This window comes from Adiantum capillus-veneris, chromosome 13 (assembly GCF_014529385.1).
Source record: "Adiantum capillus-veneris isolate H3 chromosome 13, ASM1452938v2, whole genome shotgun sequence".
Taxonomy (NCBI): domain Eukaryota; kingdom Viridiplantae; phylum Streptophyta; class Polypodiopsida; order Polypodiales; family Pteridaceae; genus Adiantum; species Adiantum capillus-veneris.
The window spans coordinates 49,678,371-49,822,549 of NC_140943.1; the positions used below are offsets into that span (position 1 = coordinate 49,678,371).

General features: G+C 43.6%; 1 protein-coding gene across 1 annotated transcript; it reads left to right on the forward strand.

The window, feature by feature from the left end:
• The first annotated feature begins 22,410 nt into the window (after positions 1-22,410).
• LOC147443961 (mitogen-activated protein kinase 15-like) lies at positions 22,411-105,093 on the forward strand. The gene is made up of 11 exons (XM_086526746.1): positions 22,411-23,254; positions 23,337-23,745; positions 73,816-73,943; positions 74,059-74,118; positions 75,091-75,240; positions 75,335-75,490; positions 75,601-75,738; positions 75,853-75,926; positions 76,189-76,275; positions 103,620-103,801; positions 103,966-105,093. The coding sequence occupies exons 1-11, from the start codon at positions 23,225-23,227 to the stop codon at positions 104,253-104,255; spliced, it is 1,704 nt and encodes a 567-aa protein (XP_086382872.1). The 5' UTR covers positions 22,411-23,224; the 3' UTR covers positions 104,256-105,093.
• Positions 105,094-144,179: the final 39,086 nt, after the last annotated feature.

Genomic DNA, 144,179 nt, shown 5'->3' on the forward strand with positions numbered 1-144,179 from the left:
GTTTGCGGAGAGAGAGAGAGAGAGAGAGAGAGAGAGAGAGAGAGAGAGAGAGAGAGAGAGAGAGAGAGAGAGAGAGAGAGCAGACTCAGTAGAGGTGGCCGGGCAGTGCTCTCTGAGTGCGGAGAGAGAGAGAGAGAGAGGTAGCAGACTCAGAGGTGGCGGGCTCTGTGTAGCCTGCATCTGCGCTCGGAAAGAGAGAGACGTCTCTCTCTACGTCCTTTCTCATTAACTCGGACCCTGCCTCCGACACATTTATGCCGAAACCATAACACACACACACACACACACACACACACACACACACGAGGTCGTGAGTAGCAGGCGGCGAATAGACAGTGCCTCTTTGTGCGTGAGCTACATGCCTATTTGCATGCATTGTAGACAATGGTCGGGCAAAATCATTTTTTTCCAAACTTACGAAATTCCTTTCCTTGAATTTGCCAAGAGGAAATTTTAGAAACTTAGGTTTATTTTTTGGGTTTTTACACTATTTTACTCTATTTTGGGGTGGAATTTCTCCTTTTCCCCTTGCCTTGAACCGGCGTGAGAGAGAGAGAGAGAGAGAGAGAGAGAGAGAGAGAGAGAGAGAGAGAGAGAGAGAGAGAGAGAGAGAGAGATATATAGATTTTATTATTGTCCTCGGAGGTCAAATATGACCTATGGGACCAAAGTTACATGTGATGTAGTATGTGTATGGCTGATGAGTGACTCTCGATGCTCCAAAATTGTAGTGATGAGAGTCGCAATGGAGAGCCCACACTTTGGCTGGGAGAGGAAAGTGTGTAGGTCTAAGTTATGGCTGAAAATGTGAGAGAAGCAAGTTCGGATGTGATCAAAAGCTGAGCACTCTAGTAGTGTGTGGTACTCAGACTCTCGAACTTGCAGTGAGCATAATGTGCACAATCGATTTGACTCTTCTCCATTGCCCCAACGCCCTATCTCGCATCGAAGGAAATGGGAGCTAAGCCGAATTGCTGCGATAGTGCGTATCGCGGACAAGGGAATAGGCTCAAGCATGTAAGTGTGAGTACGGTTTCCTCTCTCAGCGAAGAACATGGTTTTGTAGTTGGGGGCAATATAGGTGGTGTAATGTATGAAGCGTGACCCACCGGATTTCTCCCAAGCCGTAATACATTGGCGTTGTAGAAAAGCTTCATTCACTTGAGAGTCAATTGAAGCATCATGTAGCAAGTGTAATGCATCCCATCTCCCAAACCACTTCTTTATGTCTTGCATCCATCCCGTGCTCAAGATCTTGCTTTTATGCGTCTTTTGAACTTTTTTGCTTGCTTCCCATGCAATTGTAGGAAGTCGATGTGAGGGGTTTTGACGCATCTTTATCATGTACTCCACAACCCTTTCCATGCCCATAACCTCAATTGGAAGAGATCCCGACTCAAGAAGTAGGAGCATATATGGTGTTTGTGTCTTAACTTGGAGAAAGTTTGTAAGAAAACGCTTTTGGACATTCTCAAACTCTTTCCAAGTAGACTTTGAGATGCTCCCGCCCCACACTTCAACTCCATAAAGAAGAACCGGTGTCACCAATGCATCAAAAAGATACTTCTTGAGAACCCAACACTTGATGTTTCCCGCATTACACATGTTCTCAAATGCATAATATGCTCTCTTTCCCGCTTCCAAACGACGCATAGCACATTCATGCCACTTGTGATTGGATGGAACCTCAAGGCCAAGGTACTTAAAGCTCTCAACAACTTCAAGTGTCTCGTTGTTGTACACAATGCATGGCTTCTCCTTATGGTTGGTTTTCACAAGCATAACCTTTGTTTTGGATTCATTTACAATCAGCCCACTAAGCAAGCAAAAGTTATCAAGGACAACCATAAGCTTTTGTGCATCTTCTAAAGTGTGTGCTAGAAGCACTACATCATCCGCATACAACAAAAGCATGATTACTGCATTGCAAATAGTGACCTCTTCTATGCCTTCTTCTTGCATAAAGTCAAGTACCATTTGTTCCAATTGATCGATGCATAGACCAAAGAGAGTTGGTGACAATGGACATCCTTGTTTAACCCCAATAGTGCTTACAAAAATTTCTAAAATTTCTCTTTCCATGCGCAATTGACAAATCACCTTCTCATAGATTCGAGAAACCGCAAGCATAAACTCACTTGGCACTTGGAGTTCTTCCATCCTTCTCCACAAATTGTTACGTGGAATCATATCAAAGGCTTTCTTAAAGTCCACAAAACAACAATACAATCGCTTGCCTTTCAACCGACTTTCCTCCATGAGAACACGAAGAGTGACAAGATGATCAATGGTGCTACGGCATCGACGAAAACCCGCTTGTCCCTTTGCACGCTTGTCATTCTCTTCAGCCCAATCACTCAATTTCATCTCCATTATGCACCCAAACAACTTTGCCATAAGAGACCCAATCATTATAGTCCGGTAGTTGCTTACATTCTTTACATCCCCTCCTTTATGCAAAGGCTTAACCCAATTAGTACTCCAATCATAAGGCATACCATGTTGAAGTGCAAGGTTGAACATATCACACATCCACTCATGGGTAAAATCTCCCGTCCATTTGATCATCTCCGGCTTGATACCTTGAAGATCTCGCGCTTTGCGAGTGGCCAACTTTTCAAGCCCACCGCATACATCCTCAATAGTAAAAAAAGACGGCATACATGGGAGTAAACCATAAAATGGCATTTTTTCAGTATTTGCTTGCTCATATAATTGCCTACAATGTGTGTACATATCCACTAGACTCAAGTTACCAAAATTCTCAACCCGCTTGCCTCTCAAGTTTCTCCAAAATCTTCCACATGCATGTGTCTTCCCATCTTCTTCTCTTCTTTTGCATCAATGCCTTGTATATATGCAAATGACTTTGATAGTTGTCTTTGTCCATAGTTGCATCAAGATTTATCAAGGACTTTCGAGCATCTTGACATTCTTTATCAAACCACCTTTTGCGTTATCTATCTTTGTTGATACCATGGAGATGCTTTATGGCAAAGCATTCTTCCGCACAAGAACAAATAGCTTTCTTGAAAGCTTCCCATTTAGTTTCCAATGGTGCATCACATTGAAGCTTTGTCATCCATAATTTTTGCTCAACCATTTCAATGTACATTGGTGCCCATTTGAAATCCATACATAGTGATAACTTCTCTTTCCTTTGGCTGAGATTATCATGCTTAGTTGCTTCTCCACATGAAAGGTCAATACATAAGGTGCGATGGTCGGATTCCGGGGTCCATTGACCAAACATAAAACTCTTTATGCGATACATGATGGCTTCAGAGAGTAGCATATAGTCAATCACACTATCCCCATTATGTCTCCTATATGTAAATCCATTGGTTCCACTCCACAAAGATACACCATTGGCAATGAGCATACCCGTGCTATTACACATGTGTAAAAGTAACTTTCCATAGTGATCCGGCTCTTTCTCATCCATTGAAGTACGATCATACAAGTGAACTTCCTCCAACTCCCTTGAAATGTATGGCATATCAAATTGTTGAGTATTATGTTGCAATGTTTTTGTGCGAGCATTCATATCCCCAAATACAATAACATCACCTTCACCTTTGAAATGAGCAATGTCGTCTTCCAAATCAGAAAATGGTTGATCTCTATCCATGCAAGCATAAAAGGGAGAATCATGATGAGGAATGTAGCAACCGGCTACAAAAATGGGTGCTCTTTTTGGTGTCATAATTTTCAGCCATACATAACGTTTGTACTTGTCATCTTTCACAATTGATACAAAATCTTCCAATACTTTCTTAACCATACATGCTAACCCTCCTTGTCCTCTTCGTTGCTTGAGATTATTTGACCACATCAATGAATGTACATTGTAATCCTCCAAGCCGTTAATCCTTTGTGTATCATGCTCCCAAGTTTCAACAAGAAGTACAACATCGGCTTTGCTTGTTAGTTCATCAATGCCAACCCGTGCATTCCATGGGTATCCATTACAATTCCAGAAGCATATTTTCAATTGTAACTCGGTCTCATAGGTCACGCATCCCTATTTGCTTGAGAGACTTGCCTCCTCCTTGGGCACATTTTCTTCATGAGAGATCTCCTTGTTTTTATTATTATTTTCCTCATATGCCTTGCGACGCATATTTTGTTGCTTAATAGTGCGATCTTCACATACAAAACATTTTGTATCCCTCAAATAGATCCAACTATTATCAAGGATAATCTTTCGCTTAGTCTCATCCGGCATGGTGCATATAATTGGCCGTTCTCCCGAGCGAGGAGCTCCTTGATTCCCCACTCTATGTGCTCCATAGACCATAACTCCAGACATGCCAAAGTGGGTTTTGAAGAAATCTTCAATAACAATGGCAAGAGAAGGAGGTGTCTCTAACTTCTATTCGGGAATTCCACGAATAACAATGTTCTTGGACCGTCGCTCCCGTTCCTTCAAAGTGGGTTTTGAAGAAATCTTCAATAACAATGGCAAGAGAAGGAGGTGTCTCTAAGTTCTATTCGGGAATTCCACGAATAACAATGTTCTTGGACCGTCGCTCCCGTTCCTTCAACTCCTCCACATAGACATTCTCAACATTCTTTGTTTGAACCATAGCTTGCATGAGCGAGGAATTAGAAAGCACATTGCTACCACATACATCAGCCCAAGACTTGTTTGTGCATACATTTTTCATGTCGCATACATCCCGGCTCATAGTGTCAAATTTCTCCTCTTTCAATACATGGTCATGCTCTACTTTGCTCATCCGCTCCTTCATAGCATTCAAGTCCAGAAGAGAGCGTTTACATTCCTTGACTTCCTCTTCGAGTTGCATCAAACGTGTTGTTTGCATCTCAAGTGTCCTCTTGAGATTCTCATTCTCAACCACAAGTACCCTTATTGTGCCATTCTCCATTGCAAGTGCTCGTAAGTCTTCGCCTTCTTTGTTTACGGTTTCTTGCAATGATACCAAGTACGCCATTATCATGGTTTCCGATGTCATTGGTTGGGTGGTTGTGTTGCTATCTCCACACTTAGGAGATTTTGGATCATTTTCCACAATGGTTGTGGACCTTGTTGAAGAAGAAGAACCCTTGCGAGTGCCGGAAGACATTGTATGTAAAATAGGAGATGAGAATCAATTTTCTTGAACCTGTTCACTTCGGAAATGCTGCTACAAAAACGCCTTCCATAACTCTGAAAATTTCTGTCTTTACATCAATGCGTAGAGGACTTTGTGCTCTTCGATTGAGGCTATAGATCACCCAAATCGGAGTTCGGATGAAGAAGTTATGATCAAAAGAGTGGACTGTTGTCTACTAGGTCAAAAAACGGCTGTGTTTTTAGAGAGAGAGAGAGAGAGAGAGAGAGAGAGAGGAGAGAGAGAGAGAGAGAGAGAGAGAGAGAGAGAGAGAGAGAGAGAGAGAGAGAGAGAGACGCAGATAGAAAACTGCACGATATTAAGTTGAGACACATTTTTCCCGAAACTGCTCACAACGCAGATTTTGAAGTTGATTGACATTGGGGAGATAGAGATAGAGAGAGGAGGAGGGAGAGCAAGAAAGAGAGCTAGAGAGAGAGAGAGAGAGATGAATGAAATGATATATTAACGTCTTCACAAGAGAGAGAGAGAGAGCTGCAGATAGAAAACGGCATGATATTAAGTTGAGACACATTTTTCCCGAATTGCTCTCAGCACAGATTTCGAAGTTGATTGACATGGTCGGGTGTGTGTGTGTGTGTGTGTGTGTGTGTGTGAGAGAGAGAGAGAGAGAGAGAGAGAGAGAGAGAGAGAGAGAGAGAGAGAGACGGGGGGGGGGGGGGACACTGGGGAGATAAGAAAAAAAGAAGAAGAGAGAGTATTTTCTTGACCTTCTTTTGTGAAATTTGTCAAGAGTGAAGAGCTTGAGGGTAAGAGGGGCCATGCCGCCGCCGAAGGCGACGCCGTTTTACTAGTTAGCAATGAAACTCATTCAAAAAGAACAATTAATCATACCTCCTCTCATGGATTATCTACATCTTTCCCTCATCCCCAATTCCTGCACGACGACCTAGGCTGAAGGAGAGAACGCTGGCACCAAAGCCCTGCACGATAGCTAGCTGGTCCTCCTGCACCAGAACTTGCAAACAAAAGCAGTAGAAAACATTGAGACGTGCCATCAACCATTGTATAGCTTGTTGATCCCCCTGCACCAAAACCTACAATCAAAAGTAGCAGAGAACGGGCTCATTGAAACCTGCCCTTGCACAAAAGAATACCCCCTTAAATCACACAAAATAAAAATTTCAACGAGCGTGCCCACCTGGTACTATCTGCAAGTTTACCCATTACTGGACCGTCGTGCTGCTCTCTCATGTCCTACACCCCCAAGAGTGATACCAACGACAAGAGCACACGGTCTTTGGAAAAGGGGGAGAAAATAGGTGTTGGGAGGGGGGGGGGGGGGGGGGGGGGCGCTCAAGATCTCCATGTGCAACTCATTTCCAGTCTACAGGGCCGTCGCAAAGACCTTGCATCACAATGAACAAGTAATGATAAGGGTCTATTAACCCTAGCAATGAAGATCCCACTACCAATAGAAACGAGACATGCATGCATTCATGAGCTGGCCACCACTCGATTAGAAAAAAATGACATTGCTTCAATTTTTTTAATTTTACAAAAAACCACCAACTCATTTTTCATTAGCAAAAAGGGGAGGCATCACTAAGGCCTCACCCTTTGGGTAGGCCAAAACACACCAAGGACTCGAGGTCCTAGCATTGGGCCAAGTGGAAGTTTGTCATGAGACCAGTGGAGCAAGGGGGCAACAAGATTTTGAACCCTATAATTCATGCAGAGGTGCATTGTGCCAAATTTTTTACGTCAATCACTAAGTAGGAACATGCATGGGCTATTATGACAAAGGGCATGATTGACAAGGTAAATATCTCCTCGTAAGGTGGTCAGTGAAACGACCTTGAGGTGCATGACAAATTGCTTGCCCCCCGGTGGACCAATCTAAGACTTGGAGGAAGTGAGCTAGTACAAAAGTGTACTAGAGGGATGGAGAATTTGGAGTGAGGAGAGTCAACGAGATATTTTCAAAACTCCATTACTCATTGGTCTTCTTGGATTCTAAAGCAGGGAGTATCCCGCCAAACCCATTTTGGAGAGAAATTGCCAAAAAAATCAACAACAAAGGACTAGTCGATTGGCCCGATTTTTGGGACATCAACAGCTGGTGTTGGAAGGGCCTAGAGCATCTGGTGGTCGAGTTCCACCTCAATGGGACGGAAATATTGCTGATGAATAGAGCAGTAGAGGACCTTGACAACTATTGTATGCCAATGTGCAAGTATAAGTTTGAGTGGAAATCGTAGTGATGGCCCAAGGACATACACTTCTTTAAATTGCAAACCAAGGCTATTTATCACACTCTGATGATAACGGCTGATTGGTCCCCCCCCTTGAACAAACAATGGGGAAAGCAATGGCCAGAGGCAAGATGGATCGCAACTAATAACATATGGGGCCACTATCGATGAAGATATTTTTGTGGGGGGGGTTTTTTTATAGGAGTAATGTTTCTCGCCCGAGGTATTGGGTTAGATAGATGCTCTTGATGCAAAATGCTAGTGAGGACCTCTCTCACTTTCAAAGAGTGCTTGCCTATATGTGGCATGGCAGGGAAGATTTGCAAATGGGTACAAAGGACCTGGAAAATAAAATTCTGCAAGGACCTGTTCTTAGGAGGAAAGGTGAGGAAAAGTCAAGTGTTGCTTGTATGCACACAAGTTGTTAACTTTTGTTACTTCAAGCAAGCTTGAAAGGCTAGGAACTGTCAGGTGTTCAAGAATGTTCTCCAAACAACTAGTTTCACGGAGATTGCACAAGAAAGCATGGAAGTAATTCCTTTAATTGGTAAAAGGAAGGACTCGAACAAGTGACGTAGGGCCTCTAGCTCCAAGCTGATCAACGGGGGCTAACCAACTCATGGATAGCATGTATCTCTCACACCCTCACATGCATTGGTTTTTGTGGGGTGTGTGTGTGTGTTTTTTTTTGGGGGGGGGGGGGGGGGGGGGTTAGCCATCACCACACCCAAAGTATGTGTGGAAGATTAGGGTAAAGGAGTCAGTTTAGTGACACCCAAATTGAGCAAGACATTGCATGCAATTTGCTGAATTGTTTCGAGCTTGGAGGGCTCAATCGAAAGCCCTACGCAAGAGGTATTTACAACAAAAGTTTCATGCAAGCTGCTGTCGAATGACAAAGATCGAGCAGGTTTTTTGCATTCTAGCGAGTGGGACAACCTCCAAGGGGGAATTTAGAGACGAATGCACCAACAAGGCTTGAACTCATAATTTGACAGCCAAGATCTCATTTCAACTGAGATAACCACACAATTACCCGCCTAATGTTGTCACTAACCTAGAGCATTTAAGTCATAGTCTTTAGGGTGACTCCTCTACCCTAGTGCCTTCAAGTTATTGTCTCCCCTTCTTCATGAGGTCGTAGTGCCAAGTGGTAGTCTTGAGGGGAGCTCTCCATGATCCATACAATTGGATCAAGGCATATGAGGGTAGTATTATTGTATGATGATAAAAGAGCACTTAACCACTAATCATATTTTCATATTAAAATAGTCATTAGTGGGGGATTAGAATAGTTTTGTTCTTCACAAACGTGTACCTCTTGTCTTGTACAAAGTAATTACTAAAGTCCTCCCCCAAGGAAAAGTGTTGATTATCTTGTTTGTCTGTTTGTTAGCTTGTACTAATTTAGCTTCATTTAATCCACCAATAGTGTTAATGTGGAAAGGTAAAGGAATCTCTTTGGGTTGTGCAAAGTAATTACTAATGTCCTCCCCCAAAGGAAAAGTGTTGATTATCGATAATTGCTTGCTTGGACTAATTTAGCTTCGTTTACGGTTTAATCCACCAATAGTTTTAATGTGGAAAGGTAAAGGAATCTCTTTGGGTTGTAAAAAGGAAATATGAAGATTGAGCACACACCATAAAGTGGCGGCCACCGATGACACCCCGCATAACTTAGTTTGTGGTGTAAGTTTCTGGGTTGAAAATGAATTTTTTAATTATAATTTACTTTCAAGGAAAAAAAAAGTCGATCAATGCAATTGTAAATTCTTATCTAAAGCTTTTTTTTTGAGTTAAACCTGATAATTAATTGGTTGACTCAGTTTTCTCATTTAAATAAAATTCTTCTTCCAAGGATTGGTGGCCAAGTTTGTCACATTATCCTTAGGATTCCACTTGTCAAGATAAAAAAGCTACCACAATCCTATATTCGAAAAAGCATGAGGTAGAAGTTCAAGCCAGGATCAACATTATAATGGACCCATGCTATTACCGCATAGATGCTATTGTTTTGTACTTTCTAATGTGTGTCGATTATACATCTAATTAGACTAATTAGATAAATGTTGCCAATACTTTATTCTATACCCACTTATAAAGCCAAAGGACAATAGTTTATTATGTTGCAATAATGCGTCACAAGTTCAATTCTTGCATGCAAATAAAGAAGATTGATGTACACGTGTACATTTTTGCTTAAGATGATGAACAGATAAACACATAAAGACATGGCCTTCTATTGCTTTTACCCTTTTGAGAAAGAACTAAGAGTGGGATGAGTACTCCTTGGTAGTTATTTTCATTAAATTGCAAAGAACTCTATGGATCTCCATTTCTCTTAGTTAACATGTTGAGACAATCCCAAGAGAACAAATTGATTCATTCATCGACATTTGAGAGAGAGAGAGAGAGAGAGAGAGAGAGAGAGAGAGAGAGATAACACTATCTTATCATGTAAAGCAGTTGCATAAGCCTGATGAGTAGCATGATTGGAAGAATGAAAACTATATTTGGAGCAATTGAAATACGGGCCACATAAGTATGTCATACCCATTTCGGAAAAGGACTTAATAACGCGAATCTTTCAAAATCCTGTTCTGGAGAGGCAAGGTAGCCAGGAAATGGGTGATGAGCTTGGCAATGTGCTCGCTGACTCCTGTTTTGGAGAGGCAAGGCAGCTTGGAAATGGGTGACGAGCTCGGTGATGCGTTCGTTGGATGAGCAAGGCAGCCACAGTTGCGCACGACGCCAGGGGGCTGCTCCATGAGTTTTTTTTAAGGTTTATTTAGCAATAGCTGTATCACGCAAGCCATTCGCCCGCATGGCTTAGAGCATTGACTATCGTTATTGGCTGCATGCGTTCGAGCCCTGCAATCATTCTCCTTTTACAAATGGACTTCAGACGACTGAAGAGGTTCATGTGGAGATGGGAATATTTGTGACTATTGAATGAATAAGTTGAAGAACCGACCATGATTGGGAAGAAAGAATAAGAAATTTATGATATGCTTAAAAGCCATGCAACTTATTGAACTATTGGGAAGTTAATCTCATAGATATACCAAGAAGCATCTTTTCAAAGTGTACCAAGAAACACAAATTGTTGACTATGCTTTTTTGGTCAGCACATGAATATCTTTGACCTTTTGCATTGCTTGGGCAATAGCTTGGGTGAGAGTTGACTTTGCCACTTTGCCGGTGAATATTGCATATTGTTACCTCAAACACACAAAATGATTAATGCTACCCAATTGACACAATATTCAATTGTGACAACTTATCCCCGCAACATCCATTTTGTGTTGCACATTTAGAACTTCTCAAAACTAGCATAAGATTCGTGCCAAAAATTCATGCAAGGACAATAATGTACGTAATGTTGCCAATTGCTTGTTTCCACTTTTCAAAGTCTTTATTATTGCCAACAACAAGAATCCATTCCTTGGTTCAAACTTTGCAGTCCCAAGGTTTCTTTTGGACATACAAAGGTTTCTTGATTTCCAAGTCTATTTGAGATAACATAATTGAACAATTAGGTTGCACACAAAAATGGCTTGGTTATTGTGGACCTTTCCTCCTAGGATGAGATCATTCTTGAAAAAGCAGATCTTTCAAGTCTTTTGCACCCATTTGCAAAATTTTCTTGCAAGACCTCACTTAGTGGTAGTCTTTAAAAAGATGGAGGAGGTCTTTGGTTGCCGCTTTACATTGTAAGCAAAGGTCTGTGTCATAAAATTTAATATCTAACCAACCCAAATGATTTTCTCGTATTAAACTGATCACTTAATGTGGGAGAATAAACGGGAACAAAGATTAAGATATAGACATGTGCATATAGATCTATCTCAACACTGGGCCAATGGTAAAGGGGCCCAAATGAGAGATGGTCTATCAAAGAGCAAGGCTAACCAATGGAGCATAAGACCTTAGGGTTAGTTTCATTGAAGACCTCCAATAATGAGTCTAAAAGTCGTTTGACCTTAGGTAACCTAGGGCTGTGCTTGAGGTGGGAACCCGGCCCAAGCTTAAGGTGCTTGAGGTGCTTGTCATGCTTGATGACTAAGGTGCTTGAGATTCTTGATGATTGAGATGCTTGTGATTGAGATGCTTGAGGTGCTTGGCATGCTTGAGATGCCAAGGCTGTACTTGAGGTGAGAACCCAGCCCAAGCTTGAAGTGCTTAAGGGCCAAGCTTGTGGTGGGTACTGGGCCTAAGCTTGAGGGTTTTGAGGTGTTAAAAGTCAAAGATCTAATCCCTACAAGGAGGGGGAGATCCCTACACGAGGGGGGATGAGAGAGAACACCCACACACTCACACAAGGCCTACTTGTTACAAAGAAATCAAAGGGGACACTTGCCAAGTTCCTCCTCATGTTGTCCTCATGGTGTGCTTGAAGACTATTGGTTGGCCATCCAAGGGATCCAATGATGATTTAGGAGATTTAACTAATTGATTTTGCATTTAACAAGTCCTCTCTCTCAAAGGGGAAAGGGGGACACTTGTCCCAAGGCTACCCTTGTTGCTTGGTATGACTCCTGCTTATGATTGGTTAGGCCTGGAGGGGTCCAATGAGCTTCAAGCATGAGCTACAAGGGGGGGTCGACCAAAGCAAGCTAGGGGGTTGCTTAGGGGGTATACTCTCCCACACACACTCAATCACACTCTCATTATGCAATGTGCTAAGTGCAAGAGCTCCCTCTCCTTCTCCAAGCAAGTAGAGGTTGAGAGCTTACACCAACACTCTTGGCTATGGAGTGCAAATCCAACCAAGAGCCATGCTTCAATGCTTACACTCTCCATCTCCTCTTTCTTTATTACTATGCTATTATGTATGCTAGCAAGAAGAGTTATGATAAGTGAGGAGTTAATTATTTCTCCCATGAAATGTTTCTTCTTCCTCTTCCCTACCCTCATTCCCTGCTAGTTCTCTCCACCTTCGAAGGTGTTTGAGGTCTTGGGATAGTTAAAGCTTTCTTTAAAGTTTATGTTATGCTTGTGATGCATGAAGCTTTCCATCTTCATTGCATCACCTAGGTCACAAGGAACACAAAGATTGTATTGTAACAAGTCTCTCTTAATGGGAGAAATCATAATACAAATACCTATTGGAGGGGGGACCGGCTCAACATAAATCCGGTCCTCAACTGTTGTCATGTTCTCTAAATTCTCTCTCTTGCAAAAGTATTGTTCATGCCAAGTTATTTAATTGCTATGTCTATGTTGTTATCTTAAATTATGTTCACCTGCTATGCTCACAAAGTAATTTTTCAAAAGTACTCTCATTAATTTCCGCTACTCTTAAGTTATTAGGCCAATTCTATTACACTGGTATCAAAGCATTTGGTTTCTCTTTTCTTGCTTAAGAAGAGAGGTCCCTATAAATGGTTGATGTTGTTAACTATATTAGGGTAAGTGGAACTGGGATCTATTATCGATTTTGTTGAGCCCACTATGTGGGATATGGTGCACACCTCGGGAACTTTGGACATAATAATGGAGTCTTTTTAGACTTGCCTACGGCTTCACCATTATTGAGCCATAAGAAGTCTGAAAGGAGCTAGCCCTTGGCAACTCTGCTATGTTAGACCTACTCCACTACTCTATATAATTAACCACTTCGAGCCGTGGGTGTAGATACTTAAGAGCCAATTCTCAAAGGCTAGGAGGAGTGGCAACTAAGGTTTTGAATTGCCAAAGCATACACTAAGTACATACATAAATTTTGTTAACATGGTTGACAATAATCAAGAGAGTAGAATGAACATTGATAGCTTTGATTTTGCACATGAAGGTGCTAATGATGATGCCCCCATGTTTGTGAATTATCTTGTCACTAGGTCACAACAAGTTATGGGCAACCCTGCTTTGCAAGCCAAAGCTACTCAAAAACTTCGTGCTTATGGAATTTCCCTTCCTCTCCAAGAGGAGAGAGAGCTTAGGAGGCCTCTTGAAGAGACCCCCAAAAGAAGACTCTCTCCCATTCGAGAGAAGGAATCCAAAGAGCAAGAAAGCAATGAAACATCAAGTTCCTCTGAAGATGTGGCACTACAAAGACGGCGGTTTAGACGATCGCCCACTCCTCCCAAGAGGAAAAGATCAACACACAGTCCTTCTCCTCATCATTCCAAAAGAAAAGGGCTAGGAAGAGGTCACCCTCTTGTCCTTCTTCTTCACCTTCCCTCCTCTTCCGACAAAAGCTATGGTTATTCTCCTAGAGAATACAAGAGGGGAGGACATCGCAAATCATACCCTGCATGGCAAAGGTCTCAAAAGCTAAAGAAGTTCAAGGAGGGAGGAAAGAGTATCTCTTTTCTCACATATGATGGCACCTTTGGTGCTACCGACAAAGTGTTGGCCTTCATCCAGCAATTTGATGCAGCCTTTGGAGACGAGAGCTTTACGGAGTCCTTCAAGCTACGCCATGTAGCTATGCACTTTCAAAAATCAGACCGTTGATGGTGGGCTAGCCTTCGTGGCAACGGTAATGCCCCAAAGACATGGAAAAATCTACGAGTTTCCATCATGAAGCAATTCCTTGCAAGCGAGGCAAAGGATAAAGTGCTTACCGAATGGCGCAACTTGAAGCTTATCTCTCATGAGTCTATCCACAAGTATGTAGACAAGTTTTGGGATTTACATCTCAAGGCTACTGTCTTTCAAAAGATAGACTTTGCCGAGCAAAGGCAGCGATTATGTGCAGGATTACCTGAAGAGATGGCCGAATACATCAACTCTCAACGGCCTAGTACTATTAGTGAAGTAATCCATCACACCACGGTTGCTTCATGCATCAATTTACATCAAGGGGCTAGATGTAATGTGAAGCCCATGGAAAACAAAAACAAAAATGATGCAAAGGGAAAAACCAATGTTCAAAATTCTTCCCAAGGCACTTCCAACAACAACAACAACAATCAGTCCAAGGAGAAGGGATTTTACAAAGGCAAAAAAAACTCTCTCCTGAAGAGCTTGAAGCTTTTCGCAAGGACCATAAGTGTTTTAAGTGTGGGGAGCAAGGACATGGCTATCGTTCTTTCCCCAAAAAGAATGCTCGCAATAAGACTCCTAGGGCTTCCACCATCGAAGCTCCAAAAGAGGATGCTCATTTCAAAGGATCATCACTTTCCTATGCTTGGGGAAAGGTAAGAGAGCATGATGCCTTCGTCTTGTTTGACCATGTCTCTACTCACAACTTCATATCAATGGAGTTGGCCACCAAGTTGGGCATTTAAGCTTTCAAGATGGGAGATATAGTAACGATTGACACAGCTTTCAAGGGACAACAAGCCTCCGTTACTCCCTTGATTGAGAAGTTGAGGCTTTATGTCCAAAGTTATGTCGACAAAGAATAGTTTTTCATCTCTCCTCTCCAACATGAGGATGCTATCCTAGGGGCGCCATGGTTTGATTGCATGGCTGCCAATATGAAGTTCCCTGAAAGGAGAATCTACTTCACCTACAGGGGAAAGAACATGTATATAGATGATAGTGAGCATGGTCCACTATTCCGCTTGTAAATCCTCTTGCTTTTGATAAGTCAATGAAGAGCTCAGTTTCTACGTACATGATTTTTGTCAAAGAGTCTCTAAAAGATCCTAATGTTTCATCAAATGTAAATGGTAGGAATCAAGAAGAGTTAGACTTGTCTAATTTTCTAAAAGGATTCCAAGATGTGTTTATCGATGATATCTCTATGGACTTACCTCCAAAATGAGGGGATGATGACCATCACATTGAGCTCCTTCCAGGAAGCTCACCTCCTAACAAGCCTCCTTATCGAGTCTCACACGCTCAACAAGAGGAGATCATGAGGCGAGTACAGGAATTGGTAGACAAAGGGATGGTGAGGCCTAGTTTCTCTCCCTTTTGTTCTCCAGTCCTTTTAGTGCAAAAGAAAGATGGTACATACCGTATGTGTGTGGACTATCGAGCACTAAACCATATCACTATCAAAAACAGATTTCCCGTGCCTCGAGTAGAAGATCTGTTTGATAAGCTATGAGGCTCTACCTACTTCAGTAGGACTGACCTTAAAAGTGGCTATCATCAAATAAGGATAGTGGATGAAGATATCCTAAAGACTGCGTTTCGCACCACATTTGGTCTTTATGAATATCTAGTCATGCCTTTTGGCTTGACTAATGCACCAGCTACGTTCGATCGTCTAATGGAGAAAATTTTTAGACCTTACCGCAAATTCACTGGAGTGTTCTTTGATGATATCATCATCTACTCCAAGTCTTTGGAGGAACATAAGCAACATCTCCAAGTAGTTTTTGAAGCATTGAGGGAAAACAAGCTTTTTCTTAACCAAAAGAAAAGCGAATTTTTTCTTCAAGAGATTCAATACCTAGGTCATATTATCTCTCAAGATGGTATCCGCATGGATCCATCAAAGTTAGAGGTAATAAAAGCATGGCCTAATCCAAGGAATCTACATGAGCTAAGAAGCTTTATTGGTATGTGCGCATACTATAGACGCTTCATAGCAAAATTCTCTCAAATAGCATGACCACTACATGCCTTAACTAAGAAGAACATTAAGTATGTATGGACTGCTAAGGAGCAAAATGCTTTTGATAAGGTCAAGGAGAAACTTACCTCCCAACCAGTCCTCATGCTTTCGAATCTCTCAAAGCCATTTGAGGTCTAATATGATGCTTGTGGTGATTGCCTTGGAGCAATTTTACTTCAAGAAGGATGTGCCATAGCATATGAGAGTCAAAGGCTCAATACGGATGAAAGAGTTTTGGGCATTTATGAGAAAGAGCTTTTAGATCATGCCCTAGACACATGGAAGCACTACCTATTGGGGACTCCATTTATTCTACAAACCGACCATCAAAGTCTCAAGTATTTCATGATGCAAACCAAGCTTTCCGACAAACAAACGAAGTGGGCAAATTTTCTTTTGCAATTTAATTTCCATATTGCTCACATAGCTGGTAAGCACAATCAAGTGGCCGATTCACTTTCACGACGACCAAAAGTTAATGCGGTGTCTATGGCTACTCACAAGGATCTATCCTCTATGATAGATGAGTATGCTAATGACCCTGACTTTAGAGACATAATGCCAGCCCTTGCTTTGGGGAAGAAAGAGGAACCATTCACCTTGCAGGATGGTTATCTTCTCCATGGCAATAGGCTATGTGTTACGCATTCCCTTCGTGAGAAAGTTATGTATGAATCCCATGCTCCTCCCTATGCGGGGCATAGAGGTATTCAGCCTACTCTTCGAGGAGTAGAGACGTATTTCTATTGGCCTACCATGAAAGGGGACATACAAGAGTATGTTTCAAAATGCGTAGTATGCCAAAAGACCAAATATGATAGAGGGAAGCAACCTGGATTACTCCAGCCATTGCCTATCCCAAATTCATCGTGGAAGAGTATATCCATGGATTTCATCTTTGGATTGCCCGAGTCTATCCATGGGAATACGAGAATATGGACAATAGTTGACAGGTTTAGCAAGCAAGCACACTTTATTCCTGTCAAAAAGACTATTAAGGCACACCAAATGGCAACTCTATTCATATCTCAGATTTTCAAACACCATGGATTACCCACATCCATTGTGTCAAATAGAGATCTTAGAATGACCAGTAATTTCAGGAAAGGTCTCTTTGAAAATCTAGGAACAAGATTGAATTTCTCTTCGGCCTATCACCCACAAACGGATGGCCAAAGTGAGATAGCCAATCTTACGATACTCGATCTACTCAAGACTTATGTTACCGAAGTAGATCAACGCTCACAATGGGAAAAGTACTTACCTCTTGTAGAGTATGCCTACAATAATACATACTTCTATGGGAAAAGCACCCTTTGAGATCATTGAGGGAAGACCCAAAAGTCCCTTGCTACTCAAAGTACATGGGAAGATCTTCGCCGCCGATGAGTATAGCCGTGACCTACAAGAATATTTTCAAAAGATTAAGGAGGCTATATCCATCTCTCAACAAAGGCAAAAAGCTCTTGCTGACAAGCACAGAAGGGCCTTAACATTCAAAGAAAATGATTGGGTCTTGCTTAAGTTTCCTAAGGCTCGATTAATGCAAACCACGGGCAAAAATCCTACGGGCCATCAAAAGTATTATGCTAAACTAGCAAAAAGATACTATGGCCCTTTCCAAATTTTGAAGCCCATCAATGAGATGGCTTACCAACTCAAGTTTCCCAACCATTGGCTCATACACAATGCCTTTCATGTGAGACTACTTAAGCCTTATAAAGGAGAGCCACCAAGTGAACCAATTATTGAAGACCCTCATGAAGTTGAAGACCAAGAAGAGGTGCTACAACTCAAAGCTATCCTTCAGCATGAAGACAAGGTACTATGACATGGTAAGATTATCCGACGATATCTTATTAAGCTCAAAAATTATCCTTTTGAAGATGCTAGATGGATGCAAGGAATACAGCTTAAGGATAGTATGAACCTTGTCAATGCCTACAATGCTCTACATTAGAGTAAGCAAATGTACAAATTACTTTTAAATGACCCATGTTTTTGACTTATAAGACTAATTCTCTTTTTACTTGTGCACAAATTTAAATAGTATGCATGCTTAGAATCATGTTTACAATGACGATGTCTCTCAAACACCAAGTAGAATTTGTCACTCTACTCTGGGAGAATGAAATGGACTAAAGAGCAGACATACTTTGCGGCAGCTATGTCTCCCAAGCACCAAATGGATTAGTCATCCATCTTGGAAAGATGTTGTAGGTAAAAAGGGATCCTCTACCCGCTAAGTAAGATTGACTAATGGCTAAGGCTTTATCTCTTCTACTTTGTAGTCGAGGACGATTATGATTTCAAGAGAGAGGTAATGTCATAAAATCTAATATCTAACCAACCCAAATGATTTTCTCATATTAAACTGATCACTTAATGTGGGAGAATAAACGGGAACAAGGGTTAAGATATAGACATATGCTTATAGGTCTATCTCAACACGGGGCCAATGGTAAAGGGGCCCAAATGAGAGATGGTCTATCAAAGAGCAAGGCTAACCAATGGAGCATAAGACCTTAGGGTTAGCTTCATTAAAGACCTCCAATAATGAGTGTAAAAGTCCTTTGACCTTATGTAAGCTAGGGTTGTGCTTAAGGTGGGAACCCGGCCCAGGCTTAAGGTGCTTGAGATGCTTGTCATGCTTGATGACTAAGGTGCTTGAGGTGCTTGATGATTGAGGTGTTTGAGATGCTTGAGGTGCTTGATGATTGAGATGCTTGAGGTGCTTGACATGCTTGAGATGCTAGGATTGTACTTGAGGTGAGAACCCAACCCAAGCTTGAAGTGCTTAAGGGCCAAGCTTGTGGTGAGAACTGGGCCTAACCTTGAGGGGCTTGAGGTGTTAAAAGTCAAAGATCTAATCCCTACAAGGAGGGGGCGATCCCTACATGATTGGGGATGAGAGAGAACACACACACACACACACTCACACAAGGCCTACTTGGTACAAAGAAAACAAAGGGGACACTTGTCAAGTTCCTCCTCATGTTGCCCTCATGGTGTGCTTGAAGCCTATTGGTTGGCCATCCAAGGGGTCCAATGATAATTTAGGAGATTTAACTAATTGTGTTTTCATTTATCAAGTCCTCTCTCTCAAAGGGGTAAGGGACACTTGTCCCAAGGCTACCCTTGTTGCTTGGTATGACTCCTGCTTATGATTGGCTAGGCCTGGAGGGGTCCAATGAGCTTCAAGCATGAGCTACAAGGGGGGGTCGACCAAAGCAAGCTAGGGGGTTGCTTAGGGGGTATACTCTCCCACACACACTCACTCACACTCTCATTATGCAATGTGCTAAGTTCAAGAGCTCCCTCTCCTTCTCCAAGCAAGTAGAGGTTGAGAGCCTACACCAACACTCTTGGCTATGGAGTGCAAATCCAACCAAGAGCCATGCTTCAATGCTTACGCTCTCCATCTCCTCTTTCTTTATTACTATGCTATTATGTATGCTAGCAAGAAGAGTTATGATAAGTGAGGAGTTAATTATTTCTCCCATGAAATGTTTCTTCTTTCTCTTCCCTACCCTCATTCCCTGCTAGCTCTCTCCACCTTCGAAGGTGTTTGAGGTCTTGGGACCGAGGCTTGGGATAGTTAAAGCTTTCTTCAAAGTTTATGTTATGCTTGTGATGCATGAAGCTTTCCATCTTCATTGCATCACCTAGGTCACAAGGAACACAAAGGTTGTATTGTAACAAGTCTCTCTTAATGGGAGAAATCATAATACAAATGCTTATTTGAGGGGGGACCGGCTCGACATAAATCCGATCCTCAACTGTTGTCACGTTCTCTAAATTCTCTCTCTTGCAAAAGTATTGTTCATCCCAAGTTAACTAATTGCTATGTCTATGTTGTTATCTTCAATTGTGTTCACCCGCTATGCTCACAAAGTAATTTCTCAAAAGTACTCTCATTAATTTTCGCTACTCTCAAGTTATTAGGCCAATTCCATTACATCTGTGCCTATTCCTCTGGTTTGACTTTGATGCATGTTGGTAATGCCCCCCATAGCACCTTCCACATAAAGAGCTTCTAGATTAAGAGATTTGTTATGATAAACGATGGAGGATTCCAAATGTTACTTGCAACTTTCGCCTACTTTGCTTGAGGTCATAACAATCTCCATTCGAGAGAGCGAAGCCCCTACTTTTGGCCATTCGAATTTTGCCTCATATATTAGGTGCCATAACATTACTTAGGCCTTCAACTACTCTGTTGATCAATAAGATTTCATTCCCATTGAGGTTGTATTGGGTAGCCAGCTAGTTTGTATCTTTCTAGTTAAGGTTGCTTCTATCCTTGAAATGAGTTAGATGTACTAATCCTTTGTTGTTGATTTGTTGATATTTACGGCTATTCTCCTCTAATAGGGGCTTAGTGAATAACCTCAAATCTTGGTGAGCTAGGGAGACCAATGGGTGATGGAGTTCTTGAAGTATTTGGTTGTCTCCCCCCATTCTAGTGCTTCTGATGCTTTGGCACACTTACACACCAACTCACTTGTGTTGCCACCAAACTTTGTGTTTGCCTAGAGTAGTGCCAATAGTTTATTGTGAACCACCTCTTTTCATGGGTCCCCTAGGATGAATAACTTAACCTTGTCTGCTATACTCCATGTCATCATGACCCGTGCCTGATCTTGGTTTGCTATGGCCACCACACAGTTGTCACACCGGGCCTTCGCATGAATGGTCATGCTAGGTATCCCGGTTCCTCTTTGCTCTTAACCCACTCCCACTTTCCCCATTGCCATGGTATTGTATCTTTGGAATTTTTTTTCCACAAGAAACATTTCAGGAACTATTTCTAGTTGTAGAAAAGAATGACAAGTACGGATCATGAATGAATCGACTACCTTTGCTCCGCTGTAGAAGAGAAGAAGCATATATTCCCATCTTCTCATCTTGCTTCTAGTTTTTTCCATGACCACTGAAACTTTTGTTTGTTAAAGATTCCTATCCTAGTGGGGCCCCAAGGTGGTGAAACACCGTTCCTTTAGAGACGATCTCTCTTGACCAATTAGATGGGATAAATGAATCATTCTCTAAAAGGGAGATCAACCACGAGTTTGCATTTAGAGCTTGAAGCTGTGACAAACATTTGAACGATCTCTAGTGCCTTTCTGAGAATCTGTAGGGTGGCTTTAAAAAATAGTAGGGAATCATCAGCAAAGAGTTTGGTTAAGAGCTGTTTGTGATAGGGGAGCTAGAGGCCTTGAATGCCCCTGTTCCCATCACTTTTCTCAAGCGTTGTAGCCAACAGGGGGAGAGCCAAAATAACAAAGGGGCAAGAGCGCAACCTTGCTTGATTGATCTTTTGGCTGGAAGGCTCCCACAACTCCGTTGTTGAAGAGGAGTTCTAAAGAGCTGCCTACTCCTAGGGTGTGTACCATCTCACATATACAGGATCCAAATCCTAGAGCCTTCATGACTTCTTCTATACACAACAAAGGAGACCCGATCATAAGCTTTTCTAGGTCGAGTTGGAGGAATATGCATTCTTGTTTGGTAAAGTTTGCATATTCGATGCTGACCATCACTGCAAGAATGTTGTCGTAAATTGACCTTCCTTTAATGAAGCCATGTTGGTTTTGCCAAGATTGGAGATAGTCTTAGGGTGATAACTTTAGGGATAATTTTGTATGCTAGTGTCATCATTGTGATAGGCTGCGAGAGCTTTAATTGGGAGCATCACACCTGTTTAGGAATAGACTTTACAATACCTCTTTTCACACTAGGATGTAGCTGTCCCTCTAAAAGTGCTTTGTTTGTCAAGCGAGTGATGGGGGTTTTAAGGTCACCCCATAACTTCTTCAAGAACTCTGTCGTCATTCCATCCCAACCAGGCGTCTTCTCCTTGCCCAATGATTGTTGGGCAAACAAGCATTCATCTTTAGTGATGGCTTGTTCTAGGTGGTCCGCTTTCGTGGGTGCTATAGTCTTGTTGACATTGCTGAGCAATGAAGCTCTTGCTTTGTTGACCTCTTTGGATTGATCATTTGGTTGCCCAATGATACGGTTTAAGTGATCAAGCATAAATTTGGCCATTACGTTAAGGTCATGCTTTTCAACCCTCGCATCGTTTGTGAGTGTTGTGATGGTACCCCGAGTTCCAAAGAAGTTCGTTTGAATAGCAGCCTCAGGTACAAGGTAAGTCTCCCTAGACAATATCCTTGCTTTCCAGATCTGCTTTTACTTCAAACCATCTCTTGTGCTCTGCTGCACTTGACAAACTCAAAAAAGGTGTGAATATGGATAATCTAAGAGCCTGGAACACTCTTGCTCAAAGTATCCAAACGGCAACAAGTAAAGAAGGCTCTCGAGGACAAGCACCAAGGTTAAAGAAGAAATGGAAGGGCTTAACCAGCAAAAAGCAGGTTGGTAGGCACTTAACGAACGTTTAATCCCTGAATGTTTCTCCCATCTGCAATATTTTCCTGCCTCCTTGTAGGGACTCCTAGTTTCCCTCCGTGTTTCTCAAAGTTCCCCCTTGAAACATATCGCCCACCAACAAGGACAACTCAATTTTACCTGTTTTTTACCGCTTTAGACGTAAAGGACCTGAAGTTTGAAGCCGTGCTCTGCCATGTGGTGCGTGGATGTACACGCGAGTACGTCTTCACACACACACACACACACACACACAGGCTCCCACAACGGCTAAGTTACTTCACCTAACCCCTGTCGTCAGATCTAGGTGTGTGTTTCTTCTCCCTCCCTCTGTAAATTCTGCCCCCGCCACATTTCCGCATCTACTACAAGCTGCCCGTGAGTATTTAGCAGCTGTCTCAGTCTTTGCAACGTGCCTCCATTGTTGCCATCGCTGCCTCTTGCTCTGTTGCAAGAGCAAGCCAGTCAGTGAGAAGTTCTCCCGTTCGTTCCCAGATTACAGAATCGTGAGAAGACAGAGATCGAAAGTTTTTTGTTTCTTGCTACAAGCTACGAGAGATCCAGAAATTACGCATACGGTTTGCCGTGTCGACAGATTTTACCAGTGTGAAGAGGTGTTGTACCCAGGAAAGAAAAACTGCAGGACAATGTGGAAGGGTTTGTGAGACATGGCAGTTAAGTCTTTGGGTCAATGTGCCAGGGTCTTCATCTAAAGAGATGGTCTCTTAATAATCAAGCAGATGATTTCAGGTGTTTGAGATGTAAGGTTTGTGGGATTGATCAGCACTCTGACAATGGATGGACATGGCGCTCTGCCTTGTGGACTCCATCAGACAAATAGTTAAGAGCAGTTAATCCTGCAGAGGTGCCATAAATTTTTACAGCACAGTGAAAGTGGGTTGCACTAAATGAGAACCTGGCTGCAAGCCTAAATCGACAAGTCTTTTAACTCTGTATGCTGCAAGAAATCTCCTTAAAAAATGAAGCCATCAGACCAACGCTGTGTTAAAGTATGGGACTCTCTCATTGTTGCATTGCCTTATATTCCAATGTAGGCAGTCTTGTAATTGCACTTTTGATGTCTTTTTGCAGAACAATGCGGAAATCGAGTTTTTCACAGAATATGGCGAGGCAAGTCGTTACAAAATCCTGGAAATTATAGGTAAGGGTAGCTATGGCATAGTGTGCTCGGCCTTGGATACCCATACAGGGGAGAGAGTAGCCATCAAGAGGATCAATGACATATTTGAGCATGTTTCGGATGCTACCCGGATTCTTCGAGAAGTCAAGTTGCTGCGACTCCTCCGCCATCCAGACATTGTAGAAATAAAGCATATCATGCTTCCTCCCTCACGGCGAGATTTCAAGGACATTTTTGTGGTCTTTGAATTGATGGAATCAGATCTTCATCAGGTTATAAAGGCAAATGATGACCTAACTCCTGAGCACTACCAGTTCTTCCTTTACCAATTGTTTCGAGCCTTAAAATACATTCACACAGGTGCGTTCGGACTCTGCTACAAATCAAATGTGGGGGGACCATTTGTGTCACATCATTTGCAGGTGGGTAGATGATGTGATTTGCATCTTCTGTTGTGAAGCTTCATAGAGCTTTCATGCCAGTCGTGTTATTGTAGTAGGTCTAGAAAAGTAGTTCAACTTTTTTGTTGTCATGTATGTGTGTCAATGTAGAGGCATTGCCATGCTCTTCAAGGTACCACAAATGAGAATTAGGTGCTTGGGTTGAAGGAATAAATAGATGGAAATATTCTCTGTTGACTTCATGCATGTGTTTGTTGGCGCACATAACTGTCATTCGAGAAGAAGTGTGAAGTCCTTAAATGTACTTCGAACAAGAATTAGGGGAATGGAATGCTAGGGTCTTAAGGAGTAATTAGTTAAATCCTAAAGAGTCAGCTATTCTTGTGCGTCAATGCCATAAGGTGGTTTGCAATTCTTTTGTGTGGTGCCTATTCAATGGTTGAGAGCATCCTTGTAGGTCATGCATAGGCCTGAAATTAGTTTTTTGTTTGAGTGTGAAAATGGATAAAATTTGTACCCCTATAGCTAGGAAGTCTGTAGACCTTCTTGAAGGATTTACCAGGCTTTCCATTGCAAATAATTTCCTTGAATCTTGACTAGAAGGGAGCTAATAAGTGCTTGTATCACCAATCACTTAATCTGCTGGAATCTCGCAACTAATTTGATTGTAATCAATGTGCAAACTTTTGAGAAAGACAGAGGAGATAAAACACTATTGCACTTGGGTCGAAGAAGATAAAGGCTTTGGTTTGAAATTTTACTTAAGCTGGACACAATTTTTTGGATGCATTTGGCATGGCGAGTGCACAAACGTCTAGAACTAGTCCCACCGTTGTTTTTGCCTTCTTAGAGGGATGTTGCTTTGGAACTTGCTTGTTTGCTTAATGAGGGCCAAGTGTAAGAGATATGTCTTGTTTGAAAACATTCGAAACACATGTTTCTTGCGGAAGTGTGTCTTGTAGTGAGTTGGGTGGACTTGAGGTATCTCTGGAAGCCTTTCTTCTCAACAAGAGTGATGACGGTGAGTGTAACCTTTTCTCATGGATCATGTGGCCATTGATTATAAGCTCATGGAGGGGAACCTTGTCTTTGCACCCAAAACAGTCTAAGATCGTGCGACTAAGGATAATCCTCGACAACAACGATTGGTGTGTCACTCACACTGATCCTCCAAGGTTAGATTCTTAAAGGAGATTGGAAGAGACATCCGCGAATTTTTTTGAATGTATTCTTCCATGGTTTCGATGGTTATCATCGTTGAGTTACCTCATTTTGTACTTCAAATAAAGATGTTAGGCAACTTAGAGCAAAACATTTTGGAAGGCTTGCCATGATTTTGGAGCGTAAGGTTTTGTGGATAGGGAACTCCACTATTGCATAGCATTGTCGTTCAGAAATGCGAGTACTCAGGAAATTTTGGATTCTTCTGTACAATTTTGGAGTGAACATATATTGTTGAATTGAAGAAATTATAGAGCTTTCTTTTGATCCTGAACTCGCAAAAAAAGTGAAGAATTCAATTGCCGAACCACCGTCCTTGAAATCCTATGGTTGAGAAAGAGGAGGAATTGGTAGTAAGGATAAGCATTAAATTCCAAGTTTGAAACACAAGCGGTGGTGCGGGTCTTGCAACCATATGACCGAAAACGCCTTTGATAGGGATAGTAGAATCTCTTGACTAATGAGAAGAAATTCTCGAACTGTCGGGTGCCGGTGGATATAACACCCGAGGCATCATGTAGTTCAAGAATAGTTGCAGATTGTGCATAACCGACAAATTGTGTCGAGAATGTCTTAAAAGCAAGTGGTGTAACTCGTTGACGAGAAATTGTAAATGCTCGTCCAAATTAATGGGTCCGGTTTTACGTCAGTTTGCTTATCGAAGAAGCAAATGGTTGAAGTTTTAATACCATTGTAACCACTAGGTGTTAGCCCTCAGACATCAGGATGGGTGATTGAGCTATGTCCGACCAAGTGGGAACATGGTCCTATGGTTAGGGTGGTTAAGGAATTCTATAAATAGGACACTTGGCTCATTTGTGAGCTATATTGTGTGATTACCACCCTTGGACTCTAGGCCCTTGGAAGCTCTATCGACACACCCGCTTGGTGGTATGGGACACCAACTCTTGCGGTAGAGGCTAGCGCGTTAGCTACAGGCTCCCAGGCTCGGGGGTGAGCGCGTATTGGCTCTATGACTGGGAGATGAGTTTGATGTCCGCTCTCTATTCTTGTCTTTGTGTGAGTATGGCTTGTTTCATGTCATTTGTGCAGGATGGATTCGGCAAGGAGGTATCAGAGCTTGTTCTTGCTCGAGCATCGACATGGCAACGTGCACAAAACCATTAGAGCTCATGGGGCCATGATGGCCTAGCTTGACAGGCTCTCTACCCTCTTGCATAGTATGGGACGCTACTAGCAAGAGAGGAGAACATGCAAGCCGATGGTGGGAGTAAGTTATTTTTTAGTTTATTTTGCACATGGAACTCGTGTGTGGAGTTTGATGCTAGCATGCGTCACATGGATGCTTTGGTGTGTCAACTGTTTGCATGGACGCCTTGTGTGTGTTGCTTTATTTCCCTCGCGTATCCATTTGTGCATGAGGCTATCTTTTGGCCACACTTGAGCAACAATAGTCCTCCATGTGCACATTCGGGCAGAGGCCTTTTTGGAGTGTCTTGCAAGCTAAGTCTAGAGAAGAGCTGCTGATTATGCCCTTGCCTATGGTGGTCATCCTCCTTGCCTTGCTTGCCGTTTGTGCCCAATGGGATGAATTGTATAAGCCTGCTCGTATATGCAGCGGCCTGCCTTTGGTGCTGAGAAGGTCCTGCAGAAGGTAGGTAATGCTCTATCGTCAGCATGGGAGGTGCACCATACTGCCCAGCTAGTAGGGCTGCTGGAGTATGCAGAAGTGGCAATCCATAGAGGAGCAGGGCTGGCCTGAAAGAGTGTAGCCTGCGCACGTGCAGACAGGGCCGTTGGTGACTGGCCTAAAATAGGTGCGCAGGGCAGCAGATGTGCAGGCCAGCCAGGGTGGTAGACCAGCCACAGGTCGTGCGCAAGCGGGCGGTGTAGAAGGCACCTCCTCCTTGCGTGCCATGAATTCCACACGGTCAAGGGCGGCTAATCAGCTTGTGCGTAGTATTTTCTATGCAAGCACAAATCGATTGTCAAGTTTTTTTATAAAACAAACCTACACCTTACCCATTTTCAAAATGGGTGTGCCCAAAAGGTTGATATAATGTGAATACCTCAATTTTTTATAAAATGGGCCAAAAAGACAATGGTTGTCCTTTGTGTGAAACTTGAAAAATCCACCATTTGGGAAACCTTCACGATCTCTTGACCCCCCTGGCTTCTACGGACTGTCCACTTCCCTGTCTCTTCTGGCCAACTTTCGAATCCTGGGCGCTTAAGTCCTCTTGAGTTAAAATGAAGTGTGAAACCTCCCACTTAATGAAAACCAAACTAAGTGGTCGGTCGAGAGTATGAATCTTGCAAGTTGACATTTTCTAAGGACAAGACAAAGAGTTTATGGGCAACTTCTCTGGAAGCTTCATCCCAGCCTTCGCAGGGTTACCTCTCGTGGGCGGTTGGCTTCCTTGGCCCATCTATTTAAGCGTGCCGACGTGTGAGGGCATGACATTAGGCAGTCATTGCAAGTCCTCTTGTGCGTAAAGCAATCTATCTCCCTCTCTCCTGCTCTATTCTTGCCTATTTAATCTTGTGCATATTTTCCATTTAATCTACTACTACATACTTCCACTGTCACAAACTGTTGACATGTCAAATCATTGAAGAACAGAGCCAACCTTTAGATCCTGGCGAGGGGCCTAAACCCTAAGTGAAGAAGCAGAAGCAGAAGAAGTTTTACCAACTTGCAAAGTCTTGCCGAGTGGCCTATTTTTAAAGAAGAGTTCCCACCAACTTATGGGTCTGATGGGGCCTAAGTGACCTAAAGAGATTTAATAAAGCGGAGCCCATACACACACACACACACACACACACACACACACACACACTCAATTAGTGTTGACATGCTAACGTGGCAGTTGTACGGATTTCCGTAATTTGCGCTGGCAGCCTTTTAGCCGTTTGACTAGTTGCTTTTGAGTTTGATTGCTTTTCATGTAACTGCTTTTCAAGGCCAAGGGCCTTTAAATATGTGCAGAGGGCTCATTCTCTGGCATGCTTGAGTGTAAAGGTGCAAGGATTGGAGTACCGACATTGTACTTAGTTGAAGCAATATAAAATTTAAAGAAATACCGAAGGGGACGCCAACGTTTGGGGCCAATGCTCTCTTGGGGTGGAACTCCGCCACTCTCCGTCTCGTGTGTTGTGCACTCTCTTATCTCTTTCAATTTAGTTGTTATTTGAAGTGCTTAAAGTTGTTCAGTTTGTTCCTTCTTCGTTGGCACGTGGTGCCCGTCCTCATCACAGTGGTATCAGAGCTTCAGGCGCGTGCTTTTCTTAAAGCATACCGGTATCAAAGAGCAGACAAAGCAAGGTGGCGCTTCCAAAGTTTCCTGGAAGTTTTATTAAAGAATCTTCGTGTCCCAACCCTAGACTTATTAGCCACTCCCACCCTTACTTCATCACGCATTAGGCGCGCTCCCGTCTTCATCGCTCTGTCTTGCAGGGCATAAGCCATAAAGATCACTTGCAAGAGCAGGATCAAGGATTTCTTAAGCCGTTGTTTTTCTCAAAGGCAATGCCATGCAGTGGTGGAAGTCTACAGCTACCAAGCCGCACACTCCAAGGACTTGGCAAGCTTTCAAGAAATGTTTTTGCCCGAAGTTACATGCTTTCAGATATCTTTCTTCACAGTGCAGCTTGTGGCAGAGTGGGGTATCTTGAAATGCTTGCCACGGAAACCCTAGCAAAATGCGACTTGAAATTTTTTTGTTGTCTCTTCTCGAGCTGATAACCTTGGAGGTCCAGTGTGATTGCTATGTTTTGGGACTACCATCACGGCTACAAGAACATTGTCTATCAAAGAGCTTATGATTTATGCTACGGTCGGCTACTACCTTATGAAAGGAATATAACCCTAATTGTTGGTGTAGGTTTCAAAATGGAAAGCAAGTCGACTTTTGAGCTCGATTGATTTTGAGATTGCTTTTTAAGTTTGGATTTTGTCTGAGAATTTGTTTGAGAACTTGTTTGGTATCCTGTTGGGAATTTGTTAAAAATGGATGGTATCTGTTTTGAACCTGTCTTGGTGCCGATTTGAATTGTTTGACTCTGGTGTCAATGCTTGGTGATTTACTCTCGGGTGCAGTAGTGAGAAATGCTGTTTTGGTATTGTCTGAATCTTGGAACGATGCAGGCGGATGTCTGGGGACCGTTACGATGTATGTTGGAAACCTTTGAACGACGCAGACAGGATGTCTAGGAAGCGTTTGGTTGTATGATCGAACCTCCAAGCGACGCAGGCTGCGGTCTTGGGAGTGTTTGGTTGTACGAGTCCTCTGAACTCATGGCTCGGACCTTTTTAGGTTATCTGTGGGGTAGTTGTTGGGTAGCTTCATGCCGCATACCGTTTGTCTCGGGGGAGTGCTCAGCGGCGATGTTCATTGTGTCTTGTAACATGCATATGTGAGCATTCGTGTTGCATTGTGATGTGCCAACCATTGAATATTCCTTATTGGATGAGAAACCAACGACCCAGGATATCAAGAGTTTCGATTTGGAATGAGACTCCTTATTGGATGAGATTCTTCTCGGAAGCCAATGACCCAAAATATCAAGAGCTCCAATCTAGAATGAGACTCCTATTGGATGAGATTCTTTTTGGGAAGCCAACGATCCAAGAAATCAAGAGCTCCGATTTGGAATGAGAAAGCTGATTGTCCCTCGGATTGTCCCTCTGAAATTTTTGAGCTAACTTGAGTGGTTTTGCAGATATGCTGTAATGGCGGACGATTACTTTCTTTCAAGAAGGGGGGATGATGTCACAAACTGTTGACGTGTCAAGTCACTGAAGAACGGAGCCAACCTTCAAATCCCGTTCGAGGGGCCTAAACCCTAAGTGAAGAAGTAGACGCAGCAGAAGAAGTTTTACCAACTTGCAAAGTCTTCCCGAATGGCCGATTTTCAAAGAGGAGTCCCACCAACTTATGGGACCCCGTCCGATGGGGGCCTAAGTGACCTATAGAGATTAAATAAAGCTGAGCCGACACACACACACGCGCGTGTGCACACACTCAACTAGCGTGGAAAATTGATGACATGGCAGCTGTACGAACATCCCAGAATTCGCTGACATGCTGATGTGGCAGACAGTACGGAATTTCGCGTTTTACGTTGCAGGTGCTGACGTGGTAGCTGTAAGGATTTTCGTAATTTGTGTTGGTAGCCTTTTAGCTTTTTGACCAGTTGCTTTTGCGTTTGACTGCTTTTCATGACACCTTTGTCTTTAAATATGTGCAAAGTGCTCATTCTTTGGCATGCTTGAGTGTGAAGGTGCAGGGAATTGAGTACCGACATTGTACTCAGTTGAAGCAATGTAAACTTTAAAGAAATAGTGGAAGGGGCGCCAACGTTTGGGGCCAATGCTCTCTTGGGGTGGAACTCCGCCACTCCCCGTCTCGTGTGTCGTGTACTGTCAGGTGTAGCGGAAGTGTTTTAGCTCGGATCTAGTACTCCGCACAAACACAAGGGACACTTTGCTTCACTTGAAAGAACTAAACTGAACAAAATGAACGAGAGACACAAGAGAGAAAGAAAAGAGACGACACCAAATGTCAGGTCCCAAACCCTCAGGGGCCCCTTGCTCTGTTTCCAGAGCAAGTAATTTCTTTATTCTTGCACAATGCTGATACAATGACTAAATGCTGAGATGCTGATGCTAATGGGTACTGTTGAGATAGTAAGGGGTACTGTGGTATTGCACGAGAAGGGATGCCTATCTTTGGAGTAGGTGCGTCTGGGTGCGGAACTACGCCAGTCCGTGTCGACTCCTCTCTCTCTCTCTCTCTCTATATATATATATATATATATATATACACATTATATATATTCCAAATTTTGCATAGTTGTTTGTGGTTTCCGTCGTGTGTTGTAGTAGATCTTTGTCTTGGAGTGTCCAAGTCTATTACACAGGAGAGCCCTAAGAGTTGCACCTTGCTGAAGTAATAATAAAGAAATACCGAAAGGGTGTCGGTCTTTGGGGCCAATGCTATCTGGACTCTGGAGATAGAACTCTGCCACTCCGTGTGTCGCGTGGATGCTCTCTCTTTCCCTCTCTTTTACAATTATTCAAGTTGTTTTGAAGTACGAAAATTGTTGCCCAAGTGTGTAGATTGTAGTTATCGTGTGTTTCTGTCCGATCCCTTGCTGGAAGTGATTGCAGTGGTATCAGAGCACAACTTGCTTCATTGCCCTGTGCAAAAGAAGCACGATCCAAGCACCATGGATGCAGCACTTGGAGATTGGATTGTGGAAGGTGGGAACCCACCCAATTCCACACAAAAGCAACCAGAAGAGACACATCCTCAATATGTGGAGAGAAAGATGGAAAGAAAACTTTACAGTTTCTACATCAGTCATTTGTCGTTCTGACGAGCAAACCAGCCCTACATCAACTTACAGATGAAAGCTATGGAGTTGGATGAAAAAGAAACAACAAGAGAATGAGGAGATGAAGAAACATGAGTTCATTTTTACCCTAATAAGCTTTAAAGACATGCTTTTTGATACTTTTTGCGTTGCAAAGGCTTCTAAAAATCTCTTCAACGGTTGAGAATTTGGATATGCAACAAAAGTCAAAAGTTATTTGTAAGGTGTAGCGGAATGAATGTTGTTCTTTCTCAAGATGAGTGCTCCATAATGTGCTCAAGGTTCCTTTTTGCTCTTCTGGAAGGGAGAGCCTTCCGTTCTTAGTGAGAGAGTGCTATGATCACGAACAAAGTGAGTGGGTACTGTGCGTGCAAGTGTATGAGACTGAGAGATAGAAAGAGAAGAGAATACGACACCAGAGAGTGTTGTAAAACCCTCCTCCGAAGGGTCCACTCGTTGGTGAGAGTGGTCTACGATTGATTGCACAAACTAGTACAATGATGGTGCATGAAACTGATGCAAGTCTAGTCTATGTCGACGATGACGACGGGGATGACGAACACTAGGGCTGAAAACTAAAGGTCTTTATCTCCTGTCCAAAAAAGCTCAAGGCTGAAATCTGCTGCGATTCCAAACGCTGAATTCGGGGCTGATTTATGCTGCTGAAAAAACGCTGATTTGGGCTGATGGAAAACCCTGAATTCTTCTGCGTTTTGGTGCTGAAAACGCTGCCCTTCTGCTGCGGCTTGGTGCTGAAAACGCCAAGACACAGAGGGCGATGATGGCTTTGGAAACGCTAGGTGCAGGATGCTTAAGCGATCTTGGGTTTGCTGAAAAATGCCAAGGGGAAAGGGCTGTTAGCGATGGTGAGGAAAAACGCTAGGGATGCCTGCATGAGGAAATCGCCCAAGGGAAATTGGGGAGTCTTGCTGAGAGAGAGGGAACCTGTCGCCGATGGCCTGCTGTTCTCCTTGCTCATCTGCCATTTAGTGCTAAGCTTGGTTTGCTTATATATTATCTTATCCAATTTGCCCTACCTACTTTTCAACAAAAGTCACTTAAATTAATAAGTGAAAAATGTCAAAAATAGGTAAAATATGCTAAATGCACTGGAAAATTCCCTTGAAGGATTTTGATGGGAATGCTTATGATCATGCTGTGTGCAACCAGAGGATATGCATCTATACTAAGTGACTGGGCATGCACGGTCTACGAATAGACTCACAAAAGTGCTAGATCACTTCTAATCTAGACTGACTGGACTGACGGAACTCTTGTTATGTTGTAGCTTGTCCACGGACACATAGGGTTGTTGAATGTGTCACGTGACATCCCCTCCTTTTTAAAGTGAGGTATTGGTACCGAGATGCATGGCTTCCTTGTAGTCTGCCAACAACTCTGGATAATCCTTGAAAAACTTTTCGTCGACCCACACCGCTTAGTGGGTTCCTCGATCCTTGAACTTCAAAAAGTATTGTCTCACTTGCTTCTTCGAACCATGTTGAAACCGATGCAACAACACTTGCTCCGGCTCCATGACTTTAGCTTCATCAATGATATCCGGTTCTTCTTCTTCCGAAATGTCCTTTGAAGGTGTTCCTTGAAACACTTTCAACCAAGAAACATGGAAAACGTTGTACATTGACCATGAGTTAGACAGCTTAAATTTGATTAAAACCTCATTTATCTTTTTAATGACTGGAAATGGACCATACATACGAAAAGACAACTTTGGACACTTCTTTCCAACTTGCTTAAGATGTTGCTTCATGATTCTTAAATACACCCAATCTCCTTCCTTGATCGAAACATCCTGACGATGCTTATTAGCCTGTCGTGAATAAGATTCCTGAGCCTTGCTTAGCCGAAGCTTTACACTTTCAAAAATCTTATCCAATGATTGACTTTCAGCATTGGCATTAGGCCTTTGACTGACCGAGCGAGTCAAAAGTGACTGGAACGGACGGCCAAAAGCTGCCTTATACGGAGTTCGACCAATAGCAGAAGAAAAAGAGTTATTCAAAATAGCCTGTGCCAATGGGAGATAGAGCTCCCATTGAGACTGCTGATCATGCACATACAACTTTAAAACATCAAAAGCCACTTGGTTGTAAATTTTTGTTTGACCATCTGACTGTGGATGAAAAGTCGGTGAAAATTTCAACTTGGTGCCAAAATTTTCAAAGAGTGCGCGCCAAAAATTGGACGTGAACTTAACATTCCTATCTGAAACAATTGATTTTGGCAAACCACAGAGGGGGTACCAATGCTTAATGAACAACCGTGCTACATCTTGTGCAGTAACTGTGGCTTTACCATGCAAAACTTGCCGAAACGATCAACAATTGTCAAACATTGAGTGTTCCTTGAATGCAAACTTGGTGGTAGGTTAGTCACAAAATCCATGGAAATATCTTGAAAAGGTCCATCAGGAATAGGCAGCGGAAGCAAGAGGCCTTAGGAGCTTTTACCTTTTGACATATAGTGCAGTGTGACATAACAAAACACATCTTTTCGCATTTTTAGGCCAATAAAAGGATCTTTCAATTTTTTCCAAAGTGGTGTTCATTCCCCTGTGCCCATCCGTGAGAGAATCATGTGCATCATGCAATACGGTTGGCATGAGAGAGGACAACACACATAAACGTTGACGAAAATACAACAAACCATCACGAATGAGATAGTTGCTTGGCCCTTGGGAAGCAAGAGCCTGCAACCAATGCTTACCAAACTCAGAATCCGCATACTGATTCCTCATGGTGTCAAAAGACTCACTCTCGATAGAAAATGTGGATCTTGACTCGAGCCAAAATCTGTTCTTTGCGACTCAACGCATCTGCAACAGGGTTAGCTTTTCCAGGCACATGCAATCAAATCTCCAAATTGCTCAAAAAACTGTGACCACCGTGCTTGGCGATCACTCCAATGTGCACTAGGCATAGACTGGAGCCACTTGAGGGCTTGATGATCTGTGCGAACTGTAAACTCTCTACATAAAGAATATGCTTCCAATGCTTAAGAGAGTGAATGACAGACAAAAGTTCTTTATCATAAACTGATTAATTCTTTTTTGCACTATTGAGCTTCCGGCTAAGGAAAGCTACTGGACGACCATGCTGCTGAAGCACAGCGCCTATGGCGACATTGCTCGCATCGGCCATACCTCAAAGGGATCATCCCAAGAGGCAAGGATAAGACACGGTGCTTCTGTCACCGCAACCTTGAGAGCTGCGAAAGCCTCAAGGCTGCTTCGGGCAAGTCTACGTGCTGACAGCGAGTCTTTACCCCTTTCAAAACATCAGTCATAGGTGCAGCAATGCGTGCAAAATTCTCTATGTGCGAACTGTATGCTTGACATAAACCAAGAAAAGAACGCACATCATATGCAGTTTTGGGCAAATCCCAATTACGAACCTATTCCACCTTCGCAGGATCTAGCTTGACGCCTTCTGCAGAAATGATATAACCCAAATAAGTGACTTCAGTAAGAGAAAATTCAGACCTCTTAGCTGCAATGTATAACTGACACTCATCCAAACGGGTTAGTACCCTTTTGACATCTCTTTCATGTTGTTCCCACGATGCAGAAAAAATGAGAATATCATCCAAAAAGATGAACACACATACGCCGACCATATCGGTGAAACGACCTACCATGAGACGATTAAATGTACGCACGGCACCTGTCAATTCAAAAGGCATAACAATATACTCTCATTGGCCTCGCTCGGTGTGAAAAGCGGTCTTGAAAATGTCGCCTTTGAATACCCGTACCTGATGGTATCCACTCTTGAGATCGACCTTGCCGAAAACCTTTGCCCCATTGAGCCTATCTAGGATATACTCAATGCGAGGCATCCAAACTTGTTCTTGACGGTCATCTTGTTCAAATCCCTGTAATCAACACACAAACGAGACGAACCATCCTTCTTGCGAACAAACAAAATAGGGGCAGCAAAAGGACTTACACTAGGGCCTATAAATTCTCTAGCCACCAACTCCGTGAGTTGTCGCTCTAACTCTTCCTCCTGTGTCTTGTTCAAACGATAGGGAGCCTTACTGACAGGCTGTGCCCCCTCCATAAGCTCGATGCGATGGTCCTCCGGCCGCTCGGGTGGGAGACGAGGTGGAAGATTATCCTGCAAAAAGATGTTTAAACTTGGTAAACAAATCTGAATACTTAGCTGGAGCCTGAATGTTCTGGGAAACTGGAGCAGCATAGATGAATGCCGATTGTGCTCCTCGTCGTAATTCACGCTTTACCTGCACATGAGAGATGAGAGGCAAAGAATGCAAGCCCTCCTTAGCACGAATGATGAGGGGGGAGTCAGTTTTGGCATGTAAAGTGAGAGTGTTAGCCTCTCAATCGATGAGAGGGTTGAGTTCACGAAACCATCTTATGCCCAAAATCATATCACATCCTGAGAGAGGAGACACAAGAAATTTTCTACTGAAAGAAGCTTGTTGAACGGTAAACATCACATCAAGGCACTCTTTCGTGATGAGAGAGTCCATACCAGGAGCAAAGCCAGAAACCTCGAGAGGAGATTTCTGACTAACCTCTAGGCGGGCTCTCTTAACAAGAGAGGCACTAATCACATCATGCATACTGCTTGGATCAAACAATATGATAAAACGTTGACCCTTTACATGACCATAACACTTCATGAGAGACTCATCAATGTGTGTGTCAGAGTCATGAGAAGATTCAACGTGGTGCGTTATAGTGCTTGTGGTTGCTGTGGGTGCCTTTTGTTCCTTAGGTGGGGCTGTCTTAGGACAAGCCTTCTTAATGTGACCCTTGACGTGACATTGAAAACATCTACCTTCCTTAGCATAAATCACTTGTTCTTTAGGCGTGATGTATCCTCATACAATTCCTTGTGCAGCTTTTTTATATGGGGTTAGCTTAGGTTTTGTAGGTGCTTTAGCTTTACCCTTAGATTCATTGCTAGAGTTCTTTTCCGAGGAATTGGAGGAAGAAGGGCTAGAAGAATTACCATTCTTACCATTCTGCGTGGTCTGAGAATTTTGAGAGGTTCCTTGAGAAGTCTTGTTCTCCTTAGGCTTTCCCTTGTACTTCATCTTTTGGGAGAGAGCAATCGCTACTGCCTTGTTGAGATCCGCGAGGTCAAAGACTTCGACATCAAACTTGATGTATTCGTCTAACCCAAAGAGGAAAGCCTCTTTGCGCCCATCATCCGATTTGCGTAATTGAGTGCCGAGTTGCAAAAGACGGTTAGAGAAAGACATGATTGGCATACCATGTTGCTTGAGATTGCGCCAATCTTCCTTCAATCGTGCGAGGTACTGAGGAGGCATAAACCGCGCCTTGAACTTGTCTTGGAAATCAGCCCAACTAAAGGAAAGGGGCGTGAATTCGTCGGCTTCCTTTAGGTGCGCGGCTAGCTGTGCCTCTTGCCATGCGTGGTACCAATTGATGGCATCACCGACAAGGTACATGGTTGCTGTCAAAACCTTGCTATTTCTTGTCTTCTTAGTTGTCGCAAAATAAGCATTAAATTGATGCAACCAAGAAAGAATAACCATAGCATCCATCTTACCATCATACTTACTGAAAGTCATCTTCTCTGTGACTGGGTTGTTGGAATCCGCATCGTGACTTGCACCACTTGAGGAACTCCCACGATCTTTGGTTGGGTCGGACTTCGAGGCAAGTACTTGTCGAACCAATTCTTGAGTGCGGAGTTCTCTTTGAGCCTCACGCTCGGCCTCCAAGGCCGCTCGTCTTGCTTCAGATTCCTCTTGTCTTTGTGCTTTCCTTTCTTTTCGTTCTTCGCGCTCACTTTCCGAAGCAATGCGAGTCGCTTCTTGTTGTATGGCAATTCTTTCGTTGCGTTCTTTGTGCTCGCGGTCCAACGCAATGCGAGTCGCTTCTTGTTGTATTACCGTTTTTTCGTTTCGTTCTTCGCGCTCGCGGTCCTTGGCTTCCTTCCGTTCTTCGCGCTCACGGTCCTTGGCTTCCTGTCCTTCTTCGCGCTCGCGGTCCTTGGCTTCCTGTCGTTCTGCTTTTCTTTCTAGTTGTGCCATCGTCTCCATCATCGACTTGACCATCACCTCCATAGAATTTGGTACAACTCGTGGCGTAGATGGGGAAGGGGGAGGGTCGGGAAAGTCTCCTGGTGGGGAAAGCTCTTCTTCGCCACTCCCATGCTCATCACCTGTATGCGAAGTATCATTCCGCTTCAGGTGAGGACCATGCACTATGATCTTTGGTTCTTAAGTTCACGAGAAACTTGGGTTCTTGAGGTTCTTGGGTTCTTGAGGTTTTCTTTCGCTTGCAAACCGTGTTTGAGAAGGATCTTCTCCTCACCCGAGTTCTTCTCTTTTCCGCGGGCGCACCCCTTGGCGGCCTTGCGCTCACACCAATTGCTTTTTCTCACCTCACGTCGATTGGCCGGCCGCTAAGTGCACGGTCCGCTCTCAATGAGTGAAAAGAGGCACAAGGGGAGGTTGGACAAGCCCTTCTTTCCTCTTCAAAAACACGATTAGCAATCGACACGCGCAAGCGAACTTGGGTTCGTACGATTGCAACAAGCAAAAAAAATTCTTGTGATTCTTGTGGTTCTTTCCTTGAGTGATACAGAACACTGCCAAAGCTCTGATACCAATGTAAGGTGCAGCGGAATGAATGTTGTTCTTCCTCAAGATGAGTGCTCCATAATGCGCTCAAGGTTCCTTTTTGCTCTTATGGAAGGGAGAGCCTTTCGGTCTTAGTGAGAGAGTGCTATGACACGAACAAAGTGAGTGGATCCTGTGCGTGCAAGTGTATGAGACTGAGAGATAGATAGAGAAGAGAATACGACTCGAGAGAGTGTTGTAAAACCTCCTCCGAAGGCCCCACTCTCGTTGGCGAGAGTGGTCTACGATTGATTGCGCAAACTGGTACAATGATGATGCATGAAACTGATGCAAGTCTAGACTATGTCGACGACGACGACGGGGATGACGAGGCCGACACTAGGGCTGAAAACTGAAGGTCTTTATCTGCTGTCCAAAAACGCTCAAGGCTGAAATCTGCTGCGATTCAAAACGCTAAATTCGGGGCTGATTTATGCTGCTGAAAAAACGCTGATTTGGGCTGATGGAAAACGCTGAATTCTGCTGCGTTTTGGTGCTGAAAACGTTGCCCTTTTGTTGCGGTTTGGTGCTGAAAACGCCAAGACGCAGAGGGCGATGATGGCTTTGGAAACGCTAGGTGCAGGATGTTTAAGCGATCTTGGGTTTGCTGAAAAACGCCAAGGGGAAAGGGCTGCTGGCGATGGTGAGGAAAAATGCTAGGGATGCCTGCATGAGGAAATCGCCCAAGGGAATGACGAGGCCGACACTAGGGCTGAAAACTGAAGGTCTTTATCTGCTGTCCAAAAACGCTCAAGGCTGAAATCTGCTGCGATTCAAAACGCTAAATTCAGGGCTGATTTATGCTGCTGAAAAAACGCTGATTTGGGCTGATGGAAAACGCTGAATTCTGCTGCGTTTTGGTGCTGAAAACGTTGCCCTTTTGTTTCGGTTTGGTGCTGAAAACGCCAAGACACAGAAGGCGATGATGGCTGGAAACGCTAGGTGCAGGATGTTTAAGCGATCTTGGGTTTGCTGAAAAACGCCAAGGGGAAAGGGCTGCTGGCGATGGTGAGGAAAAATGCTAGGGATGCCTGCATGAGGAAATCGCCCAAGGGAAATTGGGGAGTCTTGCTGGGAGAGAGGGAACCTGTCGCCGATGGCCTGCTGTTCTCCTTGCTCATCTGCCATTTAGTGCTAAGCTTGGTTTGCGCTTATATATTATCTTACCCAATTTGCTCTACCTACTTTCCAACAAAAGTCACTTAAATTTATAAGTGAAAAATGTCAAAAATAGGTAAATATAGGTTAAATGCATTGGAAAATTCCCCTGAAGGATTCTGATGATTATGATCATGCTGTGTGCAACCAGAGGATATGCATCTATACTAAGTGACTGGGCATGCATTGTCTACGAATAGACTCACAAAAGTGCCAGATCACTTCTAATCTAGAATGACTGGACTGACGGAACCCTTGTTAGCTTGTCCACGGACACATAGGGTTGGATGTGTCATGTGACATTATTCCTCTCGAGGAGCTCTTGTTATGTGCAACGGAATGAATGTTGAACTTTGCTCAAGATGAGTGCTCTGAACTGTGCTCAAGGGTTCCTTTTTCTTATGGAAGGTAGAGCCTTCCGTTCCTTTAGTGAGAGAGTGCAATGGACACAAACAAAGTGAATGGACACTGTGCGTGAAAATGTATGAGACTGAGAGATAGAGAGAGAAGAGAATACGACACCAGAGACGTTGTAAAACCCTCCTTCGAAGGCCCCACTCGTCGGCGAGAGTGGTCTACGATTGATTGCACAAACTGGTACAACGGGAATGCATGTGACTGATGCAAGTCTAGGCCATGTCAGTGTTGACGACGGGAATGGTGAGACCGACGCTATGGCTGAAATCTGCTGTCCTTCTATTGCTGTCCAAGAACGCTAATGGCTGATTTCTGCTGTGGCTGAAAACGCTATGGAAAATGCTGATTCTCTGCTGGTCTTTATGGCTGAAAACTGCAGTTCTTGTAGGGCTGAAAACTGATGGCTTAGGGCTGAAAATGCAGGTCTTTGTCTGCTGAAAACTGCGAGTCTTGTCTGCTGAAAAACACTATGCCAAAGTGGGGGCGATTGGGGGTTCCTGTAAAATGCTAGGCTGAGGAATTCCTTGGCTATGAAGCCTGCAGAAAACGCTAGCTGACTGAGGTCCTATGGTGATGGTGCCTGCTGAAAAACGCTAGTGTTGATGTGCATGGAAAACGCTAGCATGGGGATCCGCTTGCTTGGAGAGAAAATTGCCACCAAGGGGTTCTTGCTTGAGAAGTTGCCTGTTGAGCGGTGGAGCTCTTGCTGCCTCTTCTGCCAATTAGTGCTAGTCTAGGTTTGCTTATATACAAACTCACTCAATTTGCCCTACCTACTTTCCAACAAAAGTCACTTAAAAACAATAAGTGAAAAATGTCAAAAATAGGTAAAATATGCTAAATGCACTGGTAAATTCCCTTGAAGGATTCTGAAGGATTTTGTTGGGAATGCTTATGATCATGTTGTGTGCAACCAGAGGATATGCATCTACACTAGGTGACTGGGCATGCACGGTCTACTTCCTAATCTAGACTGACTGGATTGATTGAACCCTAATCATACTATAGCTTGTCCACGAACACATAGGGTTGGATGTGTCACGTGACATCTCTACACACTGACATGAACGGATTTTGATTTTGGTTAACTTTAGAAAGATAGGGTTTTCAGCAACAATATAGGGTTTTTGACAAAAATTTCAGCATATGTAAAATTAATTTTTGTGATAGCTCTTGTTATTTGTGTGTAGATAATAGGTAATAGGAGCGAGGAACATGCATCGGAGCAATGATGGCTTATGAATGAATCTGATAACTTTCCGAATGACGATAAGAACCGTGAACGGTGTTTTGTTTTATGAATTATGAATGAATGTATGATGATGAGGAATGATGAATGATGGAATGTTATTCTAGTGCATCAAGATTTCTATCCGGATGAGATGATTGGATTTTTTTGTGAGTGCATCAAGAGTTGCAGAAGGATGAGATGGTTACACAGGGATCTAGATACATCAAGAGTTTTGGACGGGATGAGGTGGCTAGATTGAATGATTGAAACACGGTGTTCAATGTGAACTAAGTGTGTGATTTGTGAACATCGTGTTTCAATCAAGCCATCTCATCCCGTCTAGAATTCTTGGATGTGTTGTCTTGTGGAGTCTAGTACATGGGTACATAGAGTGAGTGTCTATTGAAGAAATTTCCGCCCTTTAGCTGTTTTGCAGGGGTAATCGAGGACGATTACTCTTCTTTAAGAGAGGGGCATGTGACAAGTTGGTGACTGTAAGGTGTAGTGGAAGTGAATGTTGAACTTTGCTCAAGATGAGTGCTCCAAACTGTGCTCAAGGGTTCCTTATACTTACGGAAGGGAGAGCCTTCCGTTCCTTTTGTGAGAGAGTGCAAATGATCTCAAACAAAGTGAATGACACTGTGAATGAAGGTGCTGAGAGAGAGAGAGAGAGAGAGAATACGACACCAGACGGTTCTCAAACCCTCCTCCAAGGCCCCTCCTCTCTATGGCGAGAGAGGTCTATGCTATTGATCAAGGTTGTAAGGTACGTAGTATTCGGTACGTGTTCGGTACGTACTGTACGTTGTACCGTATGGATTGGGCCATAAGGTACGTAAAATTCATAGTATATTTTTTAAAAGCTAAAAATACAAAGAATTTCAAATTTATATACAACCTATCTAGTTTAAAAACACTGCACAATACTTAAACATAGCCACAACTTTCAAAAAACACTTAAAATCACCCCACAAGTTAAGTAACCGCTAGATAACTCTGCAACACAATTAACGCACACTTCAAAGTTGAATACAAAACTTACAATCTTTCGCGAGGTCAGAGTGCCTCCTTGCAGACTCCAAACACAAAGGGAGGGAGGGAGAAAGAACCTTATCGGTGGCGGCAAATCCTTCCTTGGTCTCTGTGCAGACACTGTAGAGAGACTCTGTTCTACTCTGTGGTTCTCTGTTGTGATAATAACCAGTATAGGATAGGTGGACTTATTAAAGGCCTCGCCCAACCAGTCCGACCACGGGGAATAGGCACCGTCGGCGATTTTTTTTTTCCGGAGGGTTTTTTTTTAAAAAATAAATAAATAAATTTATTTTTACATTGGGTATGTATGGAATCATACGATACGTACGGATACCGTACGGACGTACCGTACGGTACGAAACCAGACCTTTCGTACGTACGGAAATAACCTTGCTATTGATTGCACAAATCTTGGTCTAGATGCAATGGACTAGCCGACAATGTCGACGACAATGACGACGATGACGAGGACCGGCTAAAATCTGAAAATCCGCTAACTGCTCAATTTTGACAATGTGTCGGCGAGGACGGCGATGGCGACGACGTGGCAAGGATCTGTTGCGGGTAGGTGAGATCTGCGAGGCTATGGGCTGATCTTGCGGTGTTTAAGTGCTGAAAACTGAAAACGTTGATGCAAGGGGCTAATCTGACAATGGAAATCTGCAAACGCTAGGTCAAGTCTGCATCTGAAAAACGCCACAGGGATGTGAGAGTGTGCGTGTGGGGAAGCATGAGAGAGGGGGAGAGAGAGAGAAAATAGACCACAAACGTAAGATATGGTGAAGAGGGGGCGGTCAGCCCCCCATGACTACCATGAGCAGAAGACCCTGTTAGTACATCAGTATGATCTCTGTGAGATGAGATATGGAAGTGGGTACCCCCCTGGCCCTATAAATAGGTGCCCAAGGGGAGGTAGGGCAAGGCCTGATAAAAATCCCCACGACCCAACAAAAAAATGATATATAGAAATATATGTGGGTGCCCGGACAAAAGTGGGTGGTCGGCCCCAAACTCGGGCGGCCGGACCAGGAGAAACCTAGACTATGGGTGGCGAGCCCGGAGACATACTAGCCGTACAAGTATGTCCTAGACCTGTGAAGCAGCAGAGTGGTGTAAGTCTAACACCCCCTCTCAGCATCGGATGCTGAACAAACCTCATGAAGCCGAAGATGTGAGGCACTGGATGAAGATGTCTGCTACGATGTCTGCAGCAGTCTGGGGTGTCCCAACCGCCAGGAAATCTCCGTGGAAAGATGCCGTCACGAGTAGTGTAGCAAATTGTTGTACTCCGTCGATACAGTGTGAAGATACTGCGTGAAGGTCCGAAACTAAGTGTGAAAACAATCCTTGTTGTGAAAGAAGTGCCAATAGACCTGCAAGTGTCCTGCCCAATATGATATGTGGTGTCTGTAGTCAAACCGTCTGGAGAAAACGGAGAAGCCCAGGAACTGCCATGAGAATGACCGAAAGCCTGTCAATGCATGAACCTGTAACCCAATGTGCCAAAGTGGCTAAGCTGTGTAAAACTCCAGGAAGGCCAGAAGTAGTAATCTGTGCCGTAAATGTCCTCCGAATCAAGGAAAGCCATACTAAACAGTCTGCACTGTAGAAGCTTTCGGAAGGTGCAACAGTCATCGAGAGACCGCACGGACCACCACTGGATGGTGTCCTTTCAGTAGGTAGGGTAGTCCAAGAAGAGGGGAAAGGCAGACTCAATAGTCTGCGTTGTGAAGGGCCTCTGAGAAGAGGTGTGGTCAGACCAAGCTGTCTGCACCGTGATCATCCTGTAGAAGTAGGGAAGCCAGACAAAGAAGTTTGCACTGTGAAGATCCTCTTAGAAGAGGAAAGGCTAGACCGATCTGTCTGCGCCGTCTTGCCTGTATGTCCTTCCTCCAATGCTTCGGTGTCAACCAAAATATAATCCACGCCAACAATGCCAGTGGTCAGACCAAGCTGTCTGCACCGTGATCATCCTGTAGAAGTAGGGAAGCCAGACAAAGAAGTTTGCACTGTGACGATCCTCTGAGAAGAGGAAAGGCTAGACCGATCTGTCTGCGCCGTCTTGCCTGTTTGTCCTTCCTCCAATGCTTCGGTGCCAATGAAAATATAATCCACGCCAACAATGCCACCAAACCGCAACTCGGTGTGGCTCTCAATGTGAATGAGCTGGGAGTAGTGGCCTACTGCCCAGGTCGGGGGATAAGTTTGCTGCAAGGTTACCGAGAGTGAGTGTAAGCTACTGTGAAGGTAGCAATCCAAATGATCGGGAGTGTAGAAGAGCAACTGCACTACCATCCAAGCCAAGCTCCTGGTGACTCCGGATGTAGTCGCGTAATGATGCTTGATCTCCCGCATCTCGCAGGTAAACTCTCCAAGAGAGTCCAAAGCACTAAAGTCCCACTCCAGTTTGTAGATCCAAGCAATGAATCTGTCCCAAGAAGAGATCCAAGATCCTCTCTCTAAGTCCATGGAGTTGCTCTTGTGTAAGCAAGTGATCTGACATGTCGAGGTCAAGTGGTAAGTGTTTGTCCACCCAAGATGGTGGTGTCTTTTCTGGGAATGTCGGAATCCCATATGCCATGAGCATGGCCATATCTCGTGTGAACTCCTCTGACGAGTGCATAGGTGTGTCCATAGCAAACCACAAGTCACCACCCCCTCTGGAGTGCGCAACCGTCGAATGATGGCTGGAATGAATGGATCTCCCGAGGATCATACGCCCGTAGATGATCAAGCTGATGTCGAAGATACCGTGTACTGCAGCAGTCATTGAGAGACCGCATGGATCACCACCAAGGGGTGTCCTGTCAGCAGGTAACTTCATTCTCTGTGAAAAACTCCAACCAAGTGTCTGCTCTCCACCCAAAAATGCAATTGCGAGGCGATGAAAACGCTGCTGTCAGCGATTTTCAGCGTGCTCGTACGCTCCCGGCAAGGTCCAAAGCGGTGCGGAGGAGTGTGGGAAGGGTGGTGAATCACTGTCACTGCCCCAGATGGGTTGAAATCAGAGAAAACAGCAAGAGGTAATGGCTGAAATTTGATGAAGACGGAGAGGATACTCACCGGCAATGCACCATATACAAAGCCGTGTGGGTGGTGGCGAGATCTGGGGTTCAGAAGCTGAGCGCTGCCCTCCTGCTGCAAAAACGTAGGTCAATTTGCAGCCCACTGCACTTTTTGGCACCAAAAACCTTCTGTTTGTTGAAAAAACAAAGGCTTGATGGGTGCCCTAGGTGACCAGCAACTTGTGGAAGGTGTCAACGACACAGTGACCAATAATACCGCCGAAAATGGGGTGAAAGCCCAAAAACGCAGATGAAAGTAAAAAACACAAATGGATATGGAGGGGTCTTCCGAGACAAAGATGTCCAAAAATGGTAGCGCTAACGGAAAATTAACAGATTTGATGTTTTTTGCAAAGACACAGATGGCAAAGCATTCCTTCGCGATGGAAGCTGTCCAAATGTTGGCGCCACCTCCTCTTGCAGGCAACTTTGCAGAAACGCTGATGCTTTCCAAAAACGCTGGTTGTTTTGATACCTTGGGAGCAGAACCTTTGCAGGTGATGAAGCACTGGTCCCATGTCTGCCTGAAGCTGCCGATACCATGTGAGTGCACGTGTGTGGAACAGAGAGAGAGAGAGAGAGAGAGAGAGAGAGAGAGAGAGAGAGAGAGAGAGAGAGAGAGAGAGAGAGAGAGAGCACAAATGCAAGATATGGTGAAGAGGGGGTGCTGACTACCATGAGCAGAAGACCTTGTCATTACATTAGTATGATCTCTGTGAGATGAGATATGGAAGTGGGTACCCCCCTGCCCCTATAAATAGGTGCCCAAGGGGAGGTAGGGCAAGGCTTGATAAAAGTCCCCACGACCCAACATAAAAATGATGTATGGAAATATATGTGGGCGCTCGGACAAAAGTGGGCGGCCGGCCCCAAATTCGAGCGGTCGGACCAGGAGAAACCTAGACTATGGGTGGCCAGCTTGGAGACATACTGGCCGTACAAGTATGCCGTAGACCTGTGAAGCAGCAGAGTGGTGTAAATCTAACAAGGGGTTGTAGCAAAAACGCCAAGGCTGATCTAGTAACTGCTAACGCCAGGGCTGATCTAGTACTGCTGAAAACGCTAGGCTGAAACTATAGCCTAAACGCTAGTCTTGATCTGCTGCTGGCTGGAAATGCTAGGCCTCTTGCCGGTCTTGTTGAGAAGGTGCACTGTAAGTTGGTTGAGTTCTATTGCCCCTTCTGCTTGATACTGCTAGCGCTAGGTTTTCTTTTATAGAACTTAGCAAATTTGCCCTACCCAGTTTTCCAACAAAAGTCACTTAATAAATAATAAGTGAAAAATAGATAAATTGGGAAAATGGGTTCTATGTACTGTAAAATGCTCATGATGGGTACTGACTGTCATGCTGATGATCATGCTGTGTGCAAGCAGAGGATATGCAACTACTCTAAGTGCGTGGACATGCACGACCTGCGCATAGGCTCACAAAGGTGTCAGGAGACTTCCTAAGCTGACCTGAATCCTGGACCTGAAGTAGCTTGTCCACATGCACATAGGGTTAGGTGTGCACGTGACATCTCCTCCTTTTCAAAGTGAGGTAATGCTACCGAGCTTGCATGGCTTCCTTGTAGTTTGTCAACAACTCTGGGTAATCTTTGAAAAACTCTTCATCGACCCACACTGCTTCGTGGGTTCCTCGATCCTTGAACTTCCAAAAGTACTGTCTAACTTGCTTCTCTGAGCCATGGCGAAACCGATGCAACAACACTTGCTTCGGCTCTATGACTTCATCTTCATCGATGATCTCCGGCTCTTCTTCTTCAGAAATGTCATTCGGAGGTGTTCTGTGAAAAACTTTCAACCAAGAAACATGGAAAACGTTGTGCAATGACCATGAGTTAGGGAATTGCAATTTCATTGAAACCTCATTGATCTTTTTAATGACAAGAAATGGACCATACATTCTGAAAGACAACTTAGGACACTTCTTGCCAACTTGCTTAAGACGTTGCTTTATGATTCTTAAATAAACCCAATCCCCTTCCTTGATAGAAACATCCTGACGATGCTTGTTAGCTTGTCGTGAGTACGAGTCCTGAGCCTTACTTAGCCGAAGCTTGACACTCTCAGAAATCTCATCCAATGACTGACTTTCAGCATTGGCATCAGGCATTTGACTGACCGAGCGAGTCAAAAGTGACTGGAACAGACGACTAAAAGCTGCCTCATACGGAGTTCGACCAATGACAAAGAAAAAAGAGTCATTCAAAATAGCTTGAACCAATGGGAGATAGAGCTCCCAATGAGATTGCTGATCATACACATAGGACTTCAAAACATCAAAAGCCAATTGATTGTAAATCTCTGTTTGACCATCTGACTGTGGATGAAAAGCCAATGAAAAATTGAACTTAGTGTCAAAATTTTCAAAGAGTACGCGCCAAAAATTGGACGTGAACTTAATATCCCTATCTGAAACAATCGACTTTAGCAAACCACAGAGGGGGTACCAATGCTTTATGAACAACCGTGTTATATCTTGTGCGGTGATTGTGGCCTTACAAGGAATCAACATGCAAAACTTGCTGAAACGGTCAACAATTGTCAAACATTTTTTTTTTCTGAGAAAAAGATCCTTCTATTAGTTAATGAAAACTGCCCATAGGGCTACAATCACCTCTGCAAGAGAGGGCTACAACAAACATGATGGGGAGACTCTCCCAATGAAAGAAACAACATATATACAATGAGTGTTCCTTGAATGCAAACTAGGCGGAAGGTTAGTCACAAAATCCATGGAAATATCCTGAAAAGGTCTATCGAGAATAGGTGGCGGAAGCAAGAGGCCTTGCTACTTACCCCAAGGAGCTTTTACCTTTTGACAAATAGTGCACTATGTGACATAACGAAACACATCCTTTCGCATTTTAGGCCAATAAAAGAATCTTTTGATTTTTTCCTGAGTGGTGTTCATTCCCCTGTGCCCACCCGTGAGAGAGTCATGTGCATCGTGCAATACGGTTGTCTTGAGAGAGTGCAACACACAGAGACGGTGACAAAAATACAACAAACCTTCACGAATGAGATAGTTGCTAGGCCCTTGGGAAGTAAGAGCCTGTAACCATTGCTTACTAAACTCAGAATCTGCGTACTGGTTCTTCATGCTGTCGAAAGACACACCTTGAAGAGAAACTGTGGATCTTGACTTAAGAGCCAGGATCTGTCCTTTGCGACTTAACGCATCTGCAATAGGGTTAGCTTTTCTAGGCCCCTACTCAATCAAACCTCCAGATTGCTCAAAAAATTGTGACCACCATGCTTGGTGATCACTCCAATGTGCACTAGGCATAGACTGGAGCCACTTGAGGGTTTGGTGATCTGTGCGAACCGTGAATTCTCTAACATACAAAAAATGCTTTCAATGCTTAAGAGAGTGAATGACAGACAAAAGTTCTTTACCATATACTGAATAGTTCTTTTCTGCACTATTTAGCTTCCGACTAAGAATGCAACTAGACGGCCATGTTGCTGAAGCACAAGGCCTCATCCAAACGGGTTAATAGCCTTTCTACATGCTTTTCATGTTGTTCCACGATGCAGAAAAAATGAGAATATCATCCTGAAAGATGAACACACATGTACCAACCATATCGCCAAAACGGCCTACCATGAGTCGGTTAAACTTGTCAATCCAAAAGGCATGACCACATACTCCCATTGCCCTTACTCTGTGCGAAAAGCGGTCTTGTAGATGTTGCCTTTGAATACCCTTATCTGATGGTATCCACTTTTGAGATCGATCTTATTCAAAACCTTTGCCCTATTGAGCCTATCGAGGATATACTCAATGTGCGGCATCAGAAACTTGTTCTTGATGGTCATCGATGGTCATCTTGTTCAATGCCCTGTAATCAACACACAAACGAGATGAACCATCCTTCTTGTAGACAAACAAAATAGGAGCAGCAAAAGGACTTACACTAGGACGTATGAATCCTCTGGCCACCAACTCCGTGAGTTGCCGCTCTTAACTCTTCTTCTTGAGTCTTGCTCAAACGGTAGGGAGCCTTACTGACTGGCTGTGCCCCCTCCATGAGTTCGATGTGATGGTCCTCCGATCGCTCGGGCGGGAGACGGGTTGGAAGATCATCCTGCAAAAGGAGATGCTTAAAACTTGGTAAACAAAGCTGAATACTCGTCTGGAGCCTGAATGCTCTGGGTAATTGGAGAGGCATAGATGAATGCTGCTTGTGCTCCTCTTTGTAATTCACGCTTCGCCTGTACATGAGACATGAGAGGAAAAGAATGCAAATCCTCCTTACCTCGAATGATCATGGGAGAGTCACTTTTGGCATTTGGAGTATTGTTCGCCCAATCAATTAGAGGGTTATGCTCACGAAACCATCTAATGCCCAAAATCATATCACATCCTGAGAGAGGAGACACGACAAATTTTCTGCAGAAAGCAACTTGTTGAACATTAAATAACACATCAAGGCACTCTTGCGTGATGAGAGAGTCCATACCAGGAGCAAAGCCCGACACCTCAAGAGGAGTTGTCTGGCTAACCTCTAGGCGGGCTCTCTCTACAAGAGGCACCAATCACATCATGCATACTGCCTGAATCAAACAATATGACAAAACGTTGATCCTTCACATGACCATAACATTTAAAGAGAGACTCATCAATGTGTGTGTCAGAAACATGTGCAGACTCAGATTGGTTCATTAAAGTGCTTGTGGTAGCTGTTGGTGCGTTTGGGTTCTTTAGGTGGTGCTGTCTTAGGACAAGCCTTCTTAATGTGACCCTTGACGTGACATTGATAACAATGACCTTCCCTAGCATAAATGATTTGTTCTTCAGCCGTTATGTATCCTCCTATAATTCCTTGTGTGGCTTTTTTATCCGGGGTTAGCTTAGGTTTAGCAGGTGCTTTAGCTTTACCCTTAGATTCATTTTGGGAGTTATTTTCTGAAGGATTAGAGGAAGATTGGCTAGAAGAGTTATCGTTCTTACCATTCTTACCGTTCTATGGGTTCTGAGGAGTCTTGAGAGGTACTGTGAGAAGCCTTGTTCTCCTTAGGCTTTCCCTTTTTGTGCTTCATCTCCTTAGCAAGAATTGCTACCGCCTTGTTGAGATCGATTGGATCGAGTACTTCGACATCAAACTTGATATACTCGTCCAATCCACAAAGGAATGCCTCTTTGTGCTCATCATCCGATTTGCGTAATTGGGTACCGAGCTGCAAAACATGATTAGAGAAAGACATAACGGGCATATCATTTTGCTTTCAACCGTGGCAATGGTCTTTCAACCGTGCTAGGTATTGAGGTGGCATAAATCGCGCCTGGAGCTTGTCTTGGAAGTGGGCTCAATTGAAGGAAAGGGGCCGTCTTCTTCGGCTTCTTCTAGGTGCGCGGTCAACTGTGCCTCTTGCCATGCGGGATACCAATCAATGGCATCACCGGCAAGGTACATGGCTGCCGTCAAAGCCTTGCTATTTCTTGTTTTCTTAGTTGTTGCAAAGTAAGCATTAAATTGATGGACAACCAAGAGTAAATAATAGTAGCATCCATCTTACCGTCATACTTATTGAACGTCAACTTCTCAGTGATGGGGTTGTTGGAGTCCGAATCTCTGCTTGTGCTACCTGATGAACTGCCAACATCTTTGATCGGCTCGGGCTTCGAGGTGAGTACCTGTAGGACCAACTCTTGCATGCGTTGATCTCTCTGCGCCTCACGCTCTAACGCCAAGGCCGCTCGTCTTTCTTCGGCCGCCAAACGCGCTTGCTCATGCTCCAAGGCTACCCTTCTTTCTTCGGTCGCCAGACGCGCTTGCTCATGCTCACGCTCACGCTTGAAGGCTACCCTTCTTTCTTCGGCCGCCAAGCGCGCTTGCTCGTGCTCGCGATCAAAGATGGCGCGTTGCACCTCTTGTTGTAGCATCATGTCCATCATCGACTTGACCAAAGCCTTCATTGGATTTGGTGCAAACCGTGGCGTAGATGGGGAAGGGGGAGGGTCGGAAAAACCTTCTGGTGGGGAAAATACTTCTTCACCACCTCGCTCATCACCTTCATGCAAAGTATCCATTCCGCTTCGGGTGATGACCATACACTGAGATCTTGGGTATTTAAGTTCACGAGGAACTTGGGTTCTTGTGGTTCTTGTGGTTCTTGGTTTCTTGAGGTCTTTCTTTAGGTTCTTGAGGTCTTTCTTTAGCTTGCAATGTGTGTTAGAGAAGGCTTTTCTCTTACCTGAGCTCTACTCTTCCCTGCGGTGGGCGCACCCCTTGGCGGCCTTGCGCTCACACCAAGGTTGCTTTTTCCCACCTCACGTCGATTGGCAGGTCGGTAGGTGCACGATTTGCTCTCAATGAGTGAAAAAAGAAACAAGGGGAGGCAGGACAAGCCCTCCTTCTTTCTTGGGTTACCTGTCACTCTTCTAAAACACGATTAGGAATCAACACACCCAATTGGGCTCGGGGTACGTGTGACCGCAACAAGCAAAAAATTTCTTGTGGTTTTTTTAATGAGTGATACAAAACAATGCCAAAGCTCTGATACCAATGTAAGGTACAACGGAAGTGAATGTTGACCATTGCTCAAGATAAGTGCTCCGAACTGTGCTCAAGGGTCCCGTTTACTTACGGAAGGGAGAGCCTTTCAATCCTTTAGTGAGATAGTGCAAATGATCACAAACAAAGTGAATGACACTATGAATGAAGGTGTTGAGACAGAGAGAGAAAGAGAGAAGAATACGACACCAAACGGTTTTCAAACCCTCCTCCAAGAACGCCCCCCCCCCCCCCCCCCCCCCCCCTTTATGGCGAGAGAGGTCTATGCTATTGATTGCAAATCTGGTACAATGGTCTAGATGCAATGGACTTGCCGACGACAATGACGAGGACAGGCTGAAATCTGAAAAACGTTAGGGCTGAAATTTGCAAATCTGCTAACTGCTCAATTGTGACACTGTGTCGGCGAGGACGGCGATGGCGACGACGATGCACTGAAAACGCAGATGCTGAAATCTGTGGACAGCGGGCTGAATATGAAAACGCTGGCTGATCTGACGGTACGGCAAGATCGCTGTGAGGCTACGGGCTGATCTTGCGGTGTCTAAGTGCTGAAAACTGAAAACGCTGGCGCAAGGGGCTGATATGACGCTGGAAATCTGCAAACGCTAGGTCAAGTCTGCATATGAAAAACGCCAGAGGGATTGTAGCAAAAACGCCAAGGCTGATTTGGTAATTGCTAATGCCAGGGCTGATCTGGTACTCCTGAAAACGCTAGGCTGAAACTGTAGCCAAAATGCTGGTCTTGATCTGTTGTTGGTTGGAAACGTTAGGCCTCCTGTTGGTCTTGCTGAGAAGGTGCATTGTAAGTTGGTGGACTTTTGTTGCCCCTTTTGCCGGATAATACTAGCGCTAGGTTTCTTTTATAGACCTAGTTTTCCAACAAAAGTCACTTATTAAATAATAAGTGAAAAATGGATAAATTGGGAAAATGGGTTCTATGCATTGTAAAATGCTCATGATGGGTACTGACTGTCATGCTGATGATCATGCTGTGTGCAACCAGAGGATATGCAACTACTCTAAGTGCGGGGACATGCACGGCCTGCGCAGAAGCTCACAAAGGTGCCATAACACTTCCTAATCTGACCTGAACGTTGGACTTGAAGTAGCTTGTCCACATGCACATAGGGTTAGATGTGCAGGTGAAAGTGACGTGGCACCTCCAAGTTTCAACCAATGGAATAGATCCCAATGGAGGGGCCTGAATCCTAGCAGAAGCAAGACTTACCAACTTACAGATTCCTGCTGAGTGGCCTAGATTTACGAGGGGGTCTAGGATTATAAAATCCTAACCCAACCCAACTCACAAGACCTTAATTGATGAGGCCTAAAATAAAGCAACACACATACAAGACAAATTGCGCAGCCAATGATGACGTGGCAGCTGTACGAATGTCCCACGATTTGCAGAAGACCTTTTGACATGGCAACGTTGTACGGATAGCCCATGGGGCGCTTACATTTGGACCCAATTGCGTTTAGACTTGATGCTTTTCATGCCACAGCTGTTGATTTTGGGCCAAGGGCCTTCAAATATGTAATTTGGGGTCTCTCTCTGGCATTCTATTGTGTGGAGAAGCAAAGGAGAGCCCCAAGAGTTGTACTTTGTTGAAGCAATAATAAAGAAATATCGACAGGGGTGCTAGTCTTGGGAGCCAGTGCTGTCTGGGGGTGGAATATTCGCCATTTCGTGTCTCGAGTGGATTCTCTCTCCTTTTTCTCTCTCTTTTATAGTTATGCAAATTGTTTTGAACTACTAAAAAGTGTTGCCAAGTGTGTAGATTGGAGTTATCTCTGTGCTTTTGTCTAATCCCTCGATGGAAGAGATTACAACACTCACATAGTCGCTCGGTATTCTGCAATCTTGTGGACTTTTTTACAAGACATCTACACCTCTGCCAAAAACTCCGAAAACACTTTGGTTGTCACGACGGTTGACAGCACGATTGGGAAATCCTCCCCCTTTGTCACGTGCACACAGAGCCAATTATGTATCTATCCTTAGATAGGAGAATCTAGAATCCTACGAGGATAAGTATCGGCAATTTTGTGAGCTTGTTCACATGACTTGCATGTTCGGACGAGTCCATTATATTAGGTTTTCCAGTTTTAGATCCCTCTTGGAGAAATGGATTGTACAAGCGTTTTGATAGATGTTACACTACGGTGGGCGTCTAGCATGACGTGCATGTAGTTTTAGGTTAGAGGAATCCAACGAGCCATTCTGTCACAAAGGAGCGCACACGAATAATCAACAATCTTTTAACTCAAAAGAGATGAGGGAGAAGATCGATAGAGTATTTGAGACCAGAAGATGGGATGGTCCCTCCCCTTAGAGAGAATCTTTATTAGGGAGAAACTTTTTTTTACAAGCACAAGAATCAGAGTTACCCCTCCGTTCTAATTCACCAGACTCGCTGGTCAGTTCCTTCTCCTACGGGAAAGTCCCGAGAGACAAACTCTCGATTTTTGTTTCCGTTTGTTCCTAGAGCATGATGTGAGAGTGTGCAGCGGAAGGGGAGAGGATGGAGACAATGGAACATCGTGAGAGAGAGAGAGAGAGAGAGAGAGAGAGAGAGAGAGAGAGAGAGAGAGAGAGAGAGAGAGAGAGAGAAATGCAACACGCCTGGTAAATGTGGAGAAGATGTGAATCCCGGAGAAGAGGATGATGACGCCAGCCAAACAACACGACAATCCGTACAACACCAATGTGATGATGACCAAAGGTAAGGCAAATCTGATCAAGTCACACAAGGAAGCTCATGTAGTGGCAAGCTACGGAATAAGTCGTTGAAGAGGATTTATATGAGGAAGTAACCTAAGATGAGCGTCCAATAGCCCATCGGTGATGATCACCACTGAGATGGAGGAACCCACTATAGTAGCAGGAGACAAGACTGGGGACCCCCTTTGAAGAGGAACACTCTGACCACTAGGAGAGGAAAACTGCCGAGGTGGGAAACCGATAGCATATCCAAGTCAAAGAATCTCAAGCAGAAGAGGGAGGAAGAGCAGGAAGAAGAGGCTCAATAGGGAAGGCATCATCCACCATAGTAGACAAGATGACAGGATAAGCAATCCATCCATGTAGAGAACGCAATATCTGCAATCTTCCAGGAGAAGAGTCGTCTCGAAGGTATATATAAGCTGCAATATGATCTGTCGTTCCATGGTACACACACAATATCGGACAAAAGAGTCGGAGGAGATCTTGGGAAAAGTCAACCTGTGGGAGCACATCCATCACCGGGGTCTGGACAAAATATCCAAGAGAGTGTCTGCAAGTGCAAGTCATGAAGACACGCGTCAAGGAAGAACTCCCTCCCTTGAGAGGCAATGAAATGTGGTGAGGTAGAGGACAACTGAGAGGATGCAAGGGGAAGAATGACCGGTGATGTAGAAGTCATAGACTTGGAGTAGACATGCAAAGCAAGCATCATGTAGGAGGTCTTCATCGTGTAAGTAGTGCATAGGTATTTCCAAACTGCAAGTGGAGGAGCCACAAAACCAAGCAGAAGCAAGGAAGAGGCTCTACCAAGTAGAGGCAAGGCAAAAGAGCCACCATGGAGCAGTGTGCTGGAAGAGACCATGCAGGCATCCAAATGCCAAAGGATACTCATATCTAGGCGTACATGTCCAAAAGAAGTGTTTGACGTGCCAAGAGGCACAAGTCTATCATACAGGGAACCAATGAAGGAGGTGGATAGGGCAATCCAAAATAGAAGACAACAGTCGAGGGAGAGGGAGGGAAGGTTACTGAGGGAGAAGTAGCAGTGGAAAACACAAGCCATGTCCATATAAGTACCTGTACCAATCCAATCCCCTGCATCTTCTCGAGGGCAAGAGAACCTCGAGGAGGGAAGATCTGTAATGTCGAGGGAGAACCGTCCATTGTGCCAGAACCTATATCTGAGTCCACGTCTCAATGTCGGAGAAGGAGCATAGCTGAAATGCAATATGAAAACACGCCGTGTAAGCGCCACACCAGTGCGGTTAGGGGGTAAAGACCTGTGAATCAGGAAGGGTAACTGAAGGGAACCTGACGAGGCAAAGGGGAAGGTGCTGTCCATACTGGAAAACGCAGCAAAGGCGGCTGGAATACTGTTGTAAATAGAGCATTCAGCCATCCTCAGAGTGTCGGGGGACACGGGATGCTGAAGGTTGGGGCACGAGGACGGGTGGGGCACCAACTCCCGGCTGAAAATCAGGGAAAACAGTCCGGAATCTGAATGTGGAAGGTCCAATGTAAGGTGCAATGGAAGTGAATGTTGAACTTTGCTCAAGATGAGTGCTCCGAACTGTGCTCAAGGTTCCTTTTAACTTACGGAAGGGAGAGCCTTCCGTTCCTTTAGTGAGAAAGTGCAAATGATCACAAACAAAGTGGATAAACACTGTGAATGAAGGTGCTGAGACTGAGAGATAGAGAGAGAAGAATACGACACTAGAATGTTGTCAAACCCTCCTCCGAAGGCCCCACTCTCTATAGCGGTCTACTATTGATTGCACAAATCTCTCCAATGCTTGGACTTGCTGACGGTGTCGATGACCATGAGGACGAGGATGAGACGGCTGAAATCTGAAAATGCTAAGGGCTGGAATCTGCAAATCTTGTATCTGCTGAATTCTGACTCTATGTCGGTGATGATGTCGATGGTGACGATGCGACGACGACGCGCTGAAAATGCAGATGCTGAAATCTGCATTTTCTGGGCTGAAACTGTAAACTTCGGTGGATCTGACTGTGCGGCGAGGATGTTGTGGGAAGGTGAGATCTGCGAGGTTCGGGGGTCGTTCTGCTGTGCCTAAGTGCTGAAAACCGAAAATGCTGATGCTTCTAACTGTTCCGTCGCGAAGAATCTGCAAAACGCTAGGATGGTATGCTGATCCAAAAACGCTAGGGCTGAAAATGGGTCCTGCTGCAAAAACACTGAAGTTGTTGGTCTAAACCACTAATGCTAGTGCTGATCTGTCCTTTGCTGCTGCCGGCTGATCTGCAATGCAAAAACGCAAGGCTGCTGGTCTTATCAAAAAACGCTAGCTTTGCAAATGGTTGAAAACGCTAGGTCTTGGGGGTCTTGCTGAGAAGGTGCCTATTGAACTGGAGTTCCTGCTGTCTCTTCTACCAAAAAGTGCTAGCGCTAGGTTTTCTTATATACTAGACTTGCTAATTTCCCCTACCTAGTTCCCAACAAAAGTCACTTAATAAATAAGTGAAAAATGTCAAAATAGAAAAAATAGGTTTAATGCATTGGAAAATGCTCTTGATGGGTTTTGATGGTAATGCTGGTGATCATGCTGTGTGCAACCAGAGGATATGCATCTAATCTAAGTGTGTGGACATGCACGGTCTGCGAACAGACTCACAAAACTGCCAGATCACTTTGTATTCTAGAGTGACTTGACTGAACTGAACCCTGGTCATGCTGTAGCTTGTCCAGGGACACATAGGGTTGGATGTGTCATGTGACATCCCCTTCTTTTCAAAGTGAGGTACTGGTACCGAACTGTATAGTGTCGAGGGAGACCGCCAACAACATCCAGAATCCTGGAAAAGACTATAGCGTGCGGTACTTGAACTTCATAAAGGTCTGCAATGTCTACTTCTTTGGGCTGCGTCGAAAGCGACATAACGTCATCTGTGGCTCCTTCAATGCTTCAACTTCGTCTATAGTCATGCATCTACCTTCTTCAAGAATCTCCGAGGCTGAAAATTCTTAAAACCACTTCCAACACAAAAACATGAACATCCCATTCCATGTATAGTGACTGGAAAAATACTATTCCTTCGAAAAAACTGTGCATGCAATGCAGATGAACAAAGTGACGGAGTGCCAAACCGTTCATCAAACACACGCAAACAATGAGATCGAATCTTAACTTTCTGATCTAAATCAATTAACTGTGGCAAATCACAATGGAAATGCCTATGCTTGGTGCTCAATACTTCTTGTGCTCTTTCGGATACTGTTGTTCATGCCAAGGAAGAGACGCGGAATGTGAATTCCTTGGGTGCAAACATTTCATCTTTTCATGAACAATCCGCATACATCCGTGTTCATTCATGAGTGAATCGTGCTCAACGTACAAATATGGCATGCCTTTGAAAAGGGATCACATACGGACGGTGACTAAAATATAGGAAACGACCACGAATAAAACACTCGATCAATGCGTGCTGAGTAATCATTCGACCACATTATATTTCTTGAGAGGGTTCTTTGGACCTCGACTCGAGAGCCAAGATCGGTTCTGTTGCTAATTGGACTATTTTCTTATTTTTAATGATTAATCTCTTTATAGGATATTTTATTATGTGCACTAAGAACTGTTAAAAGATTGTAGCTACAGGAACTGTCATCAAGAACGGACAAACTTTGATGTGTCATTTGATGGGTGACGGTAAACATCGCGAAGGAGTTTCCGTAAGTTCGATGGAAAGGGCCGGGTTACGAGTGCCCCTGATGCGTCACATGATGGGTGACGGGTGCATCAGTAAGGGGGCATCCCGTAGGCTAAGGAGGAAATCCGAACTGAGTAAGAAAATACGCGTAAGAACGCAAGCACAAGAATAAAGATGGGTTCAATGAAGCTTTTTACGAAAAGCAAGAACAGTCGCGGGAAGGCAGATGTTTTCCCGCGAGGAGTCTGTGTCTGCATTGCATCTGTGTCGTGTCTTGCACCCGGGGACGCCTGGAATGTGTCCGTGTAGCATTGATTTCATTAACTAAGTGAGTTTTTAAAGTTTGAACAGGTTCACACTTTATTTTATTAAGTGGCCGATCACTTTTTAAGTGACCAGGCCCTTATTAATAAAATAAAGCAAGCAAGGCTCTTATAAAAAAAAAGCCAGTGCTAAAACTTATGAAGGGGGCTGAAATCTGCGATTTCTCTCGTCTCTCTAGAAAGCGCAAGCTACAACGATTTTTTCTCTCCTCTCTCTAGAAAGCGCCAGGCTCTGCGTTTTGGGCCTCTATTCCCGCCGGGTGCTAGGGCTTATAAAAGGACAGCCAGCGTTCAGTTTCTCAGCAGGCCGGAAGCAGCAGAAAGCACCAGCGCTGGGATTTTGGAGCAGAGACTGGCGACAGAAACTGCAAGTGTTCGCGTGACGACTGAGTATGGAGGTCGATTCTCCGAGCAAGGAGCGACAGGTATAAGGTGTTGATACGCATTGAGAATTGTTGCTTCATGTGGTTTGTTTTGCAGGAATCTCTCGTCTTACGGGAAGGCCCTTCACGGGAAGTACGGGGCCCTTCACGGGAAGTACGGCTTCACGCCTAAGTCCCTTACGGGAAAGTACGGCTTCACGCCTAAGTCCCTTACGGGAAGGACGGCCTTGTGGCCAAGCCCTTTACAGGAAAGCACGACCCTCGGGTCTAAGATTACAGAACGGAGGGGTTTCCTCGGGTTCTCGTGCTTGTCTAAGAATTTTCCTTGAATAAAAGAATACTCTTCATGGGGGGGGGACCAGCCCATCTTCCGGTTCCGAATATTGTGTCGATCTTCTCCCTTCTCTCCCTTTTGCAAAGTATATTATTTTTCAGATTTCTAAGTGCTCGTGTACGCTCCTGTTTTGTGACAGTGGTATCAGAGCTCGGACTCCTCTCTTTCTCTACAAAGAAGGACGATTTCGGGAAGAACGGGAAGAACCATGTCGGGCCAAGGGAGAAGTGTTGAAGAGGAGCTTCAACAAGTGCAAGCTCAGCTTGCGGAGTTGCAATAAATCTTACTGTTGCCAGACGTCCAAAAGCTTTTGGGCGAAATGAAGAAAACGAATGGAACTTATGCAGCCAAGCATCCAGACAAGACTGTTGGCATGAGACCATAGGAGGCAAGAGAAGAAGAACGTGCCGAGGTGCACAAAGGATCTTCGGATCGGAATGAACGGCCTACTTCAAGAAAAGGCTAGGAAAAAGCGCTCTCTTTGCTAGACGAGAGCAAGGACATCTCTATCTCATCTCCATCTTACTCTCCTGATTATACTTCTACTTCTCGATCATCTCGTCAGAAGAAGGAAGCCGCTACTACTGCCACTACCCTACATTAACCTAAAGATAAGCCTCGATTCAAGAAGCATGGTCGCAAGTCTCAACATCGCATGAGAGTCTTCAAATCGGGCGACAAGGACATCAAGTTCGAAACCTACAACGGACGGAGAGACATCTCCAAAGTACTGTCCTTCATCAGACAGTTTGAAGTCGCCTTTACCAATGGGCACTTCACAGAAAGATCCAAATTACGCCATGTGGGGATGCACCTCAAGGAAACGGCAAGTAATTGGTGGTTAGCCAAGATTCTGGAAGGTTCTCAGGCCAGAACTTGGGAGAGCTTCAAATCTGAATTTTATGAACAATTTCTTCCACCTGACTTCGAGCAGGACATACGGAAGGAATGGGACTGGCTTGCCCAAAAGGAACATGAAAGAGTAACGACTTATGTGGACAAGTATTGGTCGGTTCTTTTGAAGGTCACTCCCTTCATGAAGATTGCCGACGAGGAAAAGAAAAGAAAGTTCGAAGCGGGTCTCCAACCGCAGCTTCGAAAGAGTATGAAGGTGTATCCGCATGATACTCTTCAAAGGATGATGGAGTCAGCTATTATTGCTGAGGATTTTCTCTCAACTGGGACGCCCAGAAAGATGGAGCATAGCACTTACCGTGCAAGACAAAGAGGGGTCTACGATGCCCATGGGGGCCAAGGAAGAAAACGTCCTCCATCTAGGGACGATGATCATTCTAAGAAGCCAGAGGGCACTGGCAAGCGAACTAAGTATCTTTCTCCTCCTCAACTTCAAACTTTCAGAGAGGAAGGAAGATGCTTCTACTGTGGCGAGAAAGGACATATGAAACCGGATTGCCCGCTAAAGTAGCAACGGCAAGAACAAGCCTCTACGAGGCAAGAGAAAGCAAGGAAGGAACCCGCACCGCCAAGCTCAAACTCAATTCCAGATGCTCAAGGAAACACAGAAACGGAGAAGGAAAGCGTCAACTTCTGAAGGGCTGGGGGTCTTTGAACAACGAGCGAGTACTGATTCTTTATGATCGAGGATCCACGGATAACTTCATCTCCAGGGATACTGCAGAACGTTTGTGCCTCACATCGACTCAACTTGGCACATCGGTTACATCCGGATCGGCATTCGAGGGGTTGACAACCAATGCAACTCCCGTGCAAGGACAGCTCAATCTTCGGATTGGCGAGTAGAAGGACCGCGAATCATTTTTGATGGCACCCATCGAGGGATGTGATATCATCTTGGGTATGCCATGGCACTTCCACATGACACCTATTCCCGATTATGTGGAAAAGACCCTCACTTTTGATCATGGGTGTAAGAAAATAAAGATTCAAGCTGATGCAGGAGATTGGCAGTTCCCAATTGTAGGCCATATCTCCATTAAGAAAGAAATGAAGAAGTGTGTTTTTGCTTACTTGATTTTTGCACGTGAGAAGGATAAAACTAGTAGGGACTCTCTCTCTAGTCTGGAAATTAAGCGTCTTCAATTTATTGAAAAGTACAAAGATTGTTTCACGGAAACACTCCCTGATGAACTCCCTCCGGTACGCCCGGAAGATCACCGCATAGATCTCATACCGGGTAGCTCGCCTCCCAATCAACCCCCTTATCGGGTAAGTCTTGCTCAGCAAGAGGAAATTCTGAAGCAAGTGAACGAGCTTCTAGAGAAAGGGTTAGTACGGCCAAGTGCTTCACCCTAATGCTCTCCAGTTCTACTGGTGCAGAAGAAAGATGGCACGTTTCGAATGTGCATAGACTATAGGTCTTTAAACAAGATCACAATCAAGAATCGCTTTTCGATCCCTCGGATTGATGATATACTTGATAAGTTGCAGGGTGCAAGTGTCTTTAGTCGCATAGACTTAAAGAGTGGGTATCATCAGATACGGATCGCCCCTGAGGATGTCCATAAGACTGCTTTCCTCACAACCTTTGGACTATATGAATTTTTGGTAATGCCTTTCGGCTTGACCAATGCTCCTGCGACGTTCAATCGCATGATGGACCGCATTTTCAGTCCGTTTCGAGCTTTTACGGGAGTATTCTTTGACAACATACTCATCTTCTCTAAGTCAGCAGAGGAACATCGGAAGCACTTGGACTTAGTGTTTCAAGAATTGCGAAAGCATGAGTTGCATGTGAATGCAAAGAAGAGCGAGTTCTTTCTCTCAGAGATACACTATCTCGGCCATATAGTCTCTCACAATCAAGTGAGTATGGATCCTGCTAATATCCGAGTGGTAGAAGATTGGCCTATTCCCACTACGGTACATGATGTACGTAGCTTTCTGGGATTATGTTCATATTATCGAAGGTTTGTCCGAGGATTTGCTCATGTAGCAGGACCACTTCATGATTTGACAAAGAAGAAGATTCCTTTCAGATGGGGATCCAGACAACAAGGAGCTTTTGATCGGCTCAAGTATTTGCTAAGCCATGGACCTATTTTGATAGTGCCTGACTTAAGGAAACCATTTGAGGTTCATTGCGATGCTTTAGGCGATTGCATCGGAGCAGTGTTAAACCAAGAAGGCCATGCAGTGGCTTACGAAAGCAGACGGCTTAAGGATGCAGAGTTGCATGCATCAATCTATGAAAAGGAACTCACGGCTGTGATTCACGCCTTATCCAATTGGAAGCACTATCTTCTAGGAGCGGATTTTGTGATCAAGACTGATCACCAGAGTTTGCGGTATTTTCTTACGCAAAGGAAACTATCTGAGAAACAGATGAGATGGGCAAACTATTTGTCTATGTTTCACTTCCAGATCCTTCACACGGCTGGGAGTAAGAATGTGGTCGCGGACGCATTGTCTAGGTGGCCAAGGGTGAACACTATCACTTCGGTATATCACCAAGAATTAGAAGCACTACCGGATTTGTATCCGAATGATCCAGATTTCTCCACCATGTGGGGAAAGCTACATTGTGGAGAGAATGAGTTTCCCTATTCCATTCGGGATGGTTATCTCTACCACCATCAGGCCATATGTGTGGCGGAACCATTAAGAAAGAAGATCATGGATGAAGCACACGCTTCGCCTTATGCGGGTCATCGGGGTATTCTCCCTACGACCTTAGCAATGGAAAGATATTTCTTTTGGCCTAACCTTAAAGCTGACATTGATAAGTATGTCAGGGAATGCTTGGTTTGCCAAAAAGTGAAGTATGATCGGCATAAGACGCGTGGGTTGCTACAACCTTTGCCTGTGCCTAATGAACCTTGGGAAAGTATTGCGATGGACTTTATCATGGACCTCCCTAGAACTCAGACTAGAAATGACGCGATCTGGACCATTGTGGACAGGTTTAGCAAGCAAGCACACTGTATACCAGTCAAGAAAACGATAAAAGAAAATCATATGGCTAGGGTCTTTCTAGCATAGATCTTTAAGCATCACGGAATGCCTAAGTCTATTGTGAGCGATCGAGATCCTCGCATGACAAGAAATTTTTGGCGTGCCTTGATGGATAATCTTGGTACAACGTTGAATTTTTCATCTGCCTACCATCCTCAAACGGACGGGCAAAGTGAGATAGCCAATTCCACAGTATTGGATATGTTAAAAGCTTATGTGTCAGACCGGCAATCTGACTGGGAGAAATATTTGCCTCTTGTTGAGTATGCGTATAACAATACCATACACTCATCGACGGGGAAAGTAAGCCTTTGCTTCCACCCATCCTTTTAACTAAGGATAAGATCTTTGCAGCAGATGAATTTGTCCGTGATTTGGACACAGCCTACGGGCAAGTTAGGAGAGCTATTCTACGCTCTCAGGAAAAGCATAAGAAAGCTGCAGACAAGCACAGGAGGAATCTTGACTTAACAGTCGGACAATTAGTCTTACTCAAGTTTGAGAAGGCAAGACTTAAGAAACAAGCATCTCATAAGGGGAAGGTGGTAAAACTTTCTACCCGTTATTATGGGCCGTTTAAGATCACTGAGCGAGTGAATGATGTCACTTTCCGATTAGAGCTACCGCCTAATTGGAAGATCCTAATGCTTTCCATGTCAGTTTACTCCGGCCGTATGTGGGACCGCCTCCAAGCCAGCCTAGTGCTGAGGAACCTCATGAGGTTGAGGAAACAGAAGAAATACTCCAACCGGAGGATAGTAAGTCATCAAGAGCGGCCTCTCAAATCCGGAAAGATAACACGGAAGTATTTGGTTAAGTTTAAGAACTATTCGAATCTAGATGCTCAGTGGATGACCTAGGAGGAATTAGCAGCTTATCTCGAGATACTGGAGGTATATGTCCAAGCACTACAGTTGAGGTCAACTGTTTAGAAGCCAGAGGGATGTTGCTAATTGGACTATTTTCTTATTTTTAATGATTAATCTCTTTTTAGGATATTTTATTATGTGTACTAAGAACTGTTAAAAGATTGTAGCTACAGGAACTGCCATCAAGAACGGACAAATTCTGATGTGTCATTTGATGGGTGACGGTAAACATCGCGAAGGAGTTTCCGTAAGTTCGGTGGAAAGGGCCGGGTTACGAGCGCCCTTGATGCGTCACATAATGGGTGAGGGGTGCATCAGTAAGGGGCCATCCCGTAGGCTAAGGAGGGAATCCGAACTGAGTAAGAAAATACGCGTAAGAACGCAAGCACAAGAATAAAGATGGATTCAATGAAGCTTTTTACGAAAAGCAAGAACACTCGCGGGAAGGCAGATGTTTTCTCGCGAGGAGTCTGTGTCTGCATTGCATCTGTGTCGTGTCCTGCACCCGGGGACGCCTGGAATGTGTCCGTGTAGCATTGATTTCATTAACTAAGTGAGTTTTTAAAGTTTGAACAGGTTCACAGTTTATTTTATTAAGTGGCCGGTCACTTTTTAAGTGACCAGGCCCTTATTAATAAAATAAAGCAAGCAAGGCTCTTATAAAAAAAAAGCCAGCGCTAAAACTTACGAAGGGGGCTGAAATCTGCGATTTCTCTCTCCTCTCTCTAGAAAGCGCCAGGCTTTGCTTTTTGGGCCTCTATTCCCGCCGGGTGCCAAGGCTTATAAAAGGACAGCTAGCGTTCAGTTTCCCAGCAAGCCGGAAGCAGCAGAAAGCACCAGCGCTGGGATTCTAGAGCAGAGACTGGCGACAGAAACTGCAAGTGTTCGCGTGACGATTGAGTACGGAGGTCGATTCTCCGAGCAAGGAGCGACAAGTATAAGGTGTTGATACGCATTGAGAATTGTTGTTTCATGTGGTTTGTTTTGCAGGAATCTCCCGTCTTACGGGAAGGCCCTTCACGGGAAGTACGGCTTCACGCCTAAGTCCCTTACGGGAAAGTACGGCTTCGCGCCTAAGTCCCTTACGGGATGGACGGCCTTGTGCCCAAGCCCTTTACGGGAAAGCACGACCCTCGGGTCTACGATTACAGAACGGAGGGGGTTCCTCGGGTTCTCGTGCTTGTCTAAGAATTCTCCCTGAATAAAAGAATACTCTTAGCCGGGGGGGAACAGTCCATCTTCTGGTCCCCAATACTGTGTCGATCTTCTCCCTTCTCTCCCTTTTGCAAAGTATATTATTTTTCAGATTTCTAAGTGCTCGTGTACGCTCCCGTTTTGTGACAGGTTTTGCCTGAGGGGGTTTCTTCTGAGGGGGTTCTTTCTGAGGAGGGTCTTTGGACCTCGACTCGAGAGCCAAGATCGGTTCTTCGTAGTTGATTGAATCTGCAACGAGGTTAGCTTCGCTAGAAAAAGCATCAACTAAACCATCATCCTGGTGAACAATCACATCATTATCTTGCAAATCATCATGCTTGTGAGAAATCACATCTTGATCATGCAAATCATCATGCTCGTCAGAAATCACACCTTGATCATCATGCAAATCATCATGCTTGTCATTGTCATCCAAATCATCATGCTTATCATTAGCATTCAAATCATCATGCTCATCATAATCATGCAATTTCTCATGCTTATCATCATGCAAATCCTGTGTGTCATGCTTTGGAAAATAAGAGACTAAGAGAGTCTCCTTCTCTTGATTCTGTTGAAAATGCGGCTGCACAACTGAAAAGAGTCGGAACAATGCGGCTTTCCTTTCGTTGTGCTCATGCTCTATGGCTGCCATTCTTTCTTCGTTTTGACGGGCTATGGCTGCCATGCTTTCTTCGTGTTCGCGGGCTATTGCTGCTTCTCTTTCTTGGTGTTCGCGCTCCATTTCGGCTCTTCTTTCTTTGTGCTTGCGATCCATTTCTGCTTTTCTTTTTGCTCTTCTTTCTTCACGTTCTAACTTCCTTGCTTCGCGTTCTAACTTTCTTTCCCTAAACAACTGCTTCACCTCCTCCATAGGAGTTAGTGCAATCCTTGGCGTAGATGGGGAAGGGGGAGGTCGGAAAAACCTCCTGGTGGGGAAAATTCTTCTTCGCCAACTGCATGCTCATCACCTCATGCAAAGTATCCATTCCGCTTCGGGTGATGACCATCCACTGAAGTCTTGGGTTCCTAAGTTCACGAGGAACTTGGGTTCTTGGGGGTCTTGAGGGTCTTAAGGTTCTTGAGGTTCTTCTTTCGCTTGCAATCTGCGTTAGAGAAGGATCTCTCTTCACCCGAGTTCTACTCTTCCCTACAGGCGCACCCCTTGGCGGCCTTGCGCTCACACCAAGGTTGCTTTTTCCCATCTCACGTCGATTGGCCGGCCGCTAACTGCACGGTCCGCTCTCAATGAGTGAAAAGAGGCACAAGGGGAGACTGGACAAGCCCTTCTTTCCTGGGTTTCTTGTCACTCTTCATAAACACGATTAGGAATCGACATGCCCAAGAGGACTTGGGTTACGTGCGACCGCAACAAGCAAAAAAATAAATTAATCTTGTGGTCCTTGTGATTCTTTCCTTGAGTGATACAGAACACTGCCAAAGCTCTGATACGAATGTAAGGTGCAGTGGAAGTGAATATTGAACTTTGCTCAAGATGAGTGCTCCGAACTGTGCTCAAGGTTCCTTTTACTTACGGAGGGGAGAGCCTTCCGCTCATTTAGTGAGAGAGTAAAAATGATCACAAAGAAAGTGGATAAACATTGTGAATGAAGGTGTTGAGACTGAGAGATAGAGAGAGAAGAATACGACACCAGAATGTTGTCAAACCCTCCTCCAAAGGCCCCACTCTCTATGGCGAGAGCAGTCTACTATTGATTGCACAAATCTCTACAATGCTTGGACTTGTCGACGATGTCGACGACGACGAGACGGGCTGAAATCTGAAAATGCTTAGGGCTGGAATCTACAAATCTTGTATCTACTGAATTCTGACTCTATGTCGGTGACGATGTCGATGGCGACGATGCGACGACGACACGCTGAAAACGCAGATGCTGAAATCTGCGTTTTCCTGGCTGAAACTGAAAACTCCGGTGGATCTGACCGTGCGGCGGGGATCTGGTGCGGGAAGGTGAGATCTGCTAGGTTCGGGGGTCGTTCTGCTGTTCCTAAGTCATGAAAACTGAAAACACTGATACTTATAACTGTTGTCGCGAAGGATCTGCAAAACGCTAGGATGGTATGCTGATCCAAAAATGCTAGGGCTGAAAATGGGTCCTGCTGCAAAAACGTTTTGAATCTGCTGGTGTAAACCACTAACGCTAGTGCTGATCTTTCCTCTGCTGCTGCCGGTTTATTTGCAATGCAAAAACGCCAGGCTGTTGGTCTTGTCCAAAATCGCTAGCTTTGCAGATGGTTGAAAACGCTAGGTCTTGGGGGTCCTGCTGACAAGGTGCCTGTTGAACCGGAGTTCCTGCTGCCTCTTCTGCCAGAAAGTGCTAGCGCTAGGTTTTCTTATATACTAGACTTGCTACTTTGCCTACCTAGTTCCCAACAAAAGTCACTTAATAAATAAGTGAAAAATGTCAAAAATAGGAAAAATAGGTTTAATGTACTGGAAAATGCTCCTGATGGATTGTGATGGTAATGTTGGTGATCATGCTGTGTGCAACCAGAGGATATGCATCTAATCTAAGTGTGTGGACATGCACGGTCTACGAACAGACTCACAAAGGGCCATATTACTTCCTATTCTAAACTGACTTGACTGAACTGAACCCTGGTCATGCTGTAGCTTGTCCACAGACACATAGGGTTGGATGTGTCACGTGAACTCCAAAGGAGAGCGGTACCGTGCAGCAATGGATGATCTTCAAGTGGCAAAGGAGATATAACTTTGGCGGGGAAGAAGAAGGCCAAAAAAGCTGAGCATGTACCAAATCTGAAAAACGCTGGTGTGTATGTGCCTCCCTTCTGCAAAACGCTAGGCAGCAAGCCCAAAAACGCTAGGCATAAAGGAGGACCCCTTTGCTGCAAGAACGCCATGCCAACCAAAAACGCAAGGCAAGAAAACGCTAGCATAGTAGAGGGTGGAGGAGGAGGCGTTGGTGAAGGGGAGGAGGTTGGCGATCGAAAGGGAAGCAAAAACGCTGGCAATCTACAAAAACAAAGCCCAAAAGGGAAAACCTTGGTGGGGTAGTAGCTTCTTGTGATGAACACTCCCCGCAATGGCCTCCTTGCTGAGGGGGAGGATGGCAGCTCTAGCACCCTTGTGCTCTGATACCTTGTCAGAGTGTGCAGCGGAAGGGGAGAGGATGGAGACAATGGAACATCATGAGACACGCACAGAGAGAGAGAGAGAGAGAGAGACAGAGAGAGAGAGAGAGAGAGAGAGAGAGAGAGAGAGAGAGAGAGAGAGAGAGAGAGAGAGAGAGAGAGAGAGAGAGAGAGAGAGAGAGAGAGTGGGTGGAGAAGTGATGAAGCGAAAAGGCCGGAGCAACGTGGAGTGTGCAAGCAAGGCGGCGCATGGAAGCCATTTGCGTTCTCCTGAGCAGCCAACAATAGCTGTTAAGCAAGAAGGGAGTTCGCACTGCAAAGAAAAGAGCTCCAAAGAGTCGACTGTCTATCCTATACGCAAAAAACGCAGAACTCCTTTTGCTTCTCTATCTCCCTGCAAAAGGGCAAAGCTATCTTCATCTCAAGGTTCCCCAATGTCCCATTTCAGGCAGGCAACCAAGGCGGAGAAGCATGACTTGGGTACTCTCTCTCTCTCTCTCTCTCGTGCGGGTTCTGTGTATTTTCACTACTACCACAAGAAGCTTTATGCGGAAATCCGTATAGCCAGGCCACGTCAATAGCTAGCGTGAAACACGGGAGTTTGTATATTCTGCCACATCACCACTTGAGAGCGCAAATCGCGGAGAGCCGTACTGTCTGCCATGTCAGTTGCTACAACGAGTCCGCACAATTTACTGCCACGTCATGTTTGTGTGTCTGGCAGTACTGCCACGTCAGCAATTTGTGACATATCCCCCTCTTGAAAGAATTGTAATCGCCCTCCATTACGCCTGCAAAACATACAGAGGCCATAAACCAATTCAGTAGACACTGACTCTAAGTACTGAGGCACTAGACACGACACATCTAGCACTTGTACAAAGACGACAGTCACATCACACGACATCACACGACATCACATGACAAATCAATCACAGAAAAATTCATTCCAAGTCTTAGACCATGAATACCAGCAACGTATTTACTAACCACATCTAGATCCATTCCGAACCTCACTGATGCCGGATTAACTAATCCTTATCATGTCTATAGAGATTTATGAGACTGAAATGTTGCAGTCATTTCATCTTTCAGTTCTTGCTCTCAAACAAGTCCAATGAGAGAGTACAAATCAATCATGTTCAATTCGAGAATTCCGTTTCATAAAGTCATACAGCAGAATACTATCAGCCGTGTAGTATCCTTGAAACCCAAAGGGGACATTAATGACCTTATTCAATCGAGGTAATCTGTTGACAAAGGAGCGGAGTGACTCCCCGCTTGTGCAATCCCTCTGCACTAGATTTAACTTTGCTGATATCGGGGATCTATCAGAGTAGGGGATGCTAAACCAAATGCTTCAAGGTAAAGTTCCAAAATCTGAGGAGTATATGCTAAGTCCTCCTCCTCCATCCACTTCTCATCTAATGCCAAATAGTTATTGAATTTAACCAAGAACCACCGAATCACTTTACCTTTCATGTTTCTTTCCTTGTGTGCCAAAATCTGTTCAGGAACGAGTATCTCCTCGCCTTTAAAAGGTTTCAAGTGACTCACATGGAATGCATTGTGAATCTTCCAAGTATCGGGCAGCTTGAGTTGAAAGGTGACATCATTTATCTTTTCTTTAATCTAGAAGGGGCCATAATACCTCATTCTAAGCTTTGGAAAAAGCCATTCCTTTCCTTTTCGTTTCCTTAGGCGTGCCTTTTCAAAACGTAAGAGCACCCAATCGTCTTCCTTTAATTTCAAGTCTTGTCGATGTCGATCTACTGCCTTCTTATGTCGTTCTTGAGATTTCTCTAAAGCCTCGCGGACCTTGGCAAAAGTAGTGTCCAAGTCCCTCGTGAACTGGTCGGCTTCAAAAATCTTATCCTGGGAATGTTTTTGATCTACCAGCTGATTTCGTTTTTCCTTTCTTTCCTTGTGCCGTGGGACCTGCGGGTAGCGTCTTTCGCTTCCCTTGTCCATTGGCACATCAGAGTGAATCATCGGAACCCTAAGACGGACTATCATTTGGTTCCTCTTTCTCTGGAATCCTTTGATGAACTTTTATCTGGTTCCCTTAGTTCGTCGGAACTCTTTGATGCTTCAGTATCCTGTGATGAGCTGTCATCTGGTTCCCTTGATTCATTCTCTTCACTTGCAGAGTCTTGCCTTTTTGAGGTGGATACTATCCTGCTCGTCACATAAGTCAATGAGCCGGCATGCATTCCAAATCATTGCTTAGTCATGTCCCATAAGTCTCTGAATGGAGTCAGACTTTTGGTTTAAAGCATAGTCTTGAATCTCTTTAGCAAACCATAGCAAAACTACTCAATCTAGTAATCTTCCGAAACGAAGACATTGGCAAACAAGTATCCCAAAAGCTCTGGTAGTAGTCATCAGATATATCTTTCTCAGTCATTTTCAAGTGATGCCAAGTCGTGATGACATCTCTTGTATATTCATCTAATAACCAAGTTGACGTGATTTTTTTTTTTTAATCGCGTCACAGGTGCTTCTCTGCATAACAACAGAGTAGACCACCATGTCGATATAGTTCCTTTCAAGTAAGATGCCGCCTTTCACATTTTAAATTGTTCTGAGGACCGTCCTCCAGAGAAGGCGATGTTAAATTGTTGTACAAACTCAAGGTTTCGATGGGTGTTCTGGTAGTGTAAAAACGTCTCAAACGTGACGGCTTGACTCCCTTGAAGTCGTTGGTTTTCTTGTTGATCTAGTCATTGTCAAAAGAGGACGAGCTCTCCTCCTCTGAATTGCTAGATGGCCTTCCATGCCTCCTAGACTATTTGAAAAATTTGCTTCAAACAAATCTTGTCTTTGGTGCTTAGAAATTTAGGAAAAACCTTCTTAGCACCTTCGAATACTTCAAATGGCGCCTTCCGCACGTGTTGTTGTAGGCAAACTCCACCAAGGGCAAATACCTTTCCCATTTCTTCGATTTGAAGTATAAGACTTCAACCAATCCAAAACCATTTAATTGGCTATCTCACATTGTCCATCTGTGTGCGGGTGGAACGAGGACGAGCATTGCAACCACGTGCCAATGTTCTCCTTGATTGCCCTCCAAAACAACTTAGTAAATTGGGGATCTTTGTCCAAAGCAATGTTGTTGTAGGCAAACTCCACCAAGGGCAATTACCTTTCCCATTTCTTCTGATTTGAAATTGGGGATCTTTGTCCGCGCGTGTTGTTGTAGGCAAACTCCACCAAGGGCAAATACCTTTCCCATTTCTTCTGATTTGAAATATAAGACTTCAACCAATCCAAAACCATTTAATTGGCTATCTCACATTGTCCATGTGTCTGCGGGTGGAACGAGGACGAGCACTGCAACCACGTGCCAAAGTTCTCCTTGATTGCCTTTCAAAACAACTTAGTAAATTGGGGATCTTTGTCCAAAGCAATGGACTTGGGCATGCCATATATTCGAAAAATCGTGAGACGAACAATTTTGCCAAATGATCGGGCTTAATTGTCTTCTTTACCGGAATGAAGTGGGCCTGTTTACTGAATCTGTTGATGATCGTCCAATTGCCATCATGCCCACCTTGAGTCTTGGGGATATCAAAGATGAAATCCATCGCAATGCTTTCCCTGGGGCGGGTGGGAATGGGTAAAGGCTGTAGTAATCCTTGTGCCTTATGCCTGTCAAACTTGACGTTCTGGCATACTAGACAACTGCGAATAAAGTTGTCCACATACTTCTTGAGTCTCGACCAAAAGAAATAACGCTCCGCCGCCTTCAAGGTGGTGTCAATGCCATGATGACCCGTAAATGGTGGATTGTGGCACTCTGTAAAAACCTTTTCCCTCAACGGTTGTGTAACACACAACATTGTTTTCTTCATCAAGTAGCCATCCCGTATGGAATATCCTGGCACTATCTCCCCATTTTGTATCCGAGTAAAAACATCGGAAAAATCCGGATCGGTGGCGCATTGGTCAACCATATCCTCGAAGCTTCTATGACGGATCGCGGAAATAGCCAAGACGAGGGGCTTCCGAGACAATGCATATGCCACTAAGTTTTTCTGTCTTTGAACATGGACAATCTGGAAGTGAAACTATGATAAGATGTTAAGCCCACCGTATCTGCTTGTGTTACAAGACGTAGCGTAGACTCTGATGATCAATAAACTTTAAAGACCATGAAATCGGCTCCAAGTAGATAGTTTCGCCACTGTGTAAGAGCATGGATCACTGCCAATAGCTCTCTCTCATAAATCTATGCTACCAATTCTGGCCTTGAAAACATTTTGCTTTCAAAAGCGATCACATGGCCTTCTTGCATCAAGACCGCTCCCAGACTACGACCACAAGCATCACAATAAACTCTGTATGGCTTTTGCAAGTCTGGCAAAGCCAATACTGGTCCAATAGTCAATTTTTCCGTTGGTCCCCACAAGAAAGGGACTCCTTTCTGAGTCAATAAGTGCAAAGGCGAAGCTATCTCTGCAAACTTCCAAATGAACCGTCGGTAGTAGGTTTATGGCCCCTCAATTAAGCTCTATCAAGTTGGGTTAGGTTTCATCCTCCCCCCCCCCCCCCCGTGCGCGCACACACACACACAAATAAAAAAGGCCTCGGCCATTATTTGCAAGTAGGAAGTCATGCCATGTCACAAACTTGTGACAACCTAATTGAAGAAACTTGATCATAGATCAAGGAGTAAACAAGGAAAACTAGGTGTATTGTGTTTGAATAATATAAGATATTTGTCACATTTATCATTTGTTGTGCATGACATGCAAACTATTATCGATTAGCTGCTGCTAAATAATTTCTATGACGACGAAAGTTTTGGTAGGTAAGTATTGCTAACCCATTCGTCCTAGAACTTCAAGTAGAGATAAAACTTCCTAAAAGATCAAGCTATTATTTCAAAAGGTTAAAGTAGATATTAAACCTTTGTCCCTTATGTGGGCATGCAAAGCTCTAGGGAACATTACGTAAGTGAAACATCTACATGGAGGGACTATCAAGCGTTAGGGCTCAAGTTCTAGAGAGTTTTGCGTGCATGCAAAGCCGTAAGGAACGTTAGGTTTTGTATTGGGGGAAAAGAATAGCCATGAGGTGCTCAACTCCAAGGGTGCGTGAGTGATCTTGAGAGGTTTCTTGTGCGTGAGTGGCACTCGGTCAAGGAGATCATAAAACAATGTAGCTGCCTTCCATGTTCATACGGACCCCCTATTGGCTAAATTGCACCACTGATTTATATATACAAAGAGTGCAGATGCTTTGAGCTGGAAGGATACAAATTTCAAATTTTGTGACAAAGTAGAGTTAGATGGCGTTCACACATGCCTACCAAAATGGAGGGGCGTCTAAATTAGAAGGCCCTTCATTTAAAACTAAGCCATTCCCATAGGCCAATGTTTAGCAAGTTGGTGGGTGGGCCAAGTTTTTGGATTGTAGAAAAGGGCAAAAAGTAAACTTGTGATTGTAGATGGAAAGGCATAGCTGACTTGCATTAAGAGGTCACGTCTCATTTAGAGGACCTTCTAAATTCTAGAGGGTGGTTCAAGGACCCTCTACATTGGATGTGCTTCTAAGTTGTGCATCACATTCAATGCAATGTGGAAGGTCTATGAGAACACATTTTTAAATTTGGAAGGCCCTATAAAACCACAACTATCTGGTGTATGTGGCTGCCCTCTTAGCTCCTTCTTGATATAACCAACCATTGTCCGTAAGACTCACAATACTGATGTTCTCATGGTTTCAATGAAATCAAGGTGTTGAGATACTAAACCTATGTCCCTTGTTAAGGTGGGATATTGTTTGATTGTTGTCAATTGTCTTATTTTGATTGGAAATATACTGACTGTTGTGCAGCTAATGTGTTCCATCGAGACTTGAAGCCAAAGAATATTCTGGCAAATGCTGATTGCAAGCTGAAGATATGCGATTTTGGTCTGGCTCGGGTTGCCTTCCATGATACCCCGACAGCGATATTTTGGACGGTATGAAGCGGTAGAATGCTTGCCAAAGCTTCACTGCCTTTTGTCAAATCTCACTGCTTTTTGGCAAATCAAATGTTTGGTTGGGTGATGTTTATAGGAGGCTATGTCTTTGCAGGATTATGTTGCGACGAGGTGGTATCGTGCTCCAGAGCTTTGCGGTTCTTTTTTTTCGAAAGTAAGACCGTGTTTCTTTTCTCGCGTGTGTGTTTATCTTCCACGTGATAGGCCAAGTAAGATGGCCTTCTTTTCTTCTATTTGTATACTGTCACCGTGTGCGGTGATGAAGGAATGAACCTTTGTAGAAAGATCCATCATGAGTTCTCAAGTGCTACCCTGTTGTGCACATGCTTACTGAAGGCCATCAGACCTGCTTATTGGGTTACCTTTGAAGTAGCTTTGTATGGCAGAATTCAAAAACAGTTTCTTTTCTCTTACGTTTGCTCTTTATAGGATAGGGCTTAGTGCTGGAATCGACTTCCTTCTTTCTTTTAGTGGAAATTACCCTTTCCACTGAGCATGTAAATCAGTCTTATTTTTTTTCCCTCAAAACATGTAGAAAGTTCTAGAAGTAATCTCAGTATCAAGGATTGACGCTAAATTTGTACAATTTTTGTAGTTTTTTCACTTCCCCATTTGATAATTTTGAAATTCGTAGGTTGCACAACTTGTATACAGGATCTTGTATAAGGATTAGCCATTCACTGTGTGGGTCTCATAGGGTGTCCTTTGTGCTCCTTTTATGGAAATTCTTGGACCTCCTTGATGCTGAGTGAGATCGTGGTACTACAGGAGCTATATTGAAAAAGGGAGAGTTAAGAAGACATGTGGCTTTTGGGTAAATTAACACATTCTTGACTCGTAAATGCTAGTTATATCAAAAATGGGGAATTGGAGGGCCTTTCACGCTCAAGAGGATAGGCAGTATGGAACCTTATCATGACTTTGATTAGGGGACATTTAAATGAGTTGAAAAAGTGTATGAGAATAACAGCCTGCATTAACACTATGTCTTCTTTGAATTGTTGTTCAGTACAGTATTTTGTGTGGTGATGCCTCTTCATTTTATCTTGTGGGCTCGTACTTTTTGTTTTTGAAAACAGTCGAACATTCTGAAAGCTAAATTGTTTAATTCGTTGGAAAATTGCAGTATACACCAGCCATTGATGTATGGAGCATTGGGTGCATCTTTGCAGAAATTTTAACGGGAAAGCCTCTTTTCCCAGGCAAAAATGTTGTCCATCAGCTTGAATTGATTACAGACTTCCTTGGAACTCCATATCCAGATGTTATTGCAAGGGTTAGTGTTTCTAATAAAAGAGATCTACTGCTCACATTGTTTTTTCTTGTGGTCTGTTATTTTTTTGATGGATGTATGCATTGTGTTGCATTAGGTACGAAATGAAAAGGCAAGAAGGTACTTAAGTAGCATGCCCAAGAAATCTCCTGCGAAGTTTTCTCAAAAGTTTCCTAATGCGGACCCCTTGGCTCTTCGCCTGTTGGAAAGGCTTCTTGCATTTGATCCTAGAGATCGTCCTTCTGCGGAAGAGGTAGACAAGTCTTTCAGTATTAACCAAAAGCCGAATATACTTCCTAGCTTTTGGCAAAGAGTCTGTTTGTGATTGGCGAGCATCTGGTGACTTTCATGTATTGTATACAGGCTTTGGCAGATCCATATTTTAAAGGTTTAGCTAAGGTAGAGCGAGAACCTTCAGCACAACCTATCACCAAGATGGAGTTTGAATTTGAAAGGCGAAGGGTGACAAAAGATGATGTTAGAGAGCTTATATACAGAGAGGTATTGTTTACTGGTGTTTCAACTGTGTTGGTTTGAATGGTTTTTTTTTTTTCAGTTTTTGATACTTGTGAACAAAGCAAACTAACATTTAATTATGACATTTCTACTTTTTAGATACTGGAATATCATCCGCAGAAGCTAAAAGAATACCTAGATGGAACAGATCGCTCCAACTTCTTGTATCCAAGGTCCAGACACTCCCCCCCCCCCCCCCCCCCCCCCAAAAAAAAAAAAAAAAAAAGCACCGAAGAATAAATCTTTTTGACAAGCCGCGAGTCTGCGAAACCTAAGCAAAATTCAGATTTTACAAACTTAAAATGACTTCTCTGTTTTTTTTGTATGTTCTGTGTAATGAAAATTATCAAGTTTCAAGAACAAATTCAGAAGTGTCCTGGTTTTGAGGCAGTGAATGTGCCGAACTTAATTGTTTTGGTGCTTTGCATCATTCAGTGCTGTTGACCAATTCAAGAAGCAATTTGTTCACTTGGAGAGCGGTGGAACAGCACCTCTGAGCAGACAACACACATCACTTCCTAGGTATTTCAAACATATTGCTTGCTGGTTTTTGTGAAATAATTTTCCTATCTAATGCTTTATTTAGTGCTTGGCGTCATTATGCTCAGTCGGACCTGCCTTTCTAAGTCATGACAGAATCTCAGTATGCAGGCAACTTTTTTATTATGGCTTGTGTGTGTGGGTTTTTCTGTGAGAGCGCACATATATATCTGTATGTGTGCACAATTGTAAGAAAATCAGGGAAACACAGAATCTGTTAAAGATGCTGGTTTTTTAATGGAAGGTAGGCAACGTGCGGGCGTCAAATTGGTAGTGCAGGCTGTCACAGGCTTGGGCACCCCAAGTCGGGAATTTGATATGACACACGAGAGAATAACTTAAAATAATTCACAACTTTATCACACTTTAAAAATTGAGTCGAGACGGCCCGGTGTAGTTCCGTGCCCGAAGAGATTGGCCCCAAAGACTGGCGCCCCTTTCGGTATTTTTTCATTATATTAATGCTTGAGCAAAGTACAACTCCCGAAGGGTCCTCTGCTCGCAGACTCTGCGTCCAGATGCCCTGAAGAGTTAGGCCCTTTGGGTCTTTTTTTTCTTACAAGGGATGGCCCAAAAGCAGAGCCCGAAAAGCAATAAACTCAAAAGCAAGAAGTCCCAAAAGCAACTGGTCAAAAATCTGCAGGAAAAGCAGCTAGCGCAATTTGTGGAAATCCATACAGGCTGCCATGTCAGCACCTGTCAGCGCATCTCGCGGAGGTCCGTAATGTCCGCCACGTCAGCAAGCAGTATTGTCCGCCACATCAGCAAGCAGTACTGTTTGGCCATGCCACGTCATCATTCTCTGTCTGGTGGTAATGCCAGACATAGGCTATGGGGCAAGTAAGCGGCATCGACACTTGGCTCTCTCTCCCGCCCCCTCCCCACGACGTGTGGGTGGCATGCCATTTCTCTCTTCAAACTGACTCATATTTGTCCTCGGCCTTCTCGAGTGTCGAAACCGACCCCTCTCTCTCTCATGCCCTCAAAGCAGGGTGTCAATCAAACATCTCTCTCTGCAGTCGATATGAGACAGGGACAAAGTTCACAGGAGAGCTCTCTCAGCAAGAGCCTGGGTCTGGTTTGCAAGTCTTCGACACTATATGCTGAGTCTTGCTGCTTGGAGGTCATGGATATGGAGCCTCAGAGCCAGTCACTGTGAGGTTGAGGCAAGAGCCGTAGCGTGGGGTTGAGGGAGGGGATAAGGGAACAAGCGATGTCAGAGGCCAGATCTGCTTACGTGTATTTTGGTCTAACCCTATGTGCATGTGGACAAACTACTTCAAGTCTAGGGTTCAAGTCAGCTTAGGAAGTGTTCTGGCACCGTTTTGAGCCTGTGGGCAGGCCGTGCATGTCCAGGCACTTAGAGTAGTTGCATATCCTCTGGTTGCACACGGCATGATCATCATCATTACAGTCAGTACCCATTATGAGCATTTTACAGTGCACAAAACCCATTTTCCCTAATTTATCCATTTTCACGTATTATTAATAAGTGAGTTTGTTGGGAAACTGGGTAGGGCAAATTTGCTAAGCTCTATAAAAGAAACCTAGCGCTAGCACTTCTGGCAGAAGAGGCATCAGAGTTCCTGTGACTTGTAGTGCACCTTCTTAGCAAGACCGGCAGGAGACTCATCGTTTTTAGCCACAAGACCAACCTGGCGTTTGTGGAGTTCCCAGATCAACCAAAGTTTTCAGACTTCAACAGCTAGCGTTTTCAGATTGTAGGTCAGCATAGCGTTTTTGCTATAGTTCTCTTAGCGTTTTCCAACTTGCAGAGTGTTTCCAGTTTTCAGCACTTAAGACTCTACAACACCAGCCCCAAACCTCGCAGATCTCACCTACCCGCAGCAAATCCCCGCCGCACGGTCAGATCAACCAGCATTTCCAGTTTCAGCCTGCTGTCCGCAGATTTCAACATCTGCGTTTTCAGCACATCGTCACCATCGCCGTCCTCGTCGACACAGTGTCAGAATTCAGCAGTTAGCAGATTTTGCAGATTTTAGTCCCTAGCGTTTTCAGTTTTCAGTCCGTCTCGTCGAAGTCATCATTGTCGGCAAGTCTATTGCATCTAGATCATTGTACTAGATTTGTGCAATCAATAGCATAGACCTCTCTCGCCATAGAGAGTGGGGCCCTTGGAGGAGGGTTTGACAACCGTCTGGTGTCGTATTCTTCTCTCCCTCTCTCCCTCTCTCTCAGCGCCTTCATTCACAATGTTATTCACTTTTTTTGTGATCATTTGCACTCTCTCACTAAAGGAATGGAACGCTCTTTCTTTCGTAAGTAAAAGGAACCCTTGAGCACAGGTCGGAGCACTCATCCTGAGCGAAGTTCAACATTCACTTCCGCTGCACCTTACATTGGTATTAGAGATTTGGTAGTGTTCTATATCACTCAAGGAAAGAACCACATAAATTTTTTTGCTTGTTGCGGTCGCAGGTAACCCAAGTCCACTTGGGCGTGTTGATTCCTAATTGTGTTTTTGAAGAGTGATTGGTAACCCAAGAAAGAAGGGCTTGTTCGGCCTCCCCTTGTTCCTCATTGAGAGCGGACCGTGCACTTAGTGACCGTCCAATCGACGTGAGGTGGAAAAAGCAACCTTGGCGTGAGCGCAAGGCCGCCAAGGGGTGCGTCCGTAGGGAAGAGTAGAGCTCGGGTAAGAGAAAAGCCTTCTCTAACACAGATTGCAAGCTAAAGAAAGACCTCAAGAACCTAAAGAAAGACCTCAAGAAACTCAAGAATCTCAAGAACTCAAGAACCACAAGAACCCAAGTTCCTTGTGAAGTTAAGTACCCAAGATCTTAGTGTATGGTCATCACCCGAAGCGGAATGGATACTTTGCGTGGAAGTGATGAGCATGGAGGTGGCGAAGAAGAATTTTCCCCACCAGGAGGTTTTTCCGACCCTCCTTCTTCTCCATCTACGTCAAGGGTTGCACCAAATCCTATGGAGGCTTTGGTCGAGACGATGATGGACATGATGTTACAACAAGAAGCGCAACGCGCCGCCTTGGATCGCGAGCGCGAAGAAAGAAAGGCAAGGCAGCCTTGGATCGTGAGCGCGATCAAGCGCGCTTGGCGGCCGAGGAAAGAAAGGCAATCTTGGATCGCGAGTGCGAAGAAAGAAAGCAGAGTTGGATCGTGAGCGCGAAGAAAGACGGTTAGCCTTTGAGCGTGAGCGCGAGCAAGCGCGCTTGGCGGCTGAAGAAAGAGGAGTGGCCTTGGAGTTAGAGCGTGAGGCGCAGAGAGACCAACGCATGCAAGAGTTGGTCCTTCGGGTACTCACCCTGAAGCTCGAGCCGATCAAAGATGTTGGTAGTTCATCAAGTAGCTCAAGCAAAGATTCGGACTCCAAAACCCTTGTCATTGAGAAGTTGACGTTCAGTAAGTATGATGGTAAGATGGATGCTACTATTATTCATTCATGGTTACATCAATTTAATGCTCACTTTGCGACAACTAAGAAAACAGGAAATAGCAAGGTTTTGACGGCAGCCATGTAACTAGCAGGTGATGCCATTAATTGGTACCACGCATGGCAAGAGGCACAATTGACCGCGCACCTAGAGGAAGCCGAGGAAGGCGTGCCTCTTTCCTTCAATTGGTCCGACTTCCAAGACAAGCTCAAGGTGCGGTTTATGCCACCTCAGTACCGAGCACGGTTGAAAGACGATTGGCACAGTCTCAAGCAAAATGGTATGCCAGTTATGTCTTTTTCTAATCGTGTTTTGCAACTCGGCACCCAATTACGTAAATCGGATGATGAACGCAAGGAGGCATTCCTTTATAGATTGGACGAGTATATCAAGTATGATGTCGAAGTACTCGATCCAATTGCTCTCGCACAAGAGATGAAGCACAATAAGGGAAAGCCTAAGGAGAACAAGTCTTCTCAAAGTACCTCTCAGATTCCTCAGAACGGTAAGAATGGTAAAAATGGTAACTCTTTTAGCCAATCTTCCTCTAGTCCTTCGGAAAAGAACTCTCAAGATGAATCTAAGGGTCAAGCTAAAACACCTGGTAAACCTAAGCTAACCCCAGCTGAGAAAGCTGCACAAGGAAGGAGGATACATAATGGCAGAAGAACAAGTCATTTATTCTAAGGAAGGTCGATGTTATCACTGTGACGTCAAGGGTCATATAAAGGAAACATGTCCTATGATTGAATCTAACGAATCTAAAGAACTCACATAACCCACATCCTCTGTTAATGCCATAAATGAGCACACTAGTGCGTCCCAAGTTTCTCATGATCCTCTCATTGATGAGTCTCTCATGAAGTGTCATGGTTATGTGCATGGTCAACACATGGTGGTCTCGTTTGATTCTGGTAGTATGCATGATGTGATTGGTAACTCTCTTATCGAAAGAGCCCGCTTGGAGGTTAGCAAGACATCTCCTCTCGAGGTGTCGAGCTTCGCTCTCGGTATGGACTCTCTTAGTACACGAGAGTGCTTTGATGTGTTATTCACTGTTCAACAAGCATCCTTCCGTAGAAAATTTGTAGTGTCTCCTCTTTCAGAATGTGACGATTCTCGGCATTCGATGGTTTCGTGAGCATAACCCTCTCATTGATTGGGCATATAATACTCTCACTTTCAATGCCAAAAGTGACTCTCCCATTGTCATTAGTGGGTAGGAAGTTATTCATTCTTCACCTCTCATTACTAATGTGCAGGTGAAGCTTGAAAAGGAACAGGAGAAGGAGACTCTCAGTCTTTTCTTCTCCAAAACACGACACATGTTTTGCATGATACAGATGTGATTATTCACAAGGATGATGATTTGCACGATAAAGATGTGATTGTTCACAAGGATGATGGTTTTCCCAGTGAAGCTAAGATCGTTGTAGATACGATCAATCACGCAGTTTTGATCTTGGCTCTCGAGTAGAGGTCCAAAGAACCCAGTCAGGAAGGATTGGACGAGTATATCAAGTATGATGTCGAAGTACTCGATCTAATAGATCTCTACAAGGCGGTAGAGATTGCTCTCGCACAGGAGATGAAGCACAGTAAGGGAATGCCTAAGGAGAACAAGTCTTCTCAAAGTACCTCTCAGACTCCTCAGAATGGTAAGAACGGTAAGAATGGTAACTCTTTTAGCCAATCTTCCTCTAGTCCTTCGGAAAAGAACTCTCAAAATGAATCTAAGGGTCAAGCTAAAACACCTGCTAAACCTAAGCTAACCCTAGATGAGAGAGCTGCGCAAGGAATTTTAGGAGGATACATAATGGCAGAAGATTAAGTCATTTATTCTAAGGAAGGTCGATGTTATCACTGTCACGTCAAGGGTCATATAAAGAAAACATGGCCTAAGATTGAATCTAACGAAATTAAAGAACTCACAGAACCCACATCCTTTGTTAATACCATAAATAAGCACACAAATGCGTCCCAAGTTTCTCACGATCCTCTCATTGATGAGTCTCTCATGAAGTGTTATGGTCATGTGCATGGTCAACACATGGTGATCTTGTTTGATTCTAATAGTATGCATGATGTGATTGGTGACTCTCTTGTCGAAAGAGCACGCTTGGAGGTTATCAAGACATCTCCTCTCGAGGTGTCGAGTTCGCTCTCGGTATGGACTCTCTTATTACACGAGTGCCTTGATGTGTTATTCACTGTTCAGCAAGCGTCCTTCCGCAGAAAATTTGTAGTGTCTCCTCTTTCAGAACGTGATATGATTCTCGGCATTTGATGGTTTCGTGAGCATAACCCTCTCATTGATTGGGCAGACAATACTTTCACTCTCAATGCCAAAAGTGACTCTCCCATTGTCATTCGTGGGGAGGAAGTTATTCATTCTTCACCTCTCATTTCTTATGTGCAGGCGAAGCTTGAAAAGGAACAGGAGAAGGAGACTCTCAGTCTTTTCTTCTCCAAAGCACGATAGACAGATGTGATTATTCATCATCCTTGATTATTCTTCACAAAGATGATGATTTGCATGATAAAGATGTGATTGTTCACAAGGATGATGGTTTTTCCAGTGAAGCTAACATCATTGCAGAACGATCAATCACGCAGAACCAATCTTGGCTCTTGAGTCGAGGTTCAAAGAATCCACTGAGGAAGTATTGTGTGTACGCAAGATTAGTCAGTACGCATTTCGAGTGTTTCATTTGTGATGGTTTCTTTGTATTTTCGTCACCGTCTTTACGTGTTCCCTTTTCATAGGCATGCCGTATTGTACGATGCACATGAATCACTCATGGATGAGCACGGATGTATGCCGATTTCTCTCGAAAAGAAGAAAAGTTTGTATTCAAGGGATTCACGTTCCATGTCTTTGCCTTGGCATGACACAGTCTTAGAAAGAGCACAAGAAAGATTGTCCATCAAGCATCGACTTTTCGGTTGTGATTTGCCACAATTGATAGGCTTAGGTTGGAAAGACAAGTTTCGATTCCATTTTTTGCGTGTGTTTGGTGAATGGTTTGACACTCCGTCACTTTGTTCATCTGCATTGCATGCGCAGTCTTTTCGGAAGAATAGTATTTTTCCAGTCACTCTACATGGAATAGATATGTTCATGATTTTGTGTTGGAAGTGGTTTCAGGAATTTTCCTCCTCGAAAATTCTTGAAGAAGGTGGACCTACTTCCATAGCCTAAGTTGGAGCATTGAAGCAGGCACAGATCACTTAGTTGCTTTCGGCGCGGCCCAAAGAAGCAAGCGTTGCAGACCTTTATGAAGTTCAAGTATCGCACGACCTATGCATGACAGTGGGCCGGTGAAGAGTCCTTCCCAGGATTCCAGACGTCGTTGGTGCTCTCCTCGACGCCATAGAGTTCGGTACCAGTACTTAATTTTGAAAAAGAGGGGATGTCACGTGCACATCTAACCCTATGAACATGTGGACAAGCTACTTCAAGTCTAGGGTTTAGGTCAGCTTAGGAAGTGTTCTGGCACGTTTGTGAGCCTATGCGCAGGCCGTGCATGTCCAAGCACTTAGTTGCATATCCTCTGGTTGCACACAACATGATCATCAGCAGTACAGTCAGTACCTATCATGAGCATTTTTCAGTGCACAGAACCCATTTTCCCTAATTTATCCTTTTTTCACTTATTATTAATAAGTGACTTTGTTGGGAAACTGGGTAGGGCAAATTTGCTAAGCTCTATAAAAGAAACCTAGCGCTAGCACTTTCTGGCAGAAGAGGCAGCAGAGTTCCAGTGACTTGCAGCGCACCTTCTCAGCAAGACCGACAAGAGACTCATCGTTTTTAGCCACAAGACCAACCTGGCGTTTGTGGAGTTTCCAGATCAGCCAGCGTTTTCGGACTTCAACAGCTAGTGTTCAGATTGCAGATCTGCATAGCGTTTTTGCTACAGTTTTCCTAGCGTTTTCCAGCTTGCAGAGTGCCTAGCGTCTTGCAGTTTCTGGCGACAGCTCAGCCCAAGTATATCAGCGTTTCCAGTTTTCAGCACTTAGACTCCACAAGATCAGCCCCAAACCTTGCAAAATCTCACCTATCCGCAGCAGATCCTCGCGGCACGGTCAGATCAGCCAGCGTTTTCAGTTTGAGCCCGCTGTCTGCAGATTTCAGCAGCTGCGTTTTCAGCCCATCATCTACGCGTCGTCGCCATCGCCGTCCTCGCCGACACAATGGCATTATTCAGCAGTTAGCAGATTTTGCAGATTTTAGCTCCTAGCGTTTTCAGTTTTCAGCCCGTCTGGTCATCGTCATCATTGTCGTCGACATCGTCGGCAAGTCCATTGCATCTAGACCATTGTACCAGATTTGTGCAATCAATAGCATATACCTCTCGCCATAGAGAGTGGGGCCCTTGGAGGAGGGTTTGACAACCGTCGGTTGTCGTCTCTCTCTCTCTCTCTCTCTCTCTCACTAAAGGAACAGAAGGTTCTCCCTTTCGCAAGTAAAAGGAACCCTTGAGCATAGTTCGGAGCACTCATCTTGAGCAAAGTTCAACATTCACTTCCGATGCACCTTACATGTCATGCCTCATTGAATGATATAGTGAGAGTTAGCTGTAACAGTTGCTTCATGGTTATTCACCTCTCTCTATATCCCCCCCCCCCCCCCCCGGGTCCGACACCTCTTCCTTTTTCCTCTGTGTTCATTATCTTGTTCATGTATTCCTCATTCATGGTATTAAAAAGATTGAAACTTGAGGCACCTTGTGGGAGGCTTACCGAGAGATTATATCATCGTAACTTGTTTTCATTTGCCAACTCTTGTAGTAGATATCTTTTATCTGACCTTTCAAAGTGAAGAACCCTGCATTCGTGCAATACATCATGCCTTCTTGCAACCCCAACCTTGAAGCATATTTATGATGTTTTATCTCAACAAAAGATATCAAGCTTTCATTTTTTGTAGTCGCACATGCAATTGTAGTCCAAAGTTATTTGACATTCTTGTTTGAAATGTAGCTTCTAGCAGAATGGGTAACTTGAAAACGTGGTCGCAGTAACTATGGAAGACTACTACCATAAGTTTTTAGATATCTACCTTCAAGTGTCTTTCTTCAAGTTGATAACCTTGGAGAACTAGTGTGAGCCCTATACCAAAGGATTGGGATCACCATCATAAGAACAACGCTTGTCCAAGCAAGTCTCAACAATCTAAGAACGCACGGACCATGCCGCGGTTGGCTACACACTTATGAAGGGAAGATTGAAATTTACTACTGATGATCTATTGGCAAACATAAAAAATCCTCAACAACAATGGACAAATTCTGAAGATTCTCATGACACTTTGATTCAACCTGCGAACGAGAAGACTGCAACAAAAAGGAAGGTGCTTTCAATGTTTCGAGAAGGGACACGTCCTATGTGTGAGAGTGAGTAGCGGAGAGGGTGAGAGTCACGCGTGCTGAAACGAGAGAGAGAGAGAGAGAGAGAGAGAGAGAGAGAGAGAGAGAGAGAGAGAGAGAGAGAGAGAGAGAGAGAGAGAGAGAGAGAGAGAGAGAGAGAGAGAGAGAGAGACAAGTGCTCTGCAACGATGCTGTCAATAACACAGTGAATGACTAGAAGACTCTAACCATTCTATTTATAGAATGTTAGGTTGAGGTAGGGTAAAATGTGTAACTGGTGCAAAAAACATAAAAGCCCAAAGATGGCTAAAAATGTGTGTGCACCCAGGCAGGCTAAAAAATGACCGGCACAGATTCTGGAGGAGAACATGTCAGAACAGTCAAGATTTTAATTGTATGTGAAAGAATCTTCGTGTCCTTACCTCGGACTTATTAGCCACTCCCACCCTTACTTCATTGCATATCAGGCGCGCTCCCGTCTTCATCGCTTGGTCTTACAAGGCAATAAGCCATAAAGAACCCTAGATTACACATGGGTTCTCTTGGACAATTTGACAAAGATAAAATCTTTCGGGGGGGAGGCAAAGAAACGTTGAAATCCGATGCGGGAACTGAAGAAAAGAATGAAGATCTGGGTCAAATTTTTCGGCAGAAAAGTTTGCCAGAGCGGAGTATAAGTGTCAACTGCAAGTTGACAGGTGTGTGAAAAGATTGATCAAGTACTCTAGAGACGAGATTTGCAAAACACCTGAAGAATTACCCGATTTATAAGATTTACTCCAGAGGATGTGAGGCCGTTGATTCTCCTCTCAGGTCTGGAGGAAAGCTAAAAGGAGAGACAAGTGCAAAAAAGCGGAAACTGTACCCGTAGAAAGAGCTTGAGAGAACTCTTGAAAAGAAGATGAACTAGAGGACCACCAAAAGATAAGCGAGAGAGAGTTACAGAGCAACAACCGAGCACGGAAGAAAAGGAAAGACGACAGCAAGATTGATACCTGATCAGATGAACGAAAGTACCGAACTTTGCAGAGCATGGGACAAAGTGCGAGACCAAGAAGCCTTATCTTCTTTGATGGAGAAGCCAAGGCCAACTTTAACCGAATTGGCAGCTCGATTTGGAATTACGCCCAAGGAAATGGGGCGACAGACAGAGGTTGTTTTAGTGGCACCTGGACGGGATGTTCCCATTACTCCTGTCATTGGCAAACTACGTTTGTATTGTGAGGGGTATTTAGGGCACGAGGACTTTTACATCATGCCTTTTGGAAGGGCGTGACATCCTTCGAGGAATCCCTTGGTTCCCCAAGAAAAGTGCCGTGGTCGATTATAGGGCAAGGAAAGCAAAGAGATGAGAAGGGCAATAATAGTGTACATACTTCTACGAGAAAAGCACCCTTTGAGGTCATTGAGGGAAGTTCTAAAAGTCGCTTGCTACTCAAAGTACATGGGAAAATCTTCGCTACTAATGAATATGGCCGAGATTTAAAAGAATCTTTTCAAAACATTAAAGAATCTATATTTCTCTCTCAACAAAAACAAAAGGCTATTGCTACTAAGCATGGAAGAGCCTTGACCTTCAAGCAAGATGATTGGGTCTTGCTCAAGTTTCTCAAAGCTCCTCTAAGGCATATCTCATGCAAGTATCCTATGGGACACCAAAAGTATTACACTAAACTAGCAAAACAATACTATTGAGAGATAATATGACTCTTGCTCTTCAAGAGATTTGGAGTGGATGATTATATCGTCGAAGAATACTTGCGATATGGTCAAAAGATTTTCTCCATCATGCGATCAAAAGTGGCTGGAGCATCGGTCAAGCCAAAAGGCATGACAAGATGTTCATAAAGACCAAATGTAGTACGGAACAATTTTTAAAATATCTTCATTGACTATTCTTATTTGATGACAGCCACTTTTAAGGTCAATCCTACTGAAGTAGGTAGACCCTTGCAACTTATCAAGTAGATCTTCTACCCTAGGCACGAAAATCTATTTGATGTTTGTCAAGCCAAAAGGCATGACAAGATGTTCATAAAGATCAAATGTAGTACGGAATCTTCATTGACTACTCTTATTTGATGATAGCCACTTTTAAGGTCAATCCTACTGAAGTAGGTAGACCTTCGCAACTTATCAAGTAGATCTTCTACCCTAGGCACAAAAATCTATTTGATGTGCACAATAAAAGGAAAAAAAGGACAAAGAGATTGTACTTATTGAAAGGTGAGTTCGTCCCACTTGATGAAATCTAGTTTTTTTGTTTACCCAATTTTCTTGCAAAAACTGAATGATGATTCGAGGTCGAATATGTCAAACCTCGAAAAAGAACGACAAGATTTTTTGCAAGCTCAGGTTGACTGTTTCTCTGAGGGCTTACTAGGCGAGTTGCCTTCTTTACGTCCTAAAGATCACACGATTGAACCAGCCACCTTACAGAGTTAAGGGAGCCCAAAATGAAGAAATTAATGACCCATGTAAAAGAACTTCTTGAGATGGGTCTCATCCAACTTAGTACTTTACCATTCTGTTCGCTAGTGTTACTGGTGTTGAAGAAAGATGGATCTTGGAGAATGTGCATTGATTATAGAGCTCTCAATAAAATCACTATCAAGAACAGATTCCCTATTCCAAGGATCGATGGTATTCTCGACAGACTTTTGGGATCCTCTTGTTTCGACAGAATTGATTTGAAGAGTGGATATCATCAGGTCAGAATTTGCTCATGGAGACGTCTACAAGACAGCTTTCAGGACGACTTTTGGTTTGTACGAATACTTAGTGATGCTATTTGGCCTTACAAATGCTCCAACGACATTCAACCGTATGATGGATAGGATTTTCAAACACCATTTGTTACAAGTTCTCTAGACATTGTGGCAACATAAACTGGATGTAAATGCAAAAAAGAACGAGTTTTTCTTGCGTGAGATATACTCTGTGGGACACATCGTCTCAGTGGAAGGTGTAAAGATGGACCCGCCCAAAATTGAGACTATTCGTGATTGGCGTGATTTGAAGAATACTCATGAGGTTCGAAGCTTTGTGGGCTTGTGCTCATGTTATGGGCCGTTCATTTGGAAATTTGTAGAGATAGCTTCTCCTTTGCATATGCTGAGTCAGAAAGAGAGTAATCGCTGCGATTACGACATATCTGCAAAACAACTCAAGTTAGCTCAATTTTGTTTTTCCTAGGGACATTCCGAAGGACAATCAGCTTGCTCTTGTTGTTAAGGAGTTAGCTTCTCCTTTCGGCTCTTTTGATCAAGGAGTTGGCTTCTCCTTTCGTTGAGATCAGAATTCTTGATATTCCGGCGTAGTAAAATTAGCCATCACACCCAGACCGAACTGATCTTCCACGGGTGTCTTGATGCACTAAAATTACATACCAAGGCAATCTCATCCAATTAGGAATATTCAGTGGTTGGCACATCACAATGCAACACAAATGCTCCAATATGCATGTTACAAGACATAGAAACATAAAGTCGTCGATGAACACTCCTACCGCATAACCTAACAAGGTCTGGGCCCGGAGATATTCAACGACTCCCTCATCACTCCTCCCGCATAACCTAAAAAGGTCCGGGCTGGGAGATATAGAGGCCTTTTACAACCAAATGCCCCCCAGACCGCAGCTTGCGTCGTTTGGAGGTGCTGAGAGTAATCACTGCTGAGGCTTCTTAATACTCCTCCCGCATAACCATCCAGGTCCGGGCCGGAGTCACAACAACAATTATTTTACAAGCATACAACCAAACGCTCCCCAGGCATCGGCCTGCGTCGTTCGGAGGTTTTCTAGCATACAACAAAACGCTCTCCAGACATCGACCTGGGTCGTTCCGAGGTTCAAACAATATCAAAACAGAATTTTTCGCTTCTCCACCCGGGAGTAAAATCACCAATCAATGAAACCAATATTAAAACCAAAGTCAAACAATTCAAATCGTCACCAAGATAGGTTCAAAACAGATACCATCCATTTCAAACAAATTCCAAACAGGATCACCAAACAAGTTCTCAAACAGATTTCAAACTTAAAAAGCAATCTCGACATTGGTCGAGCTCGAAAAGTCGACTAATTTTTCATCCTGAAACGTGCATTAAAAAAAATTAGTTTAGGTTCATTCCATGTGGCATAAGGTCGTAGCCGAGCACAACATGGTCCATTAGCACTTGTACAGACAATGTTTCTTTGGCGGCGATGGTAGTCCCAAGATAGCAATCGCAATGGACCTCCAAGGTCATCTGCTCGTGAAGAGACATCTACTGAGAGATGTCGAGAAATTTCAAGTTATAATCTGCTAGGGTTTCCATGGCAAGCATTTCAGGATACCCCACTCTGCCAGAAGTTGCACTAGGAAGGAAGATGTCAGAAACCATATAACTTCGGGCAAGAAATTTCTTGAAAGCTTGCTAAAAGTCCTGGGTCGGAGCATGAAGCTAAAATTTCCAGTGAACTTTGGAAGTGCGATCTTGCTCTGTCTGCTCTTTGGTGGGGACCGGAATGCTTTCAAAAAAGCACACGCCAATGAACTCAAGTCTCGGGTCAGAGCACGAAGCTAAAATTTCCAATGAACTTTGGAAGTGCGATCTTGCTTTGTCTGCTCTTTGGTGGGACCGGTATGCTTTTAGAAAAGCACACGCCTTATGCTTTGATACCACTGTCACAAGACGGGCACCACATGCCAATAGAAAAGAAGAGACTGAACAGACTTTTAGCACTTTAATAACAACAGAAACTGAAAGAGAGAGACGACACGCGACTCGGAAGCCCATGAGGCAACCATCAACCTGCATGAACCATGGTGTGTTACCATGAGTCCGCAATAGCCATACATACTCCTCCCTGGATGCCTCCATGCCCAAAGCAGTTGACTAGAAGGTCTCATAGCAGCCACGGAGAATCTGACCACATTGTTGAATGCGGAAAGATGGTGCTCTTGAAGCATAAGAATATCAATTCCGGATTGTCGCGTTTCTTGCTGATTGTCGACATGTCAACTGTACGAATTTTTGTGAATTTTGCTACAAATTTTGGGGCACCAATTATTGGTTCAGTTGCTTCTAGAACCGATGCTTTTCATGTACTTGCTTTTGAGAGAGGCCAAGGGATTTCTTTGAATTGCGCTTTATCTTTTGGGGCACCAGTTTTTGGTCTAGCTGCTTCTGGAACTAATGCTTTTCATGTACTTGCTTTTGGGATACTTTCATGTACTTGCTTTTGGGATAGGCCAAGGGCATTTATAAGTGTTCCAGGGCCTTACTTCTCAACGGATTGGCTTGGGAGCACTAAGAGAGAGAGGACCCTCGGATGTTGTACTCTTACAGAAGAACAATAAAGAAATATTAGAAGGGACGCTAGTCTATGCAGCCAGTGCATCTTGGCTCGGAATTCGCCTCGTCGTGTCGACTTTGCTCTCTTCTCTCTCCCTCTATTCAAGTGTATTCAGATCTTTGCAGTTCTCTCACATGTGTTGTAGTTGATCATTGATTTGGAGTGTCCAAGTCTATTACAAATGTGCTTCCGCATCCAAAGTATCTTTTGTCGCAATGCTTGCAACTTGTGGATATGTGCCCTCATTGAAGTAGCACGGTCTGCATCTAGGTTGATGAGTTGCACTTACAAAGGAACACGCTTCATGGGAGTAGTAGCTCATGCATAGACTCAAAATGATCCCAAATATGCGTGGCGCTTGTCATCACCTTCACATGTTTCAAGGTTTGTGGAGTACAACTTAAAATGATAAATGACCGCTCACGAGCATTGACATGCTCTTACCTTGTCCCCTCTTTAAATGAAGGAGGCATTGTAACTTTCTTAGTTACAAAGAACATGAGATCATACTAATCAAATAGAGCCATTATCATCATCCTCCAAGAAATGTAGTTTGTACAATCTTGTTGGCAATCATTTGGAAAAGTCGATACGGTGGGTATCTTCTTGGCTTGTTAGCCTTAGATGGTATATTGCTCCCTGGAGGGCTCATGGATGTTCCAACTATTAATGCTGGTAGAAAATTTTTCCGTACTTGCAAACTCTGCACCAGATCCTCGAGAACTTGCACCGGATACGATGATATTAATTTGAAATGCGAAACATAGCAAGCGTTCTCTTGGACATAACCACTAGAAAAGCACTGAGAAGCGTTGTAAACCGAACTTCAAGATTGACTGGAAGGTCAGACATGTGATACCGTGTCAGAATTGTATGATTGATGAGTATGGCAGGAAACAATGACAACAGGTGCAGACCCTTTCGTCTTTGATAATGGACATGATTGATACATTGTATCAACCCAAAGTCAGCCGATTTGTAGTAAGGGAGGTCGCTGAGGGTGGTTGTGTGTGTGTGTGTGTGTGTGATCTATCTATCTATATATATATATATATATATATATATATAGAGAGAGAGAGAGAGAGAGAGAGAGAGAGAGAGAGAGAGAGAGAGAGAGAGAGAGAGAGAGAGAGAGAGAGAGAGAGAGAGAGAGGCTTGTCGCGCGCCCTGCACTCTGCAGCGTGTGCGCCCTGCACTCTGCCTGCCGCACGCGCCTGGACTGCCCTTCTGCGCGCCCTGCTCCCTGTCTGTCGCACGCTCAGCCTGCTGCCTATGCGTGCTCTACTGCCTGCACGCCCTTGCTGCTTGCGCGTGCTCTGATGTCGGCGTAACCCTAATTCCTTGCAGCCCTAACAGTCAGCTTTTTCGAAACCCTAATTCCACGAAACCCTAAAAATCCGAAAACCCTAACTGTCCCAAACCCTAACCGCGCGCCTCTTTCAATCGCCTGCAAGTGAAAGAGAGAAAGAGAGAGAGAGAGAGAGAAAGTGTCCAACCTTCAATTCGGGTCGTGCTTTTCCCGTTTGCCAGTTTCGTCCATTCTTCATGGCGGCTTTGCCGGTCTCGAGTGCTACACACGGCGCTCCATCACCACTTGCCTGTCGCGTGGAGTGTACTGGCAACCTGTTGACACGCATTGACTCCAAAGTACAACACTTGGCACAGCATGCCTTGGTTGGCCGGATGATTGGACGGTCTCCACCTCGATGTTCTATACACGATTGGTGTCAGACTACATTGGGCACTACTCAGGGACGGATCTCGGAGCTTACATTCCTTGGCAGAGGTATATTCATGGTACGTCTTTCAGATCGCGCCACTACCTGAGCTCTTCTGGCTCGCTCTCCGATACTCTCTGATTGCAGGATGATATACTTGACGAGGTGGTATCCCGAGTTTACTATTGAGGAGTTTGACAGTCGACACCTTATTCCCAGATTCCCTCTGACCCTTTCCTTCCCGGATATGCCTCTTCATTTTATTGATGAGCATCTCCTTTAGATGATTGCTGCTCACTTTGGCACAGTAGTTCCAGGATCCTGCATCTTCTCATCTGGTCCACCTCACATTCAGGTCTTGGTGTTTGGGGATACTTCATTACCAGATTCCGTTACTGTAGTTGTGCACGATCGAGACTACTCTTGCCGACTGGTAGTCAGTGGCCTTCCAGGGCAGTGCTTACGCTGTCACGAGATGGGACACTTGGCGCGAGAATGCCCCACATTGCCACGCCATCGGCGACAACAGTAGCAGGCTCGTGGCGCTCATGCTCAGCCACGTGGTCATCGCCAACAAGCGGCTCCTCCTACTACTACTCGAGCACCTCCTCAGCCTGCAGGTGCTCCTAGAGCTTCGACCCTCCATGTTCCTCCCTCTGCTTCAGCTCCTACTGAGGCAGCATGGCAGACAGTTGGTCGTAACCATTCCTTCCGTCCTTGTCCACAACCTCCAATGCATGCAGCCCCTAGTGTTACCTCTCCTGCTCCCTCTCAAGTTTCCACCACCCCCTGCTTTTCCTCACCAATCTTCTTCTTCAGCACAGGATCACTTACCTCTGCTACCAGCTCCTCCTTCACCTGCTATTCCTCCATTCGCTCCTTCCCCTCTTCCCGAGGCTCCTATTCCCATGCAGATGGATCATTCTCTTCCTCCTCCTCCTTTTCCTCCTATCCTTGCTCTCCCCCCTCCACCTTCTGGTCCCCCAGCTCCCTCAACAGCTCATACTTACGTCCCACGCAGTTTTCTCAGCTCTTGCCCTCTTTCCTGGGGCACTCATCGGGCTGAGATGTGCGGTGACTGAGACAGACCATTGCGGGTATAGCTCTACCTTATGCATCACAAGACAGGTTGTGTTCCTTCTTTGATTGGCAGTTGCTCTCAGCCTACGCATTCCTTTTTCCTTCCGTTCAACGCTGCTCAAGAATGGTCCAAGGATCATGTTCTCCATTTTGTGCACGCCTAGACTATGGCTTAGCTACATTTATGGTTGTCTACTTCTGCCCCCGATGTTTCGTCTCCTCACTATCCTTCATGTATTGGGGCTATGGAGTGGAGTGATGTTTATGCTTGCTATTCACTGCCTATGGTCATTCATGTATCCTCAGATGTGATGCTTCCTATGTCTATGCGCATTTGGGGTGTCAAGGGTGCAGCATCGGTAATGCAATGTAAACAAGCTGAGGTTTGCAGTTGGTGCAATGAGACACCATATTTTAGAGAGGGCTTGCGGGTTGCTTTCCTACCGCCTGAAGCTCACCCCTTGGATGGTCCAGCTGCCTCCAAGAAGATGCGCAATTAGTCAGATACTATACCTACTCTTTCTTGCAGTCTATGGATTTACATGTACTTTCTTGGAATGCTAATGGTTTACAGACTTCTCGGGTAAAAGGTTCCCGTAAGCTTTTACTTCGCAGAGATTTACACACTCATGTAGTGGGCACTGTGGATATACTACTAGTACAAGAGCATAAGATTGCCACTCCTTTCGGCAATCTCATGCCATCGGGCGCCCGCACTTTTTGGGAGCCTGCTCTGGGCCTTCATGGTCAGAGTTGCGGTGTATGCATCTTAGTGGGGCCACATTACTTGGCCTCAGTTCAGCAGCATGGGACTCTAGTCGCTGGCAAAGCAGTTTATGTTTCTATTCGGATTCGGGAATCTATCATTGGTTTTATGTCAGTCTACACACCCACTACCCCTCGGGAGAGGGCTACTTTTTGGTCCTCCTTGGCTGCTGCTCTACCTGCTGTAGACTCTTGGGTTGTTGGAGGTGACTTCAACAACGTTGACAGCGACTCTGATTGGCGAGCCACCACACCTCCCGTGCTGTCATCCATTTCTCCCGATGAGCAGCCAGCATGGGATCGATTTCTTCTAGCTATTCAAGGTGTTGACGCCTGGCACATACCCTCTTTTGGTCATCACCCTGCTACTCTTCATTACTCTTGGGGGTTTCAGCGACAGCAGGGGAGATTATTAGAGCGACTTGACCGTTTTTACATTGGCCCTTGGGCAATAGCTCTAGGCGGATTTACTACTATATGGAGAGGAACCAGCCTCTCAGATCATTTTCCCACATCATTATTTATCTCCTTCACTAGATCCTCTGCTCAGAGACGAGGTTGCCGCATCCCTGATAGTGTTCTCACCACTCAAGTACTGCAGCAGCAGATTCATGACTTGTGGTCCACGGATGCTTCTTATTGTGGACCCCCTGGAGAGTTTCTTGCTCATTGCATTTCTCAGTCTAGTATTTACTGCCGTGATCAGACTGCTATCATTCATCGTCAGTTGAGAGTACGCGAGTCTGATGTTCACATCGCTCTTGGTTCCACTCAGCGCTTGCTTGAGGAGTGGCCAATGGATGCTTATCTCGTTGCTAGACAGACAGAGCTCACAGAAGAGATTCGTCGCGTACAGGAGGCTAGGTCTGAGTTCACGCATCATGCTTCAGTGTCTCATTGGATAGCTAAAGCTGATCGAATGAATAAAGACTTCTTCGCCGCGCATAAAGAACGCCCTCCTGGCACCACTCTGCGGACTTTGTGCGATGCTCAGGGGACACTACATATGCATCCTGATGTTATTCTTGATATGTCTGCAGATTATTTTGAGACAGTGTTCATTGCTGATGTATGCACTACTGAGGTTTTACTTGCCCTTGAGCAAATTTGGCAGCACACTCGACATCGTTGTACAGACACTATGGCAGAGATCTTGTTGGCACCGTTCACACTTACAGAGCTCCATGCTGCTATAGAGAGTCTTGATCCATCCTCCTGTCCAGGCGAGGATGGCCTCACTAGAGCCTTCTTTTTGACATATTGGGATGTATTGCATATACCACTGCTTCGCGGTTGTCAGGACATCTTTGCATCAGGATATATGCATCCGGCTCTTTGTTCAGGTCTCATATCTCTTATTCCGAAGGGGGGTGACACCACTCAGCTCCGACAGTGGAGACCTATTACCCTACTCCCTTCGGTCTATAAGATATTAGCGTTACTGATCAGCCATCGCTTGCGGTCGTTCTTACCAGATATTATTCATACTTCTCAGACAGGTTTCGTTATGGATCGATGCATCCTGGATAATATCTTCACTTTTTATGAGGCAGTAGAGTGGGCAAGATCATCTTTTGAACCTCTCGCTTTTTTCATCCTAGACTTCGAGAATATAGATCTGCCTCAATGATCTTGTCCTTTGTATGCAGAATAGGAGGAATCTTTTTGCCGCCTTCAACAATCTCAAAAGGTGCTTTGCCAGTAGAAGAATGCACCGTATTATTGTACGCATACTCAAGCATAGGCAAATATTGTTCCCACTTGCCCTTATTATCTGACACATAGCATTTCAGCAGATCTAAGACAGTAGAATTAGCCTCTTCTGACTGTCCATCAGTTTGTGGATGAAACGAAGACGAGAACTTGAGCGTAGTGCCCATGTTCTCAAACAATCCTCTCTAGAACAAACTGGTCATGCGAGGATCACGATCACTGATAATCGATTGTGGCATACCATGGTACTTAAACACATTGTACATGAACAAGCGTGCCATCTGATCAGATTTTATCTTCTTCCTGATAGGGATCAAATGGGCGTGCTTGCTAACCCTGCAGATAATGGTCCATATACCATCATTCCTTGTTGGCGTTCTTGGAAGATCAAAGATAAAGTCCATAGCAATGCTTTCCTATGGCTTATTCGGAATCGGCAATGGTTGTAACAACCCTGGTGTCTCAAGAAGAGGGTTTTAAAAATAAAACAAAACCCCTTGGAAAGAAACCAACAACTAAAGTTAGCAGTTGCCACGTCCTCGTGACATAGTTAACAGTTGCCACGTCCCTGTGTGACAGAGGCCTTTTGTATGAACCCATCCTCTGTGAGCATGAGGAAGGGGTCTCTATAATATGCCATCTTTGTGGCCAATGGCCGCAAAGGTGTGATCTATTCTGCTCTACATGCGTCTGTATGAGCTCGTACTTGAGAGAGGGTCTGCTCTGGTGTATCTAGATCGTATTGTGATGGGGGCAATCTGTCCATAGAATATCCGTAATATTGGAGCCCTCTAGTCACACTGGCGTACCATGGTCTCTGGTCCCTTGAATCTGCTAGCTCTTGGGAGGCCTCTAGAGCAAGGCGATGTAGTGTGTCTGCTCTCTTGTCTCTCAACTTGTGAAGATATCCCACTGTTTGAAATATGGCCTCCACTTAGCATTACCATAGGTGAAGCGAAACTGTGCTCTCACAATGTCATGTGTTAATGCCGGCTTACTACGGATGATCCGGGCAAGCATCAATATCTGTGGCCTCTCAAGTCTGCTCCAAATCTACTCTGGTAATGGGCACTTTTCTATGACACAGGCAACTAGGGATCGTACCACACGAGCATACGCAGCTCTAGCCATGCTCGAGAGGGGTTTTCATCAGACATATTTTTAGGAGCATTGCACGAAGTGCTGGTTGTTCGACACCTTGGTTACACCAGCTCCCTTATACGCTGCCCCAGTGTGGGCCCTAGGTGCGGTGAAAGTAATGCCCAAGTATACATATGACTCTACTGCGCGAGTAAAACTATGTCATTAGCATATAACATTATATGTACCTGAGTGCTTGAATGATCAACACCTGCTCCTCCACCGTGTTGGATATAGTCCGCTATGTCATCTATGTATAGGCCAAATAGAGTAGGTGACAATGGGCAACATTATATGTACCTGAGTGCCTAAAAGATCAACACTTGCTTCTCCGCCCTGTTGGATATAATCCGCTATCTCATCTATGTATAGGCCAAATAGAGTATGTGACAATGGGCAGCCCTGCTTCACCCCAATGGTGGTAGTAATGCCATCTGAGCACTTTCGTCCGCTATATAAGGAAAAAGGCAGAAGGCCCAATATATATGTATACATATGGCTGTGCTCGTGTGCAATCAGAGGGTATGCAACTAATCTAAATTGCCTGGCCATACAGGATCACAGGGTGCGAGAACAATTCCTAGCCTGCCCAAAACCCTAGCAATAGGAGTTAGCTTGTCCACATGCACAAAGGGTGATGTGCACGTGACACTTGGGCCACCACGAGGCAACCTTTATGACACCACTAGCAGTACAGGGTGCCAAAAAATTGCGAGAACACTTCAAAAGTGAGAAAACTCGTTAAATAGGCTTGGCACAGCGACAAGACATCCCTCACTCCTTATGGTCAACCATTGGGACATACCGGGGCACACCGGCAAGAGAGGTAACAAACTCTTGGTAAGAGCTTGGGAGACTAGGCTTTAGAGAGGGTGAGAGGGAGTGAATGTGATAACCTAGAGAAAGAGAGGGAGGGAGCTTCTTAGAGGGGGAAAGATGTTGATACTCATTCAGACGCACCCTTTCCACCTCTCAATTGCTAGAACTAGATATCTCTGGCTTGTCTTGCTCCAAACATGCATCAAAGAAAAGCTCTGTGTGTGTGTGTGTGTGTTTGTGTGTGTGTGTCACGTGACACATCCAACCCCATGTGTCCGTGGACAAGCTACAACATGACCAGGGTTCAGTTCAGTCAAGTCAATCTAGAATAGGAAGTGATCTGGCACTTTTGTGAGTCTGTTCGTGCATGACCAGACACTTAGATTAGATGCATATCTTCCGGTTGCACATAGCATGATCATCAGCATTACCATCAGAATCCATCAGAATCCATCAAGGGAATTTTCCAGTGCATTAAACCTATTTTTCCTATTTTTGACATTTTTCACTTATATATTAAGTGACTTTTGTTGGAAAGTAGGTAGGGCAATATTGCTAACTTTGTATATATAGAAACCTAGCGCTGGCACTTTTTGGCAGAAGAGGCAGCAGGAGCACCTTGCTCAACAGGCAACTTCTCAGCAAGACCAACCCCCGCGACAACTATGGCGTTTTCTCTCACCAGAAGGCCTAGCGTTTTTGCACCAGATCAGCCAACGTTTTTGTACTTGCATATTCCCGGCGACAGTAGAACGTTAGATCAGCCTAGCGTGTTGCATTGCAAGACAACTAGCATCAGGAGAAGACAGAATTCAGCCCCTAGCGTTTTTGGTTTGCAGATCAACCTCAGCGTTTTTGCAGATCTTTGCGACGGAATCAGCCCTAGACTCGGCGTTTTCAGTTTTCAGCAGTCGGACATTACAGAAGAAGTCCCAAACCTCGCAGATCTCACCTTCCCACAGTAGATCCTCGCCGCATGGTCAGATCCAGCGTAGTTTGCAGTTTCAGCCCGGAAAACACAGATTTCAGCCGCGTTTTCAGTGCCTCGTCGTCGTACCGTCGTCATCGACATAGAGTCAGAATTCAGCAGAAAAAGGTTTGCAGATTTCAGCCCTTAGCATTCTCAGATTTCAGCCCGTCTAGTCGTCCTCATCGTCGTCGACAACGTCGGCAAGTCCAAGCATTATAGAGATTTGTGCAATCATAAGTAGACCACTCTCTCCATAGAGAGTGGGGCCTTCGGAGGAGGGTTTGACAACATTCTGGTGTCGTATTCTTTTCTCTCTATCTCTCAGTCTCGGCACCTTCATTCACAGTGTTCACCTCTTTGTTTGTGTTCATTGCACTCTCTCACTAAAGGAACGGAAGGCTCTCCCTTCGGTAAGTAAAAGGAACCTTGAGCACAGTTCGGAGCACTCATCTTGAGCAAAGTTCAACATTCACTTCCGCTGCACGTTACATTGGTATCAGAGCTTTGACAGTGTTCTGTATCACTCAAGGAAAGAACCACAAGAACCACATAAATTTTTTTTGCTTGTTGAGGTCGCACGTAACCCAAGTCCTGTTGGGCGTGTCGATTCCTAATCGTGTTTTTGAAGAGTGATAGGAATCCCAAAAAAGAAGGGCTTGTCCAGCCTTCCCTTGTGCCTCTTTTCACTCATTGAGAGCGGACCGTGCACTTAGCGGGCCAATCGACGTGAGGTGGGAAAAAGCACCTTGGTGTGAGTGCAAGGCTGCCAAGGGGTGCGCCCGTGGAAAAGGGCAGAACTCGGGTGAAGAGAAGATCCTTCTCTAACATAGATTGCAAGATAAAGAAGAACCTCAAGACCTCAAGACCCCCAAGAACCCAAGTTCCTCTTGAACTTAAGAACCTAAGACCACAAGAACGCACAAGAACCCTGGATTTCAGTGCATGGTCATCACTCGAAGCGGAATGTATACTTCGCTTGGAGATGATGAGCATGAGAGAGGCGAAGAAGAATTTTCCCCACCAGGAGGTTTTTTTGACCCCTTCCCCATCTACGCCAAGGATTGCACCAGATCCTATGGAGGCTTGGTGCAAGACGATGATGGACATGATGACAGCGTGGCACGAAGCAAGAATGGCAACCATGGAACGTGAGCGCGAGCAATTACGCTTGGAGGCCAAAGAGTTTGATCGCAAGTACGCAGTACGAAAAATAGAATTGGATCGCAAGAACGTTGTTCATCTTCCTCTCTCATTTCTAATGTGCAGGCGAAGATTGAAGAGATTCGGGAAAAGGAGACTCTCTTAGTCTCTTCTTCTTCCAAGCATGACACACAGGAATTGCATGATAATGACACGCATGATGATTTGGATGACAATGACAAGCATGAAGATTTGCATGATGATCAAGATGTAATTTCTCACAAGCATGATGATTTGCATGATGACCACGATGTGATTTCTCACAAGTATGATGATTTACATGAAGATGATGTGATTGTTCAGAAGGATGATGCGTTAGTTCATACTTTCTCTAGTGAAGCTAACCTCATTGCAGATTCAATCAATCACGAAAAACCGATCTTGGCTCTCGAGCCTAGAACCCCCTCAGGAAGAACCGATCTTGGCTCTTGAGCCTAGGTCCGAAGAACCCTCACAGAAAGTACTATGTGTTCGCATGATTAGTCAGCACGCATTGAACGAGTGTTTCATTTGTGATTGTTTCCTGTATTTTAGTCAGCCTCTTTATGTGATCCCTTTCCAAAGGCACGCCATATTGTACGTTGAGCACGATTCACTCATGAATGAGCACGGATGTATGCGGATTTCTCATGAAAAGCTGAAAAGTATGCATTCAAGGAAGTCACATTCCATGTCTCTTCTTTGGCACGACAGAGTTGTAGAAAGAGCACAAGAAATTATGAGCACCAAGCATGGGCATTTCCGTTGTGATTTGCCACAGTTGATTGATTTAGATCAGTAAGACAAGATTCGATCTCACTGTTTGCGTGTATGTGGTGAACGGTTTGGCACTCCGTCTATTTGTTCATCTACATTGCATGCACAGTCTTTAGAGAAGACGAGATTTTTTCCAGTCACTTTACATGGAATGGGTATGTTCATGTTTTTGTGTTGGAAGTGGTTTCAGGAATTTTCCTCCTCAGAGATTCTTAAAGAAGGTGGGCCTACGTCCATAGACGAAGTGGAAGCATTAAAGGAGACTTAGATGACTTCGTGTCGCTTTTGGCGCGGCCCAAAGAAGAAGGCATTGCAGACCTTTATGAAGTTCAAGTATCGCATGACCCACGCATCAGAGTGGGCTGGCGAAGAGTCCTTTCGAGGATTCCGGATGTTATTGGCGATCTCCCTCGACGCCATACAGTTGGGTACCACTACCTCACTTTGAAAAGGAGGGGATGTCACGTCATACATCCAACCCTATGTGTCCGTGGCAAGCTACAGCATGACCAGGGTTCAGTTCAGTCATGTCAGTCTAGAATAGAAAGTGATCTGGCACGTTTGTGAGTCTGTTCGTGGACCGTGTATGACCAGACACTTAGATTAGATGCATATCCTCCGGTTGCTCACAACATGATCATCAACATTATCATCAGAATCCATCAGAATCCATCAAGGGAATTTTCCAGTGCATTAAACCTATTTTCCCTATTTTTGACATTTTGAACTTATTTATTTAGTGACTTTTGTTGGAAAGTAGGTAGGGCAAGGAATTTTCCAGTGCATTAAACCTATTTTCCCCATTTTTTTGACATTTTTCACTTATATATTAAGTGACTTTTGTTGGAAAGTAGGTAGGGCAATATTGCTAAGTTTGTATATATAGATACCTAGCGCTAGCACTTTCTGGTAGAAGAGGCAGCAGGAGCACCTTGCTCAAGAGGCAACTTCTCAGCAAGACCAACCCCTGCGACAACTCTGGCGTTTTCTCTCACCAGAAGGCCTAGCGTTTTTGCACCAGACGAGAATTCAGCAGATGAAAATTTGCAGATTTCAGCCCTTAGCATTCTCAGATTTCAGCCCATCTCATCGTCGTCGACATCGTCGGCAAGTCCAAGCATTGTAGAGATTTGTACAATCATAAGTAGACCACTCTCGCCATAGAGAGCGGGACCTTCGGAGGGGGGTTTGACAACATTCTGGTGTTGTATTCTTCTCTCTCTATCTCTCAGTCTCAGCACCTTCATTCACAGTGTTCACCACTTTGTTTGTGTTCATTGTACTCTCTCACTAAAGGAACGGAAGGCTCTCCCTTCCGTAAGTAAAAGGAACCTTGAGTACAGTTCGGAGCACTCATCTTGAGCAAAGTTCAACATTCACTTCGGCTGCACCTCTCTCTCTCTCTCTCTCTCTCTCTCTCTCTCTCTCTCTCAATTACATATAGTACAAGCCATTCGTGCGATGTGTGTGTCACAAATTGGTGACGTGGCAAGCCCCCGGACACACACACACACACACACACACACACACACACACACACACACACACACACACACTGTGCTGATATGACTGCCCGTATAATGCGTTGACATGCTGATGTGGCAGGGAGTGTACGGAATTCCGTAGATTGCGTTGACAGGCTGACGTGGCAAAATTGTACGGAATTGTACAGAATTCCATAAATTGCGCTGGCCGATTTTTGCTGGCAGCTTTTGGATTAAAGTTCTTTTGAGTTTAAGAGCTTTTGAGTTTGAAATTTTGGGGCTCTGCTTTTGGGGCAACCCTCATAACAATAAATTGGTCTCTTGGGCCTCATTACTTAGAGGATTTGGACGCAGAGTCTGAGAGTGAGACCCATGGGCCCTTTTTGTACTTTGAACACAGACTAATATAAAAAGAAATACCGAAAGGGGCACCAGTCTTTGGGGCCAATACCTTTGGGCACGGAACTACCCTGGGCCGTGTCATCTTTGTGAACTGTTTTGAAGTGAATCTCTACTGTGTCCCGGTAGAATCTTGACTTGGGGTGTCCAAGTTTGTTACAGTGTGTGTGCACGCACGCACGCACACAGGCACGCACGCAGGCCCGTGACACCCCTCTCACCTGGCTCATACCAGTTGTCCAGCAGCACCTTCACTTCACAGCTCCCCCGCCACCGCCCCCGCCACCGGCTTCCTCACCCCTAGATAGATTGCTCTTGCAAACCAGATCGCACCAAGCAGCCTCCCTCTTGTATGCCAGTTGAGAACAGCTTCCATTCCCCAAGATGGCACCTGTGAGTGTTTTGTCATCGTGGGCTACTGCTGGCTGTCAACCAGCTTCTCACCTCTTCATTATTCAATGCCATCTTTGGCTCATCCTGCAGGGAAAGGTTATACTAATAAGATTATATAAAAATTACTTTGGTCTTTGTTTGTTCGCGTCAAGAAAGGCATTCCCTCTGGCCTGATGGTGTTGCCCCACAATTTCTGCCTCCTTTCACAACTAGGTGCCCTTTGGGACGTGCCACACCTCTTTAGGTAGTTGCCCCTTGGGCTGTCATCCCCTTCACTTAAGCTCCTTATGGCAGGTTCTCTTCTTTTTCTGAAGACCACATTCCTTTACTATGTTGACATCCCATAGGCTCCTCTTAGGCTCACCCAATGCCCACTAGAGTGAGTTCCCCAACTTCTTTTGGCTGCTCTCGAGGTAAGTGAGCTGCATTTTCCTTGTTTGTGCTCAAACAAACCACACCCTTTCTCATTATGACCCTGCACTACCGATGGCGATGACAGATGTGTTGCCTTGCTTTTTGAAAACTGGAACGAAGCTTTGCAGTGTGAATCCCACATTGTGTTTTTAAGTGTCAGCCACAGATGTTATGATTGTTTTTGCAGGCCCAGTGCCTATGTGTCCATTGAAGGTGTCCTAGATCATGATACTGGAAACACAGTGCATCTCAGTGCTTATGGGATATAGACAATTGGCTCTTCAAATTCAATGATTTTTTGTTCGTGTTGGTACCAGTATTGTTTCATAGTTGTCATATGGGTGTTGCAGGCCTTGTCTATATTATTCAAACGAAATGCCAAAAGCAAAAGAACCAATGTCATCGCTTGCCGCAATGGATCACTCATTGGACGTACGAGAGGTCAAAGGTACAGAGAGGGTACCTGAGAGAAGTACACCTCTGGGTGCTTACAGGACGTCTTTTTCACAGACCAATCAACGGGCGTTTGCAGGTGATCCTTGTGACGTGTGCAGTTGACAAACCTCCTTCCTGGTTTGAAAGGGGCGAGCATTAAATGTCCCACTCTACTCCTATTCAATTTTCAATGTGGGGTTTGAAGGGTAGTTATGTTTGCTGAAGTCTTTTTCTGTGTTTTTTTTTTTTTTTTTTTTGCAGGCATGCCTGCAAAACCAGGGAAAGTTGTAGGTCCCGGTTTACCTATTGACAATCCTGTTCATGACCCACGTAGACATTTAAGAAATGGTATCCCCCAGGCTACTCATAACGGACTACCGGTGTACTCGTATGCAAGGAGAATTCCTCCAGGAATACCAGACAAAGACGGGAAGAGAGAGGGGATGACAACAGAAGGTGTCACACAATCCAAAACCCAATTTGTAGACATTGGTCCGATGGGCAGCAAGCTGACAGCAGCTGCTCAAACTGGATTGGGTCATTACTATTGATGTGGAACCAGTTTGTATGTTACATGTCTCTATTCAGCCAGGCCAAGTTAGTGAGACTTGGCTGAGCATGAAGCAAAGGCCCTTCTTAAAAGGTAGGAGGGTTGTGCATGTATAAAGGAGATTTTGGGATTCATCATTCTTTTGAGGCCCCTTTTTTGTACGGATGCCGTAGTACATTCTGTGTAGCACCTTGGGGCCATGAAAGCAGCCTTGATGTACTAAGTGTTTACTTTGTGAATAACCAACTGCTAAGTGGCACATAATTATCTTCACATTCTTGTAGCGTGGGAGGCGCTTGATGGGCTCTTTGGCTTTCTCTTGAGGCGTCGTGTATTGTGTCGTGGAACACTGAGGGGCACAACCGAATTGTGGCTACTTTTATCTGAATAATTTTCTATTCCATGGTTCATGTCATGTTTTCTGGGTTAACATCAGTTGAGAATAGAGCAAGCAAGTTGTTATGATGGTGGAATACAACTCCTTGTCCTATGGCCTGCTTAATGTGATTCATGAAAGGTGTATTGGTGGCATAAATCGACGAAGACTCTGTAGCAAAAGAAAATGGAGGTTTGCTGGTAGTAGGGGTGCAGAGCTGGAAGATGGACACATAAGTGAAGAAAAACTGGCGTAGCGAAGTAAGCAGTGCAGATGTGGGGTGCTCCAAAAAGTCATCACAAGCAAGCTTGTTTTGAACTAGCAAAAGCGAACGAAAATTATTGTTGTCAGGACAAATTATTTTGTTGAGGGAATATTACTAAAATGCCTTTGAAATTTGTGCCAAATATCCTTTATATTTTGGCCATTTTTGAAATACACTTCTGCAAGTTTTTGGACCAAATTTTCCAGTTTCACATAGTTTATTTCTTTTAATAATACCCAAGTGCCTTAGAGATAAATTTTACAAATGAGCTCACAAATAGTGATGTCTGTCTCATACCCATAGTGAGCTGTTTATTTTATGGAAAATTACCAAAATACCTCTTTAATTTGTGGACTTTTTCAAAGTGCCCCTCAAATTTCCAAAAATCCTACTATAAGGGGTTCTTATATTTGGCCAAAACTTTCCACATTGCCCTTCAATTTCTTGAGATTCCTAATATACCCCTCATTAACCTTGCAAAATCTTCAACTCGATAGGAATATCGTTCTGTATTCTTGCAAAGGTTCGAGTACACAAAATTGGGGCATGTCTATCTCAAAGTAGGACAAGGGTATAGTGGATTTTAAATAAAAATAAAAATTTGAGGGGTAATTTGGGATGTCCCACAAATTTAAGGAGTATTTCAGGATTATATTTCAAGTGTCAACATTACCTTCTGATTGGTCTAGAAGGATTTGTGTGCAGGTAAGCTTTCCCAGGAAGAAACCATACATGAGTATCCATGAGCAGGAAAGTCAGAGTACCCCATTTCACCCATAAATTGAAGGTACATGGGGGAACCAACTTCTCGGGAGATCACCCATTCTAGTATAAATTGCGATCTTCAACAAAATTTATTGCACTCATTGCTCCCTAAATTGCTTTCTCCTTTTATCGATAGTCGGGGTGGCACCTTAATTAACTTGATTGATATACTTTTGTCTAATCTCTTTGGCAAGCTCTCAATTACATCATCAACTTTCGGGTACCATTAAAGCTAAATGCAACAGTAACATATGTGTCCCATGACAAAGGCAATGAGTAAAACATACGCACAGATTTCACTCCCTCGTCCAAGTTCGGCTTTTGAGCCTCTAACTCATTGAAAATGATATTAGACTCATTCAAGTGAGGAATAGAGAGACCTTCTTTTATCGTGAAATTAAAGAGTTTTTTTCCATAAGTTAAACCTTATTTGCAATCTAGTTTCATTCTCACAACTGCTATAAAGCTTTGGCCATAAGATCTCAATGGTCTTCTCATTAACCATAGTGAGATAAATAGATTCTACCCAGGTAAAGTCTAATTAGAGACACTTGATACCAATTAAAGGTAATTTGGAGCGACAACTTCCCGATATTCACCCATCATAGTTCTGCTTCTGTGTACATCTGCTTAATCATGATGTTGCAAAAATCGGTTTAGCCATATGGACCCCAAAAACTTGGTATTAAGGGCCTCCAATCTAGCCAATTTTAGCAAATCTCATAGCTAGGGACCACTAATAGTTCACATTGTTGGCTTACTCAAACGTAACCATCCTTTGCATTGAAAGCATAGGAAAGGTTGCCCTTTTTTTTTTCGATACGCACAATTGTGAGTTGAGGGACTTTATATTAACTCAAAAAGAATACAATCGTCCTCAATCACTACATGTGCCTTGAGGGGGCTAGGGTTCCAATAGAGGCTTGTAAACAATCAAAGAGGATACCAAACCAAAAGTGTTAAACCTATCTCTTGAGTGTTCTAAACATCTCAATGCATGAATCCATTATTCATCCTTGTCAGCTGATCCTCTTTTTAAACCTACACCATGGATGAGCTCATTGCTCAAACGCACAATATCATCAAAATGAACTACAGCCAGTTTGGCTCAAATACCCAAAGGTTTCCAGACGTCCACACCTAGTTCAGGTAGCACAATCTAGTGATTTGGGTGCACACCCAAACAACCTCTGGCTTTGGAATCCACCGCCTCACAAGATCTGGTCATCAGTAAAGAAAATGACCTTCCACCTCTTCCATACCCATTTGAAAACCTTAGCGGCTAGCCTCCGTGCAGTAGGGCACTTGCTAAACTAATGAAGGGTGTCTTCAGTTGCCGAGCTCCATTTTTACTGATGAGGACTATAGCTATTCTCATTGGTGGTTCTATTGAAGATTCTTGTCCTGCTCTTGTTGTGGTTTCATCTTGATCTAGCTTAGTCTCTATGGAAGGTGACTTGAGACTTTGAGTTTCACTTTGACTTACATCAGTTGACTTTGTTGGTAGTGTGTGATTGGTTTTTGGCTTTCCCATTATTTCTTGGTTGTCTGTAATCTCATTCTTCTTTACTTCTGGCATTGATGGCATTTTCTTCTCAATAGCTTTGGTCATTGCTATTTACTGTGTTTGATTTGCACTTGCTATTGCTTGATCTACCTTAAGCTCTTGTGAGGTTCTGTTGGGTGGAGATGAATCATCTTTAATAAGTTTTACTTTGGCATTGGTCTCTGTTTTAACTATGCTTGAGGACTTTGTGTTGTCTTCTGCAAGTGACTAGTCTTGGTCTTCATTCTTTGTTTTCTTAAACAAGTACATCTTGTTTGCACTCTGTATCTCTAGAACTGTCTGGGCAAGCGGAATTCCCAATATGATGTTATGTGTTATATCTTTTCTGGGCCGGGACTCCCTAAACCATATTAGATGGATGTGAAACTTTGTGTGGTTGGGGTGGAGAACCAAATCCCCCACCCATGCATAGCTGCACAATCATCCAATATGGTATGGGCAGTCAAGGCCCATACTATGTGCTAAAATGAGCGGTATGGCTCATACGGTCCATTTTAGCATATAGTATGGATCGGGACCGCCAAAACCATATTCGATAGCTGTGAAAGTTTGCACAGGTGGGGGTGAGTACCATTCCGGTATGGGCGGTCAAGGCCCATGATATGCGCTAAAATGGGTTGTATGACCCATCCTGCTCATTTTAGCGCATATTATGGGTTTGGGCTGCCCATACCATATCGGATGGCCACGAGACTTTGCACAAATGGAGGTGAGCACTATTCCCCCACCCTTGAAATGTTGCACAACCATATTAAGTGGTATGGGCAGTCAAGGCCCATACTATGCACTAAAATGGGCCGTATGAGCCATAGGGCCCATTTTAACACATAGTATGAGTTGGGACCGTCCAAACCATATTGGATGACGATGAGACTTTTACAGCGGTGGGGGTGAATACTATTTCCACATTGGTGCAATGTTGTATGGCCATTCAAACTGGTATGGGTGGTCAAGGCCCATACTATGGACTAAAATGGGCCGTATGGCTGATACGACCCATTTTAGCACTATAGTATTTGAACTGGTATGGGCCTATTTTAGCGGTATAGGCCCATACCAATTCGAATGCAACATTTTAGGGGTGAAGGAATGCTGCTCACCCCCATCTCTGATAGTGCTTGTGGTGATTCGATATGGTTTGGGTAGTCCGGAACCACACTATGTGCTAAAATGGGCCATATGGCTCGTACGACCCAATTTAGCACATATATGGGCCTTGATTGCCCATATCAAATGAAATGGATGTGCAAATTGTAGGGGTGGGCGAATGGTTCCCACCCTCACCTGTGCAAATTCTTGTGGCCATCCAATATGGTTTGGATGGTTCCGAACCAAATTTTGTGCTAAAATGGGGCGTATGGCTCATATGGCTCATTTTAGCGTATAGTATGGGCCTTGACCATCCAAACCATATCGGATGGATGTGAGAATTCGCATGGGTGGGGAACAGTACTCACCCCACCCGTGAAAAGTGTCGTGTCCATCTGATATGGTTGGTGTGGTTTCGATCCATAATATGCACTAAAATATGTTGTATGGGCCATAAATCCCATTTTAGCATATAGTATGGGCTTTAACTGCCCATACAATATGGGATGGTTGTGTAACTTTGCACGGGTGGGGGAACGGTGCTCACTCCCATTCATGCAAAGCCATCCAATATGGTTTGAACAGTCCTAAAATGGACTGTATGGCTTATACGACCTATTTTAGTATATATTATGGGCCTTGATCTCCTATACCATATTGGATAGCTGTGCAATTTTGCATGGGTGGAGAAATGGTGCTCACCCTCACCCGTGAAAAGTGTTGTGGACATCCAATATGGTTTGGGTAGTCCCGAATCATGCTATGCGCTAAAATGGGACGTATGAGCCATACGGCCCATTTTAGCCCATAGTATGGATCGGGAATGTCCAAACTATATCCGATGGGTATGAAACTTTTCACGGGTGGAGTTGAGCACCATTTCCTCACCCGTGCAAAGTTTCACAACCATCCAATACGATATGGGTAGCTAATGCCTATACTAAGTGCTAAAAGGGGCCGTATGAGCCATAGAGTCCATTTTAGCGCATAGTATGGGCCGAAACCACCTGAACCATATCGGATGGCTGTGAAACTTTGCACAGGTGGAGATGAGTACCATTTTCCCACCCATGAAAATTTGTACATCCATCCGAGTTTAGGGTTTATAGGTTAGGATTTAGGGTTCAGGGTATAGGGTAGCCATACGATCCATTTAGCGCATAGTATGGTCGAAACCGCCCAAACCATATCGGATGGTTGTCAAGCAAAATTTTCCCGCCCGTGAAAAGTTGCACAACTATCCAAGTTTATGATTTATGGATTAGGGTTTGTGGTACATGGTTTAGGGCTTAAGGTTCATGGTTTAAGGTTTAAGGTTTAAGGTTTATGTTTTATGGTTTATGGTTTATGTATTAGGGTCTGAGGCTTAGAGTATAGGGTTTAGGGTTTGGGGCTCAGAGTATAGGGTTTAGGGTTTGTGGTTCAAGGTTTAAGGTTTAAGGTTTAGGGTTTAGGGTTTAGATCTTAAGGTTTAAGGTTTTGGGTTTATGGTTTACGGATTACGATTCAGGGTTGAGGGTTTAGGGTTTATAACCCATAGTATGGATCGGGACCGTCCACATCATATTCGATGGTGACGAGACTTTGCACAAGTGGCTGTGAGCACCATTTTCCCATTTTTTCCTAAGTTGCACATCCATTTGAAATGGTTTGGACGGTCAATGTCCATAGTATGTGCTAAAATGGGATGTATGGGGCGTATGTACTATGTGTCGGAATTGGCCAGATCATATCGGATGGCTCTGAAACTTTAAATGGGTTTGGTTGAGTACCAATCCCCAACCCGTGAAAAGTTGCAGAGCTATCCAATTTGGTATGGGTGGTCAAGGCCCAAACTATGCGCTAAAATGGGTCGTATGGCTCATATGAGCCATTTTAGAGCATAGAATGAGTCGAGACCGCCCAAACCATATCGGATAGCCGTGAGAATTTTCACCAGAAGGGGGGGGGGGGGGCACCATTCCACCATCCTTATAAATTTTTACACAAATTGAACTTGATTTGGGTGATCAAGGCCCATACTACGCGCTAAAATGGGTTGCATGAGCCATACGGTCCAGTTTAGCGCATAGTTTGGTGACCACGCAAACCATATTGGATGACTCTGCAACTTTGCATGGGTGGTGGTGATGAATATTTACATACTTGTGAAAAAATGCATTGCCATCTAAACGAGTATTGGCGGGCAAGGCCCATACTATGCGCTAAAATGGGTCGTATGGCTCATATGGTCCATTTTAGCGTTTAGTATGGTTCGAGTCCACCCAAACCATATCAGATGGCCACGATACTTTGCACGAGTGGAGATAAGCACCATTTACTAACTCTTGCAAAGTCTTGTGGCCATCTGATATGGTATCAAAAACGATCGAGGCCCGTACAATGAGCTAAAATGGGTTGTATGAGCAATATGGCTCATTTGTGTGCATAGTATGGGATTTGACCACCCAAACCATATTTGATGGCTATGAAAATTTGCACGGGTGGGGGTGAGCAGCATTTTCTCACCCTTGCAAAGTTGCATAGTCGTCCAATATGGTATGGGTGGTTAAGACTCATACTATATGTCAAAATGGGACATATGGCTCATACCACCCATTTAGCGCATGCTATGGGTCGGGACCGCCCAAAACATATCAAATGGCCATGCGACTTTGCACGAGTAGGGTTGAGCATCATTTTTTCCACTCCTTCAAAGTTACATAACCATACAATATGGTTTGGGTGGTCAAGGCCCTTACTATGCGATAAAATGGGTCGTTAGGCACCCATTGTGGGAGGCATGAGCTTGCCAATGGGTGTCGCATGTGTTGATGGCAGTATGGATGCTTAGGTCAATGGTATGGGGGCTGATGTAGAGGATGCAGAAGGAAAGGTAGGAAAAATCGGGAGAGAAGAAGTGTCACGTGCTCAAAAGGTGATGCATGCATGGGAACAACCTCAAAATCCTTGATCAAAGTGAGGGCAATGGGCTCCTGTGCCACGTGCGTACGTAGCCTTGCTCTTGAGCATTGCTTGCGCTCTTGATCTTCTTGTATTTTTTCTTCCACAAGGACAACTTTCTCATGGGTTCAAACTTTGTGGATGGGATCCTTGTGTTGTCGATCGTGCGCTCGAGACCTTCGCGATTGTGATCCCATGCTTAGCTATAACAAGTGAAAGGGTCACGACGGCTTTCAAAAACAATAAGAAAGTGATAAAATTGTTAAGTTGAATTAAACCGGTATCAGTGTTTGGGAAAGGATTGCCTCAGCTTAGTCTTGAGCCGATTGAAAATTGAGACTAGCTAGCTGCAAACCATGGTAAACGGAAGAAAAACCAATGAAATATGTGAGAAAGTTGTCCAAAAATTCTGTAAATCTCAAAAATTTTGCTAGTATTTTTGGTTTTCTTCTTTGTGAGCAGGAAACTCGATCAGCAGGCACTTGATAAAAGAGACTTTCTCGAACGTTAACACTGACTAGCATCAAGCTATAAAATGCAAGAAATGTAAAGCCATGTGAAATTGTAAAATGCAAGGTGAAATAAAAAGAATTTTATATGTGTGCGTATAGAATTTATTAGAATTATGCAAGGTGAAGCTTCATTTTAGCATTCTAAAACAATAGAATGAAAAAAAAAAACATATGTGTATGTGTGTGTAAAATTCACTAAAATTATGCAAAGTGAAGCTTCACTTTATCATTCTAAAACGATAGAATGCCAAAAAAAGTAAAAATAGAAAAGTAAAGACAGAAAAGTAAAGACATGTCAAGATCTGAAATGAAATGAAAGGTAAGTCTCCATCATGCATTGAAAACAATGAAAGTCTCCCTAACCCAACACAACACTAAGGGTTTCTTTTACAAAGCCAAAAATGAAAGTTAAAATAGTTATTGATTGAATCAATAAGACATCAAGGGCTCCAAAACTCACTAACTCACGCACAAAGGAAAAGATTTAAAACACAAGGTGAAGTCTTTACAAGGGTCTTCAAAAGGCCAAAAAGTGACTATTGAGGAGTCATCAGAGTTAAAAATCTATTTTAATAAGGTAAAAACTCATAATGATCTCCGAGAGAGAGAGAGAGAGAGAGATTTTTAAAAATATACTTTAAAAAGATATTTGGTTTAACATTTACAATATGAGAAATTTTTTTGAAATTAACCCATTTTTGGCATGTACAAAGGGCATCATTGCTTTAACTTGACTCCCACAAAACTATTGGGAGACGCGAAAAAGAAATGTGTCATTAAAGAGATCCCCTTACCCTCCCCCCGAGAAAAAACGAAAAAAGAAAAACCATGTCAACTCCAGATGAGAGAGAGAGAGAGAGAGTGTAGACAAGGGGGGAGGGAGGGAGCGGGGTTGCTCTTGTAGTCTCAAGCAACACATGAGGGAAAGAGATTAGTATAGGTGCAGACCTGAGTAGCATAGGTGCAGACTCGTTAGAGAAAGAGAGCAGCGAGCGTGTCTGCTCTAATGTGACACACACACACACACACACACACACACACAAAGAGAGAGAGAGAGAGAGAGAGAGAGAGAGAGAGAGAGAGAGAGAGAGAGATGGAGACAGATGAAAAGGGAAAGAAAGGGGCATGGCCTACTCGTGGCCTATCCCCCTCTTCCCTCCCTCACCCTTCACTTTCCTCTTGACCTCTCTCCCTTCCCTTTTCTAGCTCCAACTAATGAGCGATTTTATGATTTTCTCCCAGCCTGTTCCCCCTACTTGCCTCACTCTTTTTGCCTTGTCTAAAAAGAACTTTGCTTTTTTTGGTTCTTATTTGGTACAATTAAAGATCAAACCCTTCACCAATTGTCTTAATTTAAAAGTGATTAGGTCTCCACAATTTGAAAATATAAAGTGACTAGGTCTCCACAAATAGGAAAATGTTAATTTCAAAGTGAGTAGGCAGGGCAATGATTTTAAATCCAAAAATCGAAGGAATCAAGTGAAATACCAGTGCATAAGGGGGGCAAATGAGATAACAATGCAAAAGGGGCAATGGAGACAAGGAGACCGTGAGTAGGTGTTGGGTGAGGCGGGGGGGGGAGATGAAAGGAGCACACAAAAACTAGGGGTCGTACATCTAGCAGGTCATTGTAATAGTGGTGCTCTATGGGAGGGCGTAGAGACAGAGTGGTTAGAGGGAATCTCCCATGATTAATGTAAATCTAATGTGTGCGGGGTCAAGTCCTCCTTCCTCCTTTTGTAATGGTGGGTAAGAGAAAGAGAGAAATTCTCGAGTGGTAAGGTTGGGATCCAAATGAATCCTGATAATGATTCAATAAACTATGCGATGAGCCAATAGGGCCTCCCAATTTTGGAAAAAAAAAAACTCCTTTCAAAACGTCTAAAATGCAAAAGTGAAGGGTGTAAAAAATTAAAAGCTTCTTGCAATTGGGAAGTGCATCGACTTTTATTTTATATTATATAAAGAGGTGGCCTTGTCTATATCCAACGTGCTAGGCTTTTGTGGACTTTTCTTTATTTCTTAATTGAAAAGGGTTTGTGGCACATAAAAAATATCAAAAGTTTTTAAAGGATTATTATGTTCAAACTTAAAATCATTTGTTGCACCCCTCTAAAAACAAGCGAAAGTGTCACGGTGGCTTTCTTAAACATTAAGAAAATGATAAAATCATTATGTCGAGCTTAACTAGAATTATATAAGGTAAAGCATTGTAAAGGAATATCGCTTTTATTAAGGGACCGAGTTTCCTCCTTGCAAAGAAGCAAACCGGAAATAATAGTCGAGTTTTTGAATTTGCAATATTTTTGATCAAGTTCTCACATATTTCACCATTTTTTCTTCCCTTTACCATGCTTTGCTCATTTAGTGTGTGTATATATATATATATATATATATATATATATATATATATATATATATATATATATATATATGTATGTGTATGTGTATGTGTATGTGTATGTATAGAATTTACTAGAATTATGCAAGGTGAAGCTTCACTTTAGCATTCTAAAAGAATAGAATGCAAGTGAAGTCAAGCCGTGTAAGGATGTGAAATGAAAGGTGAAATAGAAAGATTCATTTAATATTTTAAAATGGAAATAACATTTAAGGTAAGTCTCCATCATGGCATTGAAAACAATGAAAGTATGCATAACCCAACTCAATACTAAGGCTTTTTTAAAAAAGCCAAAAAACAAGGTGAAGTATTCACATGGGCCTTCAAAAGGCAAAAAGGTGACTATTGAGGGGTCATGAGTGTTAAAAATCTAATAGTATGTGACCCGTCCATTGCTGCGGCTAAGAGAAGCAATCGTGGCACTCTCCTCCTTAACCTTCCCCAAAAGGTGGAAACATGTAGATATATATAGTAGTATGTGACTCGTATATTGTTGTAGTTGAGAAGAAGCAAATGTGGCACTCTCCTTCCTCATGCTTTTTCGAAGGTGGCAACATATATATGTGTGTGTGTGTACACACACACACACACACACACATAATATACATATGTATATGTCTATGTGTGTGTGTATGTGTACACCCACACACACATACACGCCCGTGCGTTGACAATGGCCTAGCCATGATCTTAGAAGACGATTCACACAATCGAATGAACTCTTGTCAAATCTGATAATGGACTTTCCACAAACCTACTCTCTTTACCAACTCTCTCTCTCTCTCTCTCTCTCTCTCTCCACCCCCGCGACAAACTTGAACTACATTTGGAGTTGGCATGTGGCTGGATTAACTTTTCCATAAGCAAGCGAGTCCCTCTCTATTTGTAGAAACATACTCAACCTTTGAGTTTTCCTTAGTCTCTCTCTCATGTATGCGCGTGTGTGTACACACACTCATCACAACAATCAACAACTGGGTGGGGGAGGGGAGGCGGTGGCACAATATGATGTCTCACAGCATGAATTTGCACCCAAAATGCATTTTTGACCACGTGCATAGCACCCTTAGGCCCTAATTAGCTTGTGTTTCAAGTTTGAAGTCATTTGGATAGCTAGAAATTGAGAAAAATTGCCAGGTCATCCTAGTGTAGCTAGAGGTAAAGGATCAGAATTCCAAAAAGCTTCAAATCAATGAGAGCAAACACTAGTGAGTGCACATGTCTAGACTATTCTTAGAGCGTATAGCATGAGTTAACACATAAATTTTAACAAACGGCTAGCTAGCCCTAAGTAGACCACTAGCCAACCACAAACGTCTTTGCACAGCTAATGCTATTGGCCAAACCAAAAGCTACTATCCCTAATCGGCCAAACCATAAGTGTCTTTGCACGACTAAACCTAATTGGCCAAACCATTTGCACTAGCCCTAATTGTCCAAACCAACAATTGTAAACTAACTCACATTCTCTAGCCATGCCTGATCCCCCACACACCTCGATCTGTAGGCACATGGAGATTAGGACCATCGGATAATACTTTCATCTTTATTGGTCAATGACTATATTCATGGGTGCGACATAAGTACATACCCATGTCTACATGACAATGCATGTAGATCGAGGACATACCCTAATATTGTTATAGTATAACCTAAAACTCTTACTAGTCAATAGCATGCAGATACGCCATTCTTACAATGTAGTTGATGCATGTTGAAAGCAATCAATTCTCACTCTAGATTTGACGAGATGTGTAGTGTCTTGTGAGTGAGTGAGTGAGTGTGTGTGTGTGTGGAGAGAGAGAGAGAGAGAGAGAGAGAGAGAGAGAGAGAGAGAGAGAGAGAGAGAGAGAGAGAGAGAGAGAATATGTTAGTCTACTGAGTAGCTAGCCCTAAGTGGTTATCCCGAAGTGGACTAAAACAACCAAATTGCAATGAACTAAAACCTAAGTGGCTAGCCCTACATGGCCAAACATGACCAACCCTAAGCGACTAAACACTACATACCAAAATGGACAAACTAAAGGTTTCCTAAGTATACGGCCAGCCCTAAGAACCTTTATAAGGCAAACTCCAAGTAGGCAAAGCAAATGTCATTTACCTTAAGCAGCTAATTCTAAGTGGATTATTGAAATGGAAAACCATATTAGTAAATTTGGGAATTTCCCAATTCCCACTTTCAAAATGAGCTTAAGATTTGACCACACACATATGGAAAAACTAGGATTTGCAGAAGCATTCTTTGGCATGCACCCATGGCTTGTAAGGCTCAGGTGAGCAAGGAGGGTCAGGCTAGCCTGCGGCAAGGCATTCGATGCTCTTAGTCTGCTGATGGTGCTTCCCCTCTTGGTGGCAATGTCCATGCAAAGGCATGCTTTCCTCGGGGTTGAGAATCCTACATCTCCGACCAAGGTGGGTCGGCTCTGTCCTTGCCCGCTCCCCTCTTATTGGATTCAAGGGAGGCCACCCTCCTCCCCCCTTGCTTGGGGTCAAATGAAGGCTGTGACTCATGGGGATATTTGGGAGTTCTATGGCAAGCGGCAAGGGGGATTTTGTGGCAAGTATCTCCCCTTTGGTGGGCTTCGGCCATCACGGAGGTGGCCCTTCTTGATGGTGCTTGGCTCACCTCAAAGAGCCTACATAGGTGATACTTTGTTTGTTTTAGGTGGTTGCGTACCCACGTCACCTTCTGGTTTTTGGTCTTGGGGGGACTGGTCTTGGGTGATGGTTGGTGTCTCCGTTTCATGGTCCAGCTCTGGTTCAGGATTCTTGTCTGGCCCTTGCTGGTTGCTCATGAGGGTTCTACTTCTACATGGTTTCTCCTGCTTGTGGGACATGCTGGGTTGGGGTGACATACCACCCGACATGGTGGCATCCTCCGTGAAGGTTTGACTTAGTCTATTTTTTGACTTTATTATGTGATGGATGTTTGAAAGGTTGTGGCTCCTTGTAAAAGCTAGGCCATGGGATGCTTTTTGAATGTATGGTCAACTGGTTTGGGGGCTCCGTGTAAAAGCCCCTAGGACGATGTCATAGGTATGGTTGTCTATAGTATGTTGGGCTCTCATGGCTCTTGATGGGCATGTGACTATCTTGTAAAATTTTTGGTGTTTGATTTAATTCCTACTCACCTATTTGGTGAATACTGATTTTTGTTTTTGTTTTTGTTTTTTTTTAACCACATGGCCAAATCTTAGCCAAAGATTTGAGATCGTGGCTTGAAAGAGTTTTTTAAGTACTAGTTGTGGAATGAGTTGGCATTAAAAATAGTTTGAGATCTACCCATATCTTCTAGGCATTGGTGATTCCCAAATTGGGTGTAAAGTCTTAAACTCTCTAATATGGTGTTATGGATAAACTAATGCGACACTAAATTGATTTAGAGCGACCAAATTAAAAGTCATTAATACCTTGAGCCGCTACCCCTAAGCGACAGACCACCTACGAGCGGCTACCCCTAAGCGGCTACCCCTAACAATTTGGTTGTTTCTAACACTAACATTCACATCACCTACGATAGGCACAATTTAAAGTACAACATAAATTTTAAATAAAATTGCATAAAAATAAAAAAGCTAGTTATAAATTGATCTAAACCAAACTAGCTCAATGATTTAAAAAAAACATTTTTTGATTAATAAATTTCAATATGTTTGTTTGTAAACGATAATATTTAATCAAAATTTAAAAATAATAAATTAATGTAATTTTATTAATTTTTAAAATTTAAAAATATGTGTGTGTACGTAGTGTGTCAAATTATGTGTAAATTTATGTGCATCTTTATTTATTTACGTCTTTATGTGCATGTGTGTGTGATTATTTATGTGTTTATGTGCATGTGTGTGTGTGTGTGTGTGTGTGTGTGATTATTTACGTGTTTATGTGCATGTGTGTGTGCAAGAAAAGAAGGGGATAGGGCACTCACAAGCAGCCTATGTGAGCACAAAATGCTTGGCTATGTGAGCACAAAATGCTTGGCTGCCAAATATGCAAAAAACATACACACACACATAATGTCTATATTGGAGAAATTTTAGGTCTTGCTTTTTATAAAGCAATATAATGGGCTAGCTTAGCTCTCACCTAGTACTTCTTGTGATTGCTTTGAGTCTTTTGGCCAGCCCTAGACTATTTGCATGGCCAGATAAATAGGCATGTGTATGGGATCCTGTTTGGGTATTTATTTATTTTTTTGATCTCATTTAAGGTGATAAACCTCTGACTCTTGGTGTAGTAGGGTAAAATTTTTGAGTGTGGTTGTTTTTCTTGCCTGCTAATTTATGAGCAGCGAGCTGTCTTTGCAAGTGGGGCGATTTGCCAAAATCGCCCAATCTTGGAGTGCATTTGCTGGCAGTACACATGGCTCCATTCACTGCAAGAAAATAAAATGCCATTTGATTGTTGATTGAGCATGGTGGTGCGGTGAAGCTACATTCGCAGAGAAGAGTTGTTTACGCACAGCTTTGATCATGCTTTCCTATTTAAAGGTGATGGTTTTTCCTCAGTTAGCAGGCTTATGTACATTTTGTCAGTGGTTGATGTGTTGAGGTTGCCTTGTTTGAGTGGTTGTACTCTGCATGTGTTACCCTATGGCTAAAGGGACAGATAAGCAACAGTCTTTGGAGGTTCATTCTCTCACTTCTTCTTCTCAGGTGGAGTTATTTGGCTTGATGATTTAATTTTTGAAGTTAATACCTCTTTGCTTGATAATTGAGAGCATAAGGACAATTCTAAATGTGTGGGTATGTGCTTATGGCATGGGTATGCTTGCGGTGTCGTTGGACGACTCTGGTCTAGTTTTGTTTTTTCAAGGTAAAGTGATTATAGATGTGTGTAACTACCTTAAGTGGTTGGAGCTCATATTGGTTGAAGACTATTTATTGAGTGCTTGGTATGGAAAAACTTCTCATTGGTTTCTCTTAGGTTTGTTTGATTTCATGCATGACGAAAATTTGTTGGATTCCCTGGCTTCAAGTACATATGCTGGTCTGATCAGATTTGCCTGAGTTTATTTTTTGAGGGATACCTTGGGCTGATATGTTGAGTTGTTTCCTTTTAGATGAGTACTTTTGGCTAGTATACTACTGTGAACACTCTTTCAGCTTCCATTTGGGCTGGCATAGGTTTTACATTAAACTCCTTTGCACCATTTGGGATTCGATATAATGTTAAAGAAAAGGCTCACTTAACCTTGTTTAAGGTACCTCTTGCAATTATGCTACTGATATGGGGTTTGTTGTGCCAGCAGAGGATCACACCCACATTTTTGTTCACACTCATCATTTTTGTAACCATTGATTGTAATAAATGTCTTTCCGACATTGATTTTGAATTGAGCCATTCATTAAGTAACGGGACTCAATTGAGTTTCCAGCTTGTAATCCCGAAGTAATTTCACTTGCTGATGTAATTAGTTAGAGATGTTCTCACCTCCAAGGCTGAGGTATATAAGCCAAAGTTTTTGTAACCTAAAGAAGATTCAGATTATTAATCAAAGTGAGTTTTTGAGCGCCGTGACTGTGTCTGAGAGAGAGTGTGAGAGAGAGAGAGAGAGAGTCTTATCTACTTGCTACGCGAGCTACGGAGCCGCCATTGGAGAAGCGACACCGCCATTGTGTTAGCAACGGCGAGAGCTACGCACTGACACCAAGAGTGCGCGCTATCGGCTTCTATGTGTGGTAAGTTCCTACGAGCTTCGGTGTGAGTTTTCTTCCAACTCGTGCGTCGGAATAGAGCGTCCAACATATCTATAGAACCACAACGAGTAGAGCTACACATTAGTACCATCGGGGTCAAGTTTTGGTCACCTGTATTTTTTGGCCTGTCTTCATACGCGTTTACCGCACGGAGTGGTTATAGGTTGATTTTGCAGTTCAAGTCTTTAGGGCGTTGTTCTTACCTAGTGCATAGACTTCCCCTTGAGTTTGAGATCGATTCAATGATTCTAGATCCTGTTTCGTATAGCATTCGTTCGTAGTACGGATTTCAGTCACTTGCGTATTTTAGAACTTAGATTTGATTTCCTTAGTAGTGATTGTCATTAGAAGGTCGAGTAGGTGATTTGATACCCACCTAGTTTTTTCCATGCGCCTGCGGGTCAAGCTTCGTCCTCGTCTGACAAATTCTGTTGTTGGTTGAGTTCTCGCTATTTGGCTTCCGCTAGCGGCGTAACCGCCTTAACATTTGGCGCCGCTGCCGGGGACGAGAGCCCTAAGTAGGTGACCTTAGACTAATCCTACGAGGTGAGTCGTATAAACTACTTTGTATACTTTAGTTAGAAAAGATCTAGGAGTGGTGGACTCCGAAGATCTCGAGAGATACTAGGAAGTGGGGTATTCCTGGGTCTTCCGTGTTGACAGTATTTTTAGTTTAGCTTAGATTTGTTTGTTGTTTTGTTGGTGTTGAGTAGTTGTTGATAGAAGAAGAATTTGCTAGTCCGTGAGTGACAGTGGATATCTTTAAAGTCACAATTACCAAACCCATTTTATGATTAGGAATAGCTTAGGTAGGACTTCATTTGATCCTGATCTAGAGCTAATAATCATTGGAGTATTTGCTTGATATGGTTGATTGCATGTTAGATCACTAAACCGTCGAGTTAGTAGAGAAACTTGCAATAAACAAAAGTCAGAGAAATTTTCTGTGTATCTGGGAGTTGCTGAGCACTTGAGGAAGCTTTAGGAAGGATTTTGTGCCAAAAAACTGGAAATCTGCAACTTTAGACATCATACGCGTATGATGTCTAAATGACCAAACAGAGACCAAAACAGAAATTTTGACTTTACCAGAGTGTTCAAAAGGGGGGTTATACCCTAATTTCAACTTAAAACAAGAGCATTAACACTCAAAGAAACCCGAAAAGACAAGTCGGAGTCCAAGAAACGCAAAGAATAGGAAATTTTGGATTCAGATCTTGTTTTTACATTCAAACCTGACAAAAACACTTGAAACTCAATTATAAACATTGGAGAAGGCTTAAAACCAAGAATAGTCAAAATCTGGGACAAAAGACATCATACGCGTATAATGTCTTTTGGCACATCCACTGCTTATTTTTGATATCTGACCTGACAAGATTGTTACAAACACTGTAGAAAGCATAAATATCAAGTTTTGACCCAAATTGATGAAAAAGACATCATACGCGTATGATGTCTTTGACCTAATTTTGGACATATTTTGATACTTTGCCAACACAGATCCATTGTAATAGCTGTCTAGAGGTTATATTTCAAGTTTCATCCCATTTGGATCACAATTGACCCAAAAAACAAGTCAAAAGCGGAAAATTGCCAAGAAAAGCCTAAATTAGCCATAACTTGCTCAAACAGAGTTCAAACTGAATTTTGTGAGTGGAAAGAGCATAAGGGGGCTACTGAGAGTGAGCATAACCAAAATAGTCTAAATCTGTGAAAAAAGACATCATACGCGTATAATGTCTTTTTCAGCATAACTGCAACAAAATTCTCACTTGATGAAACAGAAGTTGTCCAACTGACAAGATTAAACAATTGACCAAGTATCAATCAGTTTGGATCAATTCTGACCACAAAAACTTCGGGAAAACAAATTGCCGAGACGGAAAAGTTAAAGTCCTTTAGGGGAATTGATGAATTTGAGATCGAGCAGGAACCTCCAGAATAACCAACCAAAACAAGGGGAACCAGCAAGTGTCATATCAACCGAGGGAAGTGTAAACCAAAGTTGGGTGCAACCATTAGAGCCGATCTTTGAAGGAAGTGTCTCTGATACTTCTTCGGAGAGATCTTACGAGATTTTCACCGAACACTTGGAACACTTGAACCTGAACAACAGAAAAAATATAGCAGGAGGATCATCAAACCCTTCCGCCACAATGAAGCTATTGTTCATAAAATACCAGTACGACAATGAGCAAGGTGCCAAGATCTACAAAGATGGAATGGACCGCTATTGTGTAAAGATAGAGGAGAGACCTAGTGAGTTCAAGGACTTAGTGCCTGTGAGCTATAGCGGAGATAGATATCTAGATGACGAGGGTACCATGTACTTGGTAGTCCTAAACCCTAACATTGTGGACAAGTGGGGATTGATGGGCACCAAAGCCAAAGTAGATGAAGAACTTGAGGAGAAAGCACCAATAATGAACTTCCCTGATGCGAGGTTAAGAAGAGAGAATGAAACTACAAGGATCAACACTGATAACATCTATGTGGGGCTATACAAATATAATAATGGGGAGTAGGATCTCTATTATAGATGTGAAGAACCCTACACTGGAGAGTTGACAGACCGAAAAAGACTTTATGTCTTTACCTACACAGAGGGATCGGAAGTGAAAATTGCCGCTTACGACAAGTATGGCAGGCAATACTCAACAATGGGCAAGAAAGAATTAGAAGGATATACATACTTTGGGGGACCTCTACATCAGTATTATGTTACTTCTAGCTCACAAAGACCAGCACCAACAAATGGGGGGCAAAACCCAATGACGACAGGAGGACAAAGAACTCAGGCTGCTGACTCTTTTAGTCAACCTCAGTACTCGAAGCCCGGACCAATGGGATTATTACATTCCAGAGAGTCAATGGATACGAATCGAGGTAGTGCAGTTCCAATCCCCACGTATACCACTCCAGGTCCAAGGTTCGAAGCGGAACCATCACATTTACCTCCTAGTAGTAGATTCAGGGCGGGGGAACCGACAAGGGTAACCCATGAAGTCCATGATGCTAGAGAAAGCTTTAGCCAGGACACAGGAGCAATGAGATTGGTAGCAGACCATAGACGTATGAGACCATCTCAAGTAGCGAAGTGTATGCCAAAGAAGTATGGTGGTTCGGGAGATCCGTATGCACATGTGTCACTCTTTAAGCAAGTCTTAAGAGCTAAGCAGATAACAGATTTCCATACACAATACGAGGGATTTGGTCTTACTCTAGAAGGTACGGCACTGACATGGTTTCAACCACTGAACGCTGAGGGATTCCATGACATTGACCATTTGCTAAGAGAGTTTGCTGAGGAATTGTCAAAACGGGGGATTAAGCACAATACGGTCTCACAAATATTGCTTTTAAACAGAGAGAACACGAAAAAGTGAAGGAAGCTTCACTTCGCTTCAAACAATACATTGAGAGATGTCCAGTACGTGAACGACCACAAGATGACAGACTATCTGTTCTCTTTATTGAGGGACTGAGAAACGACACTCTCAAGAAGGACTTGCACTTGAAAGCTTGTACAAGTTTCGAGCAAGTAACGAGAGAGGCATTGTACTTAGTGGATAACTGTACGGTTTATGGAGAGGTGTCAGCGGATACAGATTTTGCATCCAGTAGCTCCTCCTCCGTAGCGAGCGAGACTACCACTAAAAAGAATGTTCAAACAACAACCATGCCAAATGTAGAGCAAATGATAGAAGATGCTCTAAAAAGGATGGCACCATACCAAAAACCATTGCCAAAAACACTGAAATGGTGTGCTATTGAACAAAAATGGACAAACCATCCAACAGAGGAGTGCTATTACAACAAAGGGTATGTAAGGGAGCGTCAGTATGCACCTCCTGCTCAATTAGCACCACCTCAAGTACATCCAGTACCTCGATACCCAATGGGAAATGTGCCAGGACCTATGGGGATAGAAAGACCGCAACCGGTATTGGGACAACAACCACCTTTACCAGGAGCAAGACCAGTAGGCATTAGATATGCACCAACCTTAGAGAATCAGGAAGAACAAGCCCTAGTGCCTGTTCAAGCCTATTATGAAGAATCTGGTGCACACATGTCTCCAACTGTGTATTACCCACCAGAAGAACCCAAACAACCAGAACCATGGGGCATGATTGGGAATGTTGGAATACCAACAATTACAAGTGCTTCTGATGAAGAGAGATACAATTTGGACGCAAGAACATTGATGTTCATAGCTCATGGAGGGTTAACAGGACAAAGACCATCCTATCCACAAAGGACGAATCAAATGGGACCAAGACCAACACTAGGACCCTGTTACAAGTGTGGAGGTGACCATCTGATGAATGTTTACCCACATACGGAAATCATTAGAATTAACGCTTATTGCACTGAGTGTGGGGTTACTCACTTCATTGAGGATTATTCAAAGAATCCAAACAAAGTGCAAAAGACGACATTGAATATGCTAGAAACTATTCCTACCAGCAGTGGGTCTGAAAATGAAACTCTGATACCAACGCAAGTTGTTACTAGAGCTCAAGCTAAGAAAACCACTAGAGAACCTGAGAATGGAAAGTTAGCGACTGAAATGGTTAGTCCAGGACCGCGGAGTCAGAAAAACACATGGAAAGCTAGAAAAGCACGCATGAAGTTGAGAAAAGAACGTGAAGACGCTATTCTAGCTGAGGAACTAAAGCGAACTAAAGATAGATTAGAAAAACTTGAGAGTCAAAACGGGAAACGAGAGATGAGCCCGGAAAGAACGAAACAAAAGAGTATCAAAGAAACAACGAGCTTAAGCTCAGGGGGATCAGTGCTAGTCGACAAAGTACACGAACCATTGGACGCACTGATGAGAGCTTACGAAGCTAGGTTAAAGAACAACCAAACACAAGAACAGAGGTGGATGACATACCCAAACGCGGAATTGGAAAAGCAGAGACTTGAAATGTGCCAGAGAATGATCGAGACTGCACAAGCTTTATTAGAACCACCAAAAGAAACAATGAATTGTGGAAAGGAAAACCCAATTCAGCAAGAGACTATCGTTTCACGGGTAGCTCAAAAGACTCCCAGTGCACAAAAGCCTGAAAATACACACAAGGATGACCGCATAGTGTTGAACACAACCGATCAGGAGATAGAGAGTTTTCATCCAGTCATACAGAGGTCTTACGGAAGAGATGAGGATTACAATGAATTTTGGAAACAAGTGAGAGAGGCAAACTTTGCAAACGAGCTAAGTTGCCAAGCTAATCAGACAAATTGGGAAAAGGACATCAGGAACCCTCCCATAGTGGAATTTGAGGCAGGATCTCAAGTGGACTTGGATCTGCAATCTTACTGGAGAGATGGAGGCTCTGTTAGAACAACGGAGAGCAAACCTCACTCACTGAATACCTTACCTTCATACTTAGGAGAGTATGAAGCAAAATCCGAGACTAGAGCACTTCCCTCACGAAGAATCTCATCAGAAAAAGTCATGGACTAGCGAGGATTGATAGAGATCTTGTCAACACCAGTGACATGCACTATCACTCTAGCTGAGCTTTTGAGGCTAAGACCACATATGTGGACCACTGTAGGAAAATGCTTGGAGAAATTTGGGGTAAAAGACCCAACATCGAGACTGCAAGAGGGTATACAAGAGCTGAGTAAACCACAAAAGAACGCTAAGCCTGTACCCTTAAACAAGGTCGGAGAGTATTGCGAAGGTGAAGAGGGGAATACAACCTTACCAGTTGAATTCCAAAGAGTAAACACGATGGCAATACTAGACAGCGGAGCTGGGGTAGCCATTGCTACAAAAGAAATCTGGAAAAAATGGGGGAAACCAGCAATAAGGAAGACTAGGTTGAAACTCCAATTAGCAGGTGGACACATGGAGAAACCTATGGGGTTATTAGAGAAAGTCGTAGTGACTTCTTGCGGCATTGAATACGAACATACTTTTGCTATTGTCAATTTTGGCAAGGAGAATAACTATGATATCATATTGGGAAGACCATTCATGAGACAGTTGAAAATGGTCCAAGATTGGGGCTACGATCACCTATATCTGAGAAATATGGAAACCACTACACGTGTGAACCTGAAAGACCATAGCTACAAAGATGTGAACCGAACACCGGTAGAGGAGTTTGATTCAGCTACTTTGGCGGGATCCGAATTTCCAGCTTGGTTAGGTAAGCCCAAGGAGTTATGGATGTGTGGAGCTTCGAAATGTGGAAGTCTGAAACGAGAAGAATGTGTTTTAGAAAGGGCTATCGAAGACGAAACTTATATAGGAGAACCCTTTCCAGAGGACACGCTTGAACCATTATAATGGACACACATTCTAGCAACCCTAGATGTTTGTGCAATTCCGGATGGTCCCACAACGAAATTTTGCGACAAGGACGGGTACGACGTGGTTCCGTACTTCATGTTGAGAACTGTACTCGAAAAGGAAACTGATAGAATAGATGACCTGGAAAAGCTAGACGAGCTTCGCCTAAAAGCAGTAGCTTCTATCTACGCTCAAAAAAGGCGACAAAAGGAATTTTTTGATAAGCATGTGCGGACTAAAGAGTTTAAGGTTGGAGACTATGTCCTAGTTTACACTCTGAAACAACATGCTAAGAAGCTTAAAAAGCGAGGGATGGGACCTCTGGTGATTAAAGATCTATCACCAAGTGGAGCCGTCAAGCTTGCTACATTAGACGGAGAAGAAATGCCCAATTGGATTAGTGGATGCAGAGTGAAAAAGTATCTTTTGCCGCTAACCCAAGACATGCTTCTCAAAATACATCAAGAAAAGCTGAGTGTCCAGAAAAAGAAAAAGATTGAGGAGGAAGCGCAAGCCGAGGCGAAGGAAAGAATGGAGAAAAGAAGACTACTGCGTCAGAAACAGCGCAATGAAGGAGCAATACGAATAAACGCAGTCAGTATAACAGAAATGGATAATGACAAAGAAGAACCCATCATTGAATGCAAAGTAGGAACCAACCAAATCAAAGCCAGAGCACTATTGGATTCAGAAGCTCAAGCTAACCTACTGTCACTCAGTTTGTATAGACAATTGACAAATGACACTAAACTACAAACTGCCAAGCAAGAGTTAAAGAGTTACTCTGAGAATTCAATCAAAACTGTCGGATGCACAGTTTTACATATACATATTAACCATTATGTGTATCCTCATATGTTTTACGTGGTTGAAGACCAAGCTACACAACATCCATTATTGCTAGGACAACCATGGCAGAAGCAATACAATGCAATGATTGACTGGAGTTCTAAATCAGTGCTTATCAAATACGAAGGTGAAAGTCAATCAGTTAAGTTCACCAAAGGATCAGAGACAACTCCAAAGGAAGAATCCAAGAACAAAGGTAAACAACAACCAGAGAAAAAGAAGAAGCAATGGCAACCAACAGTTTCTATACAACCGGATTACTCTTCGACGAGGAATTCTCAACAGTGGATAAGGAAGACAAGCAATAATATAACAGCTCAACCTTGGGAAAAAACGGAGTCAAAGTTGGTATGGAGACCAAAAAAGGTTGTGCCAAAGAACACAAAGGTGGAAAGCAGAGTCTTCAATACCAGACAACAGAGTGATTCCAGACAATCAAGGACAGTGAAACAGATCTGGATTCCAAAGAAGTTCATGACGGCACAAAGCTATAGCAAGCAAATTTGGATCCCAAAGATTTGTAAACAGGAACTCCCTTCAGTACAATCAACGGACACTCCTAGGTATTTCAAGGCGAGGAAATCAACACAAAGGACAAAGCAGGTTTGGGTCGCAAAGAGTTTGTGGCAAGCACAAGCGAAGCGGAAGCAGATTTGGATAGTGCAAAAGAACAACAGGGTAAAGATGAATCCATCTACTGATTCTACTACCGAAGTATCACCAACCCAAAACCCGACCACCAATCCTTCAATCAAACAAAGAGTAGCTTTATTGGAAAGACTGTTGTATCATCGCTCTGCAATTGCATTTGGGAATTTATGACCAAAACAACTACAATGCTTCGCCCACAGACACTTCATAGTCGTCCGGGAGGACTCAGACTAGGAGGGGGGGAGGTATATAGGCATACAGGAGTTACAAAGCATCTACAAGCGCCGAAAACAAAGAAAAACAAAAATTATATTACAAGGGCAGTGTCTTACATGATTTTGCAATTTTTATGTTTGATTGCGGATATTGATAATATTTATGCCCTTATATACCTTGTTTTGCAACAAGAAGAGATCAAATGATGAATTTGGGTCTCTAGACGTGTAAATATCACTAAATAAGAGTGTTTTTGGAGCTAAAAAAAGTGGTAATCCAAGTCCAGAAATCACAAATAAGTGTATATTCATATACACAGGGTTACCAGCTATTTATCGTGTATGTTTGGAATTTTTTGGCTTCAATTTGCTATTTTCCTTTATTTTTTATGATTTTCTTAATAAAAGTAAAAGAAAAATAAAAAAGCAGGTGAAATGAGATCGGAAAAAAGAAAAGAATAGACGGTGATGGTCCTAATGACAAGGGCAACCCATGGTAAAAATTGGGTACAATTCTGAAAAAGTTGCGGAAAGCCCGAAATGACAGAATTTTGGCAAAGTGGACAGATTTCTCAGAAACAGGTCAAACGGAGTCCAAATTGAGAAATTTCAAATCCTAAAGTGCATTTCACGACGAGATAGGAGCACATGTCAAATTTGGTAACAAGTGATCCGGGAAGTCCGAAGTTAAGTATTTTTCACATCACTTTCAAGCTCATTTCCACTATTACCTTCTTGGAGAGAGCAAAGAGCACACAGGAGCATCCGACCTTCTACCGCCTTCTACGACTGCTACGAGAGCTCAGAGGACACCAGACATGAGAGGTAGACTCGTTGCCATAAGCTTTTGATGCTTATCGTTAACTTTTGTTGCGAAAACTGACCAAAACCAAGAAACAAGAGCAGGCGGGGAATGGGGAAGAACGCTAGGTAGGGGCACAACCGCCTAACCAAACCTTGCAAGAACTTAGAGGTGGGTTACCCTAACATAGAAGATGGGTTTCTAACACTCAAAGCTCGAGAAAGAACGACTTGAAGAACCCTAGGTCAAGAGAGCCTGCAAGAGGCAAACAGGAAAAAGTTGTCGAAACGACACAAAACTTCTCAGGAAGCTTAACAACATCGAGGGCAATGCAACCATGGAGTATCTCCGGGTTTGGATCACCGAAAGTAGGTCGGAACAACCGATTCGGCTGCAGACACACAAAGCGTCATTTTGGCATAACGGCTAAAATTGACGACCAAATGACATGAAACTTCACAAGCAGCTTCAAATATACATGGATGACTTATGTTTGCAAGCAAAACCCAAAAGAAAGCTGATTCACTTACCAATGGTGAAAAAGACGCTTTCGGGCAACCAAATGGAGAAAGATGGAGAACGGGGAGCCAAAGTCAAGTTCAACCAAATAGGTGGCTTCACAACATATCCAATGAGCTGGAAATGCAACTCTCGAGAAGAAAAGTTGAAGAAATTCAACTCCAAGGCAAAAAGACGACTTCGGAGACTGAAATGCCTATAAGGGGGCTTTTTAGCTAAACTGATGACTTTTTAAGTTGAAAACTAGTTAGCAGGGCTTAGGGCACTAGCACAAAGCATTCTTTGCACAAAAAGACCAACATTTCAAGAAAAGACATCATACGCGTATGATGTCTCACAACATGATTTTCACATCCATTTCAACATTTGAGTGCATAGCCTCATTCCACATGTTAATCACATCCTATGAACCAAGTATCCTGAGAATTGGAGTTAAAAAACCCAAGGAAAACCAAAAAGACGCAAAGTAGGCCATAAAATTGATTTTTGGTCCTAATTTTGTCAAAATAACTCCAAACTCATTGAAACTTTGTAGGATTGTTGATTAACACATCTATAAGCTATCTGGAACCAAAAAGCACCATTTTGACACAAAAGACATCATACGCGTATGATGTCTATTTGCACTTACAGAGCCAAAATTGCTCATTTGTCATCATACATCCATTATATATATCTAATACATGCTACATATGAAGTTTGGAACCATTTGGTCAAGTGGATCACCCCATTAGCCCAATTGAGGGAAAATCCTTCATCCAAAGCCTATTTTTGGCCCAAATCCAACATACTCAAGTCCAAACCAAGATTTGAGTAGAGACAGTCCTTCACTAGTACATGGGGAGTCCACAGAATCAATCCCATGAAAAATTGATGAAAAAGACATCATACGCGTATGATGCCTTTAGAGCCATTTTTAGCCCAAAATATATCCAAAATTCATAAATCCACTGAATAAGCCTATCTAAAGCCATATCCAAGCTTATAGAGAAATTTGGTCCAAAAATACACTAAAAGACATCATACGCGTATGATGTCTCACTATGTGATTTTGGCACCTCAGGGCTTCAACCACCAAACAGAAGTGATCTACATGCCATTTGAAGGTGAACCACCAAGTTTTATCCAATTTGGATCATAAAATCCAATTCCCTTTCAAAATTTTGCCAAGAGCCTGAACTGGACTAAACTGGCCAAAACTTGACCAAATGGGATCCAAACTCAAATCCAAGCATATGATACTCATGTATACACTATCAGATACAAGCACAACCAATATGAAGTCATTTTGACACAAAAGACATCATACGCGTATGATGTCTCCAGCATGATTCTGAGCCCAGTTTGCATATTTTTTCACCTACCCTGCATCCTTAGGCCCTGAATAGCTCATGTTTCAATTTTCAAGTCATTTGAATAGTTAAAAGCTTCATTTCGGCTTTCAGTACTAAAAAGACGCTAACTTCTGAAATTGGAGTTACAGGATCCATGGATTCCGCCAAGTTATCGGCAACGAAGAGAAAAAGACCGACAATCAAAGATGCTCTTGCAGAAGCGGAACCCTTTGACATTCCAGCAGAAACCCTCAAGCCAACCAAAACTTGGGTGGAGGAAGCACTACTGGAACAAGAGGGAATAAAGATCTACCAGGGGACTTTCAGAGATCCTCAAGGGCAAGCGGTGGATATACCGATGATCCCACAAGAATTGGTGGATTATAGCAGGTCAGAAAACATCAGCAGGTACCTGGAAAGGGCAGACTTGTACAGATTCTTCACCTCGAAACCATCAGGTGTGGATACAAGAAGAGTGTATGAGTTGGCAACATCCATTCAGAAGGATGGGAAAGCCACATTGACAGCAATAGATGGGGAGAAAGTAGAGGTACAGATCACTCCACAGCTCATTGCAGATGCATTGAAACTGCACAACAAAGGGATCTCTGTCAGGGAAAGAAGGGAGGCTATAGAGGTTTATGGGTCCAAGAAACAGAATGCAACTTATGGAGATATGGCAGACCAAAGAGCGGCAACCCTTTGCCGACTGTACAACCAGTTTCTCCATATTTGCAGTAAAAGACCGCAAAAGTATACGACACCGCCCCATGCCATTGCAACTACCATCACATGGGCATTGAAGAGCAATATGCCAAAAGAGGTGAATTACGCTCAACACATCCACGAGCAAGTAATTGCCATGCACAACAAGAAGCCAAAGTATATAGGAGGAGCTGAAGTTCTGACAAGAATAGCTTATGAAGCTATTGGAGCCAGAGATCAATGGCCAAAGGTTCCCTCCCAGAATGAGTGGCTTAGAGAAGCCGATGAGGAGGAAGAACAGCCTGAAGTATCCAAGAGGGCGTCCACAAGAGCACGCAGGAAACTAGAAATAGTTTCAGAACCTGAAGAGAATGTGGATGAGCTAATTATGAAGAAAGCAAAGAAGAAGGTTGCTCCCAAGCAAACCAAAAGTCAGAAAGCGGAACGAATGGAAAGACTAGTGGAACAGTTTAGAGCGGAAAGAGCTCTAAAGGGAGACTTTGAAGAAAAGTGGGTGCCAGACCCCACTAAAGTCGGAACTAGCTCAGCCAGGCCACATGTTGATCAATATGATCAATATATTAGAGCTTATGAGGAGTCAGAGGCAATACTGGAGCAGCAACCTGTTGATCCATACACTGAAGAGGAAGTACAACTTTTAAAAGCTGAGCTGCAAAAGGACGACAAGGGGAAGAAGAAAGTAGATGAGTCTACTGAACCTCAAGAGAAAGACGGGCAAGCAAACAAAGGGAAAGCCAAGATGACTGAGGACAATCAGCCCTCCTTTACTGATGTACCCAGCCCGAAGAAGACGGAAATCATTGTGGAAGAGACCACAATAGAGATGGACACAGATGGTATGGAAAAGCCGGAGGCCGGGACCAAGGAAAAGGAGATAGATCCAATTCAGCAAAAGAAAAACGATTATGAGGATCTGGTAGCGATAGGGTACACTGAAGAAGAGGCCCTTGAGGCGGTTTATGGGATCACCCTACAAAAACGAGATGATCGGAGAGGGATAGAAGAAAATACAAAGAGTACAAAAGAAAGTGATGAAAAACTGGAAGAGCAGAACGTACTAGAAGAGCCGAAGCCAGTGGAGGTGGTGGCCAAAAAAGCTTTAGAGTTGACAGATGAAGATGAAAAAGACATGCACATGGTGCATGAACTGCTCAACAAGATCAAAGAAAGATCCAAGGCAAAGGAAGCGGAGATGGAGATAGCCAAACAAAGGGAAGCCGAGTTGCAGAGGAAATTAGAGGATGCTATGACTGAATCTGAAAGTCATAAAGCATCACTCTACGATGCGGAAAACGAGAGAGACGGCTTGATACTCCAGCTAGCCGAGGCTTCAAGAGAAGTAACAAGTGCACAGGAAGCAAGGGAGCGGATGGAAGACGACTTGGAGGCGGCTAAAGATGAGCTCATTGAGCTAAGGGAAAGAGTCGAGCTCCAAGAAAGAACAATCACTAGACTCAGGGCTACCCCTAGAGCTAGCAGAGCAGGAACCGAACAAGAAGGAGCTCTTGTACCAGCTCTGGAAGACCAGGTCCGAAGCTTACAAAGAGAGCTAAGATTAGAGCAAGTGCAAAGGTTGCACATTGCGGAGGGATCATTGGCAGTAGAGGAGAGGCTCACTTTAGAAAATCAAACACTAAGAACAGAGAATGAGACCCTCCGCAAACAGCTCCAAGATCTACAAGAGCAACAAAGAAGAGAGACAGAGACACCACAAGAAGAATCAGGTGGAGCAGCCATAGAACTACCAGAAACTGGAGAGGCAACCACAATTGAAGATCCAGCCCCAGTTCACGAGGTGACCTCAACATCAGGAATCTGTGAAGAAGAAGAACAAAGGCTCCATGACCAAATAGAAAAGTCAGCAGAGGAGAGTGCCAAGGCGGAAATGGAATGGGAGAGGAGACTCCTAATCTCCATTAGACTTCAGGGATTAGACACAAAAGTGCTCCATGAAGAGTGGATGCAACCCAGCCTGCCTTTCCCTTTGATGAAGTTTGAAGTGATAAAAACGAAAAAGAGAATAGAGGAGGAGCAGTATGTCGCTCTTTACGAAGGCGACATCACAAAAGAGGAACAATCAAAGAAGATTGTAGATTTGCAGCCTAGATGGAGGAAAGGTTGGCTGAACAAATACCCAGCCTATCTCATCTACTTGGTGGAGGCACCAAAGGAGATTCGGGAGAATGCAACCTTATGCCCGGTGCCAAGAGTCAGAAGCTGAAAAGAGCATGGCAGGATTGTAGAAAAGAAGCCAAATTGGCTTAATTACCCCAGGATGCCAGGACCAAAGGCAGGAGAGAGAATAGGTAAAGCCTACATGGTGAAAACCCTAACGGGCACCATCAAGCTCTTTACTGGCTCTCCTGACCTTTCGTGTCAGATGCTCAAGAAAATTTGCAGGACTCTCTTAGCTTGCATTGAAGTGTTCGCGCCAGATAAAGCCACGACCTCGAGTCTACTATCGACGGCCGACACAGTGACTGATATGATGTATGATCTTTCATTGCAGCCTTCTCCAAAAGTGTTGCACCTCCTATACCAGAGGATTATGTTTTTGCCTAGCTTCCACATGCAAACATTCGAAGAAGCTTTCTACACCGGCTTTTTCACCCACGAAAGCAAAATATTCGGCCCAACCTTGACCATCGGCAACCTGCGATACGAATCACATTTGCAGATGCTCAAGACGACAGGACTTTATTGACCAAGCATAAAGGTCATGTCAGGGATGACATGAACGTGGAGGGGGGGAGTGTTGAGCCAGCAGAGGATCACACCCACATTTTTGCTCACACTCATCATTTTTGTAACCATTGATTGTAATAAATGTCTTTCCGACATTGATTTTGAATTGAGCCATTCATTAAGTAACGGGACTCAATTGAGTTTCCAGCTTGTAATCCCGAAGTAATTCACTTGCTGATGTAATTAGTTAGAGATGTTCTCACCTCCAAGGCTGAGGTATATAAGCCAAAGTTTTTGTAACCTAAAGAAGATTCAGATTATTAATCAAAGTGAGTTTTTGAGTGCCGTGACTGTGTCTGAGAGAGAGAGTGAGAGAGAGAGAGAGAGTCTTATCTACTTGCTACGCGAGCTACGGATCCGCCATTGGAGAAGCGACACCGCCATTGTGTTAGCAACGGCGAGAGCTACGCACTGACACCAAGAGTGCGCGCTATCGGCTTCTATGTGTGGTAAGTTCCTACGAGCTTCGGTGTGAGTTTTCTTCCAACTCGTGTGTCGGAATAGAGCGTGCAGCATATCTATAGAACCACAACGAGTAGAGCTACACATTAGTACCATCGGGGTCAAGTTTCGGTCACCTGTATTTTTCGGCCTGTCTTCATACGCGTTTACCGCACGGAGTGGTTATAGGTTGATTTTGCAGTTCAAGTCTTTAGGGTGTTGTTCTTACCTAGTGCATAGACTTCCCCTTGAGTTTGAGATCGATTCAATGATTCTAGATCCTGTTTCGTATAACATTCGTTCGTAGTACGGATTTCAATCACTTGCGTATTTTAGAACTTAGATTTGATTTCCTTAGTAGTGATTGTCATTAGAAGGTCGAGTAGGTGATTTGACACCCACCTAGTTGTTTCCATGCGCCTGCAGGTCAAGCTTCGTCCTCGTCTGACAAATTCTGTTGTTGGTTGAGTTCTCGCTATTTAGCTTCCGCTAGCGGCGTAACCGCCTTAACAGGGTTGCTTTTGGTTAGTACTAATAACCTAGTGGTTTAGACTTCTATTCTAGCAAATATAGCTCATCATTAAGTTCTCTTGGGGGCTGATGCTGTATACCTTAGCATAAATGGTTGTTTATGTTCTTGTTTACGGAAGACTAATGAAATTCTGCTAACCAATGACTCCTTGAAACAGTGGGAAGGCATGGTTGGGTTGATAGGGTTACCTATTCTTTGCAGGACTCTATAGAATTACTTATTTTTCGAATATAACCTCCTTTGAAAAAAATGCAAATGTCTAGCCAGTAATGATGACTTTGGTAGAGGACTGATTGAGTTCAACTATTTTAGATGAATTCTTGACAAAAGATGGGGTATGGTTACAATATCTTATAAGGACTATCAATGCATGTTTTCTTAGATATGCAGGTATTCTCCGACAAGAGTTTTTTAGAAACTACCTAGGTTGTTTTTTCTTGGAGGATTTATCCCTAAAATTGCCTCTTTTATTACATTATCTGCTTCTTTTTGACACGGTTAATGTGTCTGGGTACATAGACATGATTTGGGTGTTTGAAGGTTTGCTTTGTCTCCTAGTATCCTTTGCTACAAGAAGTAAGAGGGAGTCACTTTTGTAGGACCAGACTAAGGGTGTTTTTGTTCTTACAAACTGGTTTGGATGGTTCTTTATTGTCTCAACATGTTACATCATACCTTAGCTTGTATGATTATTACATATAGCTTTTGATTAGTGTGAATCTTGAGTTCCCCAGAAGTTTGTTCGAATCTGGTCATTTACTTGCTAGTGTTTCTCACGATTATGGTAGAACCTTTCATGGTTTTTCTTGAATATAGGAGTGTGTATATGAAGGTTTCAATACTAATAAAGCCCAAAATGATTTGTCTATTGTTACCAGGATATTCCAAGGTATAAGTTGACTGCTTGGATGAGTACTGTAGTTGATCCTATCAAGAGGGCACAGATCTCGGCAAAGCTTAAAGAGGCTAGGGCAGATTACGTGGCCTCTTTTCCGGCTAAGAACATGGCGTGTACTAGGAAGAGAGCCTTTCTCAATAGAACTTGCAAGAATAAAGAAGTGGATTATAAACCTTTAGCACAAGATTACTTCTAATGAAAATCATTGGTAGTTTGTATTATGTAACTATGCATCAATAGGATGTTGAAGTTTTGTTTATGATGGTGTAATTGTCTACCAATCTCTCTTGAAATTTCTCTTTCAATGATAGTTTACTTGCACAAAAAAGTTGTACCTTTGTGACATGAATAACAACTAGGATGCCCGTGGGAGTTGTCATGCTCAGCTTGAGCATGACTTGAATTTGTAATTTTTTGGTTATGCTCTTTTAAATCCACACAGATCTTGATAGGTTTAAGTTTGTCCCTTGTCGCAAGATTCACTTCTTGAATTGCATTTTCCTTTACTCTAGAAACCTTGTTCATATGCTTCTCAAATTCACATTCCTACTGTAATAATTTCTTTAATTCCATTGACTTTGGGTCAAATTTTTCCTCTTCACCCAACTATTCAATGTTCTTATTGGTATTCGGCTTGGTTTTTCCCCACCATGGCTTGGTTGAAACATCCTCGGCATAGTGCTTCTAAATTGTTTTCACATCCACCGTACAAATTGCCATCAAATTTTGACTTGCCTCTAGGGATTTGGCTTCTTCTTCATTGGTCAAAACTTCCATCATATTCACTAGTCTAGACACAATAGGTTGGGCCCCCTCCCCAACTTGATTGACTTGATGCTATAAAATTTGAACCTTCCTTGATCCTCTTTGTGTGACTAAGGAATGTTTCACGTTGTTGGCCACATTTCTGACACCCCGTTTTTTGTAAATTTGTACATATGGAAATGACACCCGATGTCAAAAGGGTGTGTGGGCTTTCTTTTTGTGATTTTTTTAGCTTGCTTTAGCAAGCACATGTACATGCACTGCAAGTCGCTAGTCTAGTGACAGCTGTCGGGCTACTGTAAGTGCTCGTGAGTGAGTTTTTTGAAGTGAGCCTTGTATATAACTAAAACTCATGTACAAACTAAAAAAGTTCAGCCAAACATCAGAAATTTGCAGGTTTTAGCTTTTTCAGTCTCCTTGGTGCTCTTGGATGCAGTTTTTTGCCCCGACTAGCCTTCTCTACACGTAGTCGTGCTGGGACAGCTCTCTGTTCGTGTCAATTTTGCTCATGGGGGCGTATGGAATCAATTTTAGTCATATTCAGCTTTCTCGCCAGTCATTTTTCAAGATTTATCTCAAGCTTTAAAGTGCCCCAATTGGAGTTGTGCTCATCAGGTCACAACTAGTTCTCTGTAGGGTTATGGCTATGGCAGCCTAGTGACAAATTGTGTGTAGACAAATTCGGGGGGCATGTATCTATGAATTGTGGAATTGATGTTGAAGTTGTGGGTTTGTGATGTTTGATTGTGAAAGGAGAGGCTCTTGTCTTCATATGCATTGGTCGGCGTGTGCTGTAAATCCATGCTTTGGCAGGGTTTTGCTCCTATGTGACATAGTCTCTTGGGTGGGCGACGCCTAGTAATTTCCCAAGGGTCTACTCCTATTGGACTTGTGGTGTTTCAAAAGGATTTTGCGAAGCTTTTGGTGTCTTGTAGTTCTCTTTCAACTCTCTTGGGTGACATCACTATAGAGGTGTTTCAGTTTGCTTGTTTCCCAACAGTGTTTTGGTGCCCCCACTGAGGAATCGCTTCAAGTTACCTTCAGTTTACAGTTTTGAAGACATGGCATTTAATTTTCCGGAGCTTAGTGGGAAATCAAATTAAAGTTCCAAAGCTTTCATTGAGAGAATGGAGTTTGCTTGCCTTCTTGCTGACAAGCAAGACCCAGCGTTGGTGCTACAAATCTTCTACTTCTGTTTGAAGGGAGATGCTAGGGAATGGTTGGAAGGCTACGAAAAGAAGCTACAATCAGCCCAACCTCCTCAAGTTATGACTTATGAAATGGTAAGGAATGATTTTCTTACACACTTTCAACAGGTGGAAGACCCACAAAAGGTATGGCAGTCTATTCAAGGCTTAGTACAAGATGAAGGCCAAACCATAGAAGACTTTGTCAAGGCATTCAATGCGTTATGGGCAAAGTGGTGTACATCTTTGGGGGCTGAAATTCCTCCAGCCATGTTGAAGAAGGACAGGTTTCTTGCAAGTTTGAGGAGTAACCTACGCTTGAAGGTAGAGCTTAAGCAGCCAAGGACCTTTGAGGAGGCAGTTGAAATTGCAAAGAATAAAGAGTGGAAAGCAGAGCGTCTTCATCAACTTGGAATTAATGTCGAGCCAAAGCTTGAAGTGAAAGTGGTAGAGCAACCAAGGGTCCTCATCAGGGAGCCAAGTTATGATCAGCAAGCTTCTCATGATGTGAATGCCTTTCGCAAGGAGATGCAAGAGGTTGTAGGTCTTATGAAGAATCTTAGTGTGCATATGATGGGAGGTGGAAGAGGTCAGAGTTATGGATATGGATGTGGTTATGGAAGCAATGAGGGTTATATAGGTGGTAGAGGAAGAGGCATGGTTGGAAGAGGGGATATGTTTCAATGCTACAATTGTGGTGAATGGGGTCATAAAAGCCCTCAATGTGACAAGCCAAAGAGAATGGGTGGCGACATGTTTCCTCTTCCTCCACAAATTCCTTCTCGAGCTCAAGATTATGGTATTGAGATTAAAGGGGAAGCAGGACCAAGTGGATTGACAACAGAAGAGAAGGGCAAAACAAAAGTGGTAAGCATAATCCGTTTGGAGAAGAAAGAGGATGATTTGGGAGCTATGGTCATGCCTGTAGGTAAGAGGGTTACAAGAGATCATGACATGAGTGATGTAAGTCCCAGCCATAAAAGAGGGAAACAGGTTGAAACATGTACGGGTAAAGAGAAGAAGAAGAGAAAGCCCAGGAAACATTACAATGCATCCGAATTTCCTTTGGGAGAAGGGCAACCAAATTATAGTTTAAGGGCTGATTTGGTGGGTAGAAAGGCTGATGTTACCTTTGGGCAACTCATGGAGATGTGTCCCAAGTTAAAGAGGCAATGGAAGCACGTAGTCAATCCCATCAAGAAGGAGCCTACAAGGGGGTCAGTGAGAGTCCTATCTTTGAATGAGCTACCTGATATATGCCCTACTATGGATGCATGTCATAAGAGGAAGTGCATTGGAGAGGCTTACATTGATGGAGGTGCACAGGTATGTGTTATTACTCAAGCTTGTGTATCAAAGTTGGGACTCAACATGGTGAAGAATTCAGGTTTTCGCATAAAGCTTGCCAACCAATCAAGGGTGAGGTGCTTGGGAGTTGTAAAGGACTTGGAGGTGGATGTATTTGATGTTAAAGTGCTGGTCAATTGCCATGTTATGCCCACGGGTATTGGTGCTTTCCCTCTCATCCTTGGAAGACCATGGTTACAGGCAACCAAAGCTATACAGGATTGGGGACATGGTACCATCACTCTCTACAATAGAAGGGGTGATAAGAAGAGGTTTGCCATGGCTAGAAAGAAATATTTGGATGATGATTTTGATGAGAAAAGTGATGAAGAAGAGTCCTCAAGTGAAGAAGAAGACAATGGGGATGAGGGCAGTGAAGTGGAAGATAGCAGCGATAGTGATCTAGATGTTTTCTCCTTGTTTCTTGAAGAAGAGCATGATGAGAAACAAAGATTTATTGGCCTTATGGAGAATGAGGATATCTCTGGTCCTTATGAGCAAATTGAAGAGCTGATGCAACCCAAAGTTCAACCTAATGTCAAACAGGAGCTGATACAAGGTATGTTGTCTCCCGACTTGACTAGTCATGAGAAGAGTGAGTACCTACATATGATACAACAATTTCCCCATTTATTCATCACTTCTTAAGAGGAAATTAGAGGCTTTAAGGGAGAGGAAATCCAAATTCCAATCAAGGAAGGAGCTCAGCCCGTACGCCAAAAGCTAAGGAGAATGGGACATGTACAACTTAATGCTTTAAAGGAAGAGGTAAACAAGCTTCTTGAAGCAGGTTTCATATGTCCTGTGAGCACTGCAGAATGGGTGAGTCCTGTTGTTGTCACACCCAAGAAGTATGGAAAGTGGAGAATATGTGTTGATTTTAAGCCTCTAAACGCAGCCATGAAGAGGGATCCATACCCTCTTCCTTTCGTAGATGACATACTTGATTCTATTGCAGGGCATGAGAGGTATAGCGTATGTGATGGATTCTCTGGATATTTTCAGCTCACCTTGGCTTTGGAAGATCGAAAGAAGACCACATTTATCACGCCATGGGGATGCTTTTGTTATTGTGTACTTCCTTTTGGTCTTATGAATGGCTGTGCGTGGTATCAAAAGCGCGTCAACAAGGTGTTCTCTCCCTTTCTTGGCAAGTTTGTGAAGGATCTTATTGATGAATTTTGTGTTTATAGCTCTAGAAAGGATCATTGTGCAAAGATTGGGATGGCATTGAAGCAATATGATGAAAGTGGAGGTCAACTCAACCCAAAGAAATGTCATCTTGCTCAACCAAGAGTGAAGTTTTTGGGGCATATGATCTCAGAGAATGGGATTGAAGCGGATCCTGACAAAGTGAAGGCTTTGGTGCTCCTCCCATCACCTAAAGATACAAAGCAACTTTCTACTTTTATTCAAGAGGTGAAGTATATGGCAAGGTTCATTTCTTTGTCCTCTCAACCTCTTTATCCTCTACAACAAGTAGCAAGGTTGGATCCTCTACAATGGACAAATGAATGTGAAGAGGTTTTTCAAGGTATCAAAGAGGTTCTTGGTTCTCTTCCTGCTATGCAAGCTCCTAATTGGGATAAGGAGTTTTATGTGAATCCATCAGTAGGTGAGGATGCTATTGGAGCTATGCTTCTTCAACGAGGTGACAATTCTCACTACATGAAGCCTATCTATTGTGCTAGCAGGGTCAAGCTAGAGGTGGAAAGAGGGTATACTGAGGTGGAGCTCATTATGGTAAGCATGATTTATGCATGTAGAAGGTTTAGGCACTACCTTCTCCCTAAACCATTCACATTCCTCAATAGCTACACTCTTCTACCTCAATTGGTGAATAGCCCTACTTTGTCAAAGAGGCTCATGAAGTGGATTGTGGAGCTACAGGAATTCCAATTCTCTTTTCTTGTTGAGGAGAGTACAAGGGTTACATTGGCTGATTTGCTTACCTATAAGGAAAGCCCTCTTCTTCTTAAGGAGGATGCAATGAAGAAGCAACACATAGAAGCTCCTGACATAGACAATGCCTATCTATTATTTTTTGATGGATCTTACAGGAAAGCGCATGGTGAATCTTTGGGAGGTGTTGTAATTTATGATCCTCAAGGTGCTTTGGTAACTAAAAGGAGTTTGAAGCTTACAGCACAAAGCAACAATGAAACTGAGTATGCTACTTTGGAGAAAGGTCTCAACCTTTGCCTTGAGCTTGGCATCCGTCGTGTGAGGGTAAGAGGTGATGCTCTTTTGGTGGTCAAGCAAGTACTTGGGGTGTGGCAAAGTAAGAATCCAAGGTTGAAAAATATGTGTTTTCAAGTGAAGAATTTGCTTAAGCATTTTGAAGCTTGGAGTTTAAGGCATGTGGACAGGTCTCAAAATGAAGAAGCACATGGTGCAGCGCAAGGTTCAATTGGGCAATTGTATGTGATAAGGACTGATGCTCCTCTTTATTTGGGAAGAGAAACTTTAGAGAGGGAGGAAGAGTTTCTACAAACAGGTATGCTTCCATCAGAGTTGGAGAAGCCAAAAAAGTACGCCTTCCTACGTCGTGCCAAAAGGTATGTGCTACTTGGTGATGCCTTGTATATGAAGGGGGCTGATCTTGTGATGAGAAAAGTGCCTTGGAAAGAGGAAATTTACAAAATTTTAGAGGAGAATCATGAGGGTTCTTGTGGTGGTCACTTTGCTTCAAAGATCACTTTGCATAAAGTCTTGCAGGAGGGTTATGTGTGGCCAAGTGTTCAACGTGATGTTCATCATTGGTGCAAGTCTTGTAAAAAGTGTCAAAGCATGGCAAATAGGGTTCTCAAATCAAAAATTAGAGGCACCATTGTGGCTTATGATGTGTTTGAGAAGTGGGGTATTGATGCAATAGGTCCTCTACCTATGACAGCTAGAGGCAAATGTTACATACTTACTGCTGTTGACTATCTATCCAGGTGGGCCGAAGCCAAAGATGTTAAGCACATCACGAGTAAAGATGTTTCCTTATTTATATATGAAGATATTTGCTGCAAATTTGGCATGCCATTGGAGTTACTTTCTGACAACGGTCCAGGTTTTAGGGGAGAGTTGGTGGATTATCTATGTGAGAAGCTTCATGTGCATCGCAGGTTTACTACTCCATATTATCCCCAATGCAATGGCGTGAATGAGAGGTTTAATGGAGAGCTCATAAGGATGCTTACAAAGATGACAAGAAACAATGTGAAGACTTGGGATTTAGAGCTACCTTGTGCTCTATGGGCTTATAGGACAGCCATCAAATCAGGTAATGGTTTTTCTCCCTTCCATCTAGTTTTTGGCGAAGAGGCTTTACTTCCTATTGAGGTGGAGATACCAGCCTTGAAGATGATGCTAAAGCTTGAAGAAGAGCCCAATGATGCATTCAAGGAAAGACTTTTATATTTGCAATGTGTACAATTGGATAGGGTGTTAGCTTTTGAGAATTGTGAGCAGGTCTTGAAGAAGAATCAAGCAAAGGCAAATGAGAAGGTAAAGGACAAGGACATCAAGAAGGGTGACATGGTGCTTCGTTACAATAGTAAGCTTGGTAGAACTTTTCAAAAGAAATTTCAAATCAAGTGGCAAGGTCCTTTCTTGGTCTTAAACAGGTTTCCAAATGGCACATATCAGCTTGATGACTTGGATGGTACCCCACATAAAGCACGTGTGAATGGCTACAGGTTGAAGAAATATATTGCAAGGTTGATGACTGTGATTGACGATGAGACTTCTTTTGAAGAATTTTTTGATCATGTTTCTAATGATGAAGATGAAGTGAAGACTCCCTCATGTGGTTTACATGATCTCTTTTGTGCTGCTGATCATGAATGATCTAGCAGGCTGGGGTGTGGCAAACTATGTTGGGCACATTTCTGACACCCCGTTTTTTGTAAATTTGTACATATGGACATGACGCCCAATGTCAAAAGGGTGTGTGGGCTTTCTTTTTTTGGTTTTTTTAGCTTTCTTTAGCAAGCACATGTACATGCACTGCAAGTCGCTAGTCTAGTGACAGCTGTCGGGCTACTGTAAGTGCCCGTGAGTGAGTTTTTTGAAGTTAGCCTTGTATATAACTAAAACTCATGTACAAACTAAAAAACGTTCAGCTAAACATCATAAATTTGCAGGTTTTAGCTCGTTCTGTCTCCTTGGTGCTCTTGGATGCAGTTTTTTGCCCCGACTAGCCTTCTCTACGTGTAGTCGGGCTGGGACAACTCTCTGTTCGCGTCAATTTTTCTCATGGGGGCGTATGGAATCAATTTTAGTCATCTTCAGCTTTCTCGCCAGTCATTTTTCAAGATTTCTCTCAAGCTTTAAAGTGCCCCAATTGGAGTTGTGCTCATCAGGTTACGACTAGTTCTCTGCATGGTTATGGTATGGCAGCCTAGTGGCAAATTGTGTGTAGACAGATTCGGGGGGCATGTATCTATGAATTGTGGAATTGATGTTGAAGTTGTGGGTTTTTGATGTTTGATTGTGAAAGGAGAGGCTCTTGTCTTCATATGCATTGGTCGGCGTGTGGTGTAAATCCATGCTTTGGCAGGGTTTTGCTCCTATGTGACATAGTCTCTTGGGTGGGCGACGCCTAGTAATTTCCCAAGGGTCTACTCCTATTGGACTTGTGGTGTTTCAAAAGGATTTTGCGAAGCTTTTGGTGTCTTGTAGTTCTCTTTCAACGCTCTTGGGTGACATCACTATAGAGGTGTTTCAGTTTGCTTGTTTCCCAACAACGTTAGTCTATTATAGCCATGGTTTGCCTGCCCATCAATATTTGTTAATCTTCTCTCATTCCATGGAGATCCAAAACTACTAAAGACACTAAAAAAGATACCCCCTAATATCAAAAGTAAAACCCCGTAATATACTTCGAGATCGTACCCTTCTTTGGTCTGCTATTTGGACAAAAAATGGAATTGGTTCTAATTCACGCTATCCATATTTCTTAGATGTCTCCCATGTTATAATGTTGACTCCA

Coding starts and splice junctions, on each gene's coding strand:
- LOC147443961 (XM_086526746.1), top strand. CDS start 23,225: ATGAAGCCATCAGACCAACGCTGTGTTAAA. Junction 73,944..74,058: donor CGACAGCGATATTTTGGACG/GTATGAAGCGGT, acceptor ATGTCTTTGCAG/GATTATGTTGCGACGAGGTG. Junction 74,119..75,090: donor GCGGTTCTTTTTTTTCGAAA/GTAAGACCGTGT, acceptor GGAAAATTGCAG/TATACACCAGCCATTGATGT.